General features: G+C 47.3%; 11 protein-coding genes and 1 long non-coding RNA gene across 19 annotated transcripts; 6 read left to right on the forward strand and 6 right to left on the reverse strand.

Moving 5' to 3' along the window:
* The first annotated feature begins 735 nt into the window (after positions 1–735).
* On the forward strand, positions 736–16,827 carry LOC115393518 (inhibitor of nuclear factor kappa-B kinase subunit alpha-like). Of its 2 annotated transcripts, XM_030098535.1 has the most exons (24): positions 736–842; positions 1,225–1,343; positions 3,678–3,772; positions 4,224–4,341; positions 4,805–4,874; positions 4,957–5,045; positions 5,122–5,211; positions 5,286–5,410; positions 5,510–5,617; positions 5,695–5,830; positions 6,315–6,509; positions 7,081–7,183; positions 7,271–7,394; positions 7,473–7,624; positions 7,708–7,769; positions 7,844–7,953; positions 8,062–8,111; positions 8,182–8,287; positions 8,652–8,799; positions 8,899–9,035; positions 9,114–9,213; positions 9,761–9,862; positions 16,065–16,071; positions 16,811–16,827. In XM_030098535.1, exons 2-22 carry the CDS (start codon positions 1,239–1,241, stop codon positions 9,824–9,826), a joined length of 2,289 nt encoding a protein of 762 aa, XP_029954395.1. In that variant the 5' UTR covers positions 736–842; positions 1,225–1,238; the 3' UTR covers positions 9,827–9,862; positions 16,065–16,071; positions 16,811–16,827. The 2 variants fall into 2 exon arrangements, with proteins under 2 accessions (XP_029954395.1, XP_029954394.1); XM_030098534.1 differs by lacking the exons at positions 16,065–16,071; positions 16,811–16,827 and having other exon boundaries at positions 9,761–11,619.
* LOC115393516 (disintegrin and metalloproteinase domain-containing protein 8-like) lies at positions 15,360–27,055 on the reverse strand. Of its 2 annotated transcripts, none has more exons than XM_030098533.1 (23): positions 26,965–27,055; positions 25,750–25,862; positions 25,236–25,309; positions 25,035–25,110; positions 24,370–24,446; positions 24,077–24,278; positions 23,922–23,987; positions 23,773–23,835; positions 23,536–23,705; positions 23,382–23,463; positions 23,156–23,298; positions 22,471–22,657; positions 22,111–22,200; positions 21,582–21,780; positions 21,295–21,397; positions 21,037–21,202; positions 20,828–20,908; positions 20,570–20,654; positions 18,504–18,624; positions 18,271–18,430; positions 18,148–18,195; positions 17,606–17,674; positions 15,360–17,475 (listed from the first exon to the last, which is right to left on the reverse strand). In XM_030098533.1, the coding sequence occupies exons 1-23, from the start codon at positions 27,002–27,004 to the stop codon at positions 17,353–17,355; spliced, it is 2,538 nt and encodes an 845-aa protein (XP_029954393.1). In that variant the 5' UTR covers positions 27,005–27,055; the 3' UTR covers positions 15,360–17,352. The 2 variants fall into 2 exon arrangements, with proteins under 2 accessions (XP_029954393.1, XP_029954392.1); XM_030098532.1 differs by having other exon boundaries at positions 18,271–18,433.
* Positions 27,056–27,594: 539 nt separating this feature from the next.
* tubgcp2 (tubulin gamma complex component 2) lies at positions 27,595–33,330 on the reverse strand. 2 transcript variants are annotated; one of them, XM_030098530.1, is made up of 17 exons: positions 33,254–33,330; positions 32,771–33,031; positions 32,159–32,287; positions 31,893–32,063; positions 31,378–31,537; positions 31,093–31,300; positions 30,748–30,947; positions 30,269–30,458; positions 29,874–30,200; positions 29,606–29,786; positions 29,101–29,273; positions 28,890–29,018; positions 28,691–28,811; positions 28,472–28,615; positions 28,270–28,371; positions 27,924–28,087; positions 27,595–27,845 (listed from the first exon to the last, which is right to left on the reverse strand). In XM_030098530.1, the coding sequence occupies exons 2-17, from the start codon at positions 32,918–32,920 to the stop codon at positions 27,770–27,772; spliced, it is 2,625 nt and encodes an 874-aa protein (XP_029954390.1). In that variant the 5' UTR covers positions 32,921–33,031; positions 33,254–33,330; the 3' UTR covers positions 27,595–27,769. The 2 variants fall into 2 exon arrangements, with proteins under 2 accessions (XP_029954390.1, XP_029954391.1); XM_030098531.1 differs by having other exon boundaries at positions 32,771–32,959; positions 33,254–33,322.
* A 1,113-nt stretch (positions 33,331–34,443) lies between these two features.
* On the forward strand, positions 34,444–39,759 carry kctd2 (potassium channel tetramerization domain containing 2). Its single transcript, XM_030098539.1, has 6 exons — positions 34,444–35,133; positions 36,113–36,221; positions 36,495–36,586; positions 36,724–36,819; positions 37,492–37,617; positions 37,790–39,759. The coding sequence occupies exons 1-6, from the start codon at positions 34,759–34,761 to the stop codon at positions 37,817–37,819; spliced, it is 828 nt and encodes a 275-aa protein (XP_029954399.1). The 5' UTR covers positions 34,444–34,758; the 3' UTR covers positions 37,820–39,759.
* Positions 39,760–42,422: 2,663 nt separating this feature from the next.
* On the forward strand, positions 42,423–55,403 carry slc16a5a (solute carrier family 16 member 5a). 2 transcript variants are annotated; one of them, XM_030098536.1, is made up of 5 exons: positions 42,423–42,624; positions 44,948–45,375; positions 49,967–50,110; positions 51,864–52,709; positions 54,136–55,403. In XM_030098536.1, exons 2-5 carry the CDS (start codon positions 45,051–45,053, stop codon positions 54,426–54,428), a joined length of 1,608 nt encoding a protein of 535 aa, XP_029954396.1. In that variant the 5' UTR covers positions 42,423–42,624; positions 44,948–45,050; the 3' UTR covers positions 54,429–55,403. The 2 variants fall into 2 exon arrangements, with proteins under 2 accessions (XP_029954396.1, XP_029954397.1); XM_030098537.1 differs by lacking the exon at positions 42,423–42,624 and adding an exon at positions 44,326–44,857.
* A 2,008-nt stretch (positions 55,404–57,411) lies between these two features.
* tap2t (transporter associated with antigen processing, subunit type t, teleost specific) lies at positions 57,412–62,998 on the forward strand. Of its 2 annotated transcripts, none has more exons than XM_030097589.1 (12): positions 57,412–57,771; positions 58,438–58,971; positions 59,433–59,547; positions 59,629–59,759; positions 59,844–60,049; positions 60,145–60,342; positions 60,414–60,542; positions 60,737–60,925; positions 61,005–61,178; positions 61,283–61,442; positions 61,516–61,652; positions 61,808–62,998. In XM_030097589.1, the coding sequence occupies exons 2-12, from the start codon at positions 58,464–58,466 to the stop codon at positions 62,006–62,008; spliced, it is 2,148 nt and encodes a 715-aa protein (XP_029953449.1). In that variant the 5' UTR covers positions 57,412–57,771; positions 58,438–58,463; the 3' UTR covers positions 62,009–62,998. The 2 variants fall into 2 exon arrangements, with proteins under 2 accessions (XP_029953449.1, XP_029953448.1); XM_030097588.1 differs by having other exon boundaries at positions 57,412–57,700.
* A 120-nt stretch (positions 62,999–63,118) lies between these two features.
* Positions 63,119–80,853, forward strand: acsf2 (acyl-CoA synthetase family member 2). The gene is made up of 16 exons (XM_030097590.1): positions 63,119–63,378; positions 64,668–64,863; positions 65,428–65,556; positions 65,714–65,767; positions 65,848–65,966; positions 66,311–66,473; positions 66,986–67,081; positions 67,171–67,322; positions 68,705–68,796; positions 68,875–68,951; positions 77,678–77,785; positions 78,738–78,889; positions 79,006–79,147; positions 79,935–80,045; positions 80,139–80,207; positions 80,520–80,853. The coding sequence occupies exons 1-16, from the start codon at positions 63,293–63,295 to the stop codon at positions 80,577–80,579; spliced, it is 1,806 nt and encodes a 601-aa protein (XP_029953450.1). The 5' UTR covers positions 63,119–63,292; the 3' UTR covers positions 80,580–80,853.
* chad (chondroadherin) lies at positions 69,209–76,692 on the reverse strand. The gene is made up of 4 exons (XM_030097591.1): positions 75,733–76,692; positions 73,199–73,362; positions 72,686–72,831; positions 69,209–70,128 (listed from the first exon to the last, which is right to left on the reverse strand). Exons 1-3 carry the CDS (start codon positions 76,522–76,524, stop codon positions 72,690–72,692), a joined length of 1,098 nt encoding a protein of 365 aa, XP_029953451.1. The 5' UTR covers positions 76,525–76,692; the 3' UTR covers positions 69,209–70,128; positions 72,686–72,689.
* On the reverse strand, positions 80,386–82,945 carry armc7 (armadillo repeat containing 7). The gene is made up of 3 exons (XM_030097592.1): positions 82,753–82,945; positions 82,019–82,162; positions 80,386–81,945 (listed from the first exon to the last, which is right to left on the reverse strand). The coding sequence occupies exons 1-3, from the start codon at positions 82,856–82,858 to the stop codon at positions 81,602–81,604; spliced, it is 594 nt and encodes a 197-aa protein (XP_029953452.1). The 5' UTR covers positions 82,859–82,945; the 3' UTR covers positions 80,386–81,601.
* A 365-nt stretch (positions 82,946–83,310) lies between these two features.
* Positions 83,311–85,205, forward strand: LOC115393443 (uncharacterized). Its single transcript, XR_003931951.1, has 3 exons — positions 83,311–83,390; positions 83,478–83,584; positions 84,417–85,205. It is a non-coding gene; the product is annotated as an uncharacterized LOC115393443 (long non-coding RNA).
* A 3,105-nt stretch (positions 85,206–88,310) lies between these two features.
* On the reverse strand, positions 88,311–92,031 carry lrrc59 (leucine rich repeat containing 59). Of its 2 annotated transcripts, none has more exons than XM_030098183.1 (8): positions 91,858–92,031; positions 91,666–91,775; positions 91,478–91,537; positions 90,797–90,955; positions 90,607–90,711; positions 90,461–90,533; positions 89,678–89,869; positions 88,311–89,595 (listed from the first exon to the last, which is right to left on the reverse strand). In XM_030098183.1, the coding sequence occupies exons 2-8, from the start codon at positions 91,765–91,767 to the stop codon at positions 89,318–89,320; spliced, it is 969 nt and encodes a 322-aa protein (XP_029954043.1). In that variant the 5' UTR covers positions 91,768–91,775; positions 91,858–92,031; the 3' UTR covers positions 88,311–89,317. The 2 variants fall into 2 exon arrangements, with proteins under 2 accessions (XP_029954043.1, XP_029954042.1); XM_030098182.1 differs by having other exon boundaries at positions 88,311–89,598; positions 91,858–92,030.
* Positions 92,032–94,983: 2,952 nt separating this feature from the next.
* On the reverse strand, positions 94,984–100,332 carry LOC115393149 (zinc finger protein 837-like). Of its 2 annotated transcripts, XM_030098001.1 has the most exons (5): positions 100,187–100,332; positions 99,124–99,413; positions 98,046–98,966; positions 97,875–97,965; positions 94,984–96,161 (listed from the first exon to the last, which is right to left on the reverse strand). In XM_030098001.1, exons 1-5 carry the CDS (start codon positions 100,305–100,307, stop codon positions 95,128–95,130), a joined length of 2,457 nt encoding a protein of 818 aa, XP_029953861.1. In that variant the 5' UTR covers positions 100,308–100,332; the 3' UTR covers positions 94,984–95,127. The 2 variants fall into 2 exon arrangements, with proteins under 2 accessions (XP_029953861.1, XP_029953862.1); XM_030098002.1 differs by lacking the exon at positions 100,187–100,332 and having other exon boundaries at positions 99,124–99,442.
* Positions 100,333–101,537: the final 1,205 nt, after the last annotated feature.

The following is a 101,537-nucleotide window of genomic DNA, read 5'->3' on the forward strand; positions in this document are numbered from 1 at the left end:
CATGGAGGCGTTTCCCCACAACGCTTCTTAACTGTAGACTGAGATGTGTTCAGGGATCCCGCTTCTCTGGAGTCCTGCGACACTTCGGGTACGGACTGCTCACTAGGTAAAATATTCCATGTACTGATGACGAATGATACCACAGTAAATGTAAACTTTGAATTTAATCTGTTGTTGTTTGTCCTCCTTCTCTAACACAGCTGCCAATTCCTACACAACTTTGAGTTCAATCTGAAAACTGTTCTTTTTAAGTTTCCACAGTGTGATACTTCAGTTAAAAAAGAACACTCTGTAATTAAACCAATAATCTTTCTTCCAAAGTTCACCAGTGTAAATTTGCTGAAGTAAAAGAGTTGGAACTGTATTAAATTGATATCTGCTGTTAAAAATAAGAAAGCTGTGAAAACCATGAGGCTGTGCTCCCACTTCAGTGTCTTTCATTTAATTTAATCTTTACACATAAACCCTGGCAGGTTTTCTAATTTTGCTTGTGTTCTTTTGTTCCCTTAGATTTGATGTTAAAACGACCTTCATCCCTTTTGTTGCGTGATCAATAAAGGTGGTTATTGTGGTACAAGAAGCCTTGAACTCCCCTCGCCTCCCACTGTTGCAGCTCTTGAACGCCCCTCAGTTATTTTAGCAGCTCTTGAACGCCCCCTCGCGTGTCTCCCTCGAACGCTGCTCGCTTCCTTTTTCACGAAACACTTCCGGGGTGTAATGATTACGTCACTCGAACTGGGAAAGTACACAACAGATTTCTGCATCGCCTGAGAAGAAGCAGAGCCGCTCAGACCTCGGATTTGTACTGAGAACAGCTGATGACACCGTCATAGAAACACACCGTAAGTCCGAAGCTCCCTGCTGCCTCTCATCAGCTCCTAAACATCCTCAAAACGGCGCCGTGGCTTTATTTCCTTTTGCTTGAAGACGGGCGACGCCGTCTATTTCCCGGAAACGCGTCGGTATAATAGCGCACTCATTTAGCCACTGGCGCCGATATGAAAACATTAGTTTGTGTGAATTTAAATTTACCGATTTAATGTGGATATTTCACCTTCACGAGGAGCAGTCCCACATCTGTCACGTCGCCTTAAATCATCAATTTACTGACGTCTGGCGTTGGCGTTGCGTTTGTTTTGTCATCTTCTCCAGGATTTAGTCGCCTCCCGGGTTAAAACTTGTCAGGTGTTCGTGTGAAATGTTTGTTTTGTTCTTGCGGTTCAGGCTGTGTTCCGACCATGGAGAAACCTCCGTTCAGACAGAACCAGGACTGCGGGGACTGGCAGCTGAAGGAGAGGCTGGGGATGGGGGGCTTCGCCCATGTTTACCTCTACCAGCATCGGGTGAGTGTCAAACCAGACCCCCGAAACACTGCACCTGTGGGGAAGGGGGACAAAACAACAACTGGACACATCTGGATTTACACCTAACACACAGCACCTAACAGAGAGGGGGCAAAACAGCACCTGAACACATCTGGATTTGCCTCCAGCACACTGTACCTGTTGGGGGGAGGAGGGCAAAACATCACCTGGACACATCTGACAGCATTTCCCCCCATGTGTGGAGCATGTTAGACAACAGGCCATGATCCTAAAGTGAAACTAAATTCTCTGAAGAAACAGATTCCAGGTTATTGATTCTTAAGTATAATAATATGATGCAGTCTAATTGAAAACACCAAGCTGTGACTGAGAACAATCACAATCTGAAGAGTAGCTTCTGAACTGACATGTCTTTAGCCATGTTCATTTTCCTAACAAAGAGATTCTACATTTGTTTCTCATTCTGTCTTTTCTTTCCAGATTATCTGAATCAAACTGCTCATAACAGTCCAAATAAAAGTGGTTTAAAGTAACTCTCACTTTAACTGGTTTCAGGTGAAAGTGCTGTTCTTCCTCTCAGTATTCTGGGATCAGCGACTTTTCTGTTGGATATATCAGAAAAAGTAACTCATCTGTTCAGTAGTTTTGTCTTAACATCAGCACTAAAACAGTTAAAGTAATGTAACTGTGGTTCCTGAACTCAGTCCACCTGTTTCTGAGTCTGTCTTGCCCCAAAATGTTGGTTTTTGCCATTTATTGTTTATTATTGAAGAAATCAGCCAGGCAATTGTCTTTTATGCTCTAAAATAATTTGAAATCAAAAGTGAAAGCAATCAGCAGGGAATCAGACAGCATTCACAAAAATCCACCTCTGACTGTAAATTCGCTGCCTTTTTGTCTCTTCTATCTCCGTTCAGTTTAAAGTCTTGAATCTGCCTCGGCTGTCTGGATTTTAATCAACAGGTTCAACCTGCAGCATGTGAAGGAGGTCACTGCAGCCACACACTGATTTTAGTGAATCAGGTTAACAGTTTGTTAATTTTCCAAAAAGCTCCGTCACTTCCTGCTGCTCTTCACTCTCTGAGTCCTGAACTGTCCTCAGGTTTCTGTGTTGATGGCTGGGGTAGCCCGAGGCGGGGGTCATCATGGGGTCATCAGGAGCTTGAAGTGGTATTATTGAATTTGTTTGGCGGGATAGAAAGAATAGTGTTCAAAACAGAGATTTTGGCATTTAATAACTAAAATTCATTACGCCTGGTCAGGATAAACCCTGTTAACTAGAGAGGGATTCAGGGTCGAGAGTGGCTTTTTTTTAAGGAGCAGTTTATGTGGTTTCATTTACTTCCTCTTAACCCTCAAGTGGGCTTATTCATGGTCCCATTGAATTCATTTAGGAATATTTCTGTATAAATGGTTGTTTGACGGCTCTTCATGTTTTTATTTCCCTCATTTGTCCAAAATCTAATGTAATAAAGTATGGAATTTTTTTCTGTTTTTTTTTTTTTTTTTTTTTTTTGCAGAAAAGTAGCCAAAAACACACACCGATAGAAAAACTATTCCATTTATTTAGAGAACCCTGGTGTGTTATATCTCGTAAAATGCACCTTTTATATATTTGCATCACACATGAAAACAATAAATCACAAAAAAGTAAAGTTTCTTTGAGTAAAATATGTATTGCAACGTGGCCGGGTAATTATAACATCAAAATATAAGAAGCGGCAACGAGCAGATATGCCAAAACTTTAACAGGAATCAGTCCGTCCTCTGTGAGAATCATGCTCCTGTTGAATGTGGAGTCCCTCTCAGTGCTTGTGCAGCTGTACATTCTGCGATTCTCGCTCTGCTGGCCTTGCTTCCATGAAAAACAGGAAAATATAATGCTTAGAGTTTGGGGTTGGTTTGTATTTAACACAAGTATCAGCCGATCCTTCCAAAAAATTCTATGAACAAATGCAGGACAAATAGATGGAGAAATCCATGGTAGAAAACTTTCTTCTGATTTAAATTAGAAAAATGGTGAACAGAAATACATAGCAGGGTCAGCATGACCCCAGGAGGTCGCTTGAACTTTTCTCGATTTTCACATCAGAAGACTTCTTTTACTCAACTCTCCAACCGTCTGTCTTCAGTCTCTCGTCTGTCTTGGAGTAAAAACACGTTTCTGTGGTGATTTTGTAAACTGAAAACCACATGAACACTGAATCTGAAAAATAAGTTAATTTCTTTATTTTCCAAAGGTTCGAACACAAAACAAAAGCAGTTAAAAAAAAAAAGGATCTTTAAGACATTTTCCAAACTGTAACATTAAAGTAAATGTTAATAACGGGGTTGCTGTGGCGTGTTTTGCAGGTGAGCAGTGAGAAGCTGGCTGTGAAGATGTGCCGTCTGGAGCTCACGCCGCGGAACAAGGACCGATGGAGCCGAGAAATCCAGATCATGAAGAAGTGGGTGCTTCGTCTGTTTCCCTCAGGAGCGCTGAAGCTCGGCGCCGCCAGAACCTTTATATGAGAGGCAACATGTGCAGCTTTGTCAGGAATTCTCTCTGACTGATCCCACTTTTGTTTCAGAATGCTTGCAATGTTTTTTCTTATGTTTTTATTCTTTTGTGTGAATAACTTCTTTTAGATATTTCAAACTGTCAGTTGATGAACTCTGTTAAAGTAGTTCGTTTTTATGGATTAAATGTAATTTCTTCATTTCTTGAGCTCAGCGCAAACAGACGGTTCAATCAGTCTTTTGATGATAAATACAGTTTTAAAGAACAATATAAATCAGAACGAAGTCGAAGTTCTCATCCAGAAGTGTCTCTGATTTAAAGAAAGATTAAACCTGCAGTGAGGAGGAGGAGCTGCAGACGTCTTTAACAGGGAACATGGTTCCTCCTCTTCCTCCCAGATTAAATCACATCAACGTGGTGACGGCTCAGGACGTCCCGGAGGAAATGGAGGCCATCGCCCTGAACGACCTCCCCCTGCTGGCCATGGAGTACTGCTCCAGAGGAGACCTGAGGAGGGTGAGGCTGCCGCATCAGGAGGAGGGAGGGGGGGGGGGGGGGAGGGACTCCACAACGGCAGGTCGCAGTGTTTTTCTGGGATCCAGGCTGACTTCAGGGACTTTTCCTTCACACCGTAACCGTTTGTGGTCAGGTGTTTTGTCCCGAAGGTCAGAGGTCAGAGCTCTCTGACTATTTTCTGCACCAGAGACCGGTTCATCATCCTGGGACGATGTGAAAAAGCCTCAATGAGGCTGAACGATGTCTGAAAACCAACTGATGGAAGTGAAGCGTATTTTTCAAAATAAAATCCAATTTAGACTGCTTTAAGTGCGCATTTTCAAAATAAAATGTTCAATTCTTTTATTTGTAATAGTAATAAAAAAATAAAATAAAAAAAAATACCCGTCCTGACCGCCGTTACCCAGCAGCCTCTGTTCACAGAAACATTGAACCCAGCTGAGCTTCATGTTCTGATCTGCAGGTTCTGAGTAAACCGGAGAACTGCTGCGGCCTGATGGAGAGCGAAGTCCTCTCCCTGCTCAACGACGTCGGTACGGACACACTCGCTGTGTGTGTGTGTGTGTGTGTGTCTCCTCTTCAGTCACACACGTTTAAATCCCGCCTCCGTTCCAGGATCTGGGATCCAGTATCTGCACGAGAACAAGATCATCCACAGAGACCTGAAGCCGGAGAACATCGTGCTGCAGGACATCAACGGGAAGGTGAGCGGCGGCGGCGGCGGCGTGGCGGCCTGCCGGCGCGCTTCAGACCAGCTGACGCTCTGTCCCCGCTCTGCAGCTGGTCCATAAGATCATCGACCTGGGCTACGCCAAGGACCTGGACCAGGGCAGCCTGTGCACCTCCTTCGTGGGAACGTTGCAGTACCTGGTAACCGGCGGCGCCGCTCGCCGTCCTGCCCGGCGGCCGTCCGTCCGGCGAGGCTGACGCTCTGTGTCCTCCAGGCTCCGGAGCTCTTCGAGAACAAGCCCTACACCGTCACCGTGGACTACTGGAGCTTCGGCACCATGATCTTCGAGTGCAGCTGCGGCTTCCGGCCGTTCCTCCACAACCTGCAGCCGGTGCAGTGGTGAGTCCGTCTCCGCCCCGTCTCCGCACCGCACCGCGGCGCCCCGCTCCGCCCTGCAGGCGGCGCCGGTGTCTCATCCAGACCTGTTCTCCCTCACAGGGCCAGCAAAGTGAGAAACAAGGGTCCGAAGGACATCATGGCCGTGGAGGAGCTGAACGGAGACGTCCGCTTCTCCACCCACCTGCCGTACCCCAACAACCTGAGCAGGTCAGGAGGAGGAGGAGTGTGTGTGTGTGTGTGTGTGTCTGTGTGTGTGTGTGTGCGTAACGTCTGCCCTCCGTCAGGACGCTGCTGGAGCCGATGGAGGCGCTGCTGCAGCTGATGCTGAAGTGGGATCCGGTGCAGAGGGGCGGAGAGATGAACGCCGACACCAAGAAGCCGCTGTGCTTCTACGTCCTGGAGCAGATCCTCAGCATGAAGGTCGACTCCTCCTCGCCAATTCAGTCTCACATGTCTGGGATGGAATCCTACTTTTCTGTTTTTGATTTTCAGCTTTTAATTGACATTTTCAAGTTTTTTGCTGCTTTATTTAATTTTATTTCTGACAGTTAGTTGTAAACTTTTGTTTCATTTGATCGCTTTCAGTTGAGTTTGTATGTTTGGGTTTTGTTTTTTTTTTTTGCTTTTGATTATTACATTTTTTAACCGTTAATTAAGTTGAATTGGGTTTTGACTTTTGAAAAAAATTGATATTGAATTTAATCACAATTATATATTTTTTTTTATTTGAACTGAATTTGACATATTTTAAACTTTTGAATTGATTTTGATTAAATGTTGGATTTTTTAGCTTTTTTTTATGTTTTCAGTAACTGAGGGGTATTTCGTGTTTTGATGAAACGGTCGCTCTTCATTAGATTTGAAGCTCTGACCCGTGAAGCTCGCCGCTGCGTCTCGCCCCCAGGTGGTCCACATCCTGAACATGACCACAGCCCAGGTCCACTCCTTCCAGCTGACCCCCGACGAGAGCCTGCACAGCCTGCAGAAACGCATCGAGGCCGAGACCAAGATCGAGGTGGCGAACCAGGAGCTGCTGCAGGAGACGGGCGTGTCGCTGGACCCCAGGAAGCCCGCCGCCCAGTGCGTGCTGGACGGAGTGGTACGAGCAGCGCCGGAGCTTTTTATCCAGTCTGAACTCTCTGCAGCAGCAGGGAGGCAGTACTGCCAGGGATGAAACTCATATTCCCTGAAAACATCTGGAATAGTCCCTTAAAACTGTAAATTTCCCTGATTTCATCTGGAATCGTCCCTTAAAATATCTGTAATATTCCCTGAAAAATTCTTTATTATTATTACTTAAAAACTATAATATCCCCTGAAAACATCTGGAATGATGATGATCTTATACAAACAGCCCAGAGGTAAAGTTCCTCCAGTGAATGTTTCTTCTTCTCCTCATGTCTCCGGTCTTTCTGAAATCTGACTTTAAATTCCGACCCAGGTTGTCGCTTCTTGATGTTTCCTCTACGTTTCACTGGGATATAAACCAGACTTGATGTTCAGAGCGCTGACTCCTGGGTAAATGAAACGCTGGGAAGGCTGAGAGCTTTGGTCTCCCGTTCAGCCTCCAGGATCAGAACTGTGCTCCGTCAGGAAGCGTCTCTGTTCCGTCTCCTTCGTTTCCAGCAGCAGCTCCAGTAACTCTGGCTCTCTGTCCTCCCTTCGCTCAGAGAGGCTGGGACAGCTACATCGTCTATCTGTTCGACAAGAGCATCACCAAGTACTCCGGCCCCTTCAGCGCCAGGCGGCTGCCCGAGCAGGTCAACACTATCGGTGAGTGTTTGAGGTCTCACACACACACACACACACCACACACCTCATCTCTCACGTCCTTCCGTCCGTCCCGCTTCCTGCCTGCAGTGCAGGAACCCAAGACGCAGCTCCCCCTGGTGGTGCTGAAGAAGGTGTGGGGCGAAGCTGTGAGCTACATCTGCGGCCTGAAGGAGGACTACAGCCGGCTGTTCCAGGGCCAGAGGGCCGCCATGTGAGTCCGCCCGGGGCCCGGGTTTACCCACAATTCCTGAGCTGCAGACGGAGCTTTAACCCGCCCCTCGTCCTCCAGGCTGAGCCTCCTGCGCTACAACACCAACCTGACCCGCTACAAGAACAGCATGTTCGGCTTCTCGCAGCAGCTCAAGGCCAAGCTGGACTTCTTCAAGAGCAGCATCCAGTACGACCTGGAGAAGTACAGCGACCAGATGCATTATGGGATCTGTGAGTGTTTCCCGCCGCTGGTTCTGCCTCTCGGGCCGCTGCCGGACTCCTCCTTCACGTCCGCCTCCCTGTGTGTCGTCTAGCTTCCGAGAAGATGCTGAAAACCTGGCAGGAGAACGAGGAGAGAGCGGCGGCCTTCGCTCAGGTAGCGGCGCGTGGACGGAGGAGAGCGTGTGGGGCTTGAAGGGGCCGCTGTTTGATTCCCGCTGTGCCCGGCAGGTGGCGGAGGTGAGCCACCTGGACGACGAGATCCTGGCTCTGCACTCAGAGATCGTGGAGCTCCAGAGGAGCCCGTACGCCCGGCGCCAAGGAGACAAGATGGAGCAGCTGTGAGTGTCCGTCTCGTCCCGACAGCTGCAGGAACCTCCACACGCCTCAGTGTGTCTCAGTCACGAGTGTCTGACGCTCCTCCGTCCAACCGTTTCCTGTCGTTGCAGAGAAGAAAAGGCCATTGAGCTCTACAAGCAAATGAAGATGAAGTGCAAGAGTAAGCGGCGGCGTTCAGAGTCACATGAGCCGCCGGAGGAGAGATAACCCCTTCCCTCTGTCTCCCTCAGTGCCCGACTCAGACGTGAGCAGCGACAGCTCGGAGATGGTGAAGGCCATCATCCAGACGGTCCAGAACCAGGACAAGGTCCTCAAAGACCTCTTCACCCACCTCAGGTACCAGTCCTGATTTAGTATTTAAAAAAGAAAAACTAGGCCAACAGGTCAGACCTCCGTGTCCCTGCACAGCCAAACACGTCTGATTCTTTATTTTACTGGTTTATGTGACAGATATGTCAAAATAAAGCAGTAAATCCCATCTGTGACCACTAGAGGTCAGTGCATGGCAGAAAGCTGCTGCAGCGCCACAGAAAATCCTGTTACTGTTGGATTTGACCAAAAAGAAAAAAACCCTCTCATCAGAATTTCGAGTGGATCCGGTGATCAGGGCGTGTCCGGACTCTCTCCTGTCACCTCCGGTCCTCACTGATCACTTTAGAGCTCACTCTGATCGCCGGCTGTAACCCGGCTGTCTCCACAGCAAGATCCTGAGCAGCAAGCAGAAGATCATCGACTTGTTTCCGCGCATCGAGAAAACCCTGGAGAGCATCAAGGACGCCGACAGCACGGTGATGCAGATGCAGATGAAGAGACAGAAGGAGTTCTGGCATTTACTCAAGATCGCCTGTGTGAGTCCCGCTGCGCTGTTTGATCTTCTTGTAATCACGATTTCGCTGTTCTGCGTGTGGAGGTGTCTGATGGAGTGAGTATCGCGGTCTTGTCTGCAGGCTCAGAACTCGTCTCGGAGCTCCATCGCGGTGAGCCCGGAGCTCTCCAACCTGCTGCAGGTGTCTCCGTGGTCGCAGTCGGCTCAGCCCGTCAGCTCGCCGCACCCGCTCACCTCGCTGCCGGGGCCCAGCGACAGGTAAGGCGCTTCCTCTTTACGCCCGGCTGCTCTCCGGTCGCCGTCCGACGGATTGGCTGACGTCCGGCTGTCCCGCAGCGACGCGGCTCCCAGGCTCCTGCAGGAGAACCAGAAGTACCTCAGCCAGCTGACCAGCCTGATGCAGGAGGCGGCAGACGAGCAGGCCAAGAGCATGGTGGTGAGTCCCACGGCGAGCGCTCGCCGCTTCGTTTCCTCTCCTCCCGCCCTCTAAACACACAATACATGTCATTACTACACACACACTTATGAGTGACCCCCAAAAGACATTATTTTCCATGATTACTGTATTTTCTGCACTAAAAAAAAAGGCACTAATGTACTAAAACCTGGTCAAAAGACCCTGTGGAGCTGACGACGCTGGCTTCTCTTCAACAAAACATTTCTTCACTCGCAGTGAAGCAGCGCAGCAGGATTCCTGCTGCAGTTTTCTGACGATAAAGAGCCGATTCGCTCATCTGGATTCTGGAAATGTATTCTTTCAGATGGGAAAAGTCCACATTTTCATAAAACAGAACTTTGTTTTCACAGTATTTGGCAGAAAATGACACAATCTATGAAAAAATGAGCAACATGTTCATAAAGAGGTTCAACAGTACAAACAAATGAAAGTCCTGATGTAGTCAGATCACTGTTTTATTGAGAAATGGCTTCAGACAGAGGAAACTGAAGTTTTCCCTCAACATGTTTTTCTTTCCTCCTTTAAGGACCAAGACTGGAGCTGGACCAAATACGAAACTTTAACCACAAAGTTAAAAAAGCGAAACGCGTAAGAACGGCGTTTTTGCCTTTTTTTTCTTTTTGTTTTTTGGGTGGGGGGTCGTCCTTCCTCCTGAGCTCTGAGTAACACTAACAGGCTGAGCGAGTTGTACAGCTGGACATGGACTGTGAGAGCAGCGGCTCTCTGAGCGTCGTCCACAGGAAGAAGAAGAAGAAAAAAAGGCCTGCTGGCTGCTGTCTGTCGTCTCGCGCCGTCTCCTTTTTTATACGACAAAACTTCTTCATTTCCACCCACTTCAGTTTTTACTTGTTACAAAAAAAAAAAAAAAGAAGCAAACTGTAGCATCAGATGTGTGGACGGTCGAGGTGGGTGGGGGTGGGGGGGGGCAGGAAGTGAGTGGCGGGAGGGGATGGGGGAGCGGGGGGTCGATGAGGAAATCACAATCAGCAGACGGAGCTTTGATCCTCCCCTCTGAAGATAAAACGCTCTCATCTGGACTTTCACATGCAGTGTAAGTATCGTCTGTTTTTTTTTAAAAGAATCACTGTTGTATAAATATATATATGTATATGAATCTCTGGCAGGCAGGAGTGTGTCGTCACGATATAAATGTGTGTGTGGACGGGGCGTGGCTGGCCATTCGTCTGTTTATATTGTACATGGGTGTGTTTAAACGGCGGGCGGGTTTCATCGCCTCCTCTCTGTGAAACACAGCGGGGTTCGTAACGCTGCGCGGAGCTGAAACAGTCCCAGTTCATGAAGAGATGAAGAAACTGCTCACTACAGGATTTAAAGGAACGTCTGGTTCACCATCGCAGCAGGAATCAAACATAAAGAAGCTTCAAATAAGTTAAAAATGTAACAATATTCAAAGAAAACTTAAAGAAAGTCACAATTTACTGATTCTCACTTAGACTCTGTCTTATTCAGTTTAAATGGAAGATCAGTGTAACAGTTTTATATTTCTCATTTTGACGTTCGGAAAAAGAATTAACAAGCAGGATATGTCTTGAGGTAATATTTTGAGATTTTGTTTGAATTTGCTGCTTTTCTTTTCGTGTGAACGTGAACCAAACCAAACAAACCGTGAATTCTCAGACGCTCTGGAGCTGATTATAAAGAACACTTCAAAGATTTCTCTGGAAAAAAAGTGTGTGTTGCCTTTAGAAAATGATGATAAATGACCACCGTCCTGTTCAAATGGGAGCCACTGCTTATTTATTTTGATTTAAATGTTGAGAATTGAATGTTTCTGACAAATGGCGCTTGTGCACATGCCCATATTTCCATAAATGCGTTGTATAAATCAGATTATAAAGGATGTTTGATTCAGTGGTTCAGATATAAATTACAATTAGCTGCTGCTGTCATGTTGATCTCAGAAATGAGAGAATTCGTTGCGTGTCTTCATCATTTCTGACCACAAACAGCCAGACGCGGATCCGGCGGGGCTCAGTTCCCTCAAACCCGATAAAGCAGGGAGATAACAAACCGTTTTCTGAAGGAACCGTCTGATAAAACCACAGTTTCAGCTCTTGCCGTCAGACTTGACCGGTCGTTTTAATGCACCTTCTTGTGAGGCGTTCGGGGGAAACCGTGAGCGTGGGACGTTCGAGCGTCGGGTTTAAAACGGACTGAAATGAACCCCGTGAGTCGTTTTTTATGAAGGTCAAGTGCAATGATGGCCGGAGCCTTTATTTTGTATTTAACTACGTGGATGCTGTCGGTTTTACTTCTGTTTCCATCGGACGGTTTGAATTCGTCCCTGAATGTTTGACTTGTAGAAATTTCATTGTATGACGATGACATGTTGACCTGGTAATAAAATGAAAAACTTGAGCACGACTCCAGTCTTCAGCGTTCTGCTCTGAATTCACCGGATTCATCTCTTCTGTCCTTTCATTCCTTCCTCCACAACCTGTGCAGTTTACTGTTGAAAGATAATCCAAAAGTCAATTTACAGAGTTATTACTCATGATTTATTGAAACAAACATTTTTTTTGAAGGGTCTCTGTTGACCCATGAAACATGTTTTGACTTAAGTTTTACAAAGCGAACCAAAAAACTGCTTTTCATGAAAACCTGTGGTGAAATATTTTGGTTGCTACGTAACAGCAGTGGCTCACACAGTCGGAATACAGCAGAAATGAAATGCAAAGGTTCATTAGAAAACACATTTTTCGCCAGTTTTCAAGGCTCAGGACAAAAGGATGCAAACCTTTGCTGAATTCGGCAGAAATGAATTAACAAGGGCCAAAAACACATCAGTGTCTCTGAAATGATTCCTTAAAGCTCTTGTATATTTAGTGGAAAGAAACATTTTCATTTTATTTGAACACTGGACTATTTTTCAAACTGAAGAAAGAATGGAAAAATACCCAGACTGACATGAATTAGTAAAGCTGTCTTAAATCAGGTCAACAGGCGATCAAATTATTGTACAAAACGTCATAAATAACTGAACCAAACAGCTTTGTTGGAAAATCACATTCATTGTCTTTTTTTCTGAGGAACAAACTATCGATCCATTCCTTCATCCTCCCTCTATCCTCCATTAACAACTCCCCCCCCCCCCATCACGTTTGGTCCATTTCTCCTGTCTTCCATCCCTCCCTCCCTCCCCTCCATCTCTTCCTTCATCACTTGAACCCCTTCGTCGATCTATCTGTCCATCCCTCGCTGAAATACCTCCAGCAATTCATCGATTCTTGATCCATCGTCTGTTTCTTCATCATCCCTCTGTCCATCCAACCATTCAACCCATAGTTTAGTAACTCTTCATCAACGCCCCCGAATCCGTCCTCTATATCAGTGGATTGAGGTCAGTTCTTCCTCCTGCCGTGTTCTCGGTCCTTCTCTCACTCTTTGTGGATGACCTCACGCTGTTTGGCCGCCGTCCGGTTGTTTTTCATCCCGACATGTTGCAGCTCCGCCGCTCCTTCACATCATCTGCTGTTTGTAAGCGTTGGCTTGAGCTGCAGCCCAGATGTGCAGCATTGTTCCCCAGTGAGGAAGAGGAGGACGGAGTGTGTGTATGTGTGTGTGTGTGTGTGTGTGAGTGAATGTGTGTGTGTGTGTGTGTTGGCACTGGGATTTGTTCACGGTGATTTCTGGGTACTAGAAAGTGGAGGAGGACTTCCTGTTGCTTCCTGTGGTCTCCTTCAACACTGGGACTGGGCTGCTGGGAGAGCCCAGTCGCAGCTGAGCGAAGGAGGAAAAGCTGGAAACAATCGAGATAATTTGACTCAACTTGTTGACCCGGAGCTGCTGGAGCTCTCGGTGTGAGCGCTGATGAATCGTGAGTCACTTGAGCTCTGCGGATGATCTTCCTCCCTTCTCACGGCCTCTGGTCGGACGACCGGGCTGCCTCTCCGCATGGGGCAGGAAGTGGTTTGTAAGAGCTGAAACATGCACGAGGAGGTCACTGTGCTGGTCTCAGGTCAGTTCCACAGTCCAGACAGGTCCGGTCTGCTCCGTTGTGTTGCGTTCTGTTACCGGCTCTGATGGGTCAGTCCTGGTGGTTTGAGGGCGGAGCCTCCGTGGATCGGACGTCTTCATCCTCCACGTCTCACTGACTCAAGACAGAGGTACCTTGAACCTTGAACTCCTCCCATCATGCACCCTGGTTCCATCTGTTCTTCAGATGAGCCATGCTCACACACATTTCTGTCAGAACCAGCAGGAACTTCTGCAGCAGCTTCAGCTCTTCTGATGGGTCCGTCAGCCTTGACCGTCCCTGATCTGACCGTCGGTTCAGTTTTCTGATCAATGCTGACCTCTGCCGACAGGAAACAGGATCCAGCTTTGATCCACTTACATGGAAAGATCGAGTAAAAGCTCTTTGTTATGGAGTTTTTATGTGATTACGTGTTTGATGAAACGACACATTTTGATTGTACTTTTTTTTGTTGGGTCTCTCGGATGATCTTTAAAAAAAGAGTTCTAGATCATGAGTCCAAGAACTGCGAGGGACAATGGATCGACGGCCCGGACCGTGTTTCCCTGCGTTAGCCGGGCAGATAAATGGACGCCTGTGTTTACGGCTCGGCTCTCATCAGTGATTCTGTTGTTTCTCGCTCCGTTAGACGCAGAAACATCCGCTTGAGCCGGCTCCAGGAGACAAAGTCAAACATTGATGGACCGCACAGACGTTCCTTTGTTGGCTCTAGAAGGAACGTCTTGTGGCTTTCTTGTGGATTCTTCTGGAACAGGAACTAGAATCAGAATAAACACGACGCCGGGGTCGACGCCCTGATTCTCCTTTTGAAGCCCGGCTGTGTGTCACGTCCTCCTGCTGAGTGTGAACGCTCAAGCCTGAGATCATCTACTCTTTAAACCAGCCGGCTGGTGAATCAGAGGCCACCAGGCTTCCCCCTCCTCCCCCTCCCCCTCCCTGAACTCCTCGGAGCTCGCCTCAGCTGAGCGCTAACGTGATTTCCCTCTTCGCCTGGTTTACGTGTCCGACGTTGAGTACTTGCGGTGGACGGTGTGGCAGCGGAGGTATTTACGCCTCACTCGTCTGGACCGGTCCTGATTCCGCTCCGCTGACATGCAGCCAGACTTTCCTCCTTTGTTCCTGGAGAGTCTGACAGGCAGAAACCGGGAAACTGCAGGCTGATGATTGAGGCTTTTACTCTGAAACACGTGTGGCCTCTCATTGGCCGCACACCGAAATCCATGGAGTAAACACAGGTTGTGACTGGTAGAGATCTTTCTTCCTCTCCTCTGTCTGTATTCTAAACATTTGGCCTTTTTTCCTCCTCTAACATCTGGACTGACGTGAGCAAACTGAAAATCCTCACCACAGCACTGGAGGCTGTGGAAGGTTCTTAGTGGATGAACTTCCTGCTGCAAGCGAGATTCAAACCCGGATCCTTCACACTGATCGAGACTTAACCTGCCGCTCCACCACAGAAGTCTGAGTCTCAGTGTGTTCTTCTGGCTTTGCAGTTTGAACTTTGCTTGCAGATGAAGTTCATGTGTTTTTGTCATGATTTTGTCTGTGACCTATTTTCTCAGCCGTTCTTCTTTTACACACTCATCCACTTTCTGCAGCACTGAGCTATTTATAACATGGAGACGAGGTTCCACCACTCAGTCACTGGATAATTTTCCATTTTTGGCTTTATTACCATTAAAAATGCACACATTTCTAACATTGGCCAGATGTGTAGTTATTAGGTTTCATGTCTTCTGTCTGCTGTGGAGAAACTGTTCGGTTGCGACACTGACGGGGAATTTGTGGCCCTTATAAACCTCCCAGATCGACTCTAAACACGTTTGTTGTGGGTATCTGGTTTCTGAGAGTTGATGGTCAGTATCAGAGCGGCTTTATCCCGTCTCAGATCTGAAACATGAAAAAGCCACGGCTCTTTGTTTGGGCCGGGAAGAGGAAAGCCAGATGATGTTGGATCTGACTCACTGCGGCCGCTTCCTCTCGCCGCTCACCAGAGACCAGTAAACTGGGTTAACTGCGAGCTGATGGAGGAACAATGGAAGACTGGCCCGCTGGTTCCTGGAGATGTGGCACTGCAGAGCTTTGGTTTGTGTGTCCGGTGAGTTGCGTGATCTAAAGCAACATGATGGCAGGGAGGAGACGGAGTTTGCTTTATTCACTGCAACAAGAAACATGAATTCCACAAAGGCTCCACATTCTGGACGATTTTCACCAACGTCATGAAATATCAGTGCAGTAAAACAAGCGTCTGCTCGTCACACAAACACACACGCCCTCTCCCCCGGGATGGAAGCAAAACTCTGTTATCTCCACACACACACACACACACTTCCAGAAGACTAGAAAGACACTTGCAGAGTTTTTGCATGCGTTGTGACTTCTGGCGGAGGATTCCACCCCCTCTAATATCTGAGAGATGAAGTCATGGTTTTGTGTTGGTTCTCCGAGCCAACGAAACGCTGCAGGGATTTGATTTCTTTCGACACCCTGAAACAGCAGAGACGAGCATTTCAAGTTGTTTTTGCTTGAGTATTTGCTGTTCTTGGTCTCCACCCCCTCCTGAGGAAGATTTTAAATCTTCGACTGCGTTCATGGGCTCTGTTACAGACTTTGGTCTAGAAACTTCTGCACCAAAGAACGAAGAACGAGAAAAGAATCGGATATGAGGGGAAGTTACTGTGAGCTTCAGTGAACCTTTGAGACATTCACAATCTGAAGCCAATAAAATGAGCTCAATTGAAATTCTTTTTAAACTCTGAAGCATCGCAAACAGTTCTTGGAAGTATTTGTGCGTCCATCTTTAAACTGAACTTATTTGATGAATTTTAGCTCGGTTTTTGCTCTCGCCGGCTGGTTTCATGCTGCTCAGTTACAGATGTTTGTCAAGCTGCTGCGATAAAGTGAGAGAAAACTCGGCGTGATGCTGGTAAAAACCCTCAGAAACCCCAAAAGACAAAGGTGGAGGCCCAAACCAGAGCGCGTGTGGACGTGGCTCATTTCTTTCTAGTATTTTCATTTGGCGTTTTCTTAGAAGCTAATCTTAAAAAGAATCCCACTGAGAATGTGGATAATGGTTTGAAACTCCGTGACGGATCGCAGACCTTCAGTTTGAGGAGATAAGTATCTGTAGTTTTGTCAAAAGATTTCTTTTTCACATTATTAACTGAAAAAAATCAAGTGAAAGCCACTCATCAGACAATTATCTCCACTGAAACAAACCAAGTTCACAGCGTCTGAGTAAAAGCAAACAAGACATCTGAGCTGAGAAAACAGAGAAAGAATAATAAATAACCCTGGAAATCATTTCCCGACAGTCCCTTACAAAAACATCAATAAATATTCCAAAGGATGTGTAAATGAGCAGTTCAGTGCTCTGGCTCCAACGAGGTGCAATCGGAAGGTTGGAGGCCTGATCGGAACCTGAAGCAGAGGCAGATCGCGCCGGGTTCCCCAGCAGAACTCTTTTTATCTTTAAAGTCCAGATCTCTTCACAGAGAACCATCCACTTTCTATCATGAATCCATCAGAAGGTTGATCTTTGGTCGTTCATCGATTGTTCTCTGGAGCTAGAAAGACCACGGTCCTCCTTCCTCTGGTCTCGGATCAATAAAAACGTCCCTCTGAAGACTCGCCCGTTTTGAACATGGAAAAGGATTTCTATCGTGGACCCTCCAAAGGGTCCTGGACCACACGTTGGAAACCATTGCTCTGCATTTCTGATTCCCAACCTTTATGTTCTTTGGAAAACCAACAAATTTTCTTCCAGAAAAGCAGAGAACCAGTTTCCACACTTTGATCCGCTGGATTCCATGAGCCAACATACCGAAGCAGGACTCTTCAAAATAAAAGAGCAGTTTGTCCCGTTGACCACAGCTGTCCCACTGAGGGTGGACCTCAGGTTGGGAACCACTGGGCGTGCAGTCACCACTGCATGAAGCACGCGTGGTCGATGTCCCTCAGCACGGTGACCTCCTCGCCGACCTTTCGATTGCACCTCGTAGGAGCTTCACAGCTCGGCTCGCCTCGCCGTCCTCTGCTCCTCGGCGTTCCGTTTCCCCGGGGAAACCCGCAGCACAGCTCTTCGGGCTGCGTCCAACCCCAAGCTGCTGCCGCTGAGAACTTCACGCGGGTCTGTGGATCTTGGGCTTGGCGGGGGGGACGGGAGGAGACACTGGCTTGGTCCGGGCTGGAGGAGCAGGACTGGGCTTGACCGGAGGTACAGGAGGCGGCGCCGGTTTGATCGCCTGGAAAACAGATTGAGTTGTGAGAACTGTTTCAAATGAATGAAGGAACCTCAACGTGTTCCCCTTTCTGTTTCTGAAGCTCCGGTCCACAGTGACGGACACCAGCTGCCCGAGCGGGGAGGAAACTCACCTGAGGTTTATTCAGAGCCGGCAGAGGTTTACAAGGAGATACAGGCTTGGGTGGAGGTATAGGTTTGTTCTGGAGAAGGAAGATCAAGAGAAAGAAGTGGCATTGGGAGAAAAAAATGCAAAACCAACGTTATTGATTTCCAATTTCATGCTGAATCTATTTCAAACCAGCTTTTCAATCAGTCATCTGGAGACTTTCACCAAAGATGGCACAGCTGTTTTACTGCATGAGTCTCTCAGGGAGGAAGATGCTCTATAATCTGGACGTTAGAGGAGGAAGATGCTCTATAATCTGGACGTTAGAGGAAGAAGATGCTCTATAATCTGGACGTTAGAGGAGGAAGATGCTCTATAATCTGGAGTTTGGTAGGCAGCATCTGTATAACTGTTTTGATCCAGGAAGGTAACAAATGCAGAGCTCCCAGACGCTGAAGGATCATTCTTATTATTCAGTGTGAAAACTGTTTTTCTATAACCCAAAGGTTCTTTTTTTTTTTCCTTTAAATAATCACTGCCTTCACTGACTGTGACGTTAAAACTCACCGGCTCGGGTTCTGGCGGCGGCGCCGCTGTGGACGGTTTCTGTGGAGGCTGCGGGATTTAAAAGAAGCAGTTGGTCACGTGGTCCGTGCCGGTCTGCAGAGACGTGGACGACGGCGGGCGTACCTGTGGCGGGGGTCGGCTGGGGGTCACGGTGACCATGAGCGGCATGCAGGCCTGCGTGGCCGTGGACGCCATGAAGGTGGGCTGGCTGATCTGGGGCCGGTCTTTCACACTGGACTCCCGGAACACGGGGTTGAGCCTCCCAGGGGCCGAGTGCACCTTCCTGCTGGAGCAGCGCTCGTTGATTTCTGTTCAGTTTTTAAAGGCCTTGAACACAAGCTGTGAACTGAAACTACCTCTTGGAGGCGTAGTTGTCGGCGCCGTTCTTCTTGCAGCACATGAGGCCCGTGATGAGCGCGGCGACCAGCAGGACGACGGAGACGGCGGCGCACATTCCGGCTATGATCCCGGTCTGGCCTGAACACAGACGGACGGGCAAATTACAGCGGCGCTCGCCCCACTCACAAATTACAGACGCAAAAATAAACCTTGTGGGGGGAAAAAAAGGACACGGAGTATTTGAAGTGCCAGATTTGCAGGAAACTCAGACCTATTTTTAGCCACACTGGCGGTGGTGCTCCGGCTCGTTCGGTTCAAACCGCACTGAAGTCTCTTCATTTTTACTCTAAACGTTCCTTGAAGGACTGAGATTCCCTCCATGAAGTCACGCCTGTCTGCCACGGTCTGCTTTCTGAATGAACTGGACTCGGCTTCATTACCGGCCGTCCTCCATCAGCTGATCGGCACCGATTTACTGCTGATTTCATAGAAATAACGTCTCATTATCCAATAACTACTGTGCAAAATGTAACAGCTAGTGCTTTTCCTCTCTTCCGGCTCCAAGGTTTTATATTCCCCAAGGTACCGTTTGTTAAAATCTCTCTCAAAACTAAAAATAACGGTTGAGCACAATGATGTTATTTAATAATAAACTATGAGGAGAATCCGAGATGGTCAGTCAGAAGACTGTAACTAATCTCACAATCAATGACCCTTTTTCATCTCAAACACAGGCTGCTCTCAGATCACTTTACATCAGGCCACACTGCAGGAAGTTCAGCAAAACTCATTTATCAAGCTTCTGAAACTAAACAAAAAAGAAAAAATCTTCAATTGGAGCTGTAATTTATCTCCTTGACAGAATCACACACATTTACACAGTTTCCTTTAAGCTCATTCTCCTGGAATGTTAAGGAATTTTCTGTTTGTCTTCAAGCTCTCGGAGGGTAAAAATAGTCAAAAGAACTCTAAAGTTGAACATTTACAGCCTCCAGGCGGGAAAAAAAAGCACCTAAACACCGGTTTTATCAACTAAACGTGCATTTGACTGTGCTCAGAGTTTACAAACCGAATGAGGAAAAATCCATTGTTCAAGATGTCAACACGACGGCTCCTTTTCTCATGAAGCTTGGTGGTGTTGACGCAAAGCAGCATTTCTCATCAAGAGAAGTTTCCTAACAGGCAGGTTTCTTCATTCCTTGTTTTGGACTGAAATTTCTACACCAAAATTTAAAGAAAGCTTGACTTTAAGACAGGAAGTGGGCTCAGAGATGGTCATTTCCATCACATTCCATCATTCTTCCCAACTGGAACGTTCCCAGTTTGATGTATTTGTCCCACTGTCAATTCAGAATGTTCCAATTTCTAAGATTCTCCTGAATGCATCATAGGATAGTTTTATCCTGCCAAATATCCCACCATAATCAGATTTTGATGTATGCATGATCCTAAATACAACTAGGAACTTCCCAGTTCAACAGCTTTCAGGTGTATTTGTAACAGTCAGAACTCTGTTTCTCATGAATTCATCACAGGAAACTGTCTTCACCATCTGTCCCATGTAGGTTTTGCAGATAGTTGGTCGTGAATAGATTCTAAAATTAGCTGATGAATGCCTCAACACTGCGGTCGTAGTTTCTTCATTTTGTTTCCAAAGAACTGAACAAAGTGTGAAAGTCCCTTCTTCCTCTTTTTGGAGGTGGTGGTGACAGAAGTGTTTCACCACCAACCTGCAGACCGGAGCGCTGACAAGAGACTGCAGTGTTTCGTTTCGTCATTTAAACACTGCAAGAACTAAACTACACAAATAATCACTAACCATTCGCTTTCCGCATCAGTAAAACAAAGATTTGGCAGAAAGATCGAAGAACAAATGTCTTGCGGATCGTCATGCCGGTTTCACGTCATCTGGAATGACTTTCAGCTAAACACACCTGAAAATATCAAAGAGCCACAAACCACGGCCACAAAAACAAAGAAAACCGTTTCCAGTATATAAACTTTGAATGTGAGTGTGTGTGAGCAGCTCAAGAGAGATGGCTGTAGGTGGAAGTGGATGGATGTAGACAGGCGTGCGCTGTACCTTGGGTTGTGTCGGCGTACTGGACGGCGCAGTACGGTGGAGCCCAGCCAGGATTACAGTGACACTCCTTGTTGTGGTTACACACCTGAAAGACGAGCGCAGGAGAAACAAATGCACCGGGTCAACCTGCAGCATTTGAGAGCCGCTTGGGAAGGACTGCCCGACCGCTGCTCGATTAAAGCTGTAGAATCCAGAGTATGGCGGCAAACAGACTGACGAACTGGCTTCGACTTTCAGACACTCCAGCAGCCATCTCACCCCGTTGTTGTTGCACTTCTTTGAACACTCCTCCTTCTTCCCGTAAACTGCGACATCCACACATTTGTGGTTCAGGCAAACCTGCGCAAAGGTTCGTTGGATTTCACTGGATTAGAAGAGTGTAAAAATCTGTACGACTGACAAATGACAAGCAATATGAGTCTTTTTGAAGACTGTGTTGGAGTGGAGTTGTGTTCAGCATTTCCTACCTTGTCTGGGCCACATTTGGCTCCGTTGGGAACCATATCGATGTTCCTGGACTTGTCGTCGTCCACAGCCAGCCTGCACTCGGTGCCCAGCAGGGTGTACGCCGCCCGTTTCCCTGTGATGGACTCGCCCCCTCCCTCACAAAATATAGACCCGCACTTCAGATTCCTGCCGGAAAATGAAGAAGACCAAGTTAAACGAGGGTTTTTTTTGTTTTTTTTTTGAGACTTTTTCTTGCTAAGCTCATTGTTCATACGTACGCTGGAGAACAGGGCGTGAAACCAAATCTGTTCCTGCCACAGTTGGCGCCTTCCTCGCCCCGTCGGTTCAGGTCAAAACACTTTTCTGAGCCCACCCTGGACCCTACGAGAGGAGGCAACGCGGAACATTTAACCAGCATTTCAAAGTTTATCACAGGAAGACAACGGCGTGCCAAACGTCTGTCAGTCAAGGCTTCTGACCTAAAGCCTGCATGTGAGTTCAGAGGACATCTGTAAATTGTGTGGAATCAGGCCGATGCTTCCAGAGAAGAGTTTCTGGAACCCACCTGGTCCGAACAGCCTCCAGCAGTGCTGCTCTCGTGTGGGGCAGCGGCCGTCGTGGCAGAAACCCGGCGCCTGGTTGTAGCAGGGCTTCCCGTTCATCTCGAAGCTGTCGGCTGGACAGTCCTGCGACTCCCCGGTGCAATACTCCGGCAGGTCGCAGTCGCCCGCCGACCTCCTGCACACGCTCCCGGACGCCTTCAGCTGCAGGCCGGACCACATCTCAGCTCAGATCAACCAAACACATTCCCTCTAATCCCTCATCTGGACCTCCAGCTGCGAGGAAGTCATTCAGTACTTGGAACTGTCACTTCGAGGAAGGATGTGGTCAGTCATGAAGACAGACGGCAAGATGCCACCCTTCATTTCCTGTTGTTAGCTTCACAGTAAACTCATCTGGACGGTTATTCAACAGAAGGAGGCTGATCTGAATCAGTCCAGTAGCTTTAATTCAGCTGCAGCTTCTAAACCTTCATTTAAAAGACTTGTTTTCAGGTAAATGTGGGAATGCTGGATGGCGAGCGGCGGCCGTACCTGACAGTCCTCGCAGCACTGTCCGTGAGCGCACTGCGATCCTTCGGCCAGCTGGCAGGTCGACGCGTCGCAGCAGAGATTGTTGCATTCCTGCACACACAAACACTCGTTTGTCAGCGTGTGTGTGTCATGTTGCGTCTCGAGGCAGAGCTGAGAGCTGAGTCAGAACAGATCAGGGTCAAGGCTCCGTCTCCAGCGGCGGCTGCCAGGAATTCCTCCACCCCGGTCCGATAAGCCGTGAGCACACAGGAGACGCAGGTTAACTGTTTTTAGAGCGGCGTTCCGACTCGCCGCCACCTCTCACTCAGTGACAGGAAACCACAGCAGCCAGCAGGACCGGAAACCCCCAAAACGTTTTACCTCCACTGTGCCGCAGTCGCACTCCTCCCCGGCGTCCAGCAGGCCGTTCCCGCAGCGCGGCCCGGTCGGCACGGTCCGGACCGAGCCGGGCCACTGCAGGCAGGCGGGCTGAGCTCGAGCCATGAACTCGGTCAGCTGGTCCATGCTGCAGCCGCTGAAGAACTCAGGAAACACCTGGCTTCCTGTCCTGAGGGGGCAGATCTGCGTCAGTCCTGACCGTCTGATAGACGTTTTACACACGGACACAACACGGCAGCAGCAGGAGTGTGTGTGTGTGTGTTAGATAAGCATCTCCTCATTCCACACATGCTGTTTCACTCCAGTCTGTTAGATAGGTTTAACGCTCATGTCCAGGGTGAGGTCTGTGCCAAAAGGGAGGACGTCTCATCAGCAGAAACTCAGAGTAAAGAGTTTAACTTATTGCAAAACCATGAAGAAAAGGACATGTAGACAAAATAAAACAACATGATGAAGACACTTAACGCAGCTTTAACTTTAAAACACAACATCTGCTGATTCCTTCAGTTCTCATGATAATCCAGGAAATCCAGAGTCAGCAGAGTTTTAATGCTCCTGGATGTTAAAAACATTCGCTTGATGTTTATTCATCTGCTCTGCCTGTGAAGGAGCTTCCAGGCTTCTTCGTTGGACCTTTTGATGGAGTTAAAGATGGCGTCTCTGGTACCTGAGCTTGTCGGCCATCACGCAGTTCCCGCTGCTGTACGACGGGCCGCACACGCAGCCGGCGGCGTCGTGGGACAGCCCGAAGTTATGGCCCATCTCGTGAGCGATGGTGGAGGCCAGGCCCACGGGGTTGTCGTGGTGATCCTGGAGCAGAAGAGTGTGTCTCACGCTGTCCTCTAAGAACCTCCTCGCTCCAGTAAACCGGAGCAGACTGGACAGGGACTCACCTGATTGACTCCTCCCGAGTTTTCGGTGCACATGGCGAACTTATTGGCAAGTCCCACCGTGTCTCCATCGAAGTCTTTCCCTCTGTTGGAGACAAACATCGGGTCAGTCCGGCGTCGGCGAGTCCGGCGTCCGCCCAGCGACGGCGACGCTCACGTCACGAACTGCGCGTTGTCGTGTTTGATCCTCTTCAGCAGGTCGGTCTGGCGCCACGTCAGGAAGTTATCCAGCGTGGTCTCTGAGTCGATGTCCACCTCGATGAAGTCCTCCTGGGTCCAGATCTCCAGACCCACCAGGATGATGCGGATGTTCAGAGGTCGGTACAGCTGCAGGAGGAGGAGGAGGATCAGCAGGAGGCCTTCAGGCTCCACAGAGTCCTGGACTCACACTCACCTTGTCCACATGGTTCACCACTCCCAGGATCCTGGACTTGGTTTCTCCGCCGTAGAGTTTAAACTGCGAGAGCAGAGGAGATGAAGACCGTCAGACAGGGTCGTCCTGCGGTTCAAGCTGGAGAAGCCGGTTTGGAGTGAGAGCAGCACCTCGGTGTGATCCACGACCACGAAGAGCTCCACGAACCTCTGCGGACCGGCCGCCGGTTTGCTTTTCTGGAACGACCCAGAAGAGACGTCAACATCAAAACTTTCAGCCTCGCATTTTCTAGACTCTGAAAACAGGTTGGAGATGCAGATCTCACCCAGGATCTGGACCTGAAGAGTCCAGCGAGCCGAGGTCCCCGATCCTGGTCCAGCTGGACAGTCGTGTTGGACGAGTCCGAGCCACATCGGGCCGAGCCGCCCACCTTCAGGTGCTCCCGCCTGTAAACGGCATGATCGCCGTCCTCGGAGCGCCCCAGAGGCTCGATCAGGTAGACCTGCCGCCGGGCCCTCAGGAAACCGCTGCACCACAGGAGGCCACAGAGACACGGATAGAACACTCAGCAGGGGGTCTACATCCGGGTCCAGGACGTCATGTGAACTTCAGACTCACCTGATGCCCGAACAAATCCCCACACTGACCGAGGAGTCGAACACGCCTTCGATGTGACCGTGATAGAAACAGTTCTCCTGGAGGAACACACACACACACACACACACACAAGGTCAGTCTTTAAACACACACGTCGTCCTGACACACAGCTCAGGAATCTCAGAATATCTTACTGATGTACTCGTAAATCCTGACTCATACAATGTGACACCATGAGAAATGTTCCACATGATGAAATTCAGCAAAGCTTCTGACTAAACTCCCAAAACATGTCATTTAGTTCCAATAAATCAGCTGCTGAAAGAGATTTCATTCAGTAAATACAGGAAATAAAGAGCTGGTGATGTTTGAACAGTAATGACAGTACAGGACATCACGTCCTGTGTGATTTGTTTTTCTTTTCCCTCTTTCTTTACATATGATTTTTATTTTAGTTTAAATACTTCTTTGAAATAAAAAGCAATGATTAATTCAGTTCATCTTCTAAAAAGGCTCTTTAAAAAAATCCAATGGTTACAAAAAACATTTGAGGTTAAAATTTGTGTGTTGATGAATCTGAATGTGTTGTTCTGTTTCTAATAACTCATGTCGTTGATTGTTCAAATGTTAACTGGTGAAAATACTAAACTTTTCCCAGATTAACCTCTGAAATGTGTTTTTCTCACCTGGTTCGGAGACGTCGTCACTCGTCTCCCGTTTTCTAAATAATACGTTTCAGTGAAGCTTTTCCCGATCAGATCTCTGCAACGGGAGTGAGAACGGGTTTGATGGGTACTCCATTACTCACACACACACACACACACACACACACACACACACACGCACACACACGCACGCCATGCTGGAGGTAGAAATCTTGCTCCAACCTGTTTTTTTCCAGATGGATTGTGAGATTTTGTCCTTCGATGATCAAATCGTACTGAACTCTGTCAGGATGAAGCTGAAAAGCAGAGTCAGAGAAGAAAATGCTGAGTATCAAGATGTGTGTGTCACGTGTCCAGATGTGTGTGTCGCATGTGCAGGTGTGCCAGTCATGTATCCAGATGTGTGTGTTGCATGCCTATATGTGTCATGTTTCTAGATGTGAGTCCATGTGTGTGGCATTTCCAGGTGTGTATCATCTGTCCAGATGTGTGTCATGCCTCCAGATGTGTGTCATGCTTCCAGATGTGTGTATCATGTGTCCAGATGTGTGTCATGCCTCCAGATGTATCTGCCATGCTTTCAGATGTGTGTATTATGCTTCCAGATGTGTGCATCATGTTTCCAGATGTTTCATGCTTCCAGATGTGTGTCATGCTTCCAGATGTGTGTATCATGCGTCCAGATGTGTGTAATGCTTCCAGAGGTGTCCAGGCAGAGACACCGAGCCGTCCTCACCTGGTCGTCCTCCAGGCTCCTCTTCCGTCTGTGGGACCGTCTGATTGGTCGAACCACTTCGTACTGCTCCACATGAGACAACATGCTGGAGGTGACGACAACAACACAACACACTGCAGAGACAATCAGTCAGTCAGTACGCTGCAGGTTCGATTCCCTTCCTGACAGCTGTCTGCATGTCGTCATCGCCGCTGCTGTTTTTCCCTCTCATGACTTCAGAGATCCGGTTTTCTCAGAACTCAGAACAGCCGTCGAGCAACTGCAGCTGCAGCTGCATCATGAGGAGCCATGACCGGACTCCACACACCGACTGAACCTCAGGACTGAGTCAGAGCCGAGATCACCGCGCTGAACCAGTCAGAACAGGAGGAACAGTCACCAAAATTAAACCTCCTTAAGCCAACAAATCAGATTTTTCTCTCAATGTGTTAAAGTTTCAATAAGACTTTGTTTTTTAACAATCTTAATATTAGTGTTTTAAAGGCATCATAGTGAGTTAAAACTACAGTATAAAGTTTTGAAAAATGTCCCCTGGTGATGAAAACCAAAACACAAGATGTTTTCTAAAGGTGCAAAATTACTGACTGAAATCAAATCACTGAATTAAACATATATTAACATCTTAATTAAAATGCTGAGCATAAAAACCTCTGAAAAGAAAAAAGAAGAACCTTGTGACAAAAAAAGAGAAGTAGAATGTTTGAATGATTCTACAAATACACATTTAGAAAAATATTGTTAAAACTTTAATGAATTACTTTGAATTAAACATTTTTTCTGAAAAAAAAAGAAAAGAAAAATAGTAATCCAAAACCATTGTTACTAAAGTAAATAATCAAGTCTGTAGATTATTCATAATGGCTTAAATGAGTTTCCAGATTGTTTGTGAAAGAATAAACACAGAGGTAGAAACATACATCAAATTTCTCAAACTGAAAAGTTTTTCAGCCTTTTATTTCCTTTGTTCAGATGAGAATCATCAGTTTATAATAAACTATTTATAAAAGCTCAACAGCTGTTTAAAACACAAAGTGAGCATTGAATTAGTGCCCTGGGAGAAACTTATGATCATAGATTTGATATAAAATGTTTTCTGTTCTTGCACTGCTTATTAACCAGTTTAAAAAGTTCTCCAGTAAACGTTCCTCTTTCTGCACATGATTTAACAGCAGTTTCCTCTTAATAAACCAAACATTAGAAGAAATAAACTCTCACCGCAGCTCAGCCACAGAAACAGCTCTCCCCCTCCGCTCATCCTGCCGCTCCGCCCGGGACCGACGCTCCGACTGCGGCCGGAGCGGAGCCGAGTCCCGGCGGCTCGGAGCCCCGCCCCTCACAGCCTCCCAGGCCCTCTTGGCCACGCCCCCCTCCGCCTCTTATCTCCTCCCCGCAGACTTACCGGAATGCAGCCATGAAGGCTCCTCAGTCAGACTTCCCGATAGAACCACACACACTGTAATCCAATCCGAGTTGAGCTAAAATGTGTTGAACTCTCCACGTGAAACATGCTGCGGCCTCCAGGTTCAAACATTTCCTCATAAAGTCTTCAGATAAATGTGATATTTGCTTTTGTTGTTAAGCATGTTTAAGAGTAGGGGAACTCAGCACACTCATCATGAATGTAAGTAAAATACATTTAGTTATAACTAGAGTTATGTTTTAAAATTCAATGTAAAATATTCAGCAAAAGACATGTATTTTCTTAATATTGTGGCTTTTTTTCCACTTTTAATGCCACAATTAATAAAAATAAACTTGAAGGTGTCTTTATCACTTTCTACCTTGTGCAGATGAGAAAATATTAAATGTGGAAAACTTGTCAAATATTTGAAAGACGGTCAGGAGCCTCATTCAGAAACTTTATTTCAGTGAAATACAAACCAACACTTTAAGATCCAATAATTTACCCTTCAGGAGTTTCAGCACATGTACACAAGCTTTGAAATGTCAGTTTCTTATAGTACAGAATATAGAGCGTTAGTTAAATATACATGGAGGCCGGGGGGCTGGCGGCGAGGAGCTACGCCGCAGCTTTCTGGCTGCGCTCGATGGCCATCTTCTCCAGCCGCTCCGTGTAGAAGCCGTTAAAGTCCAGCCTGAGGAGAGAGCAGCGGGTTTTCTGAGTCCGGACATCTGGAGGGACTGCTGGACGAAGCTCGGCGCGTGGTTCTGACCTGTAGATGATGCTGATCATGCTGTGCTCGCAGTCGTTGGTGCTGTAGATGCTCAGCTTGTCCAGCAGGTCCAGCAGCAGCGTGCTGAAGTTCCCGTCGAACTTACCGATGGTCACCTCCAGGCCGGCGTCGGACAGGACGGCGTCCGCCGGCTCCGGCAGGAACTGGAGCCGGAACGCAGAAGGACACGTTTAAAAAAAAAAGCTTCTTTACATCAGAGTGGAGACATTTCCTGGACCTTCGATGTGTTTAAACACGTCGTTTGAATTTTTAACAATGTAATCCACTTCCTGAAGAAACAAAGTGAATCTGTGAGAGGAAAGCAGACGACCGATCGTCTCGTCACCTTGGTCTGCCTCTTCTTCTCGGCCTCTTCGCTCGGGGCCGGCGGTCCGTCCAGCGCCTCCTGCTGGGAGAGTCGGTCCAGCCTCATGCTCTGTGTGAACCGCTGCGAGAGCAGAGAGGAGAGAAACAGCGCAGGATTCACCTCCCAGTGCCCCGTTTGGCCCGTTGTCAGGTTTCACCGTGCAGCATCGTGCAGAACTGACCTGCATGCAGTTGGTGAACATGACGCAGACGGACATGAGCTTGGAGAAGATGCGCAGCAGCTCCGGGTTGGTCAGCATGCAGTCCTTCAGGCAGTTGTCCAGGAAGCTGGTGTGGTGGCAGAGCACGTCGTCGATGTTGGACGCCTGGTGGGGCACAGCGCGTTCAGGGGAGTCGAGCCGAACGCGACGACATTTCGGCGGTCGTGTTTTTGCCCTCACCGTCTTCAGGTTGTTCTCCATCACGTGCCAGGTGGGCTCCATCACCTCGAACATCATGTAGTACTGGATGTTCTGCACGAAGTTCAGCATGCGCTGCCGGAGGGCGAACGCCGCGGAGAACCTGCAGACAGCGTTTCCAACAGAACGTGAGGACACTCCCCTTTGCGGCGGGCATCTGAGTGACACGGCGGCCGCTCACCACTTGGCGGAGTGCAGGGAGTACTCCTTGAAGTCTTTGTTGGTGATCCACACATTGCACAGCAGCCGCTCCACGTGTTTGCAGTAAAACATGTGTCTGAAGAGCATCTGGTACCTGGTCAGGGCTTTCCTGCGGAGCGCAGACAGGTCGGCGTTAGAACAGCATGGAGAACGCTCCGGGCGCCGACTCCACCCGCCCGCCGGGTCTCCACCTGTTGATGATGAGCGACAGCGGCCACTTGACGATGTAGTCGAAGGAGAAGGCCTCCAGGCCGCTGAGGGCCACGTCGGCCTGCTCCGCGTTGATGATGGCCTTCTCCTGCTTGGTCTCGATGGCGAGCACGCGCAGCAGCTGGGTGATCACGTCGTGAGGCATCAGGTCGATCTGCGGGGAGCAGAGAGACTCAGACGCCATGACAGGATCCTCAACGGCTGGGGCACTGGAGCCAGTTCTGTTCAGTTTCTCATGCTAAAAGTCACAGAAATCCTGCAAACTGCACAACAATTTCTAAGAAAAGTGGCTCCAAAGTATTAATTTGATCTTGAGGGGATCCAGACCTGAACAGGAAATAACCAAATATCCTTTTTCAGCTGGACAAGTCTAGGTTTCACATCACTGAATGACTTTCCCTTCAGTCAACTCCCATCGAGCTGCACCTCAGAGCTTTGATTGGCCTGTTTGGCTCTACTGCTGCTGCACCCGGGGTTCCTACCCACCTTCAGGTCGTCCTTGAAGGGGTCGGTGTTGGCCGTGCTCATCCTCAGAGCCAGCTCCAGGAGCGCCTCCAGCCTCGGGGGAACGATGTCGTCCACCGGCTTCTTCAGCTCCTCCTCCGTCAGGTCCATGAAGTGCACGAAGAAATCGCCTTTGTCCATCAGGAAGTAGTGCTTGATCGACCTGGAAACAGACACAGAAACACGTTTTCCAGCAAACCACCGAGCTGAGCTGAGCTGAGCCGGGGTCCGAGCGGAGCGCCGTTCTGACCGGAGACGCGACACCAGCTCCTTCTCCTCCATCAGGAAGTCCAGCAGGACCTTGCTGGCGTAGTTGTAGGCCTTCTCGATCTGCTCCACGTAGGCGCGCTCCTTCAGCGTGTACAGCACCTCCTTGGCGTCGGGGCACGTCACGTCGCGGCCGCACTCCCGCACCACGTTCAGGTACTTCCCAGTGCTTAATATTTTATCTGCCATCTTCTGCAGGAAGGAGGGGATGCGGTGCTGCACGATGGTGTATCTCTGATCCCAGTACTTGTCGTTGTAATCCTCCTGAATCTTCTCTTTCTGCAGCTCGTGCTCTTCCACCATGAACTCGCTGAGGAGAGAAAACGGGCGTGAACACGCAGCGAGGGGAGGAGGCATGAGTCTGGGCGGCCGCCGCACCTGTACGGATCCCTGATGATGCCTCTGTAGATCCACTTCTCCAGGATCTCGAAGTACGGCACGCTGGCGGCCTTGGTGAGGTAGAGGCACAGCTCCTGGGCCTGGCTGTCGCCCGTGTAGTTGAAGGTTCGGTCGTGGAGGAAGCTCAGCGTCGAGCCGCCCATACACTCGCCTTTGTCCACCGAGGAGGCTGCAAACACATCAGAGATGAAAATCACCATCTGAGGACAGAATCTGTTCTCTAAAGGTAACTCTTCCTCAAAATAAATCAGATCTGCAAAATTTAGATAAACATCTGTGAGATACAACTTCTGTCATTGAGTTCTTGCTCCAACATCGCCCTCTAGTGGGTAGAAGGAGGAACCGGTGACCAGGCTGTGACTTGTTTTACCAGTGATTTCTGCTTCTGCCCTGTCAGGATGACAGCTGGCTGAGGAAAACACACACACACACACACACACACACACTGAGACTCCCACCGATGGAGGCCAGTATCTCCATGGTCCTCATGGTGGGCTGGATGTAGAACCAGAGCTTCTGCAGCGTCAGCAGGCCCTGCCGCTGGAGGTGCTCCAGCTGGGTGACCAGGATCAGGTACTCCTTCATCAGGGTCCTCATGGCCGCCGTCAGGGCGTGGTTCACCTGGCCGTACTCGAAGGACGACTTCTCCTCGATGAACCTGGAGGATTCAAGCCAGTTCAAGCCTGTGACTCCTCTCAAGGTTTTTCACTTTCTGACACAAGCTGAAGGTGAACGAGCAGCAGAAAGTCCTCTGGTGTCTCTTGCAGGTTGCTTTGTGATTTCGACACCTGTGTCTCTCTTACCGTGTTATGGTGGAGTAATACGACGCCACCGGCAGGATTCTGTTCACCAGCTCTTTGATGGACATGTCCAGGGTGGCGTCCACGATGAAGGAGCGGTTCTGCCTCCCCAGCACCGGCTGGGCCGTGACGTCCCGTCCGTCGACTCCGATCAGGACGAAGAGCAGGTCCTCCACCAGAGCCTGTTCCTGGGAGGGCAGAGGCAGCGTGCCTGGAGACAGAAACCACCGAATGCAGTGAGCGGCTGGAGGTCATGACCCTCGGACCAGGAGGAGGGGTCCACGGTACCGATGGCCACGGCGGGATCTGCTGCCGGCGTGGGGCTGGTGATGAAGTCCCCGATGAGAGCTGGCCGGTCGTACACCCAGTTGGGGAAGACGGGGTTGGGCTGGGTGGGGTTCTTCTTGTTGTGTTTGTCCCTCAGCATCTTCCTCGTCACCTCAGCGGGCTGTGGGCAAAATCCCAGAGATACCAATGATCTCCAAGTAACATCGATCGACTCTGAAGCAAGTCAGCACAGTGGCGGAGAGGTTAGTACTCCGGTCTCAGTGCGAATGTCTCCAGTTCAAGTCTAGCCACTACTAAATTGCATGCATTGCTGATCCCTTTACATGAGTGTGAATGAGACTCTTTCTGTGGAGACTTGTCCAGGACAGATCCTGCCTTCGCCCAGTCAGCTGAGACATGCTTCAATTCTCAGCGATCTCAAACAGGACAAAGCTTTTTATGAAAACCACGGTGATGATTGTGGATGATTCCACCACAGCATGCAATCAGACTCCAGATCTGCCACGTTCTCTCACCAGAGGAGCGTTGGAGCTGGCCGTCACATTTCCCAGCTTCTTCCGCAGCTCGTCCAGCTCCTGCATGGACATTTTGGTGCTGGTCGGAGGCACGGAGTAGCTGGTGGTCGTGGTGGTGTTCGCTGACGACTCGGATCTGTCTTTGGCGTTCTGCTGGAGAAACTGGAGCGTCTGTGGAAAAACGGAACTTTAAGCTTCTGCAGTGTGAAATCAGTTCATTGATTTCCAAAACCAGAAGAAAAGCCATGACACAAGTGGTGCCTTACCTCTTTGTCCTCGCACAGTTTAGACAGCAGGTACACCAAAGGGTCCAGGTTGCGAACATTTTTGGATTTCAACTCTTCGTACTTCCTCAAGAAGTCCTCGGGGGTTTTAGAAAACTCTGCTAGTTTGACCTGAGGATGACCAGAGAGCAGCACGTAAGACGGCAGACACGTTTTGGGCACTGTGGTCCTTCTGCTCCGTTATTGGCACCTCTTATCACTGTCAGTTCATTTAGCAGGTATTTGGATGTTTCTGTGGAATACTTGCTATTTGCTTATCTCTCTTTGAGGGAACTACAAATTATACTTTGCAACACTTCCTTTATCCCACAGATGTCGGCTCATTACGAAAACATTTTGCTGCCTTTTTAGTGACTTTTCTTTAATTGTTTTGTTTATTGAGTCTTTTGAGGTCTGAGTATGAGTGTGGTTGTCTGACTCTCTGTGATTGTATTGTGATTGTAATCTTTGCACTAATAAGGGGTCCATTAATTCCATGGCAAATGCAAAAGCGCTTTGCATCATCATCATCATCATCGTCGTAGGAGGAGGATGTGTCTCCAGCCGAGTGGATGGAGCTACCTGCCTCCACCTGACCAGGTACCACGCACCCACCTTGGCGCTGTGGGCCGACACGGTGGTCGTCACGTAGGGGGTCCGGTGCTTCTGCAGCAGGTCGATGTAGCCCTCCGCCCCGTCCCCTCCTCTCACGTGCAGCAGGCTGAGCAGCTCGTTCACGTCGTGGTGGATCCTGAACTCGCTCATGGCTTCTGAAAGGAGGCGTTTTTTGGCCCCGTCCGACACCTGAATCCAACACTGCAGCTTTCAGTTCACACCCGGTACAGTCAGCGGTCGATTTTAACCCAGTTACATCCTCTAGAATGAGAGCAAACACAGGTTTGTTCATCATCGCTGCAAAAACGATGAAATAATGACTGCTACTCAGTGCTAACTGGCTAACTAGCCTGTAGTGTAGGATGCTAACAGCAGCTACCCGTCCCAAACTTAATATAGACTAATTATACATGTATAACGGCGTGGCTCACGGCTGTCAGACGTTACTACGGGTGTAGTAAGAGTCTAGATCGGTGTTTTTACCTGTCGCTGTGGTTGACAGAGTTGAAGAGCTGCAGCAAAACAACGCGCCCACCACCAGTCAAATTCTTCTACAGCTGTCCCCAAAGAGCAGCGACGGCCACTCAGCATCGCACAGCGCCCCCACAGGTCAGAGTCGGTACTGCAGGCTGCACAAGCTCAATGGATTGTATCTACTGCAGGCCGTTGGATTAATAATCATGCTCAGTGCGATCGAAGGATCTTTTCTGCGCAAATACCGAATCAGTTTTTTGTTCAACAGATCTTGCTAATGTGCATTTTCACCAAGGTCTGTTATTCTGCTGCATTGTGTATCTACGTGTGCTCCACGCAATGTGCTGCTGCATGCCTGAATTTCCCCCGTGGATATTAATAAAATACTTTTAATTTGACTTTTATAACAACGCAGGCTGGTTAAATGCAATCACATCAAACTCAGATTCCACCAAGTAATTAGTTTTATTCACATAAAACAAATGAATCATTTCGAAAGTAATAAATACAAAAATCATACATGTGATTTCAGGAAGAAAGTGATGCTTGTTAACTTTTTTCTTTTACATCATGTGAACATTTGAATATCCTTAACCTACACTATGGGTTGTGGTATTTTAATGAATAGTTCATAAAAGTTAAGAATGCAAAATTCATGAAAGAAATGAGAAATTGATGTAAAGAAAAACAATAACAACAACAAAACATTTAGTGCACACGTACTGTAATAAATGAATACATCAATAATTGGGAAATAAAACACGTAATGGACGAAGTTGTAATAATTGAACTTTTTTGTCATATTTTATCACATTTTTGGCAATTAATTGTCTTTATAACATTTAAGCTGGACAAAATTGTTATGTCATTGATAAGTCTTATAATATAAGTTACTGTTACATTATTGGGTATTAGAAAGGGAATTTTATTAACTCTCATTCATTTCATTTCATTTCATTTCATTTATTCTTTTCAAAATCTTTTGTTGTTTTTTTTTTTTTTTTGTATTTAGGTTCCCATCCCAACATTTTTCTTTAATCACCTTGCTTGTTAGGAATCAGATTAATTCTGAGTGTCTGTTTAATCCTGGCCCATATTAAATGGTAACTGGAAATTTCTCTGTGGCGTGCCAGTGCTGGTCCGCGGGCCGCAGGTTGGAAACCGCAGCCCTCAGCGCTCCTGACACGGCGGAAGTAAACAGTAATCACGTTACAACCCGGAAGGTTTGCGCTCCGCTCATTTTCTGATCGAAGAATGAACAAATTAACCGAGAAGCGATTAACCGCGACGCGGCCGTCGGTGGTTTCATCCGGCCGCTAGTCGAGGTCGAGTCCCCGGCCAGCACCGACGCGTCGGCCCCGAGGAGCGCCCGTCCCCGCAGTGAGCCGTGAGCCGCGGCCCGGAGCCCAGCGCCTCTCCCCGGTGAGGCTGTTCACAGGCCGGCCGGAGCGCAGCGCCTGTCCCCCGCAGAGGCAGCCGCGGCCGCCCGGTTCCGCACACCGACAGGCGGGAACATGGCCGAGCTGCACGCCGTGGAGCCCAGCGGCGCCGCCACCGTGGAGCAGCCGGCCGAGCACCGCGAGGTCCGCGGCCCGGTGCGCCTGGCGTCGCCCACCCTGCTGGTCCCTCCGCGGAGCGGCCAGCTCAGCCCCGCCGGCGGAGGAGGCGGCGGAGGCGGCTGCAGCGGCGGAGGCAGGTCGGTGTTCGGCTTCCCGGTGAAGAGCAGCCCCAGCTCCCCGTCCGAACCGGGGGACAAGCCGGGCCCCCGCTGGGTCCGGCTCAACGTCGGAGGGACCTACTTCATCACCACCAAGCAGACGCTCTGCCGGGACCCCAAGTCGTTCCTGTTCCGGCTGTGCCAGGAAGACCCGGACCTGGACTCCGACAAGGTGGGCCTCGATACGGCTCCTGCACCACGGTCACCGGGAGACGATCCAGATGTAGGAAGGAACATAAACTCATCTGGCTCTTTGTGAATCTGATGGCTGCAGCACATCTGGAATCAGTAACATGTGGGTCAGGGTCAGGGTCAGGGAGAATGTCTGTTTCGGTTTCCTTCTTTTTAAATGTTTCACTTAATGAGAGCTCTGTCTGTGGTTGTGATGGATAAAATGAATATTTGGGTTGATATCACTGGGATCTGAAGTTTGCTGCTAAACATAAGGCCCATGGGCCAAAACCGGCCCTCAAGAGGCCCCATTCCGGCCCTCCCAGCCTCAGAGCGAATGGTGAACTTTCCAAAGGAAATATTATCAGGGTGAGTTTGTTAAAACACGCAGCAGCGAGAAGAGAAGCTTCGGGGATGTTTCATTGTATTTTACACCAGAAGTTCTTCTTTAAAATTGTCTCTATGTTGAGACTGGAGTCACTTCCTGGAGTCATTTCACGGTTTTGTGAAATGCAGATATTTCCGTCACGTACATTCTGCAAAAAAGAGGAAAAGTTTGAATTTAATGGTTATTATGGCTGTATTCCACCGGTCCGGCCCACTCACTCAGTGTCAGAAATATAATGCAGTATGAATTATTTTTCTTTGTCTTCTCTTTTTAATGAAATAATTTTTTGGCGAATTCAAGTGAAACTTTTATATATATATATATATATAAATACAGTCGTACTCAAATGAGGAGAAATATGGTTTCAGTGTTGTTTTACTGTGATAAAATCAAATGTGCCTTTTGTTTGTTGACTGGATGGTTGAAGTGGTCCTTCAGTGAAATGAGTCTCCAGCAGGGAGTCTCAGACGGTGACTTCTGCTGCCCAGCGACTTTCAACCAGGCAGATCAGAGCAGTAACACCCCCGTCAGGCGTCACCCCGCCTGTCACACTGCTGACAGCTGAACGGGAACCGTTTCTGTGTCTCGACAGGACGAGACGGGGGCCTACCTGATCGACAGGGACCCCACGTACTTCGGCCCCATCCTGAACTACCTTCGACACGGAAAACTGATCATGGACAAGAATCTGGCTGAAGAAGGTAAAACCAGGTCCAGATCCTTCTGTAGTCCAAACCTCCATCCGTCCATCTTCTGCACCCGCTAAGCACCAACTGGATCAACCACAGGAACTGCCAGCCAATCACAGAGCAGGAAGTTGATTCTTTAACCTTTAAAACATCTGATTGCACATAAAAAAGGAGTTATAAATCAAAAGGCTTTGTAATTCTCTTGATTTCCTGCACAGACAGCAGATTTATGTTGAACTCAGATACAGCAGTGAGACGTGAAGTTGAAGGACTTGTTCATTTCAGGCGTTCTGGAGGAAGCCGAGTTTTACAACATCGCCTCGCTGGTGCGGCTGGTGAAGGAGAGGATACGGGACAACGAGAACCGAACATCTCAGGTGCAGCGCCGAAACAAATCAGACCGGAGGATCAAAAATCTGCATGAGAGCAAACATGAGAGAAAGAGCTGTGTGTTGGTTTAGACAGTGTGTGTGTTGTTTTAGTGACGCGCTGTGTGTTCTGCTGCTCCCCCCAGGGCCCGGTGAAGCATGTGTATCGAGTACTACAGTGCCAGGAGGAGGAACTCACACAGATGGTCTCCACCATGTCGGACGGCTGGAAGTTTGAGCAGGTGCAGAAAATTCAGACGGTTTTTTCATATTTTGATTTCTGTTTGTTTCTCCATTTCAAAGATTTAAAAGCTTCGGTGTGAAGAAGCGCAGGCAATGGATGAAAAGCAGAAAGACTCCAAAACTGTGTTCAGATGTTAGAGGAGGAAGATGCTCTGTAAGAGTTGAAAAAAAATCCTCAATGAAACGGTTTCCATTTGGATTGCTTCTTGCTTGACCGTCATGAGTTTGCAGTAGTGCCTCATTAACTCCTTGTCATTTGACACCTGCCTCTGTGTGGTTTGGACCTGAGGTGTGAATTAAGGAAGTATTCACAGCAACGTGAACCCGGTGTTGAAACTAAATCGGAAACATGCAGTCAGGCTCAGTCGTTGGCATTTTGGACCCTTTTAATGAGAACTTACATTCACGGTTCCAGTTCACTCTCATGTATGACCTTCACAGCTGTTTAAACCTCATTTAAAAACCCTGAACTGTTGTTTAAATTATTCGACATTCGACAATATTCCCATTCGACAACTTTTGGCACATGGGAGAACTGTTCTGCAGCTCCTTCATGTTCTAGAACACTCATACTGACCCGACATAGAAGCCTTAAACATCCTCAAACTCCTCATAGGAGCTTATCGGACTTGAAAGTCGTCTCATTCTAGTTTTTTTCTCGGGGCCTTCAGCTCATCAGCATCGGCTCGTCTTATAACTACGGCAACGAGGACCAGGCGGAGTTTCTGTGCGTCGTTTCCCGGGAGCTCAACAACTCCACCAACGGCATCGTCATCGAGCCCACCGAGAAGGCCAAGGTGAGCGGCGGCTTCGGTACTGTGGTGGGAAAACTGGAGGAGGGGATTTTCCTTCAGAAAATCAGATTTTGTTGTAAACTGTTGGCCTCTCAGAACACTGTAATTTAACACCAGCTTCACCACCTCGCTGGACGAGCCCGGTGTCAGTCAGTTCTCCTTTCTGCCCTCACAGATCCTTCAGGAGCGAGGCTCTCGGATGTGAGGAGACCAGAATCTGAGCTCAAACTACTTCATCGACAACATCAACAGCAACCACGTGGACTTTCGCTCCAGTTTCTATCAATATGGTCATTATCAGCATCCTCCTCCTCCTCCACCTCCCCGGCCGGCTCCCCTCCTCTCAGTGGGCAGGGGAGGACGGGAGGATGCCCCCCCCCCCCCCCCCCCCCCCCCCCCCTCTAACTCGTCTCCTACTTCCTCCTGCCGGTTAGAAAAAGGCGACACGTGAGTGTTTTCTGTCTGGACTGCAGCTTTTCGATGGTCAGTATCACAGCAGCGCCGGCGGCAGTGATGGATGGAAACATCTTCCTCTTCATCGTCATCATTTCCATTTTGATCTCTGTCGCTCTTATGAGACGGGATCTTCTCTCGGTTATACACACACACACACACACACACACACACACACACACACACACACACACACACACACGTTTGGCTCTGATGATTCAGCAGAGATCTCCTCAGGACTCAAATAAGGACAAAAAGGAAAGAAAATGAGCCTTTCTCCTCTTCCTACCTGGATCTGGTGGTCCCGCCCCCGCGCCCCCCCACCCCAGAGGAGAAGGAACATCAATGGAGGACCGACCGATTGATCGATCTGAGCCGGCTGGGTACAGCCCGTCTTTCCAAACCACCCGATCTGAGGAAACACGTGACTCACAAAGAGACTCAGCTCCACTCGTGTTCGACTCGTCAAGGCATGTGAGGAATCGATATGAATCTATTTAGGCTACATGATGAAATTATCTGAAAAATTGAATGCAAATGGTGTAATTCTTGATTTGTGTATCATAGTTGTCACATATTTCCATATTGTGGTGGGTGTTGGAGGATATCGGCCGCCGCCCGTCGGCCCGGGGAGAGTTTCCTGTGACGCAGTGCCTCTCTGCTTTCTGTCCACCACTCTCTCATCATCACTTCTTCAGCTGCACGTTTTCTGTGGTGTTTCTCAAAGAAAAAGAAAAAAAAAAGTTAAAAATATCCTTCTTTGAGCTGTTGCATATCTTAAAATTGTAATCCTTGATAAAGGAAGGCCGTCATTGCCGTGTGGACGGCGCGGTGAGGGTCGGACCAGCTGCCTCAAAAACCCCATTCGACCCGTCGTTTCGCTGTTTAGCCCGCTTGGCTCCTTGCCAATCCCCGTCGAAGGTCCTGTGTTCTGCAGCACTTGTAGCATCCGCGGCAGGAGCGGAAATATTACCGCTGGCACTCTGCGCCCACTGGGACACCAGAATCTGTTATCGGTAGACTCAGAGCGACGCGTCCGTTATCTGACGGGACGTTTTGTTTCTATCCCTCTTCTCACCTGCTCAAGTCCACCTGCCTTCGCTTTGGCAATATCGAGAGCAAAGAAACCCCAATGTGCAACTTCCCAGACCGGCCAGGAGCTAGAACACCTCCGCCGGGAGGTGGTACCCCTCAACCGGGGGCTAGAATCCCTCCACCAGGACTGAGACTCCCTCTGCTGGGACGAGAACCCCTCCACTGGGTCCGGGGTCCTCCGTACTCTTCTCACGTGAACGACCAGCAGCTTCGGTACCAAACTCATTTCACCTGCTTGTATTGCATAGTTCTCGATTCCCTCCGAGCGGACGGCCACATGTGGTGCGTTCATGCACCTGGAATCTGGGAAAGTCCGGAATCGTTCTGGTCCGGTTTTCGAGTTCGACTGAAACCTGATTACTGATGAGGCGGTTTTCTTTTTCTTTCCCAGCTTGATGATGCACCAGGAAACTGTTTTTCATGTGTGGTTTTGCACTGCAAGCAGGTAAAATGTCTGAACCTGGTCCATCACACGAGCCACTTGCCCCGTTTTCAAAGAGAGGGGGCTTCACACTGTGACGGCTCCGTCGGTCCCCGGCCCCGCCCTTTGTACAGAGCAGTTAGTACAAGCATGAACAAAAAAAGAAAAAAAAAAAAGATGACCCCCGGCCTCCAGGCTTCGCTGTGACTCCGTTTGGTTTCCTCTGTGTGGTTCCGTTCTTCGCCCCGGAGCGTCTCGGTGAGGTGGGCTCCTCTCTGCCCTCGTCGTCGTCTTGCAGAAGCGCCGTGGGTGTCGTTTCCTTTCGTCTGTGTCCAGTGTTGTGCCTTTGACCTGTGTTGTGCACAGTTGTTTCCCACCTTCTTATATCATGCCTGAAAAAAAAAAACCGAGGTCCACCTTTGCACCTCCTGGCCAAACTGAATTGACCTTGAGACTTATTTTTTTTTCTTTTACATTTACAGACTGAAAACGACTAACAGCTGCTTTTTTTGTGCCATCATTTCCGGGATTCGCACTCGTCCTCATCCAGAGGCCTCCCTCCCCCCTCTGCTTGTATCTTAGTAAAAACTCCAGCAGTGCTGTTCGTATTGAAAACCACCCCCACTTCACACCCGCTGCTCTTTTTCTTCAGCTGCATGCTAAAGCCACATGTATTAATCATCCCAATGGTTTTTTTCATGTTTTTAATCAGCATTTCAGGCCTGTTACCTTTGTGACCCCGGGTCCGTCGTTGACCGGTTCTCAGCATAGCTGTGAGCTGAGTTCTCCTCATATCTCTGATTAATTAATGGCCACATGTTGTTCCCAGCAGTGACCTGTACTTGTCACAGTATCTTGGGAAATCTTCGTTATCATTTATGGTTTTGATATTCAGCGTTTGATTGGACGCTCATGGATATAAGATCAGAACTGAAGTTGGGAAGCTCTGAAAAAGCTGAACTGAATGTAACTATCTCAACATTTGACTAGAACCCACATTTCTTGAAAATATCTATTTCACATTTTAGTTCCTACATTTCCCTGCACTAGCTAGTCCAATACCAATAATGTGCAATTTTAACAAAAACTGCAAAAATATATACATATATCTATATCTGTTGTTTGGGCACGTGAAAATACGAGAGCATGCGTTGTTCTAGAGATTCTGATGTTGTGTTCTGGATTGTGTCTGACCTCTGTGTTAGTGCAAAGTGTATGTGCTGCATGGTGGGGGGGCAGAGGGACGGCATGGCTCTGTGGTTTGTAGGTGTAGATTTTCTTGCGTGGAACAAACATACTCTCTACTCACGCTTTCCTTTGTTTCTTTGTGTATTTCCGTCGGTTTAGCTTTAGGCGTAGATGACGATTAGCAAGCTTTCATCAGGAACCAACAGCCCGATCGCAGACCCCTTCCACCCCCGGCCCGGGCGGCTATCGCCCGTCGGTCAACACGCTAAGGACAGATGGTTATTTTTCAATACATGGATCATTTTGCCAGTTAATCTGTAAACACCTGCATGCGTTTGTGGACATGCACACTTGTACACTCATTTAGACGTATTGAAACTGTCACTTATTATCTTACTTTGTGTTCATTTATCAACAGTATTGATGTCAAATGTGAATATCGTCAATGGAGACCGTGGAGAATCATTTGGAAGCCCACAAAAAAACAACAAAAAAAAACAATGTTTTGTCTGATTGTTTCACTTTTATTTATTTTGTATTTTTTGACTTTTGTCTACCGATGTTGTTTCTTTACATGTGACAATTTTAACAAAACCCAGTCTGGTTTTTAATCATAAAATGTGTTTGTGTTTTAAGACTCGGCTCTCTGACTGTTGATTCTGCTGCTGATGGATCTCACTGTGAAATTCAACTATTTTTACTGGGTCCCATCTTCAAACTGCCTGAAGGACCCCTTGCAATCGTTGATTTCGGTTTTTATCTATTTAACAGCGTTTTGAACAGCGGCCTCATGGCGTTATCTCGCAGAAACAGGAAACTGTCCCACAAGAAAGCCCGGCAGAGGGTCCAATCCAGCTTCACCGAGTTCAAACTCCAAAAAAATACCCTTACTGCAGTTTTCCTCTCCCAGTCGATCTCTAAAGTATTCGGAGAGGATCAGGGTATCACTGAAAGAGGAGACCTGAGCTGATACATCAGCATTATCATTGCTCATAAAACACTGAGAGTATTAAAATATAAAAGTATTTCATCATTTAAATGAAACAACCAATTAGACAGGAGCCCCATAAAGAGTTTTGTATGATTTGCATCAGTTTACAACCATTACTTTGGAAGAAAATACAGAAATGACCACTTCCTGTTTGAATGACATAGTAAACATTTATGCATTTGATAGTTTCCCCCTTGAAATAGAGATTTTAATCCAGTGATTCAAATGGTATTGAAAACTTGTGAATTATTTCAAAAGACTGTGTGCATGGGCAGAATGTGGCCCGCAGACCAGCAGTTGAGCCAACTGCCGTAACTCACTACTGCCACCTAACGCACAACAGCGACATTACATAAATATGACACACTTAATCTTTAAATCATTAATGAGCGCATTTTTATTATGGGAATAATAAAAACCCTGCAGCCCCGGAACATGAATCACAAAGACATGTCTTAGAAGCAGTGTAGTAGTTACAGCTCTCTCTGTCTCTCTCTCTCTCTCTCTCTCTGTCTCTTCCTCTTCCTCTCTCTCTCTCTCTCTCTCTCTCTCTCTCTCTTCCTTCCCCTCTCTCTCTCTCTCTCTCTCTCTCTCTCTCTCTCTCTCTCTCTCTCTCTCTCTCTCTCTCTCTCTCTCCCTCTCTCTCTCCCCTCCCTCTCGATAAGCAGAGTCAGTTCCTCCCGGTTCTCCGGACTCTGTGTACCCGGCATCGGGGCCTGCGCAGCCCGCATCCCTCCCTTCATTCCCCGCCCACCGCGCGCGGACCATCAGTCTCCGCACGGCTGCCGGATCCCGCACACATCGAGGGGGGACCGCGCCCGCGTGTTCGGGGCTGGGAGCACCGCGAAAAGCTTCGGGGAAGGCGAGTCCGTCTCGTTTATTTCAAAAACAGACTGTGTGTGTGTGTGTGTGTGTGTGTGTGTGTGTGTGTGTGTGTGTGTGTGTGTGTGTGTGTGTGTGTGTGTGCGTGTGCGTGCGTGCGCGCACGTAAAATGGTTGACGCTCCCTGATAAGGATTTTAATCTTTCTCTCTGATAGTCCATCGTTTATTCTCACTGATCAATAAGAAGCGACGTCGTGACGTCGCTGCCACGTGGGTGACGCGGGAAAAAAAGGCATTTGTATTAATGAAATATTCAGAACTTAGAGTGTCTGCTGCTCTGGACAAGCAGACACCTCCCAGTGGGCGGAGAAGCTTCATTCATCATGACAGACAGTGAACACGGTGGAGCAGCGGTTAACTCTGTTACCCCACAGCGGTCACCTGGTTCGAGTCAGGTTTCCTCCAGACCTGTCAGTAAGTTTCAGATTCAGATCCTTTTTTATGTCTGCCAGATGTGCCCGAATAGGTGGCCACATCTGGCCCACACACTAAAGATTTTCACTGATCAGTATCAGCAACCCAGACTAGTCCTGAGTGTTTGTGTTTTTTGTCTCAACCAGTTAACAGCTGATACATTGATCTGGCCTGTAGTAGAAATGTGAAGGATAATGTGAGCTACCTAACATTAACCTTAACTAGTGGTTACAGCTAACTCAGGCTTTAACTGTTATAACCAGCCAGTCTTGTTGTTGAGAGGAGCTAGTTTCTAGTTGTTACAACTACAGTCATGTCTAATTGCTACAAGTAGCCTGGACTGTAGTTAGTCTAGTTATTATAACTCACCTATGGTGTAGTTCTTAAAACCTGTCCAGACCCTAGTTGTTACAGCCAACTTGGTCGTTACGTCTAACAGCTAGAATGTTGGACATCTGTAATAACTAACAGTCTTTCATTATAACCAGCCAGATTCCACTAGTTATCATTAAGTTAAACTGTAGTTGTTATAACTTACCAGTCTGTAGTTGTTCAAACTGTTCAGACTTTACAACTAACCAGAATTAAGTAGTTACATATAGCCAATTAAGTTTTTGTTATAACTCACCTCAACTTCAGTTTCAGCTAAACCATCTCCATAATGGAGAAAACCACCATTATAACTAACTGACACAAGTAACCCAGATCAGCTGTTATACCTAATCTAGACTAGTTGTTATAACTAACCCAAACAAAGAGTGTTGTAAGTAACCCAGACTAGTTGTTCTAACTAACCCAAAGTAGCTATTATAACTAATTCAGACAGGGATTGCTATAACTAGCCCAAATTAGTTGTTATCCAGACTAGTTGTTATGACTCCTGTGTGGCAGCTCTTCCCGTAACAGCCAGAGGTTAACCAGCAGTGTTAACTGAAGGTGAAGCTTACTGGAGCCAGTTGAAGCGTCTGGTCCGGTCCGGCCGGGTTAACCTTCTGAGCGCCGCCCGGCTCTTCGGAGCTGGGTGGTGGAGATTAAACCGGTTTCATCCAGGTGGAGCTGGAAGCCCTCCGGGGTTGTTTTTAGGATTCTGGTGCTGTTGATGTGCTTGGCGGTCGGTGCACGTGGGACCGGTGTTAGGTGTCTGCGGGCGTTAAGGGTGGAGGTGGTGGTGGTGGTGGGGGGCAGATCCTGCTGGAATTTTAGCACAGAGGCCCATTCATTCCAGGGTTTTTACAGTCTCATGTTAGTCTCATGCCTGCTGGATCCTGAGCCGAGCGGCGCCGCGAGACCCCGGACTGGGAGACTCTCTCCTCCTTCGTTTAGGCTGATAAGGCGTCACTCAGGAAACGTGTGCTGCACGCCGGATCCCCTCCAGGCTTTCCTTCTGCACAGGAGATTAAGAAACGTTCTGTGATTTGTGACTCTGCCAACATGTTTTCCAAATATTTCAGGAGCAGATCAACATCCGCCTCCGTGGAGGAGACGGTGCTCCTTCGCTCCACTTCTGGACTCTGATTCAATCCCTTTCCACTCTGTGGTTTTCAGGATGAAGAGTGTGTGTACTGTGTCCTGTTTACAGGCCAGGGGACGTGTTGCTGACCTCCTGGCTCACATTATGCTGGAGATGAGTTTCAGGACGGAGTATTGTGTGACAGGGTGGATGTGATTCCAGCTCACAGCTGCTCTGAGCCTGAAGGGATGCTCTCATAGCGGCGAGGCCTTCTGGGCTCAAGCGACCATTATAGCAGCGGTATCTCGTATCAGTTTATCGGCTGGTTTCATCAGCTTGGCTTTAACGGTGCGTCTGCGCCGCGTTGCTCTGCTCTCAATCCACTTTCTACACGTCAGACGAACAGGACCAGCAGCTGCTTGTTCTTTGTGTTTAAAGGTCTCCTTGAAGGAAGCAGCGGTTCCACGGACATGGCGGGCAGACGTGGTCCGCCCCGCCGCAGCGCTACCGCAGCAGTCCAGTCGGAACCTCGCAGCAGATAATGACTCGGAGCAATGGCGCCGGGGGGACGAGCGACCGCCGCCAGTGGGCCAACGGGACGGAGGCGGAGGCGGGCCGGGCGGCCGACGACGGGGACTGCGAGGAGGACGAGGAGAGGCGAGGGGGCGGGCCGCCGGCGGACGCCGCCCCCGACGGCGGCTGGGGCTGGGTGGTGCTGGTCGCCACCATCCTGGTCCTGGCGCTGACGCTGGCGTTTCCGTCCTGCGTGGGGATCTTCTACACCGACTTACAGAACGAGTTCCACGCCTCCAACAGCGAGACCTCGTGGGTTCCGTCCATCATGACCTCAGTGCTCCACGCCGGCGGTAAGCAGGACTCAAGTAACGCCGGCTCTGTGCACCGGGTGGCAGCACCGAGCCACAGCAGGTGTCTCTAATCAGAATCTGAAGTTATTCAGACGGGCTCGCCGCACCATCTTGTGGTACAAAGCGGTATTACAAGACTGTAGCGTCTGAACCGATGACGATTTTTTTGAACGATGTTCGTGACAATTTGATTAGAAGTTTCTTTTTTAAACATTTTACTAATGCACAGATTCTTATTTTGGTTAAAAAGTTTTAAAAAATCGGTTCGAACCGAGAGTTTTTTTTAGGGGAGAGTTGTCTTAATTCTCACTGATTTTGAAAAACAGAAAAGGATTGAGATAGTTTGTCTGTTTTGGTTAGTTTAACATTGGGAGACCTTAAACTCCACCTTTCAATCCTGGTAGAAGGTCATTCGTTTTTCCTCTTCAGTCTCTTTGGTTTCTCACTTCGACCTGCAGCTGTGTGAACAGTAACAGCAACATCAGATACACAAGTCATGTGTTTGTGCATCTATCAGTCTGGACTTTATTTCCATCAGTGCATGTTTATTGACTTATTTTGAGTCTGGAACAAATGTTTCAGGGAAATGCATGTTGGTCTTATTTTTTTCTCCTATTTGTGATCAGATTGTGGGTGATATGCTGGATGACTGAATGATCTTCATCTTGGCTGAGTTTGATGGTGGTTTTTGGCACATAAATGAGTCTTGACGGACAAATTCTGGGTCGAGAGAACAAAATAACTCAGTGAGTGCAGTCACTAAAGGGTTAATGAAATGCAGCTGGATTATTTCCCACAGCCCAGATTGTTAGATTCAGGCACTTTAAAGGCATTTTATCTGTGAAAAGTTGGAGTGGAAATAAAGGAATAAACCAGAATGATTGAATGATTTCAGTTTATCTTCTCTGACTGTGTCAACACGGCCTTGAAGAGAGTTTTCATAGACTAACTGACTGTGTTCACACATTTGGAACGGCCTGTTTGGACCATGAGACTCACAATAGTCTCTTTATATTGAACTCTGCTCAATGTTTAAATTTGCTCTCCGGCAAACACCAGCACCACTGTGTCCACATTGTTGTTTCTGATCACTTTCCTTTGGTTTTCCACTAAGATCTGAGAAACAAGACTCTGGAACTGAACATGAATTAACGTGTCATAGCGCTGAGTTGGCTTCACGCTGAATCTTAGTAAATAATCTCCATTCAGTGTTGTTGAGGTGAAATCAAAGGTTTTCTGGAGAAGTTACCGAAACTGACTGTAATCCCACATGAAGCCTTGACTGTTGGACACTGAGGCTGGAAGGAATGTGGTCAGTCCGGTGTTTTATCTCACACCGGCTGGTTTTCTGGAGCAGGTAACGGTGTTTGGAGCTGTCTCTTGTCAGACCGGTGCAAATCAAACATTAGGAAAGTTTATCTTCATTTTGCTTTTGTAAAGACTGAACTGTGCTGAATTTTTCTATGCGTGTTGTCCGGTTTTTCAGATTTATTCTCAGGAATTAAGAGGTTTGAGTTTCAGCTTGACGGATCGTCTCAGCAGTAAACTGTCTTTCGGTTTATCAGACTGCATCTGTGGTTACAAAACAACCGGTTCAGCCATTAAAGTGCATCTGTCGTTTCTACTCACCTTCCTTCCCGGGGACATTTGGTACGGATGCTCATTTTCTTTACTCCAGTTACACTCGTGGCTCCCTGGTGTTAATCCAACTGTTCCCACTGAACCACATTAGATACCTCAAACTATGAGGCAACTTTACTTTCCTCATGGTTTTGACCAATAAAGTAGATTTAGACCTCATTAAGACCATAATCATACATACACACTTAAAAATGTTGGGTTAAACACAACCCAATATGGGTTATTTTTTAATCCAACACTGGTTAAATATTGGACAGAACACATGCTGGGTTATTTTGACCTGACAAGTTGGGTTGGTGTCCTTAAACCAACAGTTGGGTTATTTGAACAACCCAGTTGGGTTGTTCAAATAACCCAACCACAGGCTCAATTTGACTGCACTGTTGGGTTATTTTTACTCAATCAGTTGGGTTGCTAATTTCTAATTATTAATTATGTAATGTTGTTATGGTCATTATTTAATGTTTAGGACAAAAATGAAACTTAACTCAAAGAAACGGAAAAATGGCAACAGCACACAAAAAACACAATTACTAAACACAACCATAATCACGGGAAACACAAATAAACACAATTAAACATGAAACTCGGCCCGAAACGGGCCAAACAATCGCTACCCATAGTGCCTTGCAGCTACCGGCACAGTCACTTGGGGCAGCGGCCCCCACGGCCGCTACAGTATCATAAATACTGAACCGTGATTTACAGATTTTTTTTTTAGAAATTAAGCATATAAACTATTTTAAAACATTTTTAAAGAAAAATAACCAGCATTTAAAATATACAGAATACAAAAATATTTGAATAAACACACTTTTGTAATTGTATTTTACAAAGGGAAACAATAACTTAATCTTTTCAGAACAAAAACATTAAAGGGATACTTCAACATTTTGTCAAATTGGCCCATTTAGCGCAATTTCTTAGTTATTTCGAACAGCATACTGACTTTTTTGTGAGGGCGAGCTGTTGTTTATTCAGAGGTGAGTCGGGGAAGGTTTTCGTGACGGACACAATGGAAGTGAATGGTATTTTTGGTTCCCCTCGTCAAACTCATCAAATACAAAATCCAACAACCCCAAAACACTTTGGTGGACACGTTATAATCCGCACATTCACTACGCTGTGAAATATTAATGCAAAATTACCAGATTGAGTTGTTTATGTGAAGATTGCTAAGACGGAACTACTTACTAAATATGGTGTCTGGGCGTAGTGATTTCAAAAGAAAAAGTAGTTCCCAGTATTTGCTTCAGTGTCGTAACGCTACAATATTATTTGTTGGTGTTCCACAGCGTAGTGAATGTGCGGATTATAACGTGTCCACCAAAGTGTTTTGGGGTTGTTGGATTTTGTATTTGATGAGTTTAATAATAATAATAATGCATTGGTTTTATATAGCGCTTTTCAGGACACTCAAAGACGCTTTACATAGCATTGCATTATTCATTCACACCATACCGGGTGGTGGTAAGCTACTGCTGTAGCCACAGCTGCCCTGGGGCAGACTGACGGAAGCGAGGCTGCCAATCTGCGCCATTGGCCCCTCCGACCACCACCAACCATTCACTCTCACAACTGTCATACTAGGCAACGTGGGTGAAGTGTCTTGCCCAAGGACACAACGACAGTTTTACGCCTGCAGGAGCGGGGATCAAACCGCCAACCTTCCAGGTTATAAGACGACCCGCTCTACCATCTGAGCTACTGTCGCCCCACGACGAGTTTGACGAGGCGGAACAAAAATACCATCCACTTCCATTGTGTCCGTCCCGAAAACCTTGAAAACCTTGCGTTTTCTTCCTAACCTTACCTTTAAAAAAATACTCGAGTTACATCAAAACTGCTACGTAGCGACCCAGCTAACATGCTAGCTTGCTACATGAGCTGACTTTCCAAAAAATAGTTACAGAAAGTAACATTGCTCATTGGTGCGTCATTAACTTACATTAAGGCTGTCGCTTTTCCGGGCTGGTCTTTGTTTATCATCAACGGCGAGAACCAAAACTACTCCCACACAGCTGCTCAGATGATCTTCTTCTTTTTCTTCTTCTTCTTCTTCTTCTTCTTCTTCTTCTTCTTCTTCTTCTTCTTCTTCTTCTTCTTCTTCTTCTTCTTCTTCTTCTTCTTCCTCCATCTTGAGGCATTACTGCCACCAACTGGGCTGCAGTGTTATTTAAGACTGGTCAGATGAAGCTCTATCTGCATTAAATAAGGTTTTCATGCACATACACCTTTGTGCATGCTGCACACCTAAATGCGACAATACAACTCAAATTCTTGTAAAAATCTAAATAAAGCTCTCTGTATTCCCTAGAAGAATCTGCCAGCAGCGTCTCTACTGTAACAGTCTTTTTCTCTTTTGCTATAGCAGGAGTAAGTATCAGTATTGGTTGCGCATGCACGAGTGTCAACCCAACATGTTGGGTAGCTCGAAATAACCCAACACATTATAATGGAAATTACAACCCAACAAAAAATAACTCAACTGCCAACTACAATAACCCAGCATTCTGGGTTATTACATTACCCAATTTAACGAAAACAACCCAATTAAACTAACCCAGCTGTTGGGTTGCAAAAACAACCCAACAATTTTTTTGTGTGTTCCTAATTGTTCCCCGGCCTGGACAAATGATCGCTTCCTGTCAGCATTTCCACTGGAAACCAGTGAGGGAACAGTGAACACTTCCTGCTCAGGAACCCGAGTGCTCATGAGCAGCGCATGAAGCAAAGTCATGTGTTAGAGGCTGGGAAAAGGATTTCCACATGAAACAGCACTTTAAAGGACCTAATCCCTCCAGACATGTTTTGGGTCACGCTCTCCGGCCGTTCAGAATGCGCAGATTACAGCCTCACTCCAGTTATGTGAAACAGGATTAAGAAAGCCTTTTCTGCTCACTTCTGCTCCAGCAGGCATTAAACTAAGAGCATTATATGTGACCCGCAGGGCCTTTCTGCAGCGTGCTGGTGGAGCGGCTCGGCTGCAGAGCCACCGTCATGCTGGGCGGCGTCCTCAGCGGCCTGGGAATGGCCGCCAGCTCCTTCACCAACTCCATCACCGAGCTGTACATCACCGCTGGGGTCATCACAGGTCAGCGCGCTCTCTGCACGCTTAGGATTCATGATGGTGGCCACCATGAAGACGACCGCCATCATGATGAGAACACAAACACCTGCTGGAGACACTAAATCAACAGCAACCCGCCACCACACCACTATGGATGGATGAATGGATGAATGGACGGATGGATGGTTTTGTGGGTGGATGGATGGATGGATGGTTGGGTGGGTGGATGGATGAATGAATGGATGGATGGATGGATGATTGGGTGGGTGGATGGATGGTTGGGTGGTTGAATGGATGAATGAATGGATGGATGGATGGATGGATGAATGAATGAATGGATAGAGTGATGGATGAATGAATGGATCTTTAGTTGGTTGAATGGATGGATGGATTAATGGATGGGTGGATGGATGAATGAATGGCTGGATGGATGGTTGGGTGGGTGGATGGATGAATAAATGGATGGATGGATGGATGGATGGATGATTGGGTGGGTGGATGGATGAATGAATGGATGGATAGATGGATGGATGAATGAATGGATCGTTAGTTGGTTGAAGGGATGGATGAATTAATGGATGGGTGGATGGATGAATGAATGGCTGGATGGATGTATGCTGGATGGATGGATGGATGGATGAATGAATGAATGAATGGGTGGATGAATAGTTGGATGGATGATGGGTGAATGGATGGATGGATGAACGGATGGATCAACTAAATTCCCCTGTGTGTGAATGTGAGTGTCTGTCTCAGTGGCCACGTTAATCCTCCGTATAACCAGACTGGAGGTGAAGCGGATTGTGAATGTGTCATATGAACACCTGAGTGGATCCGCTTCACTCGGATTCTTCGTTCAGTCGTACGCAGGGATGTGATGACCTGCCCAGTAAACGGAAAGCAGGAAAGTCAAAAACAAGCAGAAGAACTCGACGGTGGTTGAGAAAACCGGGGGAGCGCTCACTCTCTGAGCAGCGTCTCATGGAGATGTTGGGACATTATTTGAGCAGATATCCAGCAGATAAAAACACTCTGCTCGGTGCTGAGGACTGCTGGCTGCAAGGCGTAAAACCTGAAAGTTCCGTGAGAGACTTTGTGCGCATGTCACAGGACGCCATATAATCCGCTTCACCCAGGGTCCTTGAAAACAAGGATTCATCGTGGATCACTTTGTATGCCGTAAATACGATTGTTTTTAATCGGATTAAAAAAGAAAAAAAAACCACCCATGTAAACTGGGCCAGTGTGTCGGCCCTGTCCAGGGTGGAAGGACCGGCGGCGAGGAGAATGAATGCTGTTATTATTAAAATGAATATATTCTTGATAACGATTAACCAGCAATGCAGCCAGGCTGAACGGTGGTGGAAACAGGACAGACGGGTTCAGTCCTCCGTTATAGCCAACAGCTCTCATTATCCCAGAGCGTTATTTAAAACCGTCCCCTCTGTTAGGGGGCCACGCCCCCCTGTCCTGCCTGATGCCTCCACCGTGACCTGTGTAGAGTTTGTCTCTTTTAACATCAGTCAGGCAGAGTATCAGTAACATGATATCAGACGGTGACCTCTGCTCCTCACGTGCTTCCCTGGCCCGTGGGGAGCCTCAGGGTTCTGTCCTCGGCCCTGTTCTGTTTGCTTTTTATATCCTCCCCCCGGGGTCAATTATAAGAAAACACAACCTGAATTGCAGATTTATTTGCCCGTGAGGCCGAATGAAAACACTGCGTTAAAGATGTGAAGCAGTGGTGAAATGACCCCCTCCTTCTCCCCCCGCCCCCCAGGACTGGGTTTCTGCTTCAGCTTCCAGCCGGCCGTCACCATCCTGGGCCACTACTTTGTGCGGCGCCGTGCCTTCGCCAACGCCATGTCGTCCACCGGCACGGCGCTGGGACTCTGCATCCTGCCCTTCCTGGGAAACTACCTCCACTCCGAGTTCGGCTGGAGGGGCAGCTTCCTCATCCTGGGCGCCGTCCTGCTCAACTGCTGCGTGTGCGGCGCCGTCATGAGGCCCGTGGGCCCCGGGCGGCGCCGCCGTGGCCCGCCGCTGATGAACCACGGGCCCCCGCCTCCGCCCGACGAGCCCCGGCGGAGGAGGGACGCGTCGCGGGCGGGGGCGGCGTGGAGGTGGCTGCTGGCCGCCCTCAGCAAGCACATGGCCTTCGACCAGTTCTGCCACAACCGCCGCTACTGCGTCTACGCCGTGGGCATCACCTGGATGATGCTGGGCTTCGTGGTGCCGCTGATCTACCTGGTCCCCTACGCCACCGCCCACGGCATGGAGCAGGGCCGGGCGGCGCTGCTGCTCTCCATCCTGGGCATCGTCAACATCGCGGTGCGGCCCGGCTTCGGCATCCTCTTCAACATGGCCTGGTTCAAGGGGCGCCACATCTACGTGTTCGCCGCCGCCCTGCTGGTCAACGGGCTCAGCAACAGCATCTGCGCGGTGGGGCCCGGCTTCGGCGTGCTGCTGGCCTACGTCTGCATCTACGGCCTGTCCATGAGCGTGGTGGGCTCGCTCATGTTCACCGTGCTCATGGACATTGTGGAGATGAGCCGCTTCCCGTCGGCGCTCGGCCTGCTCGCCATCATGGAGAGCGTCACGCTGCTCATCGGCCCCCCGCTGGCAGGTGAGGCCCCCGACCGCAGCTCAAGGCTTGATGTAATGAGTTTTTCAAAATAGAAGTCAACACAATCAAAATGAGCTGTAAAAAACTGAAAGACACACTAATGTTGTTTGAGAATCGCTGTTCTTCCACTGTCTGATTCTTCCCGGAGTCAGGAGTCCAGCAGAGGAGTGATCCTGAGCTTCAGGTTGTCGTGGTGAGATGGTGTGAAGAGAGAGAACTGAAACAGGAAGTGCAGAAACACAGCGATCGATGAGAACACCGCCGTGACGGCGTTTTCAGACATCCGACTCCCGAGCAGCTCCGATGCGTCCGGGCCGTGACGAGCTGCCCCTAAAAATACCGCACGGCATTATTTAAAGCTCTGATTATGTGGAAAGTGGTCAGATGAGTGTGAACTCTGAGTCAGGAAGTTCATTCTCCCTCTGCGCTTCTGAAAATCAGCCCAGCTGTTAGTTCACTTCCTGTGTTTCCCGCTCAGGAAGGAGACTCGACGCTTCTTCTCTCAGTAGCAGCAGCTTGGAGACGACCTGAGAGTCACGCTGACCTCCGACACCTTGACCTTTAAAGACGCCGGCTCCTGGTGTTTCACTCATTCTCTGAACACACCGAGCTGGAGCCTCCTGGAGCTCCTCCTGCCAGCAGGCAGGATGAAATGTTCTGAGATGGGAGCTTAGATAAGAGGGTGAATGTTAATGTTCACCTCAAACTTCACTGCTTGATTTCCAAATAAGAGTCTCTTTGCTTTCGTCTAAATAAAACCGAGTTTTTAGAGTTCGGTCTGAGTTTTAAAGAGCTGCTCGTCGACATCCTGACCGTGAGGTCGGCGTGCGCGGAGAAAATAAAGAGGCGCTAAAAATAATCCGGAGACGACTGTAAACATGACGGAGCGGTGCGGCTCGGCTCGCCGTGGACGTCTGGAGTCGAGTTTCTGTCTCGTGACGTGATTTCAGCTCTGAACAGGCCCGGTGTGTCGGTGGTTTAGTGAGAGACGCTGCAGCCCGCCTCGCTGCGCGGAGCACTGAGGAAACGGGGAGGGGCGGCGGCGGCCCAGTGGGGAAAAGGGCAGAGGGAGGGCGGCCGGGCTCAGATGACAGCCGGGCCTCATGGGGGGGTCCGGATCGGACCGGATCGGACCGGATCAGCAGCAGACCTCCTGCCTGGTGGCTTCTGTTCCCACATGCAAACATCTGTCATTCAGCTCATTCCTCCTTCGTTACAGCTCTCGCTGTAATGTTCGGAAACTGAGAACTGATCTGTTTGTTGATCTTTTACAGTCGTAAATATAAAGAATGGACATATAAAACACAGCCGAGTCTTTTCTAAATAAAGCTTTTCTCGTTGAACCTGCTAAACCTTCGTCTGGACGCTGCTTCCTGCGCGCGGCGTCCATCTTGGACCTGATGAATCGCCCTGTCTGTCCCTTCAGGGATCCTGGTGGACAGAACGGCGCAGTACTTCCACGTCTTCTTCGCCTGCAGCGCCGTGGTGGCCTCGTCCGCCCTCTTCCTCCTCTTCTCCTTCTGCTGGCTGGACCGCAGGGACAGGGCGGTGAAGTCCCGGCAGGGCGCCGCCCCCCCGCCGCCCGCCGCCGCTGCCGAGCCCGCCGCCACCGCCGCCGCCTGCCGCTACAGCAGCGTCCCCACGGACAGCGACAGAGACAAAGACAAGGCGGCGGCGGCGGCGGCGGCCAACGGGGCCGAGTACATCACCAGCCTCTGAACCCGCGGAGGTCAGAGGTCACAGAGACTCTTCAACCAAAACGAGACGACGTGCACTTAGAGCCACAACGTGATTGTACTGTTGATTATCAAATGCTGCTGATCCAATCACCTGATCACCCCAGTGTCCCCGGCCGGCGGCGAGTCGGGACGACGTTCACACACCCAGCTTCAGCTTCTCGATCGATCGCTGCACATTTCCCCACGCCTCAAACAGCCAGTAACAAGCTGATCGGTTATCAGTCCTGACGCACAGCAGCGGAGAAGGACGGAAATCCGCAGATCGACGGCTGGCTTCTGTGATCCAGCCTCGGTTTGAGGACTCCGTCCTTCCTCTGGGTGTTTAAAGCTTTATTCCTAACTCAGTGTTTTCATTGTGAACGTTGTTCTGATGAGAGGAGGTGGTGGAGCGTCTCCGACGTCGACCTGTTTGAACCGGTTCCATCGATTCTCTTCAGTTCCAGATTCAGACCGGCTAAAACATTAGACTGCTAAATATACAGGAAAAACAAATCTCACAGCCACTCATTTAATTCCCATTAAACTACATTTTAGACGTTCATTTAGAATTTATAAGCTGCTAAACTTTTAAAAATCTTTTATTTACACAACCAACTGTGGATCTGCTGTTCTTCCGGTTACAATACAACTTCAAAAGTCTCATTTTTAACCCAAAAATCATTTATGTTGTTCCTGTTTTTACCTTAATATTGTTTTGCTTTTATGTAAAACCTTCTTAAGTAACATAAATGGCACAAATCTTTTAGTTTTCCATGTAAAACTAAGGTTAAACTTTATTGCTTTTGCTGAAAAGACATTTTGTAAATTAACTTTCTTGTTTCCCACTTGAAAAACATCATTTTGACACTTTAGTTTTTCCTGAAAAAGTAAAAAGAAACATCTGTTGTCAAAAAAGTCTAATTCAACTTAAACTTTAAAAAAAAACAACAAAAAAAACTTGCTTTCATGAAATTTTGAGGTGAATATTTCTTTGGTTTTTAGGTAAAGGATCTTTTTAAAATTTACATAACTTGATTAAGCATAATTCTATAAATTAAATAATTTATAGGAAACAGTTTTTGGATTAAGTTAAACTTTAATTTTCTCTTTTGTTGTTTCATGAATAACTGAAGTCAAAATCTGTAGTTTTAACATGGAAATCTCTCATGTTTATTCAATATTATCATGAAAATCTTGTTTTCTTACAGCTGAGATGAACAGTTCTCTGTTTGAAAGTTCAGATGCATTTTTTTTTTTTTTGAATGTTTGTTCTTAGCAGAGTTGAAATCAGTCAATTGTTTTGTGGATTTTCTGCCTCTCTGCTGCTCTGAAGCCACCGGTTCTTCCTGAATCTTCCTCTTTTCTACCAGCAGAAGGTTCCGGTTGATCTGCTGCCGTTTTTATGGAACTGATGAGAACCGATGGAACCGAGAAAACTCATCAGTGAGGATAAAACTGATTTCATCAATCTCAAATGACACTTTTGCCTTTTCTGCAGTTAGAAAAACCTCGATGATCTCAATCATTTCACGTGTTAGAAATGACAATTCTCATTGTTTATTCAGCAGAAATATCAAGATTTCCAGTTTCTTTCATGGAAAAGGTGAAGTTTAGAAAAGATAACTGGTTGTACATTAAACCTCTCATTTCCACAAATTTTACAGATTTCCTATAAAAGCTGTTTTTGTGATTAAAGTATTTCTGATTATCCAAATATTTATAGGAAAGAATCTTTTAAAAATGTTATTTATGAAAGTCTTCTTTTAGAAGTAAAGTGGTGCTGACACACGGCGCGGTGTTTCCACTGTAACGGCTTTATTCATCTGATTAGGTTCAATCAGTTCTACAGATTTTTAACATTAATAACAGCCGAGTCTATCTTCAGGTGAAAAATGAAAGCACATTCAACACTTTCTGAGGAATTAGTAATGCGGCATGGTGCAGTGGTTAGCACTCATCCACACAGTGAGTTTTACCCGGTTCGAATCCGAGCTTTAACCCTTTTTGTTTTTAGCTGCCAGCAGCTGAATAATCATGGCCTTTTTGACACTTTCTGTAATTTTTGTCCCTTGTCAATGGTTTTTCTTTTTCCATTGCTGTGTTAAAGTTCAAGAGATGCTATGATGAGAGGTATATCAACACAACAGTGCCTTTTCCCACAGCCGCTGCACAGCAGGAATTCTTCCTCCAGGAGCGTCCAGCCCGTGGTTTTCAGTCAGCTGCTCACCTTCACACCCTCCTTCTGCGGAGTCGCAGTGACACAAACGCATCGAGACACAGGAATCTGAAGTCGGAGGACTTCCAACACTGTTCAGGTATAAACTGTGCTGCAGGAACGAGAAGTAGCAACCAGATCTCTGTTTGGATTGATGAAGGCTTGTAATGCTTTGGGCCAAATTATATCTTTATTATAAACTCTTTATTTATACTTTATGATCAAACACAGAAATAAATGTTTGACTATTAAAGTTTTCTCTTGTGGATTTTTTTGAATGATTGAATCATTGCATTTATACTGCTTTTTTTTTTTAACTTTATTTGAACGAACAAGCTATACACAAATAGGATTACATCATATGAAAGAAAAAAAATTATCATCTGCAAAAACTGAAAAACATGCCAGGGGGAAAAGAAAAGAAAGTGATAATATACACAAACTGGATATATGCAATTTCACCTTAATCATCTCATTTCATTTCATCTTTCATCTCATCAAGTTAAATTTTAAAAAGAAAAGCTCAGTTTTTAACTTTTGTGGTGGAGATTGAATATTATTTGAAATCTATTCGTTTCCTTAAAAATCGGAATATCGTTGGAATCTTTACAGATCTGTTCCCAACATAACATGATCTGATAATCACCCAGATTGTCTTGCTGATATCTGCCCATAATATCTGCCGCTATCCATTCATCATTCGTTAGAGCTTTTATTTTGAAAGAGGACATCCACCGGAAGTCTCTTTCCGTCACTTCCGAAACAAAGACCCGCCTGAATGAAGACGGCTGCCATCTTCCGGACTTTTCGTGGAACCACATCTTTTTTATTTCCGTCTCGTCCCCTGAACTTTGACAGCTGCCACTCTTCTGTGGAGCCATGCGACCCGAAAAGAAGATAAACTCTCACGGAGTGAGATATGCGGCGGGAGTTTATCTAATTTAAGGTGCCTGGAAGCCTCGGAAACACCGAAAGTGAAACTGAAAGTAAAAACATCGACCCTGGCGTGAAGGAGCGGCGGTGTGCAGCAACCAGGCAAGGGGTTCAAACTAAACCAGGTAAACAGCTAGTTAACCACCTTCATCAGAAGAGGATTGATCAACCAGATAACTAGTTATTTATCCTCCAGGTCTGTGTCAGTTTTGTTCTGCCTCATGTTGAATTTTCCTCGGTAACCTCGGTTTTATGACAGATTGTAGGTCACATTTTAGACTTAAATATCTCACCTACGACTAACTATATTCGGGGAAAAACAATAATTACTTTTTGTTGAATTCTCTGTAAATAAATGTGTAATTAATGTGATTTTATTAAAATGAAATACTGTTGATAAGCCTACATAGCAGAGAGTCCTTAAAGATCCTTTATGTCTTTGTTGTTAAAATAGAGGGAAATATTAATGTGAAAAACGCATAGACAAATCCATGAGAAGGATAATTACAGGTGTTACTAACATTGTAAAGAATTGCAAATTAACATTTAGCGTCTTTCAACACTACAAGCTGGCAGAGCTTTTCATTCTCTACAATAGGTTTTTTTCTTTATGCAGCAACTTTCATCTAAACAAAAGAGTCAATAAAACAAATAAAAGTCAAATAAATAATTAGCATAATTAAGAAAAATAACTAAAAGTACTTAAAGTGAGCTAAATAAATCAGTCAGTTACATTGAGAGAGAGAGAGCGAGCTCCTCAGATCCCTGTATGTTTGCATGTTTTTGTTTTGTTTTGTCCTCGGAGCAGTTTGACTGAAAGCATCAGTCTCCGGTGAGTTTCCTGTGATCTCTGTCGTTTCAGGGTCAGACTCAGCCGATCGCAGGAAGATGAACCGGGATGCGACATGTGGCCTCTTCATCCTGGTGCTGGATGCGGTTCTGGGAGCGGCGCTGTGGGCCGCAGTGCTGCTGCTGCGCTGCTCCCCCAGCTCTCTGAGCCTGGGCACCATCTGGGCCTTCGGGGCCGTGAAGTGGGTCTGCCTGCGTGCCTTCGCCTCTGTGGTGACTGACGGGAACGTCCCGGCGGTGCTCGGCAGGCTGGCGGCTCTCCTCTGTCTCCTGCCTCCTGTGATGGAGAGTGGGCGTGTCCTCACGGCGTCTCCACCGGAGACGTACTCCGGACCGTCCCCGGACCTCACGGCGCTGCTGCTGGCTCCGATGGCCGCCGCGCTGGCCTGCGTGGTTTGGGAATTGGGCCTGAGCAGCGGTGGGAAGGCACGCAGGCAGAAAGGCGACCTGGACAGCAGACGGCTGCTCTTCAGGATGCTGAAATACTTCAGACCAGACACCTTTCACCTGATCGTAGCTTTCGCTTCCCTCATCCTAGGAGTCATCTGTGAGTGTGGAAAACTGTCTTTCTACACTTTTAGGATTCCTACACAATTATCTGAAGGATTTTAATCAAGAAACGTTAATAAGTTTGGCTCAATAAAAAAAAAAATAGCTGCTTTCAACACAGGTCTTATTTTTTAATCATCCTGAACAAATTTTCATTTGAAAGAATAAGAACCAAACAGAAGTGTAGTTCCACGTAGAGACCCCTTCAGGGGGCGCCACAGAGCCACTCCTACAGGTCTCTCAACACACAGCCCTCCATCCTGAAATGCTCAATGGCAATAAGTTTTTAAGACACATTTTTTCAGACACTCCTGTTTTAAAGGCTCAGCATCTAAAATACAAAGTTTTGTTTTTGTATGATTTCTTTTGAAATCGCTATGTACGAAGACAGATCACAGCAGGAGAAAGCAGAAGATTCAGGTTGTCCCGTTGTCTCACGCCTTCCTTCTTCCCGACCAGGTGACTCGTATGTTCCTCTGTATCAGGGGAAAGTCATCGACATGCTGAAGGGGCGAGAGCTGGACCCCAGCTACGGCCACACCCTCACACAGCTGGTGCTCATCTACATCGGGAGGTAATGAACACAAACGGCAGCAGCGGCTCGAACCGTTTTGTTTCAAACCGAAGTTCAGGTTTTCGTCTTGTCGTTAAACAGTGCGCTGTTCTCCGGCGTGAGAGGAGGGATGTTCATGTGCACGTTGGCCCGGCTGAACAAGCGGCTGAAGCACCTGCTGTTTCACAGCCTGCTGCAGCAGGAGGTGCAGTTCTTCGAGGAGAACAGCCCCGGTGAGACGACAAAACGCCTCCAGATAACAGAGGCAGAGATTTATCTCTTTATGAGAGCTCTTAAATCTCCGTCTGAACCTGCAGGGAGGCTGTGCGCCCGGCTGGACACCGACGTGGACAGGATGGGCCGCACCGTGGCGCTGAACGCCAACGCGGCGGTCCGCAGCACGGTGAAGGCCTTGCTGATGCTCAAACTGATGCTGGGTCTATCCTGGGAGCTCACCCTCCTCACCTGCATCGAGATGCCGCTTCTCGCCATCGTGCAGAACAAATACAGCAGCCTGAGCAGAGTGAGTGTCCCTGCAGCGGCGCCGCGGTTCGAGCGTCGATGCTCAGTTCGCCATCAGTTAGCGTCTCTCTGACAGTCCCGCCTCTGTCCCGACAGGAGCTGAAGGACCAGCAGCAGCACTGCCAGGCCCGGATCAAAGACCAGGCCTCCCAGATCATCGGCGGGATCCAGACGGTGCGCAGCTTCAAGGCGGAGAAGGCGGAGCTGAGGCGGTACTGCGAGGCCGTGGCGCAGCTCAGCGCCGTCAAGAGGCGTTCGGGAGTCAACAGTGTGGTTTTCGTCCTGATCCGCAGGGTGGGGCCCTCATTTCCCTCGCCGTCTGGGGTTTCTCTACCTGCTCTGACTGCTGCTCTCCTCCCCCTCAGCTCATGGCTGTGGGTCTGCGGACCCTCATGCTGGTCCAGGCCCGCAACCTCATCCTGTCGGGTCGCCTCAGCATCGGCAGCCTCGTCTCGTTCCTCATGTACCAGAAGCCCATGCTGAACAGCATGAAGGTGAGCGCAGCGGCAGCTCGTTTCTGTTTCATTCATTGACAAAATAGATGTAAAAAAAACACAATTCAATGCAAAACAAAACAAAAGTTTCCAAAGTTATGAATGAAACCGCAGTCTGATTCATTCTGTAGTTTGATTGGAGCGTCGTCAGACACACGCTGCCTGTTTCTGACGGACGCGTCTTCCTGTCACAGGAGATTTTGTACAGCTTCGGCGACACGGTTTCCACCATCGGAGTGATTTCCAAGGTCTTCGGCTACTTCGACAGAACGCCGCAGTGTCAGCCGGCGGGCGATCTGGCGCCCGAGCGGCTGCAGGGAGGCATCGTTTTCCGAGACGTCACCTTCAGTTACCCCTCGGCTCCGGATAAACCGGCCCTGAAGGTGAGCGTTTAACCGTCGCAGTCGCCGCGTCCACGATGGCGTTGAAGCTGCGGCTGGATGGTCGTCTGGTCCTCTGCAGTCCGTCTCGGTGGAGCTGGCCGCCGGGAAGATTACGGCCCTCGTCGGGCCCTCCGGCAGCGGGAAGACCTCGTTCGTCAGCCTCCTGAAGCGGCTGTACGAACCTCAGGAGGGGCAGATCCTGCTGGACGGGGAGCCGCTTCACCACTACAAACACAAGTACTTCCATCAGAGGGTGAGAAGACGCCTCGGTGGTTAGAATGAAACCGCTGAACAGATTTTCTCTTACAGGATCAAAGCGGCAGATGTCAGCATGTTGCTCTCTTTCCGTCTCCGCAGGTGACTCTGGTTTCCCAGAATCCCGTGCTGTTCACCGGCTCTCGGAGGTACAACATCGAGTACGGCCTGCAGGGCTGCACAGAGGAGAAGCTGAGGGACGCGGCGAGGAAGACGAACGCCGTGCAGCTGCTGTCCCACGTGGAGGACGAGCTGGACTCGGGTAAGAGCTCGTCCACCCGGAGGCCAGGCGAGCGCCTCCAGTCTTCCCGGCTCTGACTCCTCCCACCTCGCAGATGTCGGCGAGGGCGGGGCCAAACTGGCGGGGAGCCAGAAGAAGTGTATCGCCGTGCTCAGGGCGCTGGTTCGAGACCCGCAGGTCGTCATACTGGACGAAGCCACCAGCAAGCTGGACGTGGACACGCAGCGCGCCGTGAGTGTGGGAGCGGCGCCGTCCCTTCACCTTCACACTCCTCTCACACTTCACAGTCAACACACACACACGTGGTCCACGTGACAGAAGCTTTGAGAAACACACACTTCCAGATAATAACCGGCTTCACCTGTCCCCGATGTGTCCCCGCCCAGGTCCTGCAGGGGGCCCTGTCCAGGGGCCGGACGGTCCTGCTGGTGTCCCACCAGCTGCAGACGGTGGAGAAGGCCGATCACATCATCTACATGGAGAACGGAGCCGTGGTGGAGGAGGGGACGCACCAGGAGCTGATGGCCAGGAGGGGGCGCTACTACCACCAGAAGGAGGAACTGTTCGCTCAGGAGGGAAACCTCTGAAGACATCATGAGAAACATGATGCTGTTATTTTGTGGATTTAACAGATAAGTGTTTATATGCTGACTGGACGTTTTTTTTTTTAAAGCTCATCATTTAGTTTTAAGTGTCAGAAATTAAAACTCTTTAACAGAAGAATGAGGGACCTGGGTTTGCTCAGGTCGTTGATCCTGGACACACCTGCAGAGTCACCTGACGTAAAGGTGGGCGTTCTTCTGTTCTCTCGGACACTGAAGAGCAGTTTGTGGTGAATCCTGGAGGGACGTCTGGCTGTGATCCAGCTCTTTGTCTGCATGCCGTCGCTCTTCACGTCCACAGTACAGTTGTTTAAAACGTGACCGACCTCTTCTGTTATCAGAGTCCTGGTGTGACCCGACTCTCAACACGCCGAGGGGACGTCCACCTTTTCAGGCCTGTTAAATGTCAACGTGAAGCCACTCTGGAGGTTTTCCTGCATGAGCTTCATTCACGGTCGACCGGCACGCTCAGCTTTGCATTTAACTATTGATAAAAAAATAAACGGTAATAACCTCAAGATGTTTTTTTTTGTTTTTAATAATGTTTTTTAATACAGAGTGAAGAATCAAACCACTTAGGGGAGATGGTGGAACTGTAAAAGTTCTGCAGACAGTTGATTATTGTATATCCTAAAAGTCCTGTAAGGCAGCACCGAGCAGGATTTGTGTTACTGTAAAGGATCGGCCCCCCCTCCAGAGAGGAGGAAGCAGGTTCGAGTCCAACCCCCCTGCAGATGAAGGCCTCTTATCTGCTCTCTGAGGAAACTCAAAGTGCTGAGTCAGCCTCACTCAGCTGTTCTTCTGCAACTGTGTTTTTAATGCAGCTCTGAAAGCCACTCGGCTTTGAAAACTTTTCTTTTAATGTCTGTAGTGAGTGTTTTTTTTTTCTCTTTAACACACCGGTAAGCATGTTAATAAAACACACTCATGTGGGTCTGCTGTTTGAAACGTTGCAGAATTAAACACTCATCTGTTTCCAGCTTCTTGTGTTTTTGTCTCCTCCGAGCTGCAAACAGCGCCCCCTGCAGGCCTGCGCGGCCGTAACCTCATTTAACCTGCCGTGTGACTCCGGGTTCGAACCCCGTCAGGGAGCAGCAGCGGCCCGCCTCCAGTCTGCTGCAGCCTGCGGTGCGGTGCGTGTTCCAGTGCGTGTTCCAGTGCGTGTTCCAGTGCGTGTTCCAGTGCGTGTTCCAGTGCGTGTTGCAGTGCGGTGCGCGCTCTCCTCGCGCTCCAGTCCGTCCTTCTCTTCTCGTCGCGGCTCCAGGGAAAATGCGGATCGCGTCCTGCGCCAGGCTGCTCCGGAGCTGCTGCGCCTCGGCGCGGGGCAGCCCGTGGATCCGCCCCGCAGCGTCCCGGTGAGCGTCCCGCACACTTTAACGACTTTTCCAAACTTTCTCCTCAGTCCGGAGTTTTAACTGTTCAGATTATGTAACTTCTGGCGCGTTTCCTGCTCAGAACAGTCTGTGCGGAGCTGGAACAGCGGTGATCAGTTCTGACAGAGACGGACTGTTCTGATCCATGAAACCCCGCAGGACTGAACTCCGCTGACTGATCGCAGGGATCCTGAATCTGTCTGAATCCTCTGAGATCAGACCTCCTGGATCAGCCCTGCAGCCTGAGCCGTCTCTCTGCACACAGCAAACATTTCTCCCAAAGTGAAAGTAACTCAGGAGCTCAACAGCTGAGGGATGACTGGACCAGTTCCTTCTGCATTATCTCAGTCAGTCAGGGTCTAACGGCAGGTTTTATCAAACAGTGGTCGCATTTCAGCAGCCCTCAGTGTGCAATGTGATGGACTTTAAACATCATGTCAGCCTCTCTCCAGGTCCTGTCCTCAGGTCAAAGGTCAGTCGTTCCTCCACTGTGAGGAAACGCCGCATCACTTCTGAAATTCCTGCAGTTTCCAGACAGGTTTCATCGATTACTCCCGCTGAAATTTTACCTGCTTCCCGTGATTTTATTGGCAATAATTTTCAGAGTAAACTGACATGAAGCCTTGACTCAAAGGGGCTTCGCTCAAAACAAAACCCATGAGGCCCAAACCTCTCCCTCTGGAGAAACAATAAACTGCTCCTCTACAGAAACATCAAGTTAATTATAACACAGCTGAACTCGGGGAGACGCTGGACTGATTTGTCCTTGTTGCCGCTGGAATGTTTTGTTTAGTTTTCTCTCAGATGAACCTCCCAGACTCGGGTCCCGTTTGAGCTTCTTAACATGAATGACTCTCTGGGGTGTTTTCCCTGCAGCTGCTTGTGAAGCCACTTGTCTTGGGCCCTCTTATTTACACAACTTGCATTTATATGATTTGTCTGCATTTAAGGTCAATAAAAACCTTCCATTCTTGGTGCGGTTTGTTCAAATTGGATAATAGGTCTTTTTTTTCTCTCTCTCTCTCTGCCCAGAGAATAACGTCCGTTTTCCTCCGGCATTTTTTGTAATTTGACACCAGATTGCAGGAAATGAGGGCGGCGATCAGGAAAGAGTCAAATCTGTGAAGCCGGGTTTCAACCAGGAAGCTCTGTGATCTGGACTCATCCTCATGCTGACAGCAGCAGGAGACTATCATATGAAAGCATGTGATTTGATAGAAGTAACGTTAAAACCCCCTCCGACGTCCACAGCCTGTGGTTTTCTCTCTCAGAGCCCTCCATGTGGACTACCCCCCCATCGTCCCCACGCTCACCACCAGCTACGTCCACGGCACGTCCAACACGCCGCTGCTGCACGCCACCGTGGGAGAGATGCTGCTGAAGACCGTGGAGCGGCAGCCCGACAAGGAGGCCCTGGTGTTCTCGGAGAACGGAGTCCGCAAGACCTTCGCTCAGTTTCTGCAGGATGTGAGTCCGTCACCGAAAGCAGACTCCAGGAACGCTGTTTTTAAAGTGTTTATAGAAAAAGCTGTTGATCAGTTCTGTACATTAATCACATTTGAGCCTCTGTGCGTGACCTTTCACCTTCATCACCTGAATGAGCGATTGATCTGCAGTGATTGTGCGTGGAGGCGGGGTCACAGGTCGAGAGGAATCTCGTCCTTGATCTCCCTTCACAGGAACATGTTCTTCTGTTCATTATCAAAACGCTGACGGGATAGAGTTTCTACATCAGATTTCCCCACGTGGAGCCCCTGATCCGGGGGCCAGAGAAGTGTGTTTTCTGGAGTGTTTGGCGTTACACAACAAGTCGGTTCTCGTCATGCTGCTCGCTCGCAGTTCTTTTTAGGATTGAACTGTACAAATATTTGAACTTGCTATCAATGCATCAGAGGAGGCCACCCGTACGTTTGTGTCTTTCCGTGTATTACTGAGCTGTTTGGCTGTAATCTGGCGGATCCACTGGGATCTGCTTCCTCTTGCTTCCTCTTGGTCCGGCAGCCATGTTGACGCTGCCGGCGTCCCCCGCAGGTGGACCAGGCTGCCGCCGGGCTCCTCGCCATGGGGCTGAAGAAGGGAGACCGCCTCGGCATGTGGGGACCAAACACCTACGAGTGGGTGCTCTTCCAGTTCGCCACGGCCAGAGTTGGAATCATATTGGTGAGACGGCGCTCGTGCACATCCGTGGATGTGTGATAGTAGCCGTGACCTTGGCTTCTACCGGAACATGAGCTGCTCATAGTCCAAACAAAACATCAGCTGCTAATTTAGCCCAAACATGATTTTTTTTTTAAGCCTAAATGTACTTCCTCTCCAGGTAGCCATAAACCCGGCGTACCAGGTGAATGAGGTGGAGTTCGCCTTGCAGAAGGTGAGTGGTTTCTGCACTCCGACTGAAATGTCCCGACGTCGGACACCGAGCGACTCCATGAATCCGCGTCCTCCCTGCAGGTGGGCTGTAAAGCCATCGTCTGCCCGCTGGAGTTTAAAACCCAGAAGTACTGCGACATGCTGAGGAAGATCTGCCCAGAGATCGAAAAGGCCACTCCAGGAGACATCCGGAGCCCCAGGTATCGCCCCGTCCTGCACGCCTCTTATCTCTGACCCCGTCAGCTGCAGATGTGGGAGGACGATCAATAACACGAAACCCGTTCAGATAATCTGATGTGAATTTTGAACTCGGAGCAACGTGTGATTGCTTTGGGCGAAAGGTCGAGGAGTGTCTGAGAGAGTCTTCCAGCAGGACCGCCAGGCCGATACGTCTCATATCTCTCATCATGTCAGGATCTGCATGCAGATAAATCATACCACATGTTTCCAGTGTTTTCTGCAGGCTCCCTGCAGCCGCAGTTTCTCACAGCCATGCAGACGGTGAACTCTGACCCACTTTCATTCCTCTCGTTTCCTCCTTCAGGCTACCAGATCTCCGCTCCGTCATCGTCCTCGGGAGCCGACAGCCAGGAATGTTCTGCTTTGAGGACGTGATGCAGGCGGGGACGAGCCAGCACACGCGGCAGCTGCAGGACATCCAGAAGACGCTCTCGTGTGACGACCCCATCAACATCCAGTTCACCTCGGTAAACCTGCTGGACCCAGTCCCTCCTCATGTTGTGTAATAAAACCATTCATGTGCACCAAACTCTGAGATTTGATCATTTAAGAAGGTCTTTGTTGCTGCTGTGAACTTCAGAGGAGAAACTAACTCGTGGTATGTTCTAGGGCGTCGCTGCTATTTGATACGCGTTAAATCTGAGCCTGGCAGGGAATGTAAGGCTTATCCTGGTAACCTGTGTTCCCATGTGGTATTTAAACTGACGTCCGAAGCTATCAAGTAACCCACGATGAGAAAATATCAGCTTTTATGAAGAGGCTTTCTTGCATCTCACGTACTTCAGGAAAGACTTTTCGGAAAAACTGAATGGAATTTGTTTCCTTGAAATGATAAAGAAGGGAAAATCATAGCATATCTTCAGGACAACTATAAAAAAGGTGATTTAATTCTGTGTTCTCCTGTGAACTCTCATCAACATTACTCCCAGAATCTATCCTGTGTGTAAATACTTTCTTATTTTTTAATGTTTTGTTTCAGGGAACGACCGGCGCTCCGAAGGGCGCCGCCTTGTCCCACCACAACATCATCAACAACTCGTACTTCGTGGGCCGACGGATGGGCTACACCTGGAGGGTGAGCGGCTCCGCCCCCTCGCTCCCGCCCGCCTCGGGGGTCAAAAGCAGCCGTCTGAGCGTCTGTCCCGCTGTCTCCCCGTCCTCCAGCCGGACATCCGCGTCTGCCTGCCGGTGCCCATGTACCACTGCTTCGGCTCGGTGGGAGGCGGCATGTGCCTGGCCGTGCACGGCGTCACGCTGGTCTACCCGTCGGTGGGATACAGCGGGAAGGCCAACCTGGAGGCCATCGAGAAGGAACGGTAACGTCGGCAGCGATCGTGAAGCATCGGACGATCAGGAGTTTAATCCACAGCGTTCGGCTGCAGGATGCAAAGAATCCCCCATAGTTCTCATGACTTCTTCTCAATGCCAGACCCTGAAATGTTCAATATTCCAGGAAGGATTTCATGATAAACATTTTAGAGATCATTCTCAAAACACAGAATAAAATGATGGATTTATAATTTCGCAAAGATTTAAAAGTGTAGCTATATATGATTTTTAATGTTAGTTCTTCTCATTGAAACAGGTTCATCTAAAAAACTAAGCAGGAAAACATTTAAAGGTAGTTTTTTGGGGGGGCGCCATAGCTTGTCATTTGCATATGAAAGTTATTTATTTGCATTAATTGTACAATTATGGAGGAGCTTTTAAGGCTCAGTCTTACTACATACTGTCAACAATTCATCATGATGTTAAGGACGTTCAATATATTGCTATTAATACGTAAAACCTTTTTTTTTTTTTTTACAGTAATAATTTTGTTGTTTTTTTTACCTTTAAAATCAGTTGAAGCAAACATTTAAAAGACATCCGTCACGTGAGAAATGAGGTTTATTCTCATTCTTCTGTGTCGACTGTGATCAGTCGGCAGTGGCTCGATGTTCCGTCAGATGGCGGAGCTTTACCTGCAGCTTCTGTCAGGTATTCAGGTCAAAGGTCGGCTCTCTGAGGGTTTTGTTAAGCTGATATATAAGACGTGCGCTCTGGCCGGTTTTTCCTGTTTCATGTCTCGATTGTTTGAAGTGAAGACATCAGATCTGGAGGGAACAAAATGAACTTTATCACTCAGGAATTCTTTTCTTTCAGTGGAGCTGTGGGTTTTAGTTAGAGTGTGTGTGTGTGTGTGTGTGTGTGTGTGTGTGTGTGTGAGAGAGAGAGAGAGAGAGAAATATTAAATCATGGCCTCAGGTATTAAGTCAGAACTGGTAAAAAAAAAAAAACAACTGTTTTGAGGAAATAGAAGTCCAGAGAATGAACAAATGAAACAACTTTAAATTTGAAATGCTGATAAAATTAGCAGTTTTCCCTGGTGGGTTTTTTTTCTCCAATCCTGCAGTGTTACATAATGAGTATGCTTAATAATTGTGTGGGTGATACTGTTTACAGTAGTTAGTTAAGGTTAACTTCCAGCTGTAAAGAATATTTGGACCAATTATATTGTGGAGAAGTTTCTAAAAGGTCAGAGTTTTGAAACATGTCAATAATAAATTGATCTCCTGGTTTAATGTAACATGTCTCATGTGGAAAAGTGTCTTCGTCATTTGGATTGCTTCACCATAGCACCCAGCAGTCCCAGTGTCCAGACAGATTTGTTTCCAGTCCGGAGGCTTCAGCGTGTCTCCTCTGCTCTCGGCTTCAGGTGCACCTTCCTGTACGGGACGCCCACCATGTACGTGGACATGCTCAACCAGCCGGACCTGCCCAAGTACGACCTGTCGTCGGTGGACGCAGGTCAGAGAGCGAGGCCCCCCCTCCAGAGGTTTCTGTCCTGTCTTCTGGTCACCGCTCACTGCTTTTCGTCTCTGGCAGGCATCATGTCCGGGTCGCCCTGCCCGCCAGAGCTCATGAAGCAGGTCATGGAGGTGATGGGCATGAAGGAGATCACAGTGAGTACAGGATGAACGGCTTTCACTCATCAGTCCCATGAATAAACCTCCAGAAAGATCAATGACGGCCAACAAAACTCCTCAGGCATTTTCTAAAGAAACCCTGACATTTATTAAGAATTCTAATGTCTAAATATATTGAAAAAAACAGCTCAGCTTTAAGTTCTGGATGTGAACACTAGGTGGAGACGACTCACCAGGAAAAGTCTTCCTTTCCTGTTCAATGCAGATTCAAAATAAGAAAAGGAGAAGAGACAAAAACTCCATTGTGACTTTTGTAAAAGGTTTATTGGATGTGAGCTCCAAAGTTCCAGGTTACGAAAAGATACTGAATAAATATTAGATCTGCATGAACACTTCACAAATCCTGCCGGCTGCTTTTCATCCTTTTCAGAATAGAATAGCGCTGCGTTCATTTTCAGAAGCGGTAGAAGTAGATGAGCTGGATTCTGTTTTTCAGCTTTTTATAGAGAAATTATGAAACGCAAGTAAATGTTCAGAAATGCAGGTTAATGTTTGTACATTTGCCTTGAAGCTGTAAAATCCATGTATGAACTGTAGGTAATCTTTAGTGGAGCTTTTTTGTCCCATTGTTGACGAATATTTTGTATTTTTCTTGCTCATGAACTTGTTGATCTCCAACAAATGGATCATTTAGCTGCTGTGGAGAGGGTTGTTTGTCTTAAAAAAAAAACAGCAAACAATGCACTGATTGTAACACATATATATTAAAATATAAAAATATTTAAAGGCAGCTTTACAGAAATAGTCTTGTGAGTGTATAAACAGGGGTGGGTTGATGTGGATAAATTAGTTTTTCCAGAGTGCAGAGGCTCCTGTTCGCCTCATTTTCCTCACCATTAAAGGCTTGTTGGCTGTTTTTGTGCTCTCAGCCGTTGAATGGTTGAAAACTCAACAGATGTCCTTTGAGAGCTTCTGGAGTAATTTATCCTCCACCTGCCTCTTTTAGCTTTTGGAATAAATGAGTGAAAAAGGTCGAAAATGCAGAAACGGTGTCGTTATGACGGTGTTTGTCATCTGATGGACAGTCGTTAAGTCGAGGGGTTAGCAGTGATTTCTGGTCTGGCCTGTCACCCGGTCCGTCTCCTCCTGGTCTCCCTCCTGGTCTCCACCCGGTTTCCTCCGAGTCTCCTCCTGGTCTCCTCCTCAGCGTCTCCTGTCCGAGAAAGTAGAAAAAAAACCAAACCAATCATCCATCCATCCATCCATTTTTAGCCACTTATCCGGTACCAGGTCGCAGGGGCAGCAGTCTTAAGTAGGGATGCCCAGACTTCCTTGTCCCTAGACACTTCCTCCAGCTCTTCCTGGAGGGTCCCGAGGCGTTCCCAGGCCAGCCGAGAGACATAGTCTCTCCAGCGTGTCCTAGGTCTTCCCCGGGGTCTCCTCCCAGTGGGACATGCCCAGAACACCTCCCCAGGGAGGCGTCCAGGAGGCGTCTTAAACAGGTGCCAAAGCCACCTCAGCTGACTCCTCTGGATGTGGAGGAGTAGCGGCTCTACTCGGAGCTCCTCCCTGGTGAATGAGCTCCTCACCCTATCGCTGAGGGAGCGCCCAGCCACCCTACAGAGGAAGCTCATTTCACCCGCTTGTATTCGTGATCTTGTCCTTTCGGTCAGGACCCAAAGCTCATGACGATTGGTGAGGGTGGGAGTGAAGATTGACCAGTAAATCAAGAGTTTCACCTTTTGGCTCCGCTCCTTTACCACAATGGTCTGATACAACGACCGCATCACTGCAGACGCTGCGCCAGTCTGCCTGTCAATCTCACGCTCCATCCATCCCCCACTCGTGACCAAAACCCCGAGATACTTGAGCTCCTCCACTTGGGGCAAGGTCTCTCTGCCAACCTGGAGAGGGCAGACCACCTTCTTCTGGTCGAGGACCATGGCCTCATATTTGGAGGTGCTGATCCTCATCCCTGTCATTTCAAACTCAACTGCAAACTGCCCCAGTGCATGATGTAGGCCTGGTTTCGATGAAGCGAACAGGACAACATCATCTGCAAAAAGTAGAGATGAATTCCTGTGGCTACCAAACTGAATCCCCTCCGGCCCCTGGCTGCACCTAGAAATTATTGTGCATAAAAATGACGAACAGAACCGGTGACAAAGGGCAGCCCTGCTGGAGTCCAACATGCACCGGGAACAGGTCCGACTTACTGCCGGCAATGCTGACCAGGCTCCTGCTTCGGTTATACAGAGAACAGACGGCACCGGACTCCGTACTCCAAAAACACCCCCACAAGACGCCACGATCGATGTGGTTGAACACCCTCTCCAAATCCACAAAACACATGTGAAGTGGTTGGGCGAACTCCCATGAACCCTCGAGCACCCTATGGAGGGTATAGAGCTGGTCCAGTGTTCCACGACCAGGACGAAAATTGCATTGTTTCTCTTGGATCCAAGGTCCGACTATCGTTCGAATCCTCCTCTCCAGTACCCTGGAATAGACTTTCCCAGGGAGGATGAGGAGTGTGATCCCCCTATAGTTGGAGCACATCCTCCAGTCCCCCTTTTTAAACAGGGGAACCAACAGTTGAGGTCGGCAGCTCCCCACCTCCACTGTAAACAGTGTTGTTGAAGACCTGCTTTCCCCTCCTGAGGCACCGGACAGTTTCCCAGAATTTCTTTGAGGCTGACCAGTAGTCCTCGTCCATAGCCTCCTCGGAACTCCTGTCAAACCCCAGTTTTTTGCCTACACATCTGCTCGGACTGCATTTCTTTTGGTCTGCCAGTTCCTGTCAGCTGCTTCGGGAGTCCTAAGAGCCAACAAGACTCAGTAGGACTGCTTGACGGCAGCCCTTACTTTCGATGTCCACTGGAAGTAAGGGGGTGGCCGCCATGACAGGCACCGGAGACCTTACGACCACAGCTCCGAACAGCTGCTCCATGGTCTACTCGGACTCGGCCTCCCTCGGGACATGAGAGGAGCTCTGCCGGAGGTTGGAGTTGAAAACCTCACAACACGTTTAGGTCTGCCACATATTTCTTGTTTCCTCCTCCGCCAGCGAATCCAACTCACCACTAGGTGGTGATCAGTCCACACCTCTGCTCCTCTCTTCACCTGAAACAATCCAGCTGGAAACCATGTGACCTGGGCCACAGGGGCTGGACCTCCGGGCCAACAGACACTCATTTGAAAAGGGCAGATTTTACAGGTTTGGTCCTGCGTGACGCTGAAAACTGGGCTGTGAAGACTCAAAGTTGGTTTGAGAGAGTAGAAGAGTCTTGAATAACTAATTTCTTTGGTATTGACACATGAAGCTTTTGTAATCAGCATTAAAAGTGGAAGTTGTGCCGAGGTGGTTAAAAAAAAAAAATCTTCCCGGGTCTCTAAATTTCAGGTTTTGACGTAACTTGAGATTCACCTCCATTGATCATGTCCCACTAAAAGGATTGATGACACGCAGTTAAATGAAGACATGCTTGTAGTGGCTTTGAGTCTCGTACTGTGATGTTTGGGGATTGAACTCAGATTAATATCAATGGTGGTGAAACATCAGGCCTGTTGGTCATGAGAGACAGGAGGAGGTGCAGGAGTGAGTGTTGAAAGTTCACGGAGCAGGTCAAACATCCATTTTCACTCTAAAACGATGATTCTTCATGTACTGGGGCGAGGCTTCATGTGTAAAGCTTAGCTAACCGTTAGCGCCGTGTTTATCTCCCAGTGTGCCCTGGTAGTTTTGTTCAGGCGGACTCGGCGGCTCGTACCGGTTCAGTGACGCGAGCCCTTCTTGGCCTTCTTGGCTTTCACTCTGCAGCCGCTGAAGGCCGGACTGTCTCTGACCTGCTTTCCCTTCTGCGCCGGGGGAGACGCACACATGGCGTCCGGACGGGTTCGGCTGGAGTCCATCCACCTGCAGGAACAACAAACTCCAGATTTATGTTTCTCTGGCGGACAGTCTGCAGCTGAACTGATCCTCACAGCTGCTTTATGTCCTTATGCATTTATGTCCTCTTCTCGTTTCTCTGTCACTTTAACAGCAACAAACATCGACGAAAACCAAAGTGACTCATCACATCATACATGTACATGATGATGGAGGATTTATCCATAAACGATACACTATAACGTGTGATCCATGTGTGTGGGGGGTTATTTTGCACTCTGATCCTGGGTGTGTGAACTCCAGATGTGTAGCTGTAGCTCTATAGCAGAGCGACTCTTGAATCTTCACACAGTCTGTAAACACTGATGAGTGGGTGTGGAGTGTGAAGTGGGACCTGCGCAGTGGAGCCAGCTGGCAGGTGCAGCTCCAGGGGTTGTTGGACAGGGTGAGGTTGGTGATGGTGGTGAACTCCAGGCTTTTCGGGAGAGACCTCAGCTTGTTGTTGTCCAGGTGAAGCGACTTGACGGCCGTGACGCCAGTGAACGCACCGTCTGAGAACTTGGAGAGGAACAAAAAAGTCAGCAAAGGAACACAAAATCTGTTCAGTCTTTCATGAAAACATTCTTGAGAGGACTCCCGGTTTGAACCCGGACACTCACTAATCCAGGTTTGTATTAGAGGATTAGAGGCTGATTGTTGAGCATTTATGGATGACTGACCTTCACGTCACTAAAGGCTTTGTTTCTCCTCATGGTGGTCTCAACAAACTTTAATATTTCATTTTGCTTGTTTTTCTCACTGGCTGAGAACTTGCCAGAGCTCTCGCAATGTCAAAAATCTGCAGTGTAAGTTGGATAAATACTCCACCAGAACAGAGGAATCAGTTTTCTCAAACTGGCAGGAAGGAGAATAAAGTTTGTTCTGGCTGAGACACTTGATGGTTTTATAAAGATGTTATTTTTCCCTTCACGTGTCAGAGCAGCCACACGCTGAACCATCAGCCTCTCAGCTCTGAGAGACGGAGCTCGGTGGCCGTCGGGTCGTCTTCGTTTGGGGTTCGTGCCTTTACAGACTCTTTGTGGTGTGTGTCCGGGTTTTGAACTGCCCCGCCGTTCACACACCAGAGAGTCGGTCCAGCCTCCGTCTGGAGGTCAGACAGATGGAAGAGTCTCCTTCCTGCTGCTGCTGTGTCAACACCGACGCTGAGTGGCTCCTTTCTTCCCGCTCTGCTTCGTGACCGTCTGCGAGGTGCTAAAAGCTTCAGAGAGGTGCGACATGAACCCACCTGCGTCAAGTCCCGTCTCCTCCCAGCGGAGGACGAGGACGGACTGGGGAGACCAGGCCGGCTTCAAAGCCGGGTTTTATTTGAGTCTGGAAGGCGGCGAGGCCGTCTGGAAATTTCCACTGAGGAGCGAGGACTGGGACTCTGAAGCAGTGGAAGATGGACGATGTCCAGCACGGCCGAGGTGTTTTCACTCTTTCTGTCGCTCCTCTGCCGGGAAAGCTCGCAAAGGGCCCGATTGTCCATTCAGCTGGGGCGACGGCGGCCAAAAATACCCCTGTTCATGCAGTGTGGAACACCCTGCTCCTGTTTACCTGCGTCCTCACCCCTCCTGACCTGTTTACAGGACCCGGGGAAAACACACCTTTCTGAAAATAACACTTGTGTAATAATTCGACTCAGACATGCTTGGCCGAGCTCCAGCAAACAAAAACACCCTAAAATACCAGCGTTTGGCCGGAAAAGGGCTGAATGTGCGCTGCGCCCGTGGCCTCCTGCTGCTTCCACCTGGCTCTCGCGCAGCCTCGGCGTGAGAAGTGTGTTGTTTCAGTTTTCCCCTCTGGGCTCCTTCGTACATCAGATTAACCTCAGGCTGGTCCAGCAGAGATCTCGTACCGCTGAGGGGGACGTGGACGTCGGCCCCCACAGGAGAGTTTCTTTGAATTTTTTTTAAAAAAAAAGTCCAACTTCACTATCTTATTTCCCATTCATACCCAGAACGATCTGAACCTCAGGGCTCTTGTTTAGGCCCACTTTACTTTCATTCTACAGCTCAACTGAAACTCTTCTACTTTACTGCACCGTCTTTCTGCCTCATCAGTGTGTTTTTTTTTCTCTTTTAGCTCTTTATTGTGAGTCTTCAGACTAGTTTTGGTGGTTTTTTTTAGTCCTGTTCCAGGTTCACTCACAGAGCTGAGCCTCAGTCTTCTAGTCGTCTGAAACCGGAGCAGCCGCAGTGGAAGAATCCGTTTGACTTCGTGTCCTCTTGTGTGAAAAATGCCTGCTGGTCTGTGGCCGGTGGCGAGTTGCTGCTCATGTAAATACACTCATTCACAACCCCAAACATGAGCAAATATCCCTACAGGCATCCAAAGACTCCAGGCTGATAGAACTCCTGTTTTTCTACTTTCCCTAGATTAAAAAAAAAAAAAAAAACTCTTTACAGACGTTTTAAAGAAAGAAGCTAAAGATATTTTTACACTTTTCTTCCATTTAAAAACAAACATCCATGACATTTTTAAGCCAATCAAATACTGGTTGTGGAACTGAAGCCATTAAAGATCCTAAAAAGAACAGTTTTTAATCAGTATTGCTGCACATTTAAACCAAATAAATTTACATTTTATCATGTCAGCAGATCTATTTGTCTATTAAAAAACACAGCAAAGACCCTGACAGGACATCACTTTTCTTTTTTAATTATTCACCTACCTTGAAACACTTTTTCGCATTTTCCAGCAGAATAACTGTAACCTGCTGATTCCCTTCATGCCACTCTTTTATTGAACGGGGTTAGGAGTTAACCTTAAGCTTGATGAGCCGCTCTGAAGTGACATTATCTAAATGTTCTTTCCTTCAAAACCCGAAGCGTGTGTGTGCCCTCTGAGCTGAGTGTGAGCTGAGGTGCAGCAGCGTCGCCCACTGACCTTCTCCAGACCCATGCTGTCCAGGTGGAGCTTCTCCACGTAGCGTCCGAAGCTCTGGAAGGCGTTGTCCGGGACGGTCCTCATGGGGTTTCCCCCCAGCGTCAGCTCCTCCACCACCCGCAGCTTGCTCATGGCGGCGGCGGGGTAGCTGGACATCCTGTTGCCGTCCAGGTGCAGGACGGCCAGGTTCTCCACCTCGTCCAGGGAGCCCGGCTGCAGCGTGCTCAGCTCGTTGCCGCTCAGGTGCAGCCAGCGCAGGTCCCGGGCGCCGGCGAAGGTCCCCGGCCGCAGCTCGCGCAGCTTGTTGTTGTCGAGCTGCAGGACGAAGAGGTTGATCATGGGGGAGAAAATGCCCTTGCTGAGCTCGGCGATCTGGTTCCCGTCCAGGTGGAGGTAGGTGAGCTGGGCCAGGTCCTCGAAGGCGCCGGGCTTGATGCTGCTGATCTGGTTGTTGGACAGGTAGAGGTAGACCAGCTTCTTCAGCCCCTTGAAGGCATTGGAGCCGATCTCCCGCAGCTGGCAGTGCTGCATGTGCAGAGAGACCAGCCCCTTGCTGTCGCTGAAGGCGCCGGTGGGGATGGCGCCCAGGCTGTTCCTCTGCAGGTTCAGCAGACGGGTGGCCTCCGACACCCGCGGGATCCTCTTCAGCCCCACGCTGTCGCAGATGACGTGCTGCAGGTCCCCGTGGCAGTGGCACAGGCTGGGGCACTGACCCGGGGAGGGGGCGCCCTGCACGGCGGGGCCCAGAACCAGGAGGCAGGTCCCCAGCAGCAGCCGGCTCACGCAGCGCATCCCGACCACAGCAGCAGCAGCAGCAGCTCCGGCTGAACAGCAGAGAAATCCTGAGAGAGGCAGAGAGCAGGGGAGCTGGAGGAGGAGGAGGAGGAGGAGGAGGAGGAGGAGGAGGAGGAACACAGCTCTATTTATAACGTCCAGTGGATTTCTGCAGGAGGAAGTCAAATGTCAGGGAGAGTTTAAGTCTGACTGCTGGATCCTTTTCAACCGGCCACTCACTGCAAACCAGCTCCAGTTGAAGTCGTTAATATCCTCAAGTGGAAACTGCAGATTGACCAGAGAGGAGGATTCAGTCTGACGCTCAATCTGCAACCTGCTGCACAACGACAGAAATGCGCTCGAAAATTCCAGAGGGAATGTTACTTTGTGCCTGCCAGCTGCTGCCGACTCTGCCAAACTCCTAAACGACTGAAATTCTTACCAGACTTTACAGGTCACAGTTTAAATTAAGTAGAAGATATTGAAATGAGGTTTTCACATCTGGACAGAGGACAAAAATCCCAACGTTTTGATCTTTTAATGAAGTCTCTACATCGACCTATGGCAAGACATGATGGACTTGTTCAGGGATGAAATCGGCCCTCATCCGCTTACATGGGGAAAAAATGCACTTTTGTTTTGGAATTTTCTCAGAATTCTTTTGCCGGAACACCGAAAAAATTCATAGTGCACCACACCCCAATTTCTTGCACGTTTTGATGTGCTTTTTGTGGTGCTGCTCCAAACGGCAGCCAAAATCCTTTTTCAGCCAGGGAGTACTCTTCTTCTTCTTCTTCTTCTTCTCCTTCTACTCCTAAAATCTTTTAAAATCAGTGTGACATTCTCTAAACATGGAAGGACTGAACGTCCTGAATGCACTGACTCGCCCACGTTCCTTCTCTCAGCTATGACCAGGTTCTCACTGATCTCGCGATTCCAGACCTTCATGTTTGAGTCTTCAGGACTGAACGTCAGTTCCTCACAGATCTGCTGCCTCCATGGTTTTTGCTCCGGTCCATTTGGGTTGTTTCCATTCCTCCGGTTCCCCTGTTTCTTCTCGGTTCCTCCGTTGGGCTCCTGCAGCTGCCGACTGGAGGCACAGCGTCAGAGGTCACAAGTTTAATTGAGCCGTTTGTAGTGTGTGTATTTGACGTGTGTGTCTGTCTGTCAGATCGGGTACGGCACCACGGAGAACAGCCCCGTCACCTTCGCCGCCTCGCCGCTGGACAACATGGACAGGAAGTGCAACTCGGTCGGCTTCGTCATGGAGCACCTGGAGGTACGTCGGCTGCAACACACCAGTTTTCAGATACACTCCTTTAATATTCCACCTGTGTGTCCTCAGGACACCAAAACACAACAACGTGAGAGTGGCCAGGTCTGACGCCAAAAACAGCCTCAAAAAACCACAAATGGAAAATGATTTCAGAAAAAAATACAAGATCACCACGAAGACAGAAATCAACTGCACTGAAATTTAAAAAATAAAAGCCTCAAAATGACCAACAATAGAACAAATCCCGCGTCAAAATGAGACAAATGACCACAAAAATGCTCAATGCCGTGGAAACCTACGCACAAGTAAACACCAATGTAACAAAAATACACAAAACAGCCTTAAAGAAAAGACAGAAAAGGATGAAAAATCACAACCATTAAACACGTTGTCTCAAAGAAAACCAAAACAGCAAATATACATCACTATAAGTGATCCACAGCAATGTAAAACCATGAAAAATGTACAGAATGACCACAAAAAGGCAGACAGAGAGACATGTCACTACAAGACGAGTCCAAAACTGATGCAACAAATGATCCCTGCACACAAAATCCTCACATTATGGCTGAAGCAGAATGAGAAATGAGGAAAAACCGATGCAAACAACCAGGAAGTGCGCCAGAAAATCTTCACAAAATGAAAGAAAAACAGAAAAACGTGAGTGATGCTGCTGTGTGGACGCACAACCACAAAACACATCAACACACACAAGACAGTGAAATGAGACACAACAGACCGAGATAACACAGAAGTACCAGAAAATGAACAGAACAGTCACAAATGGAATTCAGTTCAACATAAATCTGCTTAAATTGGACAAGCATGCGGTCGCTGTCGAGCCGGATCACACCTGGTGAGCTGAGATCAACACTTCAAGTGACAAGAATATCGAGAAAATATGACCCAGATTTTTCTCTAAATGAAATGAATGAACCCCTCCTCCACCCCCCAGGCGAAGATCGTGAACCCGTCCACGGGGCTGATGGTCCCGGTGGGGGAGAACGGGGAGATCTGCATCCGGGGCTACTGCGTCATGCTGGAGTACTGGGGCGACCCGGAGAACACCCGGCAGTGCATCGGAAAAGACCGCTGGTACAAGACGGGGTGAGTGGAGAGCAGCTGGAGTCACAACTGTTGTCAAACCGATGTAATACCACTCTGCACCACCAGAGGGCTCCGTGAGTGAATTGGCTGTTTGCGTGTTTCCGTCCTGCTTCCAGAGACATCGGCCGCCTGGATCCGTTCGGCTACCTGCAGATCCAAGGCCGGATTAAAGACATGATCATCAGAGGAGGAGAGAACGTTTACCCGGCGGAGATCGAGAAGTTCCTCCACACACACCCCAAAGTGAAGGAGGTGCAGGTGAGGCGGACCGCGGAGCGTCCCACAGCGCCTCCGGTGGCGGCGCGTCAGAATGCAGGAGAACACACTGATGGTTCTCAGCAAACGGAGCGTCTTTTCAGTTTCAATTTATTATTAATAGACTGTGGTTTTAATCTCAGTGTTTTCTTTTTTAACTTTTAGCACAGTATCTGACTTAAATGTTATTTTTCTTCTTTCGATTTTTAATTTCTACATCTTGAAATTTAATTTGTTGTAAATACCTTGAAAAACGTTTAAGTTCTCAAATTAATTTTCCCTTTTTTCTCATTTTAAAGCCATAAAATAAAATTGATTTTTTTTTTATATGGATAATAACTACTTAAAAAAAGATCTACTTCTGAAAATATTACTTTTTATCTTTATTATTTGAATTCATTCTGAACACATTCGGCCTTTGTTATTTATTTCATTTCTATCCTCAGTATTTTAAATAAATAATAAAAAAAAATGCTGTAAATTTTTGTCCGTTTTAATATGAAAACAAATTGTTCAAATTTTTTATGTTGATTCTTTGACATCCATTTTCAGTTTGTTTATTTTTTTGGTATTTTGCATTTAAAAATACTAATTTGACTTTTAGCATTATTGTTTGATAATTTAAGTTAATCTTTGCTTTATTCTCTCAACTTTTTAAATATATTTTACACATTGAGTTTTAAGTAGTTTCTGTTCTCATTCTTTTTAGTTTTTGTCATTTCACTTCAATTTGACCTCATTGCCAGTATTCAGCCTTTGTTAACCTTTGACCCCGGCTGTGGCTGGTCAGGTGGTGGGCGTGGTCGACCCCCGGATGGGGGAGGAGGTGTGTGCGTGCATCAAGCTGGTGGACGGAGTGGAGTGCACGGCGGAGGAGATCAAAGCCTTCTGTAAAGGACAGGTGGGACCAAAAACACACGCTTCCCTCAATCTGCCGTCTTTCCCCCCATCTGGAATCATCTGGAATCATCTGGAATCCTCCTCCTGCTTTCAGATCGCGTATTTCAAGATCCCGAGATACGTCGAGTTCGTCACCAGCTACCCGCTGACCGTCACTGGGAAGGTAAACAGCAGCACGACTATAATGTGGAGGAACTGCAGCCAGATGGACAGGAAGTGGAGAACAGATTAGAAACACTACTGACATCACATTACAGAGCATCTTCCTCCACTAGCTGACCCACCCAAATTAAATAAAAATACATAGTCATTTGAATGAAAAGGCAGAACTTGGTTTGAGTTCGTAGAAACTTTTATTTCGACAAGCAGCAACGATTCCGTTCAGGTTTTCAGTCGACTGCGGCAGAAGACAGAAACGTGAGGCTCTTTTCAGTTCTGAGTCTCGGCCTTAAAGCGGTTCGTGGTCGTTCCTCAGATCCAGAAGAACATCCTGAGCGCCCAGATGGAGAAGCAGCTCGGACTGAAGCCCAAATGAAGCCGACCAGCAGCTCCACAGGCCGACGTCAGACACCAGCCGGAAACCTGCAGCCGCTCGGTGTGTCTTCATCCGCCACACAGAGCAGTTCCAGACGAAATCAGGGACATTTTAACCAGAGACGCGCTGAGAATTCACACTTCAGCCTTTTTGTACTTCATATTTTTACCTTCAACTGACAGACATGTGAATGAAAGTCTGTCAGGATGATTGAGTGAGGTGGCTGGGAACCTTTTCATGAACCCAAACATCAAATAAACTTAATTCAAAACAGCTGGCAGTGTTTTCTCTGACAGGTACACACACACACACCTGTGAGAAGGCTCTGTGGAGACCGAGCTGCTCTCTGTTCTGGTCTGGAGGATCAGGTTCCAGCAGCGTCCTGCTCCTCCAGCCCACCTCAGCCTTTACTCAAGGGTTTTCTTTTCTCCCTATTGTGCATATTTTTGGATTAAATGTTTCGGGACATGCTATTCCTTCCAGAAAGTGCTAAACCTGGAGAGCCAGGTCCAGCCTGGATCTGAGGAAATCACTACAAAGCCAAAGGAATGCTGGGAAAACAGGTCGGCGTCTGTTTTTACAGGAAGGAATTCAACCTGTTTCTGCTGCATCACTCAGCTTTCATGCTGCTTCTGGGGCCAAATATCACAAACTAATATTCTCTGAAAGGACTGAACCTCCTGTGAACACACACACGTCACATGCTCGCCCCCGTGTGGCGGGAAAGTGTATGACACCGAGGAGCAGATCAGAGCATCTTCCTCCAACTCAGTGACGTTTGATGAGAAGACTGAATGGAATACTACAGTAAAATAAATGTTTTCCTTTAATTAGCAGCTGTGGTGCAGTGGTTAGCCCTGGTAGCACCGTCCTCTGGAAGCAGGCCTCTGAGGTGGAGTTTTCATGTTCTTCGTTTCCCAGCATGCTGCAGTTCTGTCTCCCAGTCAGAACCTCTTGGTGGGATGATGGAGATTCATGTGTCATTCCGTCTCTGTTCAGTCAGCGGAAGCCGGAGGCCCGGCTCAGTCCCGGGGCAGCGGGATGCCCACGGCGGAGTGCCGCCCCGCCATCTGGCTCCGGGCGCGGTCCAGCTGCTCCTCGCTGCAGACATCCTGCAGGAAGACGGCAGACAGGTTCCTAAGCCGCGGGCTCTCGGACAGCGAGAAGCGCAGCATGCAGTGCAGGATGGAGGGGTCGGTGATCCGGGGGCGGGTCGCCGGGGTCACCAGGTTCATGAGGGTGGTGATGGCCGACAGCACGGTCTCCTCCCGCGGGCTGGACAGGCGGCTGGTGATGAGTTCGATGCCGCCGCTCTGCAGGATGGCGTCCCTGCAGTCGGGGTCGGCGCTCAGGTTGCACAGCCCTCCTGAACACAAACACAGCTTCACCGGAACAGCCCGAGGACGACGAGGCGCTTCCCGAGAGGCGGCGGCGCTCACCCATCCCGAACTCCACCAGGTTCTCCTGCTCCTCCGTCAGCATGTCCAGGAAGAGGTCCGGAACCTGCAGCTGCCGCAGGAACTCCAGGTTCTTCGGATCGTACGCAAAGTTGGCCAAGTTGGCCAGAACCTGCTCCTTCGCCTCTGATCCAGAAAGGTCATGTAAAAGGTCATTCTTCATACTTCATATTATTTAGATGTGAGCTGAAGCTACATCAGTCATTTCATCATTTATGTAAAATTATGTATTTATTCATTAAATTCAACAGTTGGATTTTTTTTTAATCTTTGTTTAAAAAGTTCAGTGTCATCACAATGCTGGGCTTAACTCAGCCTGTATATCCTCTTTTTGGTTAAAAGTCCTACTGAAACTTTGCTTTTCTTCAAACCTCTGAGGTCTCAGTCTGCTGGAACATTAGATTATACTTATATTATGACGTAAGTTTGAACGAATTCCTTCAATCCGGGGTGAATAAATAAGTAACAAGCTGAACTATTAATGAAGCAGTAATGGTAATGAGCAGTGTGCTCAGTTCAGTCTGCAGAGCAGAGCTGCATTTTTCCACTCAGTTGGAGGATTTTCAAAAAGCTGCATTGAAGTTTTTTTTTAATTAAATTAGGACAAAGATAAAACGTTATTTTCAGGAGGTTCAAAAAAAGACTCTCGGTGATTCGTCGCATCTGTTCCAACCTTTTTATTTACCGAAACTAGTATTAAAGTTAAAGTAACGCACCGTCTGAGTCTGTATCCTGGAACTCGGTGACTAAAGTCTGTAAATATTCAAAACGATCGGAAGATTCAGACGAGCCGCTCCTCCGCATCGCGAAGCTCTTTAACATCCACAACTTCCACAAAAAAAACTAAATGAAAAATAGAAAAACTAATGTGTAACTCAGAATTCAAACCTACACCATCTTCTGGCTCCTCTGTCCGTCTTTCTAATGTGTCCGTGAAACTGCGCAGCAAAACAACAGTAAGTTCCGCTTTGTAAAGTACATTTGTAAAATTTAAAATTGATTCTGATTTACATCGAAACGTAAAACAAACACTTGATATTAGGTCACATCAAAAATAATAACTTACACATATAAAAAAAACCCTGAATTTTTCTTGCATGTAGATAAATTTTTTTTAAGTGATCGTAAAAAATGAAAACATTCAGCAGAGATTTATTTTGTATACGTATATATTTTCGCTCTGGGTTGATTTGCTTTTCATATTCGAAATTTTAAATGAAATATATTTTTTACATTTCTGACGTAACATCTGCAGATAACTTCCTGTCTGGACCGGAAGTCCAGTCCCCTGGGAAGGAGGCGTGTCCCGCTCAGTGCAGCTCCGTGCAGAAACATCAGCGCGTCTTCATGAAAGGTCAGAAGCAAAAAAACAATCTAATAGTCGAATTTTTTAACACTAACCTAAACTAAGTTAGTGTTGAGTCTCGGGTCACTTTTCCAGGTTTTACTGAAGATGCAGCAACATAAACTTTCCGCCGGGAAACGTCTCACCAAACCGATCCTGTTCGGGACGCTCATATTTGGACTAGGAGCTGCTTTTTTCAACAGGTAACCAAAACACACACCGCCACACACACACGCATACATTCATTAATCTCCTCTCATCTCATCCGTGTTTTAATGTCCAGGTTACATGTGTTGCCATTATGTAAACTCTGCAGGTCAAACATTATGTCAAACACATAACTGAGTCCCTGATCGCAAATTCACGAAACAAGCTTCTTTCTTCAATCTATAAACTATTAATCAAATGTCTCTATCGGAGAAAAATGTCCAGATTAACCTCCACACTCGCTGTGTAGCTCCAACACATGACATCCCTCAGTTACAGGTTTAAATTAGACACATAAACCTTCTGAAATAAGATGCAAAGTGGTCCAAAACTAGGAGAAAAAAACTCTTGAATTACACAGCAAATAAAAAGCAGCATTAGAATAATGAAGACTAGAAAACAAACAGAAAAAAAGCAGAAGAAATGTATTTAATATGTAACAAAAGTGCCACAAATAAACACGATTTCCCTAAAAATAGAAAGAAAAAGAAAAGTCTGATTGCATTCACAAAGAGATTCAAACTGCAAACATGTAAAATAAATCAATAAAAGCTTTGAGAGAATAATTTTGAAAATAGAAATTTTTTTAATATAAAAACATTTGCCACAAAACAAACTGAAATGAACAGAAACAAATCACAAAAAATACTGAATGTTGAAAATTGATAGCAAAACTCTAATTGAAACAATCACTCAAATCTGAAACGGCAAACAAAATTCATTTATTCTCATTTCTGATTGGTGAAACTTAAAGTTTAACACTGAAAAGAAATTGATGGAGCCTCTTCGTCCTGATGCTCCTCATCTTCCTCCTCCTCCTCCCCCCAGACACAGGTTCTTTGAGGACGTGGCGGAGCTTCGGGCTCAGGAACGAGCTCGGAACGACGCCAGGCTTCAGGAGGTTCTGGAGAGGAGGCAGCGGCAGATGGAGGAGCTGGTGGAGAAGAAGAAGCAGGGCTGAAGCTTCTCCTCTTCCTCCTCCTCTTCCTCCTGGCCGCTGCAGAACCGGGGAGAGCGGCGTCTGAAGACTGAAGGAGGAGTTCAAACTCAGCGATGGAGGGAAGAGCTGGGCTCCACCTGCCTCCACCTGTCTGCTGCTCCTCAAGGGAAACTGCTGCAGAAAAACTGCTGCTTGATGATTTAATGAACTCTGAAACTGCACTCAGCGATCTGTCCAGCAGGGGGCAGAGGTCAACACTTCCAACAGATGAAAGGCTCCACTGAGGGGGTGATGTTCTTCAGTTTTCTGATCAATGTACAGACTGATGAAGACAGAAACAGTTTAGTGTGTGATTAGAAAATGATGGAAATACAACTGTTCTGATCGAGTTAAGGGGAAATTAAAACCAAGACACTGAGAATAACGTTCTGATTCTATCAACAGGAATCCTCTCCCTCAACGAGATGATTGATCTTTATGTTCTGGCAATGTCAATTCTTATAGATCTATAAATGATGATCAATATCCAGATGGAGAGACTTATGGAAGCAAAAATCAAATTAAAATGCTTTAATTTAATTTAATTTCTGAGTTTAATTTAGTTTAATTTCTGAGTTATTGGCTGAATTCTGTGTGTTTTCAATGAGAATGAGCAGGCTCAAAGATGCAGTAAATAATTAAACTTGAACAAATTGGGTAAGAGCTTTACTTGAGCTTTAAAAATGTATTTTTTTTTTTTTTTCTGATTCGAATTGGTACCATTTGTTATTTGGATTTTCTGCCTCGATGTCGTCAGACTCCACTAATTGGCTCCATTTCTCATATTTTCGTTTTTAGGCAAAAAGGGGGGAAAAAAAAGAAAAAGAACTCAACTTGTTTTTACCTTCTGGCTGACAGAAAGGCATTTTCCACTCAATATTTTCTTAGTAAGAGGTGGGCGGGGCTTACGCCTCAGTAAAACTGGAGGACTGGTCAGCCTGTCAGGACTGGAACTGTCTCATAGTGGTTAATGAGGAGGTCAGGCTGTAGAAGACCATCGGTGAATGAAAAATAGATTTTTTTTCTTTCTATTTTCCATTTTAATGAGGACGTAAGGCCAGTAAATCCATCGATGAGTGAAAATTGAAAAAAAAAAAAAAAAATTCTGATAATTTTCACTTTATTTCGGAGGTAAGGCTATAGTAAGACCGTCGACGGGTAAAACTTCACCCAATTGTTTTTGGACAGTTCTCACTTCATTTTTGAGGAAAGGCTATAGTAAGACCATCGGTTGGTTAAAAACTTAACAATTTTTTTTTCTAATTCTCACTTCATTTTGGAGGTAAGGCATTGTATAGTAAGACCATTGAAGAGTGAACATTGAAAAAAAATTTTTTTATTTTTTTCACTGTATTATGGAGGTAAGGCTATAGTAAGACCATCGATGAGTGAAAATTGAAAAAAATGCTTTAAATTTTTTCACTTTATTTTGGAGATAAGGACCATCGGTGAGTGAAAATTGAAAAAAAAACCCATTATTTTTCACTGTATTATGGAGGTAAGGCTATAGTAAGACCATCGATGAGTGAAAATTGAAAAAAAAAATATTTGTTTTGGAATTTCTTTCAGAGGAAGGGCTATAGTAAGACGGGTAAAAATTCACCCAATTTTTTTTGGACAGTTCTCACTTCATTTTTGAGGAAAGGCTATAGTAAGACCATCGATTGGTTAAAAACGTAACTTTTATTTTTTCTAATTCTCACTTCATTTTGGAGGTAAGGCATTGTATAGTAAGACCATTGAAGAGTGAACATTGAAAAAAAAATTTTTGATTTTTTTTTTTGCAATTTATTTTTGAAGTAAGACCATCGATGAGTGCAAATTGAAATTTTTTTTAATTTTTTTGCAATTTATTTCGGAGGTAAGGCCACCTGTGAGTGAAAATAAAAAAAGTTTTTTGATAATTTTCACGTCATCTTGGAGGTAAGGCTATAGTAAGATGGGTAAAAAAATTCACTCAAATTTTTTTTTGGACAGTTCTCACTTCATTTTTGAGGAAGGGCTATAGTAAGACCATCTGTGAGTGAAAAGTGAAAAAAAAAATCATTTTTTTGGAATTTATTTCAGAGGTAAGGCTGGAGTAAGACCATCGGTGAGTGAAAATTGAAAAAAAAAAAATTTTTTAATTTTTTTGCAATTTATTTTGGAGGTAAGGCTAGAGTAAGACCATCGATGAGTGAAAATTAAAAAAAAAATGTTTTCAATTTTTTCACTTTATTTCAGAGGTAAGGCTATAATAAGACCATCGATAAGTGAAAATTGAAAAAAAAAAAAAGACTTTTTTTCACTTTATTTTGGAGGCAAGGCTATAGTAAGACCATCGGTGAGTGAAATTTGAAAACAATTTTTTTTTTATTTTTTACTTCCGCCAAGGAGGTTATGTAATCACGTCGGTTTGTTGGTTTGTTGATTTGTTGGATTGCAATGACACTTTGTGAAAAGGTGGGTCTTGGGCTAACTTAGAATCCATTAATTTTGGTGATGATCCGGATCACTGTCTGGATCCAGGAGTTTTTTAAAGGATTCTTTATCATTGAGAGATAGGGCAGTCTTTGACATAGTTGGGCAGGCCCCATGGGTAGAAATTGACCAAATTTTTTTTTTGGACAATTCTCACTTCATTTTGGAGGTAAGGCTATAGTAAGATCATCGATGGGTGAAAATTTAACAAACATTTTTTTATGATAATTCTCACTACATTTTTTTAGGTAAGGCTATAGTAAGACCATCGATTGGTTAAAAATTCAACAGTTTTTTTTTTTTGTGCTAATTTTCACTTCATTTTGGAGGTGTAAGACCATTGAAGGGTGAAAATTGACCCAATTTTTTTTTGATAATAGCCTCACCTCCTTATTAAGGTGAAATTTAAAAAAAAAATCAATTTTTACTAATCTATGGTCTTACCTCCAAAATAATGTGGAAATTAATACGAATTTTTTTTTTTTACTTTTCAGCTATCATAGGCTTGCCTCCTTATTAAGTTCAAAATTATCAGAAAAATGTTTTTTTTTTCAGTTTTCTATAATCAATGGTCTTAGTATAGCCTTACCTCCAAAATACAGTAAAAAAAATGTTTTTCCTCAATGAGTTTGGAGATTATTTCCTCCAAAATCCAAAAGATTAGAAGACTCAATTTAGCTAACAATTGAGGAGTGAAGAGATCAATATTGCTGAATTAATTTGATTCACTCAGGCCTCATGACCAAAACGTATTAAAAAATAAATCTATTTAACTGCTAAAATGATTTAAAATTCTCTTTGGCATCATAGTAGGAGTCCATTTATCATCAAACATAAACACTAACTCATGGCAAAGTCTCAAAAGTTCATAAGAGAAGGACAAACTGCACCGTTTTCAGAATAAAGTGTTTTCACTGCAGTTGAGTTCTGCAACAAACCAACCATCCCAGCATCAAAGACCCCCTGCTGATCGTACATCTATGAGATTGATCACTCCGACGGTCACACAGAGTCCCACTGGTGGGAGACAGAAGGAGACAGATGGAATCTGCAACACCTTCCAGTAATATGAGCGTTTTCTCATTTACATGAGCAAAAACTGGTCTCTCACTCAAAAGACTACAGAGAAACAAATCACTCATGATGGAGCAGCTTTTCCAGAGGTTTATTGGTTTCATGTCTGAGGCGCCGTCCTGGAATCAAACAGATGATCCTGCTGTGACGTGGCAGTGCGAACCACTGATCCGCCGCAAAAAAAAAAAAAAAACACCAGAAGCAGCGTGTGCAGTGCAGAGATGTTTAATGACGCCGACGATGTTCCAGCAGAGAGATAAAAAACAAAAACAGAGCAGCAAAGGACGATTTCCTGTTAAAATAATCTGCAGATGAGTCAAGTGTGCTGGGGCCCAATCATTAAAGCTTTGATTAATCCTGTTTCAGTGTCGTTAAACTCCACAAACCCTCCACAACCAATGACTTCCTGAAAGAAGGAACATTTTCACCGTTTGATGGAAGGCCGATCTGTATTTACCGCAGAAGATCATTTCCCTTTGTTAATCAAAACTTAATGAAATTTACTTAAACAGGAAAAATGCATCTGAAAGTGTGAAACGCAGCAGAGTGCTTTGAAAAAACTTCGGCTTTACGGTCAAAACGTGGGATTTTTCAGGTCGATTCAAATCGTACAGAGATTCTGACTGAAGATTCTAAAACTGAAACGTGCAAATTTCAAAGTGTACCCATGAAAATGTTGGATTTCACCTCAATACTTAGATTTATTTAGTCTCAAATTCAAAGATGTCACTTCAGAGAGTTAGTTGAGAGACGGACGAACTTCTAACCAGAAGTTGATGGTTTGAATCCCACTGCTGACGGACAGGTGAGCAAGAGCATTAAAATAACAGGAAACAATCAAGATCACTGAAATATCTCAATAATAAACTCTCTGACTGAGTCCTGTTTTTAATCGATCTCGTGCGTCTTTGGCATCCTGGCGATTTTGCGCCGTCTCCAAACCGGCAGTAATTACATGTTGTAGTGATCAATTCGCTCAAATCATCGTCCGCTTGTAAGAATTAGGAGACTGAATCGATGCAACGAGCTCGAGGGGCAGAAGCAGCGGCTGCAGCTCGGAGGACCACGTCTTAAAAAACAGGCCGAGTACAAAGAGCGACAACAATTCCATAGGAATTTAATGATTCCAGCTCCTCCGTGCAGCCGTCCCGCGCTTCCGAGAAATTCAGGATCTCAGCAGACTTTCTGTAAAAATCCCGGGACTCCGAGGAGAACGTCAGACGTTGGCGTTCTCCGTCGTCTTGGCGGCGTCCAGCAGCTCTCCGGCGGCGGCCGACAGCTTCAGCAGCAGCCGGCCGACCTCGCCCTGCTGAACTCGGACCCAGGAGAGGCCGTCGTCCACGGCGACGCAGACGGCCTCCCGCCGCAGGTCGGTCAGCCGGCAGGCGGCGGCGGCGGCGGCCAGCAGCAGCAGCAGGAGGAGGAGGAGCCTGAAGAGGAGGCCGCAGACGGAGCGGCGCGGTTTGGGCGCCGATTCCACCGCCGCCTTCTTCTCTGCTGCAGTGGAGCCGAGGATTCAAGTCACCGCTTTTTTATTTAAAATCCTGAAATTTAACGGTGCGCCGTCCACACCCACCTGCCGCCTGGCCGTTCTTCCTCTTCTTCTCCTCGCGCTTCTTCTTCTGCTGCTCCTGGGCGGCCAGGGCGGCCATCTGGGCGTTGTACTCCTTCCTCCTCCTCTCCTTCTCCTCGGCCTTCTCCCGTTTGCGAGCCTCCTTCTCCCGGGCCTCCCGCTCCCGCTGCTTCACCTCCCGCTTCCTCTCCAGCTCTGACGGGTGAAACCAGCCGGTTAACCCACAGCGAGCAAAACGCCGGATCTGAAGAAATCCCCTCTGCTGACGTCTAAACCAGGTGAGCGCTCACTCGTTTGTTCCCCTCCTTCTCTGGACCTTCCAGATTTCTGGATCTCAAACATTAAAACTCGAAGGTATTTTTGGGTTAATCTGGTCTCTCCCTTAGAATATCAAAGAAATGATGAACGCAAACACTTAAACTTAGCAGTGTTGTGACTTAAATTAAATCCTGATTCAGCTCTTTTGAAGACAAATCAGCAATAAAATAAACTGATTCCTGAATCACGGGATTATTCTAACAATCTGATTCAACCTTTGGATGAAACACAAAACTTACTTTATAACAAACACATGAAATAATCAAAAAATAAATAAGAAGAACTGCAGTTTTTAGTATGACATTCCCATAAAAATGCAGGTCTTAATGGCAGGATTAAAAATGCCCTTTAAGGATGTTATTCTAAAAAGAACCTCATTTCTAAACTCTCTCAGGTAACTTCTATTAGTTGGAGTTAGAAAAGCCACACAGGCCTGAGGCACGGCGCCCGGCTGATTCATTCTCCCACCTTTCTCTCTGAGCAGACGTTTCTCTCGGGCCCGATCGACCTCCTCCTGCAGGGCTCTGGTGTGCTGCAGCACCTGGAAACAGGAAGTTGGTTTATAGACGGCTGGGTTGCTGATCCGGACGTCAAAACGTGCGCAGCTCCGTCACCTTAGCGGCGCACTGTTTACACTGCTTCTCATCCAGACAGTCTCCCGCCGCCTTGGCCAGGCCGGGCTCCAGGGGGTTGTCCTTCAGATCCAGCCACTTCAGATTCTGAGCACGGAAACACAAACAGAGCTGAAGGAGTCTGGAAACCTGAGTCACACTCCTGGAGCCGTTCACACACACACACACACACCCGGAGGTGAGAGAAGCTGGCGGGCAGGACGGTCAGCTTGTTGTTGTACAGATCCAGATGTTGGAGGTTGACCAGGTTCCCCAGGTCGTCTGGGAGGCAGGTCAGCTGGTTTTTACTCAGATCCACCTTCACCAGGTGAGTCAGGCTGCAGAACTCTGGCTGTGTGGAGGAACCCCCAGCAGACAACACACACACACATCAGCTCTGACAAATTTACAAATAACATGAGAAAAAAACCGTCACTAGTTCTCTGTGTATGATAATTCAGCTTAAGTCTGTGCATGAGAGCAAACAAGAGGCTGTGGTCAGATATACAAAAACTTTTTTTTCCTCCCTGGAGCTCCCTCAGACTGCCTCTAACAAAAGCCTGTGGACCCTCACACACCTGCTCATTCAACCGCACATAATCTGGACCAAATGAAAGCAACCAGCAGTTTTCCAAGTCAGCACGTTCTTCCACAAGGTACTGTTCACATGTGACAAAATCTATTTTTTGACAAACTCTTAGGAGGAAAAGCCTGAAGCGTCCTGAGATGATCGAATCACTGACTAATATCACAGCCCTTCATTGGTTTGGTGCTCAAAAATGTATTAAAAAGCAAAGTTAATAGTTTCTTCAACTTGTTGCTGTGGACTTTAAGAGGGAGAAAAACTAATAATCTGTTGAAGTTTAACACTCACAGGAAGGGAGGTGATGTTGTTACAAGACAGGTCCAAAACTGTAGCTTTAGGGAACATAGCCTGTTCACAAGAGAGAAAGAATGATGAGACATAATGTGCTGCAGGAACAGTTTCCGCCTTTACACATGTTAGAAGAAGCAGTTCAGCTGAATGTTTCCTCTGAAACGTGAGAAGCAGAAGAATCTCACCAGCTCTCTGACGGGCACCTCGGTGAGGTTACTCAGGCTCAGGTCCGCCTCATTTCCGCTCACTTTATCCTTCAGATTCAACACTTTGCTGTTTTTACTCATCTTGAAGTCTGAGGGGCAGAAGACACAGTGACAGGAACATCAGCACGCCTCCCAAACACTTTCTAACTCATCTCTCAGAGCTCTGCTCACCTCCGCAGGAAGCTGAGAAGAAAAACCGCTGAAGGCGACGAGTCCGATTTTCAAACGCGGTGGGAAAAAGCAGAGAAAAGCGGTGAAACGCTGCAGTTTGTGTGTTTCTGGCAGCTCGGACTGCCTCAATGAAAATCCACGTCACAGATTGACCAACGGAGGAGTGAGGCTGCGGCCACAGCGCCACCTGCAGGACCGGAGGACCACAGCGCCGCCTGCAGGTCAAGAGGACCACAGCGCCGCCTGCAGGTCAGGAGGACCACAGGCAGCTTTCATTTTAAATTCAGCTGGAAGTCTTTTTGTCTTTTTATTACGTGATTTTCGAACAAAGAATTATCTTTTATTCCTTTTTTTAGCAGGAATCTGCGGAGACACCTATATACTTCGTCACCATAGTAACCACGTTTTATGATTATTTTTATAAGTTTTATTTAGTTATGATTTCCGCTTGATTGTCGTCCAGTACCTATATTTAGTAGTTTATTACTGTGTTTTAATGAAGAAATTTACATCTCTCAACGCTTAATAAAGTAAAATAAAACAAAGGCTGTCCGCACAGATGCCTGTTCAAAACAGAGTGGAGGACCATAATAATTAATATGCAAAATGTAAATTTTTACGGAGAGTAATAATAATAATGCAGACAGCATGATAGAATATAAGGAAATAAAATACGAATTCTAACTCATGTGAATCCAACCTGCAGGTGATTTTAAAAAAGAAGAACAATGAATGATTATCATCTGGGGGAACCAGGAAGTGTGTGTTCAGAGGAGAAAGTGGAGATTAAAGGTGTGCATCAGGATTATAACATCAGCCAAACTACAGGTGACTTTTACTGTGGACTGTCTCTGCAAGAGACAACAGCTAAACGTCAACATTTGGGGTTAGGAGCAGAAAAAAGCAGATTAAATTTAGTGTGCACTTGTTCACACATGCATTACAGAGGGAGTAAACAGTATGTAAGTGAATATTTATGAATGAAAATCACAGATCAGCAATAATGCTGACTCTTTAAAAAAGCCTTTTAGCCATTTCAGGTGCTGACACTCTGGTGTTGTGGTGTGACTATTGCTTGACAAGAGGTCAATTTTACTCTTTATACCAGATTATCCTGTTCGTATCTGTAGCTTCTGGTTCCAAATTAGTTATATGGATTGCCACAGTTCTTCATGTGAATTTCTAAAAGTGATCAAAGGATTTGCTCAACATTTGGCTAATTATTTGGACATCAAAACTCTGCATCAGATGCATCAGATGTCACCACAGTTATTTACAAAAATGACAACTTCATTAGTGATTCCTCCCACTTCACATTGAAAACGTTTCACATATAATACAAGAGATATTGTGTACACACATGTACAAACCCACAATTATCTGGAAGAAAACTAGAATAAGTTCAAGTTCAAGTACAGCTTTTGAGGATTTAACTTTGTTCATTATCACTAATTGTAACTGTGTGTTCCAGTGTTGCCTGCAGAGATGGTGCTAAAAGAAGATGTTTCCCATGGATGGAGCTGTGGTCTGGACCAGCCAGACCCTGATCTGGATCCTGTACACATGAAGGAGGAACTAGAGGAGGTGCTGAGCAGTGAGGAGAAACTGAAAGCGCAGGACAGCAGCAGGTCTCTACTCAGCGGCGTCCCTGACCTGTGATGTGTGTAGGAAAAAGTTAAGAAGACTCAGTTCAAGATCCATGTAAGAGTCCACACTGTAGAAAAGCCCTTCGCTTGCAGTGTGTGTGGCGAGCGCTTCAATGAGGAGGGAAACCTTAAAACACACACCAGTGTGTGGAGAGAAACTATTTAGCTGTACGGTTTGTAGGGAGAGATTCAACCGACGGGGGATTTGAAGAGACACACGAGGGACCACAGCTCCATCTGTTTGAACAAACTTACTGCCCTGTCGGATTTTCATGTTTTTCTTTTCAAAACATATTTTTAAAATGCATTCTCTTGTGTAAATTATGGGATTTTTGTGTTTGCTCAATTGAATATTGAGTCAAATCCAGCTTCATGAAGCGGGTTTGTTGAGTTTTCTTACACAAAAAAAAAAAAAAAAAAAAAAAAAAAAACAGGAACTTTTTCATAAAGATTTAAATGCTTTCTATCACCAAGGTTCTTCAGATGGATCTGCATCGATGCTGCGTCGACCAAGAGGTCAGAATGGGGAGTCAGTGCTTAAAAAAGTTTATCCAGTAGACACTATCTGCATCTTTGCTGCATCTTTCACTGGACGGTATCATTAAGTTGGACTCGTCCATGTTTGTGATTTTTTTTAAACTTTTCCACTTCAGAAACTGCTCTCTGACTCCTTCCTTTAGCCTGGTAACTGCTGACAGGTCTTCTTGAACACAATCCATTTTTCTTTTCCCTCCTGTGGAGCTTAAAAACAGCAGTCTGGGTCAGTTACCATGGCAACTGCCTCTGTTCCCACGGTAACTGCCTCCCTAATCCGAACCCACTTCCTGCCAGTTTTTTTTCTTCCTTCTTTCTGAGCTGAATCCAAGTTTCCGATTCCTCCGTGTGAGCCTGAAGCAGCTCTAAAATGCAGTAGATTTTTCTTTGGGTTTGTTTGTCTTTAGTCATGTCAGACGCTGGACGTACCACAGAAAACAGCAGAATTCTTGTGAGAGTAGAAGCCATGTCTGTAGAAACGCTGACTTTACAAGCAGCATTTTGCGGGTGATGAGAATGAGCTTTCCTTCATCATCGAGTTCATCGTGTTTGGGGCCCCGGGTAGTGAGGATGACATTTTTGTTGCCCCCGACGGAGGATTTACCTCAGCCGTTTCCCTGACCGTCTCCACGGTTCTCAGTCCAGGTTGAGCTGCAGCATCTCCACTGAACTGAAGCAGGGGAAGTTTTCGCAGGACGTCATGTTAGCTTCTTTATTCCTGATGGTGTTACAGAGTAAAGAGACAATCAGAGCAGGTCTTCTAGGTTTCTTCTTCTTCCACACTGAAAAATGTTGCGGCCCCTTGGTTCAGTTTGAAATCGTGGATAAAGCCAGCGGGATGCTGGTTCCAGGCCTCCTGCAGGAACAAGAAATCTAAAAGACAAACACGTTAACATGCAGGTGAAGATAATGGTGGTTGACCTCTGGCCCAGCAGCTCACAATTTGCACTTTACACATCATTTTAATACATTATCCACAGAAAGACACATCAATAATTAAATTAACATTACAGTGAGTAGAGTTATTGCTTCATGGCGGATTCTCATTGCAGTGCAGGCACTAAAAATAGATTAGAGGAGGCTGACAGTGTCAGGGGTTTGGGTTTCTCTGTACGTCCATGTCCTCTGTGTCATTCGCCTTGCTGACAGGTTGTTTCCCGCCCCCGTCAGACGGTTTCTCCCTCCCGCCGGGCGGTTTCACCCCCGTGTGGACCCTCAGGTGTCTCCTCAGGTCGACCTGCCGGGTGAAGCTCTTTCCGCAGAAGGCGCAGTCGAACGGCTTCTCGCCCGTGTGCACCCTCATGTGCGTCTTCAGGTTGCACTGGTGCCTGAAGCTGGTGCCGCAGACGTCGCAGCTGAAGGGCTTCTCGCCCGTGTGGATCCGGATGTGCCTCTTCAGGTCCCCCTGCCCGGTGAACTTCAGGCCGCAGAAGTCGCAGACGAAGGGCTTCTCGCCCGTGTGGACCCTCATGTGTCTCTTCAGATCCACCCGCTGCGTGAAGCTCTTCCCGCAGAAACCGCAGTCGAACGGCTTCTCGCCCGTGTGAACCCGGGTGTGTGTTTTCAGGTTCCACTGGTGCTGGAAGCTCTTGCCGCAGACGTCGCAGCTGAAGGGCTTCTCACCTGTGTGAACCCTGGTGTGCCTCTTCAGGTCTCCCGGGATGCTGAAGCCTTTACCGCAGAAGTCACAGACGAAGGGCTTCTCACCCGAGTGGACCCGACCGCCGGTTCTAGTCTCGGCGCCGGATTCTGACGAAGGCCGGCGCCATTCATCGTCATCGTCCGTCTCAGAGGAGGCTGCGTCCTTCCTGTCAGTGTTTACTGGCAAATGTCTCTGAGGATCTGTGTTCCCGGATCCTCTGCAGTCCTCTGCAGCTCCTCCAGTTTCCCTCTGAGCAGCCGAGCTGCTGGTTGGAGACTCAGTCTTCTCCTCTTCCTCATCTTCACTCTTCACGACAACACGAAAGACTGAAATCCTGCTGAACTCCTCCTCACCCTCCTCTTCCTCCGGATTCTCTTGTTCTTCCTCCTGATTGATGTGGAGATCTTCTGGTTCCTCCTTTATGTGCAGGTCCTGCTGGTCTTGACCGAGGATCCATGGAGCCTCTTCTTTAACCACCACATCTGCAGGCAGAAGTAAAACACGTTTAGTAAAATGTGCACATATTGCTTTAAATTAACTCACTTTGAGGCTGAAAACTGCTCATAAATCACCAAAAGAAAATCAGAAAATTCATCCATCTGCAAGCGCCTATCCGGGACCGGGTCGCGGGGGCAGCAGTGCGACACCCAGACTTCCTGTCCCGAGACTCTTTCTCCAGTTCTTCCCGGAGGATTCCAAGGCGTTCCCAGGCCAGCCGAGAGTCATGGTCTCTCCAGCGTGTCCTGGGTCTTCCCCGGGGTCTTCTCCCGGTGGGACATGCCCGGAACACCTCCCTAGGGAGGCGTCCAGGAGGCATCCTGAACAGATGCCCAAGCCACCTTCCCTACAGAGGGAGCTCATTTCAGCCTCTTGAATCCGGGGTCATGACCCAGAGCTCATGACCATAGGTGAGGATGGGGGCACAGACTGACCAGTAAATGGAGAGCTTCACCTTTTGGCTCAGCTCCTTCACCACGACGGTCCGATACAACAATCACTGCAGTCGCTGCACCGATCCGCCCGTCAATCTCACGCTCCATCCTTCCCCCACTAGAGAACAAAACTGAGATACCTGAACTCCTCCACTTGGAGAAAAGTCTCTCTAACCTGAAGAGGGCAGACCACCTTCTTCTGGTCAAAGACCATGGCCTCAGATTTGGAGATGCTGATCCTCATCCCTGTTGCTTCACACTCCACTGCAAACCGCCCCAGTGCATGCTGAAGGTCTTGGTTGGATGAAGCCAACAGGACGTCATCTGCAAAAAGCAAAGATGAAATCCTGTGGCTACCAAACCTGACCGCCTCCGGCCCCTGGTCTCTGAACCAGACCCCCTCTGGCTCCTGGTTGCGCTTAGAAATTCTGTCCATAGAAGTTATAAACAGAACCGGTGAAAAAGGGCAGCCCTACCGGAGTCCAACGTGCACCGGGAACAGGTCTGACTTACTGCCGGCAATGAGGACCAGACTGCTGCTTCGGTCATACAGAGACCGGACGGCCCCGGACTCCGGACTCCCAAAGCACCCCCCATAAGGCACCCCGCGGTCCAACACCTTCTCCAAATCCACAAAACACATGTGAACTGGTTGGGCAAACTCCCACGAGCCCTCAAGCACCCTATGGAGGGTCTAGAGCTGGTCCAGGGTTGCACGACCATGATGAAAACCGCATTTTTCCTCCTGGACCCGAGGTTTGATAATCAGTTGAGTGTGATCCCCCATAGCTGGAGCACATCCTCTGCCCCCCCTTTTTAAAAAGGGGGAAAAAAAAATCTGAAAATTGTGCAGCTAATGCTCAGTCTTTAACTGTTGTGGATAGAGCACAACTTGTCAGATCTGAATAAGCTCTAAAAAATATTAAAAGAATTTCTCAGACTAACAACAAAGTATATATATAAATACATCATGCCAAACTGAATTGGAAATAAATGTAAAGCGCTTTTAGGTTTTTTGTGCAAATTACTCACTGCGCTGCGCAAATAAAGGAACCGTTATTTGCACAAAGATCAGCTGAATCACGCTGTAGTATTTCCTACATATAAACACTGTACCACAGGTTTCCCCTCTGGGGAAAGCAGTGAGAATGAAGGTTTTTCTCTTGTCCCCGTTGACTTTTCCACCGACAGTCAGCTGAAGATCAGTCTCGCGTCGGGTCACGGTGTCACACGCTTCCATTTCCTGACTCTTCACGCGCTTACGTTGGTTGTAGCCGTCTTCCGTCTGGCAGGAGTCGTCCAGAACCCGCTTCCTGAGGCTTCTGTGTCTCGTCGGCGACGGAACTGATGGAGACTGAAAAGATATCAGAAAAAGTCATATCACCCAAACTCAAAGAGAAATATTTAAAATGAAATAAAAATCATGTCAATAACCTTGCAGTGATCAGACTGTGAAGGCGAAAGAGGGGATGTGGGTGTCGGAGACAGTGGTGATGAAGGTGTAGATGGCTGCGTTGGCTGATCGGACGCCGGCTTGTTCTCCATGTCCTCTTCATCAACGCAGGCCGCCGCTCCCGCTCCCTCTCGAGGGAAGACGCCAGACGGCGGGTTCCTGCCGAAGGCCACCCTGTAGGGCGAATCCTTGACGGCGTCGCGTCGCTGGCTGTTCATGGCGAACATGATCCTGGGGAGCCATGACGCCCAGGGGAAACGGTCGCCGCTGGCGTCACTGTCGGCTTTCAACGCCGCGAGTTTCTCTTCCACGACCCGGTTCCCACATTCGACAAGGTCCTGGGAGTGACAGTGTCCCGGTCTGCCGCTGATGAAGGAGACTCCGCCTCCCCAGGAGTCCAACAGAGCCCCGATGACCCGGTCGACGAACTCCCTGCCGCTGTCGCTGTGGAATATCCTGGGCGGGCCGAGGTAGGCGAGGACGCGCTCCTCCACCATCCGGGCCACCTCCAGAGCCGACCTCTGCTTCAGGGGGAACAGGACGGAGAACCCGGAGAAGTGGTCCATGAAGTGGGCGATGTAGTTGTACTCTCCGTCCGGACAGTGGCGCATGTCGATCAGGTCCACCTGCACCCGGTCCAGGAAGTCGTCGTCCTCCACGACGGGCCAGAGGGGGAGGGGGAGGGGGAGCCTGCTGACCGGAGGCTGCTTCAGCTGGCAGGTGGGGCAGTTGTTGCAGTATTCCTGGACCAGACTGCGGAAGACTCCGAAGTACTGGCGCTGAGCGAACTCCAGGACCTTCTTGTAGCCGCTGTGCTTCAGCTCCTGGGCGTGGATGTTGTGGACGACGTCGACAACGTTGCCGGAGTGAAGGACGTGAAGATACTGAGAGTCACTGTCATCCTGTTGAAACAGTAGTAAAAGTAAAATTTACTTGCTGCATGGAGAGATCATAAATTTCTTTGATTTACTTTTTTTGCAGTGTATCTGTTCAATATGACAAATAAACTTCAATTTCCCTTAGAATTGATAAATTATCAGTCTATCCATCCATACTCACCTTATTCTTGTTGTCATTGGGCAGGACAAGAACCTGGCCGAGTCCGAGTCCCGGCAGATCCATGAGCTGAAACCTCCTCTTCTTCACCCAGTGCTTGAAGTGCGGATCCACCTTGTCGTGCGGATGCTGCAGGTGCTGGATGATGGAGTTGTACTTCTCCTCGGAAATCAGCGAGCTCCTGGGCGACGCTCCAAACTCATCGGCGAGGTCCTGCAGGCGCTGCCTGAAGGCGGGGTCCTCCATGCTGAGCGGTCTGGCAGGATGTGGAGCAGCTGATGGGATCAATAAGCCTGCACGAGATATTTCACACAGGCTGGAACCCGGAAGTGTGACGTCACATGGAAACGATCTATTTGCCCTCAGCAATCAGCCAATTTGTGAATAAATTAAGGATCCATTATTTGCGCAGCGCAATCGACAGATCTCCTCCATCACCCTGTTAGAAGAATAAACTTATTGGCAACAAAAATGCAGAGCAGAAAGTCTGAATATTGTCAGAAATTCCCCCTGAAAACTACCAAAGTCAGAATTTCCCCTCTTGACAGATGTTGTGCGCAGGAACGATGTGTTAGTTACTGTCATTTAAACAATACAGTCAGGGAAGGCAGGTTTTAAACAACTATTTTTCCGAGTTGGATATTTATCAACTGGCTTTTAAGAGTTCTTGTCATATACTGTACACGTGGGATTTTATTTCAAACTGATTTTAAGAGTTTCAAGCTGAGCCCACTGTAAATGTAAAATATAAACAGAATAACATATATGGATGAAGAACAGAACGATACTTTCTAATAATGATGGCAATGTGGCTGCATGGATGATGAGTTAAATGGCCATAATGTGAGGCTTCAGTCATCCACTCCACCAGACTGCAGGAGAACGAGCAGTTTGCACACAGGGATGAAGAATTGGCAAAGTTTCAATGGGTGCAACCCGCAGCCTCAGACAACAAAGACACAACCCTGCAAATGAACCGAAGTCCTTCATTTTAATGCCATGTGTGCATATTCTGCTCCAGTTAAAGCAGCTAACAGTGAAGGCATTTCAGTCTGTTTCATCTTACCAGCAGTTTGGTTTCTACTGTTCTCCTGCAGATGATAAACGCCCAAAGGTTCAGCCTCCTGTTTTACGTCTAACTGCGGATTGTCAGGTTCATGTTGTTGTAAATAATCCACTTCGTTCATAGTGTCTCCTTCTTCTTCTGGACTCCAGCGGGGTGATTTTTTTTTTTTTTTTTTTTTGCCTTTTTCAGCAGGAATCTGCGCGGACACCTATATCCTCCGTCACCATCGTAACCACCATAGTAACCGCCGTAGCAACGCCGTGTTTACATTAAATTGTATTTTCATAAATGTATAAAAAATATTTTTCCTCAGTTATTGTTCATATATCGTGAAAAGTTTTCTTTTTGCTTAAATACCAAATTCAAACCTTGTAGGAGAAATAAAGACACAAACACTGGTTAGTACAGTATTGCGACATCTGGTGGCCAGTTTGAGAAACTACAACATTCATGCAAGACTCACTAATGATTTTCAATTTAAATGTTTTGTTAAAGAATAATTACCCACGACCTTGAGTTGAAATTAAATGAATGGGCACACAAATATATATTGCCCTATATTAGTACTTTTCTTTTTCTTTGGAAATGTCTTTTTCATAAAAAAAAGCTTAAAAATCCCTCTGAATTGTTATTTTTGGCAAACTTGAAATGGTTTGTATGATATTGAGATGTGGTGTATGCAATCATAACTTTGAGACACTTTTGGGTTTCCTGGAAAAAATAATTCTTCAGTTTGGAAATTTAACACCAAAACATCATCATATAGTGTGACAGCAAAGTCATTGAATATAAAATAACACTGGCATATATATTTTTTTCTTAAGTATTTATATCATTATGCTTCTTCATTATCATCTTGCTCACCAACATTTCATTCAACAAACTCATATCTTGCATATTTTTTCTCAAACATTTCCCACAACGGGCTATTTTTTTTCTAAGTTCTCTTCCAAACTGATCAGTATATTTTAGATAAATTCAGAAAGATCCTGTCAGAAATCCATCAAAGTGCTTGTGAATATTACTGATCATGGATTTTAACTGAAATGACAACAACTTTAATATCACGCTATATCGGGGAGTTTTCACATATTGATTTCTGGAACAAAATATTTTGATCAGAGACGATTAAAAAAATGCTGGAAGGATTTTGTAAAGGAAGTTACACATACATCAGATTGACTCTTCTGAATTTTGTTGTTTTGCATTTACTTTTTTAATTTTAGGGAAAACTTTAACATGCTTGGAACAGTCAGTTATTAAATGCATTGATTTGCATGTTCTCCGTGACATAAAAAGATTTTGTAAAAGTTGAAGTTTATATATTTTGTGTGTGTGTGTGTGTGTGTGT

This window comes from Salarias fasciatus, chromosome 8, assembly GCF_902148845.1.
Source record: "Salarias fasciatus chromosome 8, fSalaFa1.1, whole genome shotgun sequence".
In the NCBI taxonomy this organism is placed as follows: Eukaryota; Metazoa; Chordata; class Actinopteri; order Blenniiformes; family Blenniidae; genus Salarias; species Salarias fasciatus.

Bases quoted from the DNA above. Each gene is read 5' to 3' on its own strand.
- tap2t (XM_030097589.1), top strand. From the start codon at position 58,464: ATGAACCGGGATGCGACATGTGGCCTCTTCATCCTGGTGCTGGATGCG. The intron at 59,760-59,843 runs GTGAGACGACAA...CTGAACCTGCAG, and splicing joins CTTCGAGGAGAACAGCCCCG to GGAGGCTGTGCGCCCGGCTG. The intron at 61,443-61,515 runs GTAAGAGCTCGT...CCCACCTCGCAG, and splicing joins GGAGGACGAGCTGGACTCGG to ATGTCGGCGAGGGCGGGGCC.
- acsf2 (XM_030097590.1), top strand. From the start codon at position 63,293: ATGCGGATCGCGTCCTGCGCCAGGCTGCTCCGGAGCTGCTGCGCCTCG. The intron at 65,557-65,713 runs GTGAGACGGCGC...CTTCCTCTCCAG, and splicing joins CCAGAGTTGGAATCATATTG to GTAGCCATAAACCCGGCGTA. The intron at 67,082-67,170 runs GTGAGCGGCTCC...CCCGTCCTCCAG, and splicing joins GGATGGGCTACACCTGGAGG to CCGGACATCCGCGTCTGCCT.
- LOC115393149 (XM_030098001.1), bottom strand. From the start codon at position 100,307: ATGAACGAAGTGGATTATTTACAACAACATGAACCTGACAATCCGCAG. The intron at 99,414-100,186 runs GTAAGATGAAAC...TATCTCGTGCAG, and splicing joins CAGTAGAAACCAAACTGCTG to GCTTATTGATCCCATCAGCT. The intron at 96,162-97,874 runs GTAAGCGCGTGA...TTCTGCCTGCAG, and splicing joins GGAAGACGGCTACAACCAAC to ATGTGGTGGTTAAAGAAGAG.
- armc7 (XM_030097592.1), bottom strand. From the start codon at position 82,858: ATGTTAAAGAGCTTCGCGATGCGGAGGAGCGGCTCGTCTGAATCTTCC. The intron at 82,163-82,752 runs GTGCGTTACTTT...TTTCTGGATCAG, and splicing joins CCAGGATACAGACTCAGACG to AGGCGAAGGAGCAGGTTCTG. The intron at 81,946-82,018 runs GTGAGCGCCGCC...GTTTGTGTTCAG, and splicing joins CCTGGTGGAGTTCGGGATGG to GAGGGCTGTGCAACCTGAGC.
- kctd2 (XM_030098539.1), top strand. From the start codon at position 34,759: ATGGCCGAGCTGCACGCCGTGGAGCCCAGCGGCGCCGCCACCGTGGAG. The intron at 36,222-36,494 runs GTAAAACCAGGT...TGTTCATTTCAG, and splicing joins CAAGAATCTGGCTGAAGAAG to GCGTTCTGGAGGAAGCCGAG. The intron at 37,618-37,789 runs GTGAGCGGCGGC...CTGCCCTCACAG, and splicing joins AGCCCACCGAGAAGGCCAAG to ATCCTTCAGGAGCGAGGCTC.
- chad (XM_030097591.1), bottom strand. From the start codon at position 76,524: ATGCGCTGCGTGAGCCGGCTGCTGCTGGGGACCTGCCTCCTGGTTCTG. The intron at 73,363-75,732 runs GTCAGTGGGCGA...TTCCTCTCCAAG, and splicing joins ACAGCATGGGTCTGGAGAAG to TTCTCAGACGGTGCGTTCAC. The intron at 72,832-73,198 runs GTCCCACTTCAC...TTGTTCCTGCAG, and splicing joins CAGCTGGCTCCACTGCGCAG to GTGGATGGACTCCAGCCGAA.
- lrrc59 (XM_030098182.1), bottom strand. From the start codon at position 91,767: ATGAGTAAAAACAGCAAAGTGTTGAATCTGAAGGATAAAGTGAGCGGA. The intron at 90,956-91,477 runs GTGAGTGTTAAA...TCCTCCACACAG, and splicing joins ACAACATCACCTCCCTTCCT to CCAGAGTTCTGCAGCCTGAC. The intron at 89,599-89,677 runs GTGGGTGTGGAC...GCTCCACTGCAG, and splicing joins GAAGAACGGCCAGGCGGCAG to CAGAGAAGAAGGCGGCGGTG.
- tubgcp2 (XM_030098530.1), bottom strand. From the start codon at position 32,920: ATGAGCGAGTTCAGGATCCACCACGACGTGAACGAGCTGCTCAGCCTG. The intron at 30,948-31,092 runs GTAAGAGAGACA...TGAATCCTCCAG, and splicing joins TATTACTCCACCATAACACG to GTTCATCGAGGAGAAGTCGT. The intron at 27,846-27,923 runs GTCAGAACCACG...CTCTCTCCTCAG, and splicing joins ATGATCAGCATCATCTACAG to GCTGGACTTTAACGGCTTCT.
- slc16a5a (XM_030098536.1), top strand. From the start codon at position 45,051: ATGACTCGGAGCAATGGCGCCGGGGGGACGAGCGACCGCCGCCAGTGG. The intron at 45,376-49,966 runs GTAAGCAGGACT...TGTGACCCGCAG, and splicing joins CTCAGTGCTCCACGCCGGCG to GGCCTTTCTGCAGCGTGCTG. The intron at 50,111-51,863 runs GTCAGCGCGCTC...CCCGCCCCCCAG, and splicing joins CACCGCTGGGGTCATCACAG to GACTGGGTTTCTGCTTCAGC.
- LOC115393516 (XM_030098532.1), bottom strand. From the start codon at position 27,004: ATGAGCGGAGGGGGAGAGCTGTTTCTGTGGCTGAGCTGCG. The intron at 24,447-25,034 runs GTGAGAAAAACA...GTGTTCCTCCAG, and splicing joins TGACGACGTCTCCGAACCAG to GAGAACTGTTTCTATCACGG. The intron at 21,203-21,294 runs GTACGTATGAAC...ATTTTCCGGCAG, and splicing joins TTCACGCCCTGTTCTCCAGC to GAATCTGAAGTGCGGGTCTA.
- LOC115393518 (XM_030098535.1), top strand. From the start codon at position 1,239: ATGGAGAAACCTCCGTTCAGACAGAACCAGGACTGCGGGGACTGGCAG. The intron at 5,212-5,285 runs GTAACCGGCGGC...TGTGTCCTCCAG, and splicing joins TGGGAACGTTGCAGTACCTG to GCTCCGGAGCTCTTCGAGAA. The intron at 8,288-8,651 runs GTACCAGTCCTG...CTGTCTCCACAG, and splicing joins GACCTCTTCACCCACCTCAG to CAAGATCCTGAGCAGCAAGC.